General features: G+C 38.1%; 3 protein-coding genes and 1 non-coding gene across 7 annotated transcripts in view; 3 read left to right on the plus strand and 1 right to left on the minus strand.

The window, feature by feature from the left end:
• Positions 1–386, plus strand: part of LOC118979802 (small nuclear ribonucleoprotein E-like) — a 466-nt gene extending 80 nt beyond the window's left edge. The window contains 1 exon segment of the mRNA XM_037036044.1: positions 1–386. This exon segment is cut by the window's left edge and continues 80 nt beyond it. Within this exon segment, the coding sequence (XP_036891939.1) occupies positions 1–274 (274 nt within the window). The 3' untranslated portion in view covers positions 275–386.
• Positions 1–40,967, minus strand: part of PTBP3 (polypyrimidine tract binding protein 3) — a 105,087-nt gene extending 64,120 nt beyond the window's left edge. For 2 of the 4 annotated variants that reach the window (XM_037036040.1, XM_037036039.1), the window contains exons 1-2: positions 40,791–40,967; positions 37,478–37,508 (exon numbers count right to left, since the gene is read on the minus strand). In XM_037036040.1, the coding sequence (XP_036891935.1) occupies positions 37,478–37,508; positions 40,791–40,798 (39 nt within the window). In that variant the 5' untranslated portion in view covers positions 40,799–40,967. Of the gene's footprint in view, positions 1–37,477; positions 37,510–40,178; positions 40,315–40,790 lie in introns of those variants that run through there. The other 2 variants (XM_037036041.1, XM_037036042.1) reach the window with 2 other exon arrangements.
• Positions 40,968–58,984: 18,017 nt separating this feature from the next.
• HSDL2 (hydroxysteroid dehydrogenase like 2) lies at positions 58,985–118,667 on the plus strand. The gene is made up of 11 exons (XM_037035719.1): positions 58,985–59,136; positions 66,220–66,383; positions 67,550–67,648; positions 68,497–68,611; positions 73,547–73,650; positions 76,985–77,083; positions 93,554–93,748; positions 95,625–95,696; positions 98,567–98,716; positions 103,577–103,705; positions 118,224–118,667. Exons 1-11 carry the CDS (start codon positions 59,120–59,122, stop codon positions 118,334–118,336), a joined length of 1,257 nt encoding a protein of 418 aa, XP_036891614.1. The 5' UTR covers positions 58,985–59,119; the 3' UTR covers positions 118,337–118,667.
• LOC118979909 (U6 spliceosomal RNA) lies at positions 86,324–86,430 on the plus strand. The gene has a single exon (XR_005065005.1). It is a non-coding gene; the product is annotated as a U6 spliceosomal RNA (small nuclear RNA).
• Positions 118,668–121,896: the final 3,229 nt, after the last annotated feature.

A 121,896-nucleotide genomic window follows, 5' to 3' on the forward strand; every position in this document is an offset into this window, starting at 1 on the left:
ATACTTTTGCCAGAGCGAAAAAGTGCAGAAGGTGATAGCACAGTCCATCAACCTCATCTTCAGATACTTGTAAAACAGGTCTTGTATTTAGGTGTGGCTTTATGAGCAAGTGAATATGCAGATAGAGGGCTATATCACTGGTTTTGATGAATACATGAGCCTTTTATTAGATGATGCAGAAGAGACTCATTCTAAAACAAAGTCAAGAAGACAACTAGGTCAGATCATGCTGAAAAGAGACAATATTACTCTCCTCCAAAGTGTCTCCAACTAGAAATGACTAATGAAGTGAAAAATTGTTGAGAAGTAACAGTTTGTGTTTTGTAGGTGTTCTTTGCTGCAGGCAGTCCTTGAACATTTATTCATATTGTTTTGATTACCCTTTTGTTATTAACAGGTGACAATAAATGGTATGTGACTGTTTTATCTCCCGACATAAAACTTAATCTCCAAACTATCCTACAAATATTAAAGTATCCATAGTGCTGTACAGGTAACAGATAGTGTTTAGGTGTAAGTACCACTTCCAAAGGGAACAACTTAAGTTTTAGCTGAAGAAAGGCAAACTACCAATGTGTTTGCCTAATAGAAATACAATTATTTAAACAATTTCTGTATTAGACATCTAGAAATGATTTTCTTTGATTCTTTCACTAAAAGTCATAGAGATAGCTTGGGACAAGATGAAGAAATAAAGTAAGCTTGTAAGAGGAAGTAAAACTGAAAATCTTAAATTACAGAAAGGTGGGAATCACAGCCTCACTTAAAGCATAGGTCTTCCTCATAATATCAGAAATACGGGTATTGGTAGCCAAAGACAGACTTTGTTTACTGACTACCTGAAGATACAGAAAAGTGAATTTTTGAAGTCTTAAATGTAGTAAAAATTTAAGCACGTCCAACATATTTTAAGTATACAGAGTTTGGTAAAACGTGCTACTAATGCATATATCTTCTACACATATGTGAGTTTAGTATCAATGTTTCTATATGTAAATTGAGTTAATTTAACCTTAGAAACCTCTTAAGAGATCACTTTAGCTCTTTTTTAGGCTTGAAGGAGTACGTTAAAATACCAACTAAACATTAATTCTAGGTGGTTTACAGATTGAAATGTACAAGGCAAAACAATAAAGTCTCTAGAAAGAGGTAAAAAGAATATCTTCATAATCTTAGAGTAGGAAAACATTTACTAAACAAGAAACAAAAACACAATTATAAAGGAAAATATCAAAAACTAGGCAAAAGAGAAATTCAGAATTTCATTTACAATATATATGAATATTGAATCATTACATTGTTCAGCTGAAACCAATATCTGCCAAATATATCTCAATTTGTAGAGTATTTATTTTACAAAAAAATAACTAGATTAAAAAGGCAAGTCATAGAGTAGGAGTAAATACCGAAATATCTACAATATATATCACCAACAGAAGTTTTATATCCAGAACTTACTAAGAAAACAAGAGGGGGAAAAATACCCTACAAAGAACCAAGAAAGAGTCAAGAATAACAGAAAATGGGAGACTTCCGCCAAGATGGAGGCGTGGTGGAAACACGATGCCTTCTCCCACAACCAAGTTTGAATACAATAAAGGTTTGGAGAACAAAGATGCAGCCAAAGAACAGAAAACTGAACTATACAGAAGTCCAACAACTAACCGTTCTACCGGAGGGGTAAGAGGAGCGGAGCCAGCAGCGGAGCAGGGTTGGCCAGGAAAGATCCCCCGACCCCAGGCGCCCAGGCATCCAGGGTAGCGTTGGGCGGACCCAGTGAGGGCTCCAGATGGCAGGAGTGAGAAGTGAGACGGTCGGCGCAGCCCCCAGCAACGAACCCAGCAGTGGCTGACCTCGGTCACACACTCGCGAGCAGTGGGACGAATCTTGAGGCCCATTCACTCGCAGAGGGACGAATCTTGAGGCCCGAGGTGGCGGCGGGAGGAAGCAAAGGGTGCCCGCCATTGCTTTCCTTTGGCCCCACCCCCATATACAGCGTCACAACCCAGCGACTAGGTCGCCAATCCCTGGTGAACACCTAGGGCTCTGTTCCTCCTACGTAACAGGCACGAACAGACAAAAATATAGCTCAAGAAGAACTCAAAGCCCCAGAGCTGATAACTCTAAGTGACCAGGAAATAGCAAACCTCTCAGATGCACAATTCAAGACACTGGTAATCAGGATACTCACAGAACTGGTTGATTTTAGCCACAAATTAGAGGAACAAATGAAGGCTAAACTGATTGAACTGAAGGGAAATACACAGGAAACCAATAGTGATGGAAAGGAAACAGGGGCTCAAATCAAGGGGGTGGACCAGAAGGAAGAAAGAAATGCCCAAACAGGAAAAGGTGAAGTTACAAGAATTCAAAAAAATGAGGAGAGGATTAGGAACCTCCAGGACATCTTTAAACATTCCAACATCCAAATTATAGGGGTACCAGAAGGGGAAAAGAAACAGCCACGAGTGGACAATTTATTTCAACAAATGATACAGGAGAACTCCCCCAGTCTGGCAAAGGAAATAGACTTCCAGGAAATCCAGGAAGCTCAGAGAGTGCCAAAGAAGTTGGACCCAAGAAGGAACACACCAAGGCACATCATCATTACATTAGCCAAGATTAAAATGAAGAAGAGAATCCTAGAAAAGCAGCAAGAGATAAGGGGATAGTCACCTACAAAAGAGCTCCCATCAGACTGTCAGCAGATTTCTCAAAAGAGACCTTACAGGCAAGAAGGGGCTGGAAAGAAGTATTCCAAGTCATGAAATCCAAAGACCTACAGCCAAGACTGCTCTATCCAGCAAAGATTTCATGTAGAATGGAAGGTCAGATAAAGTGCTTCTCAGATAAGGTCAAATTCAAGGAGTTCATCATCACCAAGTCCTTATTATATGAAATGTTAAAGGGACTTATCTAAGAAAAAGAAGATAAAAAATATGAACAGTGAAAGGACAGCAAACTCACAGTTATTAACAACCACACCTAAAACAAAAGCAAACCAAGAGGACAGCTAGATCAGGAGTGGAACCATAGAAATGAAGAACACATGGAGGGTTAGCAACAAGGGAGTGGGAGGAGGAGAAGGGGGGAGAAGATACAGAAAATAAGTAGCATAGACGGTAGGTAAAAAATAGATAGGGAGGAAGGCAAGAATAGTATGGGAAATACAGAATCTAAAGAACTTGAGACACGTGGAGCAAAGGGCGGGAATGGTGGGGGAGGGGTGTGCAGGGTGGAGTGGAATGAAGGGGGAAATAGAACAACTGTAATGTATAATCAATAAAATACATTTAAAAAATTTTAAAAAAGAATAACAGAAAATGACAAGAGAATTGAACAAGCACCTTATAAAGTAGTAGACATTACTGTTCAGAGTGTTTGTGCTCTCTGCTTCTTCTATGAAAAGAACTACTCATCGCCAACCATGGCCATGTGACTTGTAATGCTTCCTGTAAGAAAATACCTCCCTGGTCCACTGACATTGAGCATGGTTTTATGATTCCTCTGACCTATGGAATATGAATGGACATGACCTACACTAAATCCGCGTAGACTCTTTAGAAGATATTATGGTTTCTTCTAGTTTTTCCTCTTTCCCTCTGAAACAAGAACATATCCCAAATAGGAGCTGCTCTTTTCAGCCTGGTTCCCAGAATAAGAAGACGTATAGCTATGCAAGGGCCACCAACACTCTAAGTAAATAAATGTTTCTTATTTCTCAGTCATAGCAAAATAACTAATATTATAAACACATATGAAAAGACACCAAACCTTTTATTGGCCACATTGGTCATCAGGGAAATGCAAGTTAAAACCACAATGGAATATTACTGTGTTAAAAAGACTGAAATGTCAAGTGCTGATAAGAATGTAAAGTGACAGAACTCCTACATGTTGTTAGAGGAAGTGTAAATTGGGACAACTCTGTAAAAATGACCCAATATACTAAATCTGACTATAGGGATATCTTAGGATCCCTATGTATTCTGCTCCTATGGATCCACTCAAGAAATTGCCTGCTTATGTGCACCTAAACATATGAGAATGTTCTCAGCATCATTATTTCTACTAGCCAAACCAGAAACAACCAAATGTCATCAACTATAAAATAGGTGAGTAATTTACTGTAAATACATTCAATGATTTGTAGCAATGAGAATGAACTGCTCCATACAATTACATAAATGATTCTCAGAAACATAAAAAGTCAGTCACAAAAGAATGCATGCTACATTACTGCATTTATATAGAGTTCAAAAATATAATCAAAACTAAATTATACATCTAAGCTATATATCCAGATACAAAAGATGGCAGGTGGACCCCTTCCTAACACCATATACAAAAATTAACTCAAAAAGGGTATATACTGTATATACCTAAATGTAAAACTGTAAAACTCTTAGAAGGAAACACAGAAGTAAATCTCCATGAATTTGGATTTAAAAATGGTTTCTTAATACCAAAGCACAAGTGACAAAAAATAAATAGATGAATTATATTTCATCAAAATTAAAATCCATAATACTTCAAAGGACACCAACAAGAAAATGAAAAGACCAGCCAGAGAATTAGAGAAAAATGGCAAATCATGTATCTGACAAGGGACTGGTATCCAGAACATATCAACTCTTATAACTCAGTAGTAAAAAGACCAATAACCCAATTTTTTAAAGAGTAAAGATTCGAACAGTCATTTCTCCAAAGAAGATGTACAAAATGGCCAATAAACACATGAAAAAATGTTCAGCATCATTAGTCATTAAGAGTATGAAAATTAAAACCATAAAATGATCACTTCAAATTACAATTAAAGCCAGGATATCACCGTATGACCACATACCTATCATAACTAAAATGACAATATCAAAGGCAGGTAAGGGTGTGAAAGAAACTGGCTCTCCAATGCACCGCTGAGAGGAATGTAAAATAGCACTGTGGAAACAGTTTGGTGGTTTCTTAAAAACTAAACATACACTATGCTGTACACCTGAAACTAATATAAAATAATATTAAATATAAACTGTAATTTAAAAAATAAATTTGAAAACCCCCTAAACATACATAGCAATCTCAAAATATCATCTGCTCAAAACAAAAATTCACATGTTCTATGATGGCATTTATACAACAATCTCAAAATAACAAAACTACAGAGATGAAAAACAAACCAATGGTTGCCAAGAGGCAGAGACAGTTGGTGGAAGAATGGGAATACTATCATAAAAGGGTACCATAAAGGAGATCTCTGTGGTGATGAATTAATTAGTTTTGTATCTTGACTGTGGTGACAGTTATATGAATCTACACATGCAACAAAATGAAACAGATTTATACAAAGGCACTGTATCAATGTCAGTGTGCTTGTTTTGACAGTGTACTATAATTAAGATGTAACAATTGGGGGAAATGGTAAGTAGCACACAGGACCTCTCCATAGCATCTCTGCAACTTGCTGTGAAACTCATTTTTTCAAAATAAGTGAAAAAAAAAAAACTGACAAGAGATACATCATTGTGCGCCAGAGGATTCCTACCGACTTGCTAACCTGTGCTCAACCCTCACAAGCAGATAAGACTGATTCAGGTGTCAAATACCAAAGCTCATTCTCAGAGCTCATCCCTATCTCACACTATTATCTCTCACTGTCCTTCTATACAATGATGGTCCAGAAGGCATCCTTCAAAGACAAGCATGTTCAGAAACAACCTCATGAGTTCCTTATGGATCTTTATGTAAGAAAAAGAAGGGGAACAATCAAAAGGCAGACAACATACACAGACACACACAAAAATGACACAACTCTAAATTAAGAGCAAACAGTTAAACAAATTTTAACAAATTTAAACAAATTTTTTGAAGAAAAAATAATAGCCTCTTCTAAATAAAACACAAAGGAATACAACAGCTTAGGAGGGAGGCAAATGAGAATTCCACTGAAGCAGTTAAAAGACAAACTGGGGAAAAACCTTAAAGTGGTGTCATGAAGTCAGACATTTCAAAAAGAAGGATGAGAAGGATAAGAGAGCCAAAAGCGCAAAGAACACCTCTCTACCATTCAAAGGCAGTATCTGCTGTAAGGAACGAACTCTTACTCTATAATTTCAGTTCAAAAACCTACAAAAAACAAACATTCAAGAAAGCACTTTAATGGAGGCACATGACACTATCTAAAAGGTTTCTAGTCATGACCAGTATTGCTCAGGTGGTTGCGTGTCCATGTGCTGAGTGAAAGGGTGAGGGTTAGATTCCCAGTCACAGCACATGCCTGGGTTGTGGATTTCAGTCCCCAGTAGGGGCACATGTGAGGGGCAACTGCTCAACGTTTCTCTTTCACACGGTTTCTCCCTCTCTAAAAATAAGTAAATAAAATCTTAAATAAAATATAAAATAAAATAAAATAATAAAATTAAATTAAAAATAAAGTAAAAAAAAATATTTGTAGAGAAGATGTCAAATTGTTGTTAACACAGGTCCAGGCAAGGCTGGCCAGTTAAGAACCCAACAAGTTGATTTCGTTTTCTTGATGTACACACACCATTTCAGTTTCAATTTGAGGAGAAAAGTTAGTTACTTGTGGTTTTTTCTATTTCTACCTCACTCAATAAACTTCATATCTAGTTTCCTAACAAATAAATATCCAATCAATCATTAACATGAGACCATTTCTTGTTGCTTACTAAAGCAAGTCTAAATGTACTGTGATGCCAACGAAAAGCTCTTTCTAATCTGGACCGCCTACTCACAATAACGCTCTTCTCTGGTAATTTTCCCCAAATACATATTTATTCCCGCCTTTTTAATTCTGTATTCCTGTTTCAAAAACAACCCCTTCACTACATACCCAGTCCTACCTATTGGTGACAGATAAATAATACCACAACCGTGACAATTTTCTTTCTTAAAAGTGAAGAGGTTGAATTTAATTTTGACTTTCAAAATTAAAATGTATACGGTTCTAGGATTTTAGTACCTTTCACATAACATATTCTTCAAATATATAACTATCAATATAACACATTTGGTCAAATATGTACACCAAGTTTTTTTCTCAGCCACTTGGTGGTCTACTATTGTGCCTTACACTTGATTATATTCACCCATTCCCTATAGCACATGTGAGGTACATGGCTCTCTGCCTTAGCTATGCATTATAGTCACTTATCTAGTTTAAAATACTACATACCAGGTCCTACCCCAGATATTCTAACTAGTAGGTATAGGCTGAGGCCTGGACACCTGTATATTTCCAAAGTTCTAATGTAAAGCCAATTGAGAACATCTATAAATAGTACACACATTATAATGAACACAGATGCATAATAGTAAAGTGGTTTAAAATATAATGTTCTAGAATAGACCAGATATAGGCTTAAATAGGCTCTACAAATTTAACCTTTGTGTGATACTACATATTTTTTAATCTCTCTAAGGCTCAGTCTGCTTATCTGTAAAATTAGAATCATAATGGTACCCATCCTCACGGGTTATTCTGAGGATCAATATTTCTAATACATAGGTCTCATTAAACACTTATAAACAAATACTAATGATTAACTACTTAATCCTTTTCAAAAGCTATATATGCCAATAGTTACATGTATGCAATGTAATTAGTATTGGACAGCAATCTCGTGTTCAACAAAGGTGAAAGATATTCTTTCACTAAAGGAAAACTTCTCAAGTTTAAAAAAGAAATACCATCTCCCAATTCTAACCAAAAAAAAGTCCTTTTTTCAGATGAATTAATAAGACTTGATTTTGAGATTAAACATTCTTAAAAACTAAAAGCAATCATTTCATATTTTATGTAACAAACTCTTACAGTATATATCCATTTCTAATAACTAGAGTTGGAACACTTTTTGTATATGATTGTACTGGAGATTTAATAAAGCCCCATTTATAATTAACCTTTGAAAATGAAAAATAATAAGGCATTTATCTGCCTGGGTATTAGGATACTTCATGCAAAACAATGACGGCATTTGTTTACAGGAAAAAGAAAATTTTCACTATAACTATGCTTTTTGTAAGTATCTTTGTATTTATATTTTTAAAAGATTATATTTATTTATGATCCTTTAGAGAGGAGAAGGCAGGGAGAAAGAGGAGATAAACATCAATGTGTGGTTGCCTTTCATGCACACCCTACTGGGAACCTGGCTTGCAACCCTGGAATGTGCCCTAGATCAGGAATCAAACCGGTGACCCTTTGGATTGCAGGCCAGCACTCAATTCACTGAGCCACACCAACAAGCACTGGAAGGATTTTTAAAATATATATATTTTACTGATTATGCCATTACAGTTGTCCTATTTTCCCCTCTTCATTCCCCTCTACCCTGCACATCCCCACTCCCACCATTCCCCTCCTTTAGTTTATGTCCACGTGTCTCAAGCTCTTTAGATTCTATATTTCCCATACTATTCTTGGCCTCCCCCCTACCTATTTTCTACCTACCACTTATGCTACTTATTCTCTGTACCTTCTCTCCTCTTCTCCTCCTCCCACTCCCCTGTTGCTACCCCTCCATGTGATCTCCATTTCTATGGTTCCACTCCTGATCTAGCTGTCCTCTTGGTTTGCTTTTGTTTTAGGTGTGGTTGTTAATAACTGTGAGTTTGCTGTCCTTTCACTGTTCATATTTTTTATCTTCTTTTTCTTAGATAAGTCCCTTTAACATTTCATATAATAAGGACTTGGTGATGATGAACTCCTTGAATTTGACCTTATCTGAGAAGCACTTTATCTGACCTTCCATTCTACATGAAATCTTTGCTGGATAGAGCAGTCTTGGCTGTAGGTCTTTGGATTTCATGACTTGGAATACTTCTTTCCAGCCCCTTCTTGCCTGTAAGGTCTCTTTTGAGAAATCTGCTGACAGTCTGATGGGAGCTCTTTTGTAGGTGACTATCCCCTTATCTCTTGCTGCTTTTCTAGGATTCTCTTCTTCATTTTAATCTTGGCTAATGTAATGATGATGTGCCTTGGTGTGTTCCTTCTTGGGTCCAACTTCTTTGGCACTCTCTGAGCTTCCTGGATTTCCTGGAAGTCTATTTCCTTTGCCAGACTGGGGAAGTTCTCCTGTATCATTTGTTGAAATAAATTGTCCACTCGTGGCTGTTTCTTTTCCCCTTCTGGTACCCCTATAATTTGGATGTTGGAATGTTTAAAGATGTCCTGGAGGTTCCTAATCCTCTCCTCATTTCTTTGAATTCTTGTTTCTTTCTTCTTTTCTGTTTGGTTGTTTCTTTCTTCCTTCTGGTCCACTCCTTTGATTTGAGTTCCAGTTTCCTTTCTATCACTATTGGTTTCTTGTGTATTTCCCTTCATTTCAATTAGTTTAGCCTTCATTTGTTCCTCTAATTTGTGGCTAAAATCAACCAGTTCTGTGAGCATCCAGATCACCAGTATTTTTGAACTGTGCATCTGATATACTGAATATTTCTTGGTTGCTTAGTTATTGGCTCTGGGGCTTGGAGTTCTTCTTGAGCCATGATGCTTTGGTCTGTTCGAATCTGTTACGTATGAGGGGCGGAGCCTTAGGTGTTCACCAGGGCGGGGAAACCTGGGTTGCTGGGTTGTGACACTGTATGTGGGGGTGGGGTCAAAGAGGAGCAATGGTGGTCCCCTCTACTGCTTCCCGCTGCTGAGGCCTGCATGGTTTGTCTCACTGCTCGCACCTTTGCCTGGTTTATCTGTGCCTGAATGTGTGACCTCGGTCAGCCTGCCACTTTGTGCCCTCACTGGGTCTGCCCGTCGCAACCCCACACCTGGGATCTGCCAACTGCCGCCCACGAGCCTGGGTCAGTCTGGCCGATTCTTCCTGTGCAACCCTGCTCTGCCAGTTGCTGGCTCTGCCCCTCTTACTGGTCTGGGTGAACAGTTCATTGTTGTCGGACTTCTGTATGGTTCAATTTTCTGTGTTTCGGTTGAGTTTTTGTTACTAAAACTTTGTTGTCTTTAAAACTGGTTGTGCGAGGAGGCACACTGTTTCCATCTACGCCTCCATCTTGGCTGGAAGTCTTGGAAAAATCTTTTTATATTTACTTATCCAATTAGCTCAGAATAAATCTTTTAATGTTAAATAGATCACTTTTCATTCTGATAATTTACTTTCATCTTAATATTATAATATATCTCTATGCTCCTCTCTGTAATCCTTTTAAGTGATAAGCTTTTGTCATGTTGTTAAAGAGTTTTCGTCGCAGGACTTCAGCCAACATGGAGGTATAGGTAGATACACTTTGCTTCCTTACACAACCAAAAGGACAGTAACTAATTAAAAACAGACAACAACCAGAACTGACAGAAAATTGAACTGTATGGAATTATGACAATCAAGGAGTTAAATAAGAAACATTCATCCAGACCAGTAGGAGGGGCGGAGAAGGGCAGCAGGGGTGGAGAGGACACGGGGCAAGGTGGCTAAAGGACTGGAGCAGTCAAGGTGGCGGCTGGTGGACAATGCAGTCCCACGTTTGTGTGTGGATAAACTGGGAGGAACAACTAGGGAGAGAGACAGGCCCTGCAACCCAGGATTCCAGCCCAGAGACATAAAGCCTCAAAGCCTCTGACTGAAAAAACCTGTGGGAGTTGAGGCCACAGCAGGAGAAACTCCCAGTCTCACTGGAGAGTTCCTTGGAGAGACCCCCAAGGCTCCTGGAACATATACAAATCCACCCACCTGGGAATCAACACCAGAAGGGCCCAATTTGCTTGTGGGTAGCAGGGGAAGTGACTGAAAGCCTGCCGAGAGCTGAGCAAGTGGCAGTGTTCCGTTTTGGACCCCTCCCCCACATATAGCACTACAATGCTGTAGGAGCACAGAGACAAAAAACATGGCCCAAATGAAAGAACAGATCAAAGCTCCAAAAATAGCACCAAGCAATGAAGAGATAGCCAACCTATTAGAAGCACAGTTCAAAACACTGGTAATCAAAATGCTCACAGAAATGGTTGCGTATGGTCGCAAAAGAGAGGAAAAAATGAAGGCTGTGCAAATTGAAATACAGCAAAATATACAGAAATCAACAGTGAAGGAAAGGAAACTGGGACTCAACTCAAAGATCTGGAGCAGAAGGAAGAAATAAACAGTCAACCAGAACAGAATGAAGAAACGAGATTTTGAAAAATGAGGAGAGGCTTAGGAACCTCCAGGACAACCTGTAAATTTTCCAACATCCAAAACACAAGGGTGGCAGAAGAAGAGGAGGAAGAACAAGAAATTAAAAACTTATTCGAAAAAACAGTGAAGGAGAACTTTCCCAATCTGGCAAAGGAAACAGATTTCCAGGAAGGCCAACGATTCTCAAAGAAGTTGGACCCAAGGAAGCACACACCAAGGCACATCATAATTACATTAGCTAAGATTACAGAGAAGGAGAGAATCTTAAAAGCAGCAATAGAAACGGAGACAGTTACTTACAAAGGAGTTCCCATAAGACTATCAGCTGATTTCTCAAAACAGACTTTGCAGGCAAGAAGGGGCAGGAAAGGAGTATTTGAAGTCATGAAGGGCAAAGGTCTACATTCAAGATTACTCTATCCAACGAAGCTATCATTTAGAATGGAAGGGCAGATAAAATGCTTCCCGGATAAGGTCAAGTTAAAGGAGTTCACCATTACCAAGCCCTTATTATATGGAATGTTAAAGGGACTTCTAAGAAATAGAAGATCAAAAACTATGAACAAAAGATCAAAAACTATGAACTATGAACTAAAAAGACAACAAACTCACAACTACCAACAACTGAATCTAAAAAAAATAAAAACAAAAATGAACTAAGCAAACAACTAGAACAGGAAGAGATTCACAGAATTGAAGATCACATAGAGGGTTATCAGTGGGGAGGGGGAGGAGAGAGAATGGGGTAAAAGGTACAGGGAATAAAAAGCATAATTGGTAGGCACAAAATAGATAGGGGGAGGTTAAGAACAGTATAGGAAATGGAGAAGCCAAAGAACTTATATGTACAATCCATGGACATGAACTAAGGTGGGAGAATGATGGAGGGGGAGGCAGGGTGGAGAGTAATAAAGGGGAGAGAAAAATGAGACAACTGTAATAAGCATAATCAATAAAATATATTTTTAAAGTTTTCATAACAATTACTTTTAATGAATTCTTAAAAATTCATAATGGCGTAATAACTATTCCCCTATTTTTAAATATTGGTATTATTTGCAGTTTGTTGATATAAATTATGCTGTATTAACTCTTTTAAAATACTGAATTTTCTGTATTTTTCATTCTATCCACAGAACATTCAAAAGTGAAATAACTGTTCCTTTTTGAGTGGAAGATGAAACCACAAGAAATCACAAATTCCTACTTAATGTAGAGTAACTTCAAGTTACTACTATACGACAAGAGATCACTAAGAAGCATTTTTATTTCCATATAAGTCTTTCTACTACCATTAGTATTAGCACATGACCATCTCATTTTAATATTACTCAAGATTTTGGCTCAGTTCGTGTAGGAATGGATTTAACGTTTTCCAAAGAGAGGTCTTTTGCCTTCTCCTTCTGGGAAGCAATCTCAAAGGCCCTGGAAGGCCGTGCCTGAGAGAGGTGTCTTTTTTAAATCTGGGGGCTTTATATTACAGTCTGAGGGTGAGGGCTGGTCATACCAAAAAAAGACCAACAATGTGATTTAGGGAAGGGGTTTTGGGGCATATCTGGTGAGGATGGAGACTAAAGACTGAGATCAGCTTCAAGAACAATCAATTATGCCTATATAAAAGAGCCATCTCAAGCCCTGGCTGGTGTAGCTCAGTGGATTGAGGGCAGGCCTGCGAACCAGACGATCGCGGTTCGATTCCCAGTCAGGGCACACGCCTGGGTTGCAAACCAGTTCCTTGCAGGCTAACTACCAGCAGGGGATGCACAAAAAGGCAACCATACATTGATGTTTTGCTCCCTCTTTCCTTCCCCTCTAAAAATAAATAAATAAATAAATAAAATCTTTATAAAAAATATTTTAAAAAAAGAATAAAAGAGCCATCTCAATAAAAAATGCAAAAAATCATGCAAGTACAGGTGCATGTTCCTGTTTAACAGTACTTCATGAGTACTGTCACATACTAATGCCCAGAAAGTAATCCCGACTTCACGGGGAGAGGACAAAGGAAGCTCTGTGTTTGGTACTTACCCAGACTCTGCCCCATGTGTTTTTTCCCTGGGCTAATTTAAATATATTATCCTCCTCCTATAATGACTAGTAACCATAAGTACAACAGCATTCAGTAAGTTCTACAAATCCTTCTAACAAATTATGGCACCTGAAGGTATTTTCGGAAACCTCCCAGAAAATACAATTAGTGTCAGAAGTGAGGGCAGTCTTTTGCAGACTGTGTCCCCTAATTTTGCAGATGGCCCAACTCCTCTCATGATTAAATGTTACATCAATAAAATATAATAAAACTATTAATTTAACAGATTTTTAAAAACTTTATTCTTTACATTTAAATTACCATTTCAACTTCTAACTATAAGAAAAACTTAATCTAAAAAGTGGTAAAATATTCAAGCACAGAAAAAGAAAATTTAACTTAAATTTATCTACCATCTGAAATAAATTAATGCAAATTTTAGCTTTCACATTTAACATATCCACACAAAATATAAACTATCATAATAAAGAAATGGTGAACAATGTTGTCTTCAAAATAAAACCCCATTTGTTTGATAATTCTATTAGACCTTTAAATAGTAACAGAGAGAGGTTTTTTAAAAGAAGAATATGCCTAAAATATGTGTAAGTAAAGCAAACCCTACAGTAGTGTATAAAGTGTTGGTGTGGCTATTTTTACTGCCTTACTACATAAGAAAATAAAATATCTGAGTCTGAAGTTTCATATCAGAGATAGGGTTTACCATTCATCATATAGGATAAATAAAACATCTCTTAAATAATAATATACTTATAAAACCTATAACTTATTGACCCTAATCACTTCAGGATACAATAAAAGACAAAAAAGACCAAAAGCAGCTTACATTTAAAAATACAGCCATAAAAAATACTGATTATCACCATTTTCTGCCCTAGATTTTCCCCTCAAGAATTTCCAAATTACAAAAAATAAAGGCTTTTAAAATATTATAAGGCTCAAGTACCAAGAGTCATATTACTTTGTAAAACTTTGTAAAAGCTGAGAAAAACACAATTAGTTCTGTTATTACTTTAAACTCAGATCCCTTCTTTTAAAAAATGACTTTCCTTTCCTAGACATAAATTCTCCGGAAAACACAACACTATCTATAATTATTTAGTAAGAAACAAAAACTATCTTTGAAAATTATACTTAATATTTATAAATAAAGTCTGAAAAGTAATTTTCCATTACAGTAAATGGAAGAGCAATGCAGACTTAGGTAAAATTCAGTATCTGACTGCTGTAAGAGATTATGGCTTAAGACGTGTAAGATAAGCAGAATGAAGACATTTAAAAAATAGATTAAAAATTTATCTGGATGAATGAGTGTAAATGATAACGAAGAGAAGGAAATTATTAAAAAGGGAGAGCAAAGAAGACTCTATCACAGGTTAACAACTTACCATTATATTAAAAGGCTTTAACAAGCCAAATAATAGACACATCATGGGGTGGGGGTGGAGGGCAGGTGATGCATGGATCAACAGTCTCCTTAGAAACACACAGTAAATTTACACAAGTACAGCAGTTGTTCTGTGGACTTGTCAGCTCTCTGGCTAAGTCAACACACCAATTTGCTTCACTGCCTCAAGTATCAATTACTGAAGCTCTCTCCTGCTGAAGAATTATTAAATACACCAGGCCAACAAAGCAAAGGAATACTGTAATCAAGCAGTACAAATAAAGTGTTGGATTATCAAATTTGATGGAAAATGGTTTATTAACATTAAAGTGAGATGATTAATATGATAACAGGCAATCCACACAACTGAGAAAGAGACACTAAAATAACATATAAGGAAGATTCTGAAAATAAACCATTAACTCATGGTTAAACTTCAGATCATACTTAAAATAGACTGAAATTCAAGGATACGATCATTTATTTTAATCTATCAAGATACTATAACCATGAAAAAAGAGATTTTAAAAAGTCCCAATTTTCCACAATCCTAGAACTATCTTTTATTAAATCAAGAATCTGAAATACTGAAATTAATATCCACGTACTAGTCCTCTCTATAGTTCTAGAAGATTATCTAGTGACCCTCTGTGAACACTTAACCAGAACAAAAAACTCATGTTCATCCTGCTGTTATGTTTTTTCATAAACAAAAACAAAAGTGATTGGTATGGAGAAACTCACCATATTGCACACATTTGTTGATTACAGTCTATTCACCTTTACATCCTCCTCCACAGAACCTACTATATGGTTTTTCATGCAATCAACGTTGAAATGATTTTTTGCTTATAAAAATGAGTAACTAAAGCTAAGGGAATAAACTGAGTGAGGTTTTCAGATTATGAAGCAGTATGAGATAATTTCAAGTTTGTTTGTTTTTTAACATTTAGCTTTTGTTAATTTTAACCCTTTTGAAGCCTATTACTCTAAACACATCCAAACCCAGAGGCACTGGTTATTGGTAACCATCCTGAAAAAAGACTTGGAGATTGTGTCCCCAACAAACACTGTATGTGGGATCATCAACATTTCATCTACTAAAGGGTATGATTATTCCAAAATGTATTTACTTCCTAAAGAACAGTTACTTACTCCCCATTCGCCAGCCCCCCCAAAAAGTTACCAAATTTTCGTTCTCAAGGCTACCACCATTGAAATTTTAGGAAGTGAAAGTAAAAAAGGTGATAGTTAAAAATGGGGCAAATTCTTCAAATGTACAAAAGTGGCAATGTTTAAAATCCTCTATTTATGACATGATTTCAATAAAATGATTTTGACTGCTTTTATGTGGGCACCTTAGTAATAAAACACTAATGGTTTTTAAAAATTTATTAATTTTAGACATACAGGAAGAGAAAGAAGAGAGGGAAAAGGGGAGGGGGAGAGACAGGGGGAGGGAGGAGAGAGAGACACACAGACAGAGACAGATAGATAGATGGATGGATGTAGGAAACCATTCTGTGTGGCATGGGCCCAGCCCCCAGTGGCAAACATTTACTGCAAAGTAACTTCCTACAATTCATGCTAAACCTTCCAAGGACAACTATAACCAGCTCAACAACTTTTGCCTTCTCATTTGCAAATATCCCTCTTCTGTGATGTGATTAGCAGCACTGGCTCCTTCATTTTCTGTAAAAGGTAACCACCTTAAGCATCCTGTGCATAGTAAATGAGGACCATCATGTAATGTGCTGAGAAACCCAATAAAGGCCGGTCATGGCACGAGCCAGGGCTTTTGCTCCCCTTGAGAGAAAAGCCATGTTGTCCCTTCTCCTCCACAGGACTCAGTAGTCGTGTGAATTTGTCTCATCTCGGCCATAACATGGCAGACATTTGGGCCAGAGTTCATGTCAATAGAGTGGTTGGATTTTGCTAATGAGTTACATATTGGCGGGAGAAACAAAAAAAGCCAAAAGATATCATAATTGTCATATTTGTTCCAAATAGACTTCGGAGTTAAATATTCTTGCCCTATAGTCAGTCTACAGACATTTTAGAGTTTATATACATATTATCTAATTCACAAAATTTTCAAAGTAGGTAGTATTGTCCCTCAAAGAACAAAACATCAGAGACTATTTGACATAGGTCAGAGAGGGTAAAATAGTAAAAATAGTGGTTTAACAGTTATTTTTAGGGTGAATGGTTTATTTCTCACCCCACATAGCTGCTTTTTCTTAGTCTAATAAATAAATCTCCCTTTGATATGTTATGCCAATCCTCTGATTCATTTATGCCACCACCATCTAGGCATTTTATATTAGAACTGGACATAAAGATATATGTATGTAATCACCTTTACAAGAGCAAAATAAAATGCAAGGATAGCTAATGCTTACTAATTGCTTAGTATGTGCCAGGTACTATTATTCTATGCACTTTATCATACATATTTCATATAAACTAGGAAACATAACAATCCAGAAAAAGTGCTGCCAGTTAAATTATCACATAGCATCAACTTTAAGAAGCACCCTGATATCAAAAAGTTAATATAAACAAAATGTATACCTTAGAATCAATGAAATACCAAACTTCACAAAATTCTATGCATTGACTACTATTATGTAATTAATGTTGGTTCAAAATATTATATCTCACATCCCATTCATTAAAAACAAATTAGTTTTGTTCTTTTCCTTTATGCATTTTAACTTTTGAGACTTCTTCAATCTGCGTGTCATAAGAATTTAAAAACATGGAGCACCGGACTATTTAGTCAGGGGCGCTGACCTCTTTTCCCTCAGACTGTCAAATAAAAAATGACAAGAGCCAACACAACAATAGATGTCCAGTGTGAATGAATCAAAATTGCACTTTATTTTTTGGTTATATTGGCAAAAAAAAGTAACATACTATTTTTTTCAAACTATAAGATGCATCCCACCCCTGCCCCAAATTTGGGAGGAATAATGCTGCTGTTGAGTTCTGTTTACATTTTACATTGGTGAAATATTAATGTTATTTATGTTATTAAATATTTTACCACATTTTTGCTTCAAAAAAATTCTTTTCCTATTTTCCTCCTCTAAAACCTAGGTGTGTCATATGGTCCGAAAAATACAGGTAATTTTTAGTGTGCCGCAGAATTTTAATAATTAGTTTATGTGTACCACAAGATGGAAAAGGTTAAAAATTGCTGCTCTGACACAAAAAAGGAAGAAAACTTCAGGCCAATATTACTGATGAACATAGACACTAAAATCCTCAACAAAATATTGGCAAACTACATCCAATGATACATCAAAAAGATCATATACCACGACCAAGTGGGATTCATCCCAGGGAGCAAGGATGGTACAATATTTGCAAATCAGTAAATGTAATACATCACATAAACAAAAGCAAAGACAAAAATCACATGATCATATCAATAGATGCAGAAAAAGTATTTGATAAGGTACAGCACCCATTTATGATAAAAACACTCAGCAAAATGGTAATAGAGGGAGCGTTCCTCCACATAATAAAGGCCATATATGAGAGACTTGCAGCCAACATCATACTCAATGGGCAAAAACTAAAAGCTTTTCCACTAAGATCAGGAACGAGACACGGTCGTCCACTTTCATCACTTTTATTCAATATAATATTGGAAGTTTTAGCCACAGTAATCAGACAAGAAAATAAAAGGCATCCAAATCAGAAAGAAGGAAACAAAACCGTCATTGTTTGCAGATGACATGATAGTATACATGGAAAATCCTATAGACTCCACCAAAAAACTGCTCAACCTAATAAATAAATTTGGCAAAAAAGCGGGATACCAAGTCAATATCCAGAAATCAAAGGCATTTTTGTACACCAACAATAAAACAACAGAAGCAGAAATCAAGAAAAAAATCCCACTTGATATAGCAAAAAGAAAAATAAAATACCTAGGAATAAACCTAACCAAGGAGGTAAAAGACCTGTATGCAGAAAACTACACAACACTGAAGAAAGAAATCAAGGAAGACACAGACAAATGGAAACATATACCATGTTCATGGATCGGAAGAATTAACATCATCAAAATGCCCATACTACCCAAAGCAATTTACAGATTCAATGCAATACCTATTAAAGTACCAATGGCATATTTCATAGACATAGAACAAACACTTCAACAATTTATATGGAACCATAAACAACCCTGAATAGCTGCTGCAATTTTGAGAAAGAAGAACAAAGTAGAAGGGATCACAATACCTGATACCAAACTATATTACAAGGCCACTGTAATCAAAACAGCCTGGTACTGGCATAAAAACAGGCACATGGACCAATGGAACAGAACAGAGAGCCCAGAAATAAAACCCAAGTCTCTACGGTCAATTAATATTCGATAAAGGGGGCAGCAACATAAAATGGAGTAAAAATAGCCTCTTCAACAAATGATGTTGGGAGAACTAGACAGCTACGTGCAAAAAAATGAAACTCAAGCGCCAACTTACACCATAACACAAAAATAAATTCAAGGTGGATAAAAGATTTAAATATAGGCTGTGGCACCATTAAAGTCCTAGAGGAGAACATTGGCAGAAAAATCTCAGATACTTCACACAACAATATTTTTACTGTTATGTCCCCTAGAGCAATGGACATAAAGGGAAGAATAAACAAATGGAATCTCATCAAAATAAAAAGCTTCTGCAAGGCTAAAGAAAACAGTATTAGAATAAAAAGAGAACCAACTACATGGGAAAACATATTTGCCCATGATACCTCAGACAAGGGTTTAATCTCCAAAATGTATAAAGAACTCACTCAACTCCACTCTAAGAAGACAAGCAACCCAATTTAAAAAATGGGCAAAGGACTTGAATAGACACTCCTCCAAGGAGGACATACAGAGACTCCAGAGACACATGATAAGATGCTCAATATCGCTAGCTATCAGAGAGATGCGAATTAAAACCACAGTGAGATAGATACCACTTCACACCAGTCAGAATGGCCATCATAAACAAAGCAACAAACAAGTGTTGGAGAGGTTGTGGAGAAAACGGGACCCTAGTTCACTGCTGGTGGGATTGCAGACTGGTACAACCACTATGGAAAACAGTATGGAATTTTCTCAGAAAACTATAAATGGATCTGCCTTTTGACCCAGCAATTCCACTGCTAGGATTATATCCTAAGAACACTGAAACACCAATCCAAAAGAACCTATGCACCCCAATGTTCATAGCAGCACGATTTACAATAGCCAAGTGTTGGAAGCAACCTAGGTGCCCATAAGTAAATGAACAGATTAAAAAACTATGGTACATACACACAATGGAATTCTATTCAGCAGAAAGGAAGAAGGAGCTCCTACCCCTTGCAACATCATGGATGGAACTGGAAAGCATTATGCTGAGCGAAATAAGCCAGGCGGTAAAAGACAAATACCATATGATATCACCGTTAACAGGAATGTAAACAACAAAACAAACAAGCAAGCAAAATATAACCAAAGACACTGAAATAGAGAACAGGAGGACAGTGACCAAAGACGAGAGGGGAGAGAATTTCAGGGGAAAAGGGGAAGGGTTTACAGGAACGAGTATAGAGGACACATGGACCAAAACCAAGGGGGGTGGAAATGGGAGGGAGGTGGGGAGCACTGGGAGGGTGGGTTGGGAAGGGGGTAAAAGAAAACTGTACTTGAACAACAATTAAAATAAATTTTTAAAAATTTGGTGGTCTAAGACAAGGAGAAAATGTTCTCTCTTCCACTACGGCTGCAGGAAAAAAAAAAACAATTCTTGTCATAAAAGTGCTTGCAAGTGCTATTTGTAACAAAGGAGTCTTGGGATCACCTGAATTCTGAGAAGCATAGCTATGTCTGATAAAAAATAATAATGGTCTGTGTTTTGGTTGGTTATCAATACTTAATAATTCACTGCACTAGTAGTACTACTTACACTGACAACTATTTTCTGAAATACACACTTAAGTTTTTTTTGAGCCAATCATTGAAACTTCCTTCTTCTCACATTCATAAATAAAAGTTAATTTTTAAGATTTCTCCTAACATAGAGTCAGAAAACCTAATGTCATTTTACAACTGAGGAAATGAAGGCACAAATGAGTTAAGTAACTTACATAAACCAAAGAACAAATAAAAGAGTTGGGGTCATGATTCAAACCACTGTTGACCAATTTCAGAGTCCATGCTTTTAATAACTACACTAACCTACAAAATATTAAACCATCACTGTTTTCACAGTAAGAGATTAAAGAAATTACTGTATATCTATGCAATGAAACACTAGGTGGTTATTAAAATGATGAAACATCATACTTACCAACCTGGATACAAATTCATAGAACATTGCTCACTTGAAAGCTATATAACTAGGTAAGATAGTTATAACATGTATTTTCCACTTTTGTAAAAATAAATAACAATAAAGGTGCACATATAATACAAGCATATGAAGGTCTAAAAGCAAATTCACCTAAATGTTAAAAGGAACTACTATACCTGGTTTTTACTTTCTCTTTTATACTTGTCATATTTAAATATTAACTAATCAGAGAGAAACAGACTATTTTATTTTTTTAAACTAGTTTTTTTTTAAGATTTTATTTATTTATCTTTAGAGGGGAAGGGAAGGAGAGAGGGAGAGAAATATCAATGTATGGTTGCTTCTTGTGCGTCCCCTGCTGGGAACTGGCCTGCAACCCAGGCATGTGCCCTGACTGGGAATCGAACTGTGGTTGTGTGGTTCGCAGGCCCACGCCCAATCCACTGAGCTACACCAGCCAGGGAGACTATTTTATTTTTGAAAAATATTGAACTGTTTAAAAAGAGATTGCCCATATTCCTCTACTTCATAGCTGGGTCTTTCAATCAAATACATTTTATAAGGATTTTTGGTCAATTCTACTACTGACCATTACTGAACATATTATTACCCCAAAATGTTAACAAAATTTTTCAATTTTAAAATTTCTTTTGCATCATTTACTTATCTCCTAGCACCCCTGAATTTTATAACAGTTATAGTATTTGAACTTAGGCTAGTTTTCATGTTCCTTCAGTTCAAGAAAGAGCATTAAGAAATCAATGAATAGTAATGAGCCAACAGATAAGATTTCAATGCATCACAAAAACAGAGTTGTGTTCTAACTTCCTTTTCACTTAGTGAAAACACAAATATTCTTCACTGTTTTAGCACACTTAAGCTATGCTTCTATCTCTAATTCTAGAAAAATGGTATAATATTTATCCTAGAACAAACCAACTTCCAAAAATAGTTGAACTTATTAAGCAAATACTAGAATATTAATTTTCCTAAAGTCAACAGAAAAAACTGGGTATAAAAAATAGAGCATGGAGGCCCTGGCTGGCGTAGCTCAGTGGACTGAGCACAGGCCTGCGAACCAGAGGATCACGGTTCAATTACCAGTCAGGGTACATGCCTGGGTTGCGGGCCAGTTCCCTGCAGGCCAACTCCCAGCAGAGGACGCACAAAAGGCAACCATACATTGATGTTTCTCTCCTTCCCCTCTAAACATTAAAAAAAAAAAAAAATAGAGCATGGGGTTTAGAAACAAACCTATATTTGAATCTAGCCCTTATCACTTATCACCTATTTGACCTAGGGTTTTAGTTTACAGTAACATCATAGGTTTAATATCCTGAAAAACTGGTCTAATATTGTAATAAATATGCAAAGTTTTCTTTTAAGACAATTTCTTGTATACTGATACCTAGCATGATACAGATAAAATGCTTTTTAAAAAAACTCTGGAGCAGGACCAGTACTGGTGAACAGAATGTTGATGTCCTGTCTGCTAATTCTATCAATAATTTGAGAAAGATGTTATGACTAGTTATTCTTGTGGCTATTTCTTCTTTCATCCAAAACTGTTATACAACTTGTCAGAAAAATGTCTTACTTTCTTAAGCAGGAGTCCTTTTGAATGACACATATTAAAATTTCAAGAGTGCCAACTTAAGTCTAAAAAGCTAATTCTCTTCAACTACTGCTGATCCTCTGCTGTTGATGCTATTGTTCTAACAGGTCATCACTAGCAGGACAGCTGCTGAATGAAGTTCCTGTCCGCAATAGTGACTGAGCAGAAACCAGTTAATCTGCCAGTATTTCCTTTGCATGTAAAGATGGAAACTCTCCTCTGGTGTAAGTCGCAGCTACTGTGGCTCCTAACCTCTCAAAGTTAGTTATAAAGCTCTCAAATTTTATATACATTCATTCATTTTCTCCACCTGCTTCACATGCACAGACACATTCTCTACTGCCCAAATCACAACAAACATTTTAGTGTCAGTGTCTAGAATTAGCCTAAAGACCAACCACCAGGTTCAATAATTCTCTAAGTACTCGCAGGACTTAGCATATAGTTGTGTTCTAAGACTTACAATATAAGGATACAAAGCAAAATCAGGAGAGAAAGGTATATGGGAAACACTCAGTGGACACCAGGTGTAACCTTTCAAGAGTTCTCATCAGTAAAGCCACATGGGAAATGATTCCTCTATCAATGGATTGTGATAACACACGTGGAAATGCTGTTTACCAGAGAAGGTCATTAGAGACTCAATGCCCAGGGTTTTTACTAGGGGCTGGTCACATAGACACCCTCTCCCAAGCATGTACCAAAATTCCAGACTCCCAGAAGGAAAAGTAAAAACCACATCATTTATACAAAGTCTAGACACAATGCGCCACTCTTATCATTTAAGGATAGGTCATATCAATTCGGGGAACTGTATTCCAAACAAGAGCCAACCTTGTAAAGCTGTAAACAGCCTTTCTAAGGACAGTCTCCCTGCTACACTATTTTTTGCACTTGTCAAACCCAAATGGCTAAGCAAGTTTATATTTTTCCTGCAGCTCTCTGGAACCCAGACACACTTCCGTAGTTCAGGCTCTATTTCTACAGCTACTGCTGTTGCTGCTCCAGCAGCATTAGCAAAGGATTTGAAAGTGAAAAAAGAACTGGAGGTTCTGTGCCGCCTCATTAAGATCAGAGACAGGACAGTGTTATAGGGTTAAGTGGGTTAAATGGCATAAGCTATGAAGTCACACCTTCTGTATTTAAATCCTGGCTCCACTGCTTACTATGTGATGAATAAGTGATATCTTTGTACCTCAGTTTCCCCATCTGAAATGGGGAAAAGACAAACATCTTCCTCATAGTGTTGTGAGGATTCCATGCAAAAGTAATATAAAGGACTTAACAGGTATTATTCTTTAAAAGGAAGTTTCCCTCCTATTTAGTGTTCTCTCTCATGTGAAATGGCAATTAGAATAATCAGGGTCTCATACCCATGGTCATGATACTACATTAGTGACAGCTAAAGTACCATATTATATCACCAATTCACAGTGGGAAAAATGGACTTTATAATTAACTGGTATTTGAATAACTGGGTAGTCATTTGGGAAAACATAAAGTTGATTCTATTTCTCACACCATACAGCAGGATAAACCCCAAATGAAACAAGATCTAAACATGAAAAACAATCATATAACTATTAAGAAAGCATGGGTGAATTCCTTTATAGCCCCAAATGGGACAGCCTATGACTCAAAATCCAGAGCTACATTACTACTACTACTACTACTACTACTACTACTACTACTAAAAATAATAATAAATTCAATTCTCTAAAAATCAAAAGCCTCAGCCCTGGCTGGTGTAGCTCAGTGGATTGAGCGTGGGCCTGCAAACCAAAGGATTGCGGTTCGATTCCCAGTCAGGGCACATGCCTGGGTTGCAGGCCAGTTCCCAGCAGGGGACTCACGAGAGGCAACCATACATTGATATTTCTCTCCTTCTCTCCTTCCCTTCCCCTCTAAAGATAAATGAATAAATTTTAAAAAATTAAAAAAATTAAAATTAAAAAAAAATCAAAAGCTTCAGCATGGCGGAAAGTTTCATAAGCATGTCAAACAACACATTGGGGAAAATATCTGCAATTCGATATAAACAAAGAATTTACCTCCCTAATTTGTAAAAAGCTTCTATAAGCTGAAAGGGAAACAGCCCATAGAAAAATAAAGAACAAAACCCAACATCCCAAAGAAAAAGGATTAAAAATATCCCTTAAAGATACAAAAATATGCCCTGATCAGGTGGCTCAGTTGGTGGGAGCATAGTTTGGTGTACCAAAAGGTTGCGGGGTTTGATTCCAGGTCAGGCCACATACCTGGATCACAAGTTCAAGGCCCAGATGGTGTATGTGTGGGGGGTGGGGGGGCCTGCCAAATGATGTTTTTGTCTCACATTGATGTCTGTCTGTCTGTCTGTCTCTCCCTTACTCTCTAAAATCAGTGGGTATGTCCTCAAGTGAGGATTCAAAAAAAAAAAAAAAAGATAAAATATGCTCTACATTACCCATAAAAGAAATGCAAATAAAAAGAGATGCTGGCAAAATCCAAAAGTTCAACAGTACAATCTTGGCAAGAACTATGCTTCACAAAATAGTACTACCCTAATGGAGGCAAATCTGTTATTTACCTGGAGATACCTTTGACCTTTGATGTAGCAATATCATGTGTGGACTCGACTTCACAGACATACCTGCATATACATAAAATGACCTATGTACAATATTATCCATAACAAACTGTTTACTAGAGCGCAATACTAGGAATAACATGAGTCTACCAAGAGGACTTAATAAATAATTTCTATATCCACAAAATATTTTGCAGCTGTTAAAAAAATTAGAATGGGGAATTTTGAGGAAAATTCTCTATGTTTTGGTGAAAACATCAAAGTGTACACCAGTATATACAAATATGCTGCCTTTTATATTAGAAAAGGAAGAAAAAACAAGTATATGTCTTTTTTTGTATAAAAAGTTACTTGAGGGTAAAGAAAAAAACTAATAAACATTGAAGTATCTTAATGTTTAAACTAAACTAACATTGAAGTATTACAAAGAAGTTTATATGATAAAAGCAAATCTCTCCATTTATATCCCCGTCTCTAAACAATCTAAGTTATTCTAATGGTTGTCCCCATAACCCAAATATGCTTACACTACTACTTTGGAGTTATCAACTTTAAAAATAAACTGACTGGCCTCTAATGTGAAAACTTTAGAATTTATCTCTTACATTTCCTCTCTTTTGATATGCCATTAATTTTAATACTTATGTAAGTACCTTTAAATTTTAAATACTATATTATAATGTATTGCTTATTTTGCCCATTTTATACTACTTCTTGATTCTCCATTTTGAAAGACAAAGCTGTTAGTGCTACCACTCTGTTCTCTCCTGTCTCTCTCTCCGCCAGCTTCACTTTTATTTACTTATGGTTATTACACTGTGCCCTGCAACAACAGCATTCTGGGCTTTGTTCATTGTGTCCTGTTCGAAGGTTGAATTAAAGTTGGAAATTAATAAACAATATTTACACTTTTATCACTATGTAAAGAAATGTAACCCTGGCATAGTTCACTTTTTACTATGTGGTCTAATGCTACAACTTCAGGACCACTTGAAAAAGACTGCTCCTAGAGTCAAGAACAAATGAGCCCTGACTAAGTAGCTCAGTTGGTTAGAGCATCATCCTGATAACAGCATGGTGCGGGTTCCATTCCCAGTCAGGGCACATGTAAAAATCAACCAATGAATGCATAAATAAGTGGAACAATAAAAATCGATTTTTCTCTCTTGCTCACTTTCTAAAAATCGATAAAAATCAAATGAATTCTTGATTATACTCTGTAATTTCTAAACATCATGCCACATTCTAATTTAGTTCATAGTTAGGTCATGATTTTTTTTTTTTGCTTTCCAAGAAATTTTATCTTTTATTTTCTCACTCACCTACTTTCCTTTATCACCAAAATTTTCCCAAAATCTTCATGACACCATTCATTCTATCTAGTCCATATTTTTCTTCATAAGACCTTCTTCCTAAAACTCTGTCCTCCTGTGTCAATCTAGAAGGCTATTTAGGCTTTCTGAACAGCTGTTAACATGAGTCTTCTTTTCACTTTCCTTTTGGGTTGGCTCAAACTCTTCTTGAACTTCTGTCTTCCTTGTCCCTAGTTTATTAACATTTTGCCAGAGTACATCCTTAAATAACTACTTAAATGATGGTAAACAGAAGGTAAACTTTATAGAGCCATGCATATCTGAAAATTCTATCTTTAATGTACCTTCATAATTAATCATTTAACTTAGTAAAGAATTCTGGGTTAAAAGTTATTTTTCCTAAGAAAATTATAAAAACACCCAGCGTATAGTAGGACTAGTAACATGCCAGTATGACATTTATTTCTTTGAAGGTGACTTGTTTCTTCCCTCCCTCAGAAGCCATCAAAATTATCTCTTCATCCACAGAATTCTAAAATTTCACAATTGTCCTTTATACTCATTGTACTAGGTAATAAATAGGTGGATCTAAAGCCTGAAACTAGTATAAATTATTAACTCCCATCTCCAAAATCAACCGTGGAGAAACTGTAGAAGCTAGAGGGATATGTGGATTTCAGGAATCAAAATGAGAAAAACCCTGAGAAACTTGAAGGCTGACTTGAATCAGTGTATGGAGGGTGATGAAGATGAGGAGCTACAGACTGTGGCTGAGGACCCAAAAGCCTCAGTAAGGGGGCGAGTTGGAAGAAAGCTTTTCATATTCTGTTCTTGCCTAAAAAAATCCTCAGAGATACAAAACATCACTAGATTTGCCACATGTAAATATGCTACAAACTCTAGAAAAAGTACTAAAATCAACAGAAAAACAAAGCTAAGAGATGGTGAAAAAGATATAAAAAACAAAAGTGACCAAATACTTGGTGTTTATATTGTCAAAACACAATTTGAGGTCTGCAGAAAATGAGAATGTCTATTATAATCCACAATTAACATTCTAGAGCACCACATTTAATAAAATACAGAAAAATGTAAGAAAAAATGTAAGAAATAAAGATAAAATGTAAAGATAAAAAAGGTAGAATGTAAGAAAAAAGATAAATCAGCAGTTGACTTGAAATGTTAATAAATCCCTCTTAAAAAACAATAGACCAAAAATAGAAAATATGATAAGAAAAAAATACAATTAATAATGAGCTAATAAATGCAGAACCAGACATCTAGCTAAAAATAGACACAAATAGACATTGTATCACACTGGCAAAAATTTATGTGTAAAGAACAATTAGTTGAATATTTTAGTCTTTGTTAAGTCATACAGTCTCCATCACAACTACATACAATATGAAAATGAATGAGCATATAGCTGTGTTCCAATAAAACTTTACAGACACTAGATTTGAATGTCACAAAACATTAATCTTTTGATTTTTTTCATCCATTTAGAAGAATAAAAACTATTTTAGCTTTCGGGACATATAAAAACAGATAGCACTAAGTTCTATTTAGGCCAAGGCCATAGTCTGCCAACTCCTGTATCAGTTCGTCAAAGAAATCTCAATATTATCCATAGGAACACATTAAATAGACTATGTTCCCTACAATAAAATTAGAAACAACAATGAAAGAGTAGCTAATGTTTGGAAACTAAATTTTTTCATGTGTTTATTGATTTTTACAGAGAGGAAGGAAGGAAGGGCAGGGAGAGACAGAGAGAGAGGTAAACATCAATGTGAGAGGAATACCAATGGGCCACCTCCTATTCATGCCCCAACCAGGATCAAACCCACAACCTTGGTATGTGCTCTTATAAGGAAGAAAACCCCAAACTTCTGATGTTTGGACAATGTTCCAACCAACTGAGCCACACCAGCCAGAGCAGAAAACTAAATTTTTAAAACCACTGAATAATCCCTGAGTTAAAAAGGATTCTTTTAGATCATTGGGAAAAGGTAAAAATACTTGAATAAAATTAAAATGAAAATACAAATCCAAAACTTACGGGATCCAGCTTTAGTATTTCAAGATAATTGTAAATACCTGTATCAGGAAAACAGGAAATCTGAGAATAAAGTGAGTTAATTATACAATTCCATAGAGTTAGAAATAGAGACACAGAGAGAATCAAAATAAACACGAAGGAAGAAAAATCAGAAAAACAATGAATGAAACTGGGGACTAAAAAATTAATTAAAAAAGATTAATAAATACCAAAAGGTGGTTCTTTTATAACTTTAGTAACCTGGACCTGTGGCATAGCTGGTCAAGGGAAAAGAAACAAACAATTCAGAATAAAAAGAGAAATAACTAAAGACTACAGAGATTATAAATTAACATTAAGTATTATAAACTGCAGAAAAACAAGCTTATGAAATTAATAATGAATAAACAATGTAAAATTCCAAAATTACTGTGAGAGAAAATAGAAAACTTGATCTAACCATGAGAAATTACGGCAGTGATATGGACAAAATCCTCCCATCAGTCACTTCCAACCCCGGCCCAGATGACTTTACAGGTGAAATCAACCAAACTTTCAAGGAAAAAAGTTCCACAAAACAACAAAAACAAGTTAATCAATTCCTTTTTAAGAGGTTAGTGTAATCCTGATTACAAAAATAAAATTAGAAAATCACCGCTTTGCAACTATCATTACAATAATTCAGGCAAGCAAAAACTAAAATCAGGAAGCAAAAGTTTAAGAATTAAAATATTACTAACCTGGTCTCAAAGTATCACTCCACAAAATACTTATTAGTTACAAAGGAAAAAACATAAATTTAGAGTAGAAAACCTGGCAAAGATAATCTTAACCAAGTGACCAATGTTAGCACTGCAAGTAATAGGACAAATCAACATCCTCTGCCTTCTGGTACAACACAAGGAAAAGAACATAGTATCAACATTTACTCACCACTCTGAGTTAGGTATTTATACTAGTTATGCACGAATGCATAATGAATTATCCTAAAATTTAGCAGCTGAAAAAAAACAAGTATTTTTAAACTCAATTTCTTTGAGCCAGGAACCTGGGCACGGCTGAGCTGGGCCCTCTGGCTGAGAGTGTCTCACAGGCTGGAATCCTCTCACGGCTCAAAAGAGGAAGTAGAGGATCCACTCCCAAGCTCACTCAAGTATTACTGGCAGTGTCTGGTTTACAAATGGGTCTCTTCATAAGGTAGCTCAATAGCAGCTCACATTTATCAGAGTGAGCAAAGAGAAAGCAAGAGAAGCCATTCTTTTGAAACTTAATCCTTCAAGTCCATTTAAACCCATATTTTGCTATTTGTTGTCTCTGGTTCATCTGTTCTTTCACATATCCTAAATATAGATTAAAAGAACAGTTAAAAGATACAGTACCACATAGTCAGGTGGCTCAGTTGGAGCACTGCCCCATGCACTGAAAGGCTGCAAGTTCAATTCCTGGTTAGGAAACATATTTAGGTTGCAGGATCAATCCCTGGTCAGGGTATATATGGGAAGCAGTTAACTGATGTTTATATCTTACACATCAATATTTCTCTCTCTCTCAAAATCAGTGCCCATATCCTTGGGTGAGGATATACCACATAAACACTTACGAGAAAAATGGAATTAGACTTCTGGTCAAGATGGAGGCACAGATAAACATGCCTCACTTCCCCACATAACTATAGTAAAAAATACAACTAGACTACAAAACAAATATCCCCCAGAATTGTCAGAAAAATCAGGCTGTGTATAAATCAAACAATCAAGGATTTAAAGAAGCCACAGTTATCCAGACGGGTAGGAGGACAGAGACATGGAGACACGTAAACAGGCACAGGAGAGGCAGAGTGGCATAGAGAGGCACGGAGATAAAAACCAGTAGTTCCACATCCACATGTGGTAGATAAAAACTGTGAGGGATACCTTGGGAACCAAGGATCCTAGACCCAGACGAGACTACCCAGCCCAGGGTTCCAGTACCAGAAAGGTAAGTCCCCATAACTTCTGGCTTTAAATACCAGTGGGGGTTAAAGCACCATAAGAAACTGTGAGATTCTCAAGAGATCCCTCTTAAATGGCCCAAAATAGACTTAGGACTCAGGCAGACCCACCCCTCTAAACTTCAGCACCAGGGCAACAGCTGGAAGGGCATCAGTGTCATATGGGGAGAAAGTGAAGTGACTGGCATCAAGGCAAATTCTGGCAGCAGCTTCCTCCCGGGCAAAACTCTAGAGGCCAGGCACTGCCAGGGCCCCTCTCTAGGCCCTCTCCTACACAGAGCAACAGAGAGGTGACACTGGTTGCCCCACCCTGGTGATTACCTAAGGTTCCTTCCACCCTATTCAACTTAACAGGTGTGCTTTTCTATAACAGGCTACACCACTAAGCCAGGGAGTCAAAGCAGTTCTACCTAATACACAGAAACAAACACAGGGAGACTGCCAAATTGAGGAAACAAAGAAATATGGCCCAGATGAAAGAACAGAACAAAATTCCAGAAAAAGAACTAAATGAAATGGAGATAAGCAAACTTTCAGACGCACAGTTCAAAACACTGGTTATCAAGATGCTCCAGGAACTCACTGGCTACTTCAAAAGCATAAAAAATACCCAGGCAGAAATGGAGGTTGCACTAAGTGAAATAAAGAAAAGTCTACAGGGAACCAACAGTGGAGGGGATGAAGCCAAGAATCAAATCAACAATTTGGAAGACAAGGAAGAAAAAAAGCATTCAATGAGAACAGCAGGAAGAAACAAGAATTTAAAAAAACAACAAAAAAACCCCACCAAGGCTAAGGCTTAGGAACCTCTGGGACAACTTTATATGTACCAACATCTGAATCACAGAGTGGCAGAAGGAGAAAAGAGCAAGAAATTGAAAATTTATTTGAAAAATAATGAAAACTTCCCTGATTTGGTGAAGGAAACAGACATTAAAGTCCAGGGAGCACAGAAAGTCCTGAACAAGATGGATCGAAAGAGGGCCACACCAAGATACAACATAATTAAAATGCCAAAGGTTAAAGATAAAGAGAATCTTAAAAGCAGCAAGAGAAAAAGCAGCAAGAGAAAAAGCAGAGAGTTACCTACAGGAGAGTTCCCATAAGACTTTCAGCTGACTTCTCAAAAGAAACTTTGCAGGCTACAAGGGACTAGTAAGAAGTATTCAAAGTGATGAAAAGCAAGGACCAACAACCAAGATTACTCTACGTAACAAAGCTATCATTTAGACTAGAAGGGCAGATAAAGTGCTTCCCAGACAAGGTAAAGCTAAAGGAGTTTATCATCACCAAGCCATTGTTATATGAAATATTAAAGGGACTTATTAAAGAAAAAGATCAAAACTACAAACATTAAAATGGCAACAAATTCACAACTATCAACAACTGAATCTACAAAACAAACTAAGCAAACAAGCAGAATAAGAACAGAAACACAGAAATGCAGATCGTGTGGAGGATTATCATGTGAGGAGTTACCAGCTGAGGGGGAAAGAGGGAGGAGGGGGAACAGGTACCGGGATTAAGAAGTACAAATTGGTGGGTACAACATAGACAAGGGAATGTTAAGAACAGTATAGAAAATGGAATAGCCAAGAAATTAGATGCATGACCTAAGGACATGAACTATGGTGTGTGGAGGAGTGATTGCTGGAGTGAATGGGAGTACTGGGTGGAGGGGGACACAGGGAAAAATTGGGACTATAATTGCATAATCGATAAAACATATTTAAAAAAGAAAACTGGAATTACGATATTATACTCAGACAAAGTAGCCTTCTGGACAGGAACTATACTACTAGAGACAAAGATGTATATTCCAAATGAACAAAAACAAAGTCATTTCATCAAGGAAATATAAAAGTAAAATTCATAAAAATAAATGTACCTAATAACTGAGCTCCAAAATATGTAAAACAAAACCCAACAGAATTACAATAACAAATTAACAATTATGGATGGAAATGCCAATAATCCTGTCTTCTTTCAGAAATAGAATAGTAAGAAAATTATTAAGAATACAGAAGAAATGAATTTTCAGAATTATCTTACGATATAAAGCACTAGGCCTCAAAGGTAAACTATACATTCTTTTCAAATGTACACAGAACATTCTTGAAGACAGACCATATGCTTGACATTAAAACTAATTTTACGAAATGTAAAAGTAATGAATGATACAAAGTACATTCTCTGAGCAAAGTGGTATTTAAGAAAAAAACTAGTAAGAGAAAGATATCTGGAAATTAAATCTTTATTTATATTAAATATTCAAAAATGTTTAGAAATTATACCATACACTTATAAATAACAATGGTTCAAAAGAGAACTCACAGAAATAGAAAATATTTAGAACTAAGTAAAAACCCAGTATATCAAAATTTGTGGGATGTAGTAGAAAAAATTAAAAATCTGAATAGCCCAATATCTGTTTTTTAAAACTGAATTTATAATTAAAAACTTTCTCATAAAGGAAACGTACCCACAAATAGCTACAATAATGAATTCTTGCAAACATTTAAGGAAGAAATAATACTAATTTTTTGGTGGGGGGGGGGAATTGTTTATTTTAAAATTACCTTCCCGACAAACCGTGAAACACTTGGAAAATAATACTAATCTTATACATACTGTTTTTAAAAAGGAGGAGGAAATCCTTTCCAACTCACGTCAATTTTGGTCATCTGAGAGTTTCTGTCTTTCAAGGAATTTGTACATTTCATCTAAGTTACTTACTATTTCCCTCCTACTTTCTTGGGGTTTACTTTACTCTGAATAAAAAGGAATAGAAAAAAAAAACTTTGGGAATGCTGCTAAAGCTGTGCTTGGAGGTAAATTTATAGCATTAAATGATTGCATTAAAAATATCTCAAGGCATAATGCTAAGTATGGTGAAAACTTGTAATAATTTTCATGCACTGCTAGACAGTAAACTGCAACTATCTAGTAAAGCTGCACATGTGCATTACCATTATGCCCCAGTAATTTCTCTTCTGGTGTGGTAGGAAGTCTTCTAATATGGTCTCCAATGATCTCCACTAGCTAGTATTCATACCCAGGTGTAACTCTCTCCCTGTAAGCAACTTACTTCTAAAAACAGAATAGAGCAAAAGTGATAAGATACCTTTTGATACTGAGATTAGGTATTAAATGACTGACTTCAGCCTAACTCTTAATTTGTCCTTTTTTTTTAATTACTTGGGAATAGCACATTGCTGAAGGAAGATGCCCTACAGAGAGACCCACATGGCAAGAAATTGAGGGCAACCTGCACCAACAACCAGTGAGGAAGTGAGGCCCTCATCTCAACAACCCAGGAGAACCTAACTCCAGTCGACAACCATTTTGAGTGAGCTTAGAAGCAGAGTTCATCTCCAAAAGATGACTGCAACATCTATCAACACCTTGATAGCAGCCTTGGAAGAGCCCCAGAGTCAGAGGACCCACCTATGCCACATTTAGATTCCTGGCCCACAGATATTGTGAGATAAATCTAAATAATAATAAATGCTGTTTTAGGCTGCTACAAAAAACAAACAAACAAACAAACGAGTCAAGAAAAAGAAATGAAACCCCAAATAAATACAAGAAATAATAAAGAATGAAACAATCAAATAGAAGTCAGCCAATACAGAAAGTAAAACCAAAAACTGGCTTTTGAAAATTATCAGTAATATTAAAATCCTCTAGTTAGACCAATCAGGGGCAGGGGAAAAACACGAATTACCAGTATCAAGACTGAAAATTCAGCTCTGGCTGGTGTGGCTGAGTAGATTGAGCACCAGCCTGTGAACCAAAGGATTACTGGTTCAATTCCCAGTCAGGACACATGCCTGGGTTGAGGGCCAGATCCCTGCTGGCAGGTGTGTTGAGAGTCAACCAATGTATGTATCTTTCACACATCACTGCTTCTTTCCCTCTCTTTCTCCTTCCCTTCCTCTCTCTCTAAAAGGAAATAAATACGATCTTAAAAAAAAAAGACTAAAAATACAGAAATCATTACAGATCCAAGGGAAATTAAAAGGACAAGGAAATTCTATGAACAAATTTATGCCCATAACAACGTAGCTGAAACATACAAATTCCCTGTAAGATACAAATTCAACATCCATTCATGTTACCAAAAAATAGCAAATGAGATATCAAAAGGAATTTTCTGAATCTGAAAAGAAGGCATGCTACGGCCCTAAGCTGACTGAAAATGTTTTCCTATCTTCAAGAAAATTCCAACCTGAAAAAATGATTGTAATTCTCTCTCATAGGGTACATATGCAATAGACTGAACACTAGCAAAATTAGAAGGTTTAGGTTCCAATATATAAGTTTGCCACCTAACTGTGTGGCAATTTGGTGTTCATTCATCAGGTATTTTGAAGAACTTATTATGTCAAACACAGGAAACAAAGTATCAAAAACCCTGCCCTTATAAACATTCTAGTGAATCACTTTATCTCTAAAAACAATTCAGTTTCCTTTCTCTAAAATAACAGTTTTCACATTTAAGGGCATTTTTATATTAAAAAAGAAATCCATATTACTTTTCTGAACCCAGGAAAGAACCTTATGGAACATAACCTGAAATCCACTCCTGGCAACAGCTCATAACCTGAAATCCACTCCTGGCAACGACTAGAACTAATTTGTTGTGTCATATTCAGACAGCACACAGAGGAAGATAAGTAACTGATGTTTTTGAAAGACTTATTTAAATTCACTAATTTTGGTTTCTATAATCTATGAGCCTTACTGGTTGGTCTATTACTTGGGACCCAAGTAATAGAACTTCTTATGAGAAATCTCTTCATATAACAAATTTACACACATCTGCAATATTTAAGTTATAAAAACACAGACTACCTAGTGAATCAACTAATCAATTTATCTTTTCTTCAAAGTAGAATCTGATCTTTGTTTTTAACGTGCCTGCTGCAAAACAGGTGGTCAGAAATCCAAATCATGTATTCAAATACAGTTCCTGTGTCTAACATTCAAATTTTTTCTTTTATTTATCATCTAAATACATTTTTCTCCACAAGAAACAGGCATGGCAATCCTTCAGGCATAATTCTTCAACTCCAAAATGGTAAGTTTTTTAAATGTCTTATGCATTCATTTTCTCCAGAAAAGCTCTAGAATTACATTTCTGATAAGACCAAAGCATTTACTTTAAGTATCCCTTCCTGCAGTTCCTGATCTCCTAGTATCATACCCAAATGAGAAAATGACTTAAGAAACCTGACAATTCCACTGCTGGGATTATACCCTAAGAACCTGGGAACACCAAATTCAAAAGAATCCATGCACCCCAATGTTCACAGCAGCATAATTTACAATAGCCAAGTGCTGAAGGCAACCTAAGTATCCATTAGTAATGAATAGATAAAAATCTATGGTACATTTACACAGTGGAATTCTATGCAGCAGAAAGAAAGAAGGAGCGCTTACTCCTACCCTTTGCAACACTGTGGAAGGAACTGGAAAGCATTATGGAAGTGAAGTAAGACAGGCGAAATAAGACAGACAAATACCAAATGAGCTCACCTGTAAGTGGAACCTAATCAACAAAACAAACAAGCAAGCAAAACATAACCAAAGACAGTGAAGTTAAGAACAAACTGACAGCAACTAGAGATGAGGTGGGAAGGGATAATGGAGGGAAAAGTTGGGAGGGGTTTCCAGGACCATGTATAAAAGACACATGGACAAAACCAAAGGGGGTGGGAGGTGGGGATGGCTGGGGTGGAGGGTAGTGGTAGGGAAAATAGAGACAACTGTACTTGAACAACAATAAAAATAAACAAATAAATAAAAGAAGATGACTTAAGTATACCAGAAAAAAAGGGGGGAACCCACCAAAGAGGCTCCCCCATTTATTTTCTAGTCTGAAAATATGTTCAAAGTTTGCCAAAGCAAGCTAATTCCACCAACTTTGAAAGACAGTACAAGCAGTAGTTCTCAGTTATGTAATTTTGGGCATACTATTGTTAATCAATTTTAAATGCTCTATGCTGTACTTATGCTTATTTTTAAGGTGTTTTAAGAATATGAGCACCACCATCAGGCCCAATTAAGTACAAATGTGGAAGTGTAGAAACAAAGAAATGATAGGCAAAAAGTGGTGTAACAACTTTACACAAAATACATGTAAGAAAAACATGAATTATTTCTTTCTATTTTCTACAGTGATCTGAACTTAGTGGCTTCTAGAACTAAGTTCTCAATTCAGCTATACCAAACACCAAACTGCTAAGGAAACTTAAAACACCCATTTATATTTTTAAAGCCTCACATTGATGAGTACTTGATTTATATGTTAGAATCTAATAAATGGGGAGACTTTGATAAAACTAAAATGACAAACTTACTAGAATTGTTATTGTGAAATAATTACCCAACTCTCCCATTGTTCACCTTTTAAACAGAAACTTCATTACTGGCAGCTAGGTATAGTGGGGGAAAAAGTCAGGCTATAGAACCAGGAGGACAGGGAATGGAACTCTGGTGTGCCATACCTTGCATAAAAACTTTCTGAATCTATTTTGTTAATCTTTAAAATGGGAATATTAATACCTACCTTGAAGAACTGTTATAATAATTAGTGAAAACACATGTAAAGCAGCTGACACATAGGAGGAATTGAAAGAACTTCAGCTGCTGTTATAATTTTATTACTTATAGGCACACATACAAGAAAATATTTAAAAAGGACATGATAGCAAAACAAATCACAACCTAGATTACATTTAACTGCTAAAACTAAATGAACACACACCATGATCGTTGAAATAATACTCTGGGCCAAACTTTTTCTTCACATTTTAGATACACAAGATAATATTGTAGTTCTACTTAATAAATATGTAAAATCCAAAATTAGCTATAGGAACACTTATTTTGGAGCTAAGTAAAAGTAAAATACTATTATAACACAGTAAAACATGTAAGTTTATGAACAGGTGAGATGATTTCACCATTGGAAAAAAATGCCAAAACTAAGATTAAAAATGCTTATGAAAGGATAGTAAAAGAGTCCTACCTTTAAACCGACTGCTATATCTGTAACAACACTGTATGGAAAAAGTAAAAAGAGAAAATGGAAAACAAAGTTAGAGAACAAGTTTTTAAAAGGCAGATAATAAGATTAAAGAAAAAAGAAAAAGCATTATAACAACAAATAATAAAAATAAGAATGTGATGAGTTGTGAAATGTTAATACAAAGAAAAGTGATGGGACAGTCTAGCAACAGCAGAGTGTAAAAGCCAAGCTTCAATAGAAATGTAAGAAACAATAAATCAAATTCTCTTTTAGTATTTAGAAAAGCATTTAAAAAGTATAGTTGTCCTTCATAAAAATGAAGCATTTACCTCTTTTTAACAAGTCCAAATCAAAACTTAAAATCACCAAAGTTCATTCCCCTACATCACTGGTATAAAATGATCATGTTTAAATTTTTAAATGAATCAAAACCAGTGAGTGGATTTACAGAAGAAGAAGGCATTTTTGCAAATTTGCATCTACCACCCCAAAAAGCTCACCAAATACAGCTAAGATAGTCTCTCAAAACACATCAAATTTCACACATCAAAATTTTCAAAGATTTCCTTTAGAAAAAAATTCTACCACATCACAATTGTGTTAGGGGAATCACTTCATAGATTATGTAATTGTCTAACCACTATGCTGTACACCTCAAACAAACACAAAATTTAAAAAACATTAATAGTAAACTTAATTTTAAATTAAACTTATGTTTAAGTAAAAGTTAACTATGAAAAAACTGTTTAAATGTAAATTATCTCAGGAGGAAATGAACACACACACACACACACACACACACACGACAGTTGGGATGTGAGGAGGAACTAGAAAGATATGTTGACTAGAAAGTTTGTTGTTTTTTAACTATTCAATATAACGAAAAAGGACCTTTTTCAGACTGTGGGAAAATGTAGAAATTTAACTAGCCTCCTGAAAACCAAAAGTCACTGTGTTCAAAACCACATTCCTTAACACCAAGGTGTAAAGACCCCTATAAAGTCCTGCCAAACAAAAATCCATCTCTTCTACCCCCAAATAAACTGTCTTCAATGAGGTTTGTCTCCATGCAACCAAAAGAAAGGTGTAACTAAATTCTACCTATTGTTAATAACAGATCACAATATCATCATTACTTAATAATAGTAAACATTTATGACTTGCACTGTTTATCATGCAAATGTAAGTTTTAAATGATAACCAAGTAAACTTACTTTTCCTTACAGTGTTTTGAAACCTGAAATTTAATTGATAAAATTTAAATGTGATAAATAACTGATGATTGTGCATAAAAAAATAAGACTGTAATACACTGTGGTATTTGTTCTGTTGCAAAGAGTAAATCGTGTACCTACGTGAACTCTCAAATGAACTTACCTTCCAGTATCTTATTGCCCCCCATACTTAAGTCATTAAACTCATTCTTAGTTCTAAAACCACATACAAAGTGAGGAGAATTGACTTCTTAAAACACTGTCCAAGACACTAAGTTTGCACTTCATATTATCCAAGAGTTAGACAAGATGCATAACCCAAGAGCCCTCTATATAATCACTATAAATGTTCCAATACAAAAAGCTAACCTGCTTCCATATCTCAAATCAAACCATCTCACAATTCACTACACATAATGATACTAATTTCACAGTCTTCCTAGCTAAATAGAGACCAGCAAAAGTAAGGCCTGTTTTGAGTGTGGTTGGTAGGGTAATAATATGGGTGTAATAATTTAGTTTTAATTTGAACATTTTACCTAAAATGTCACATGGTGTGCTTAAATGTGATATTATTATGTTACAGAATTACATGGTTAGGATTTTGTAATAAAAGATATCGTAATAAAAAAAGAGTGTTATTTGTGCTAGACCTTGTGGCATAATTACACACATTTAAATAGCAAAATTTTGCACACATATAAAGTGTAACTGAATAAGATGATGTGAAATGAGTTTTCAACAAAAATTTTAGAGAAGTTTCAATTAAAGAAAAAATACTTCAAAGAATATCCAACCATAAATGAAACGTAAAACTTAACTCTAATGTTTGTAGCAGTGTGCAATATGCATTCAAATGAGTTAATCCAATAAATCATATAAACTTAATATTATGAAACTAGAATAAATGAAATCTAATGAAGGCGAAAACTGTTTTAAGATTCTATCGTCTTTACACAGCATGACAATAATCATCAACTACATGGCAACACGTACCCCGGCTTTTACTGTTCAAGCAAGTTCTACATATTCTACAATCGAAGGGTTAACAGAAACCTTGTCATCAAAATCAAGTGGAAGTCCAAACAAAACCTCGAATGCCTAGTGGGAATAAATAAGTGGACTTGCAGGTTCTAACAGACCTGGAGATTTTTTAAAAAACTCTCCATGTACACACACCACGACCTTCAATTAAATCCCGAAGATCCTCATCCAGTTGTTTCCTTAAACATTAAGATACCTGTCGGGTTCCACCCCGCACCACTGGATCCCCAAAGGAAATATTTATGTCGGTAGTTCTAAACCTTTTCATTTTGCTTACAGACCTCATTATCTCTCGGAGCGTTTTGAAGGCTCCCCGAAGATTGCATTTACACGGTATTTCATATACATGACAGGGAATACACGGAGCTGGGGGCGGAGGGGGGCGTCCGCGGCCAGCAAGCCCAGACGCCCGGTGTACAGAAATCGTTAACACAGTTCCTAGCACGAGTCCGCGGACCTCTGCCGGCTTCCCGGCTTTCCGAGACCGCGCGTGGAGCCCTGGCTTCGGGACCAGGTCGCCGCCCAGACGTGCACCGACGCGTGCACTCGCCGTCCGCCAGTCCAGTCCGCGGCCACTCGCCTCCCGGGCTGGGGAAGCTCCGGCGCTCGCCCCACCTCACCGGTAAACAGCAACACCCCAAGCAGAAAGACGCCCGCCCCGAACGCCGAACGCCGCCTCCGCCTCCCCCAGCGTCGCGCACCATTTTCTGAGAGGAAGTGTCGGGAGACCGGGCAGGGCTCCCCGACCCGCGGGGAGAGCGGCCCGCGGCTCGCGGCAGCGACGCCGGGCTTTCCTCCACTTCCCGGTGTGCGGGTGAGAGGGGCGGATATTCCGGGGGCGCCCCGTGGGGGCAGGCGAGGCTGCGGCGGCCCGCCCCTCCGCAATTGGAGCGCCCCAGGAGGCGCCCGGAAGCCCCTCCGTCGGGCTTCGCCGGGCCGCTCCTCCTGCCGCCGGTGCCGCGCCCAGCTCCCCGGCCTCGTCATGTCCAGACGAAAGCCGAAAGGAAGCGGGGCAAACGCCGCCGGGCGAGGGGACCCCACCTCCGAGCACTTACCCATCCATGGCCCAGACGGAGGAGCGCACAGTGCGGGGACTGACTGGCTCACCACGAGCAGAGGGAGAGAGTGGCAGCAGCACGGCGGCTCCCTCCAGGGAACGGCAAGCGGTGTCTCTCCACAGCCCCGGCCGGTTAGAGGTGGAAGGAGAGTGGGAAACAGGGGCGGAAACCAGGGACGCTCCCGCCACCGCCGCGCCCCCGCCTTCCCCCACCCCGCAAGCGCGTCCCCGCCTCGCCTCACCCCGCCCCTTAGTGTCACCGCCCTCCCTTGGCCCCGCCCCCGGCCGCCCTCTGGCCCGGCTTCAGAGCGCCCTCTTCCGGTGGTCTTCTGAAGACCCCGCCTCCTGCTCCTCATCCGGGGAGCGTGTCCTGTCTTCCTTCTGCGTTCACGGGAGCGCGCTCCTTGTGCTTCCCGCTTCACCGCCCCGCCCGCCTTCCCTCCCACGGGATCCGCTGGCCTTTGGGCTTTTTCAGAGCAGGCCACCTGGCTTAGATAATTCTCTACCGGCGGGAAAAGTGTTGGAACCCGACTCTGGAGAGTAGGTAAGAATGTCCCACGAGAACTTCCGGACGGTGGTGTAATTTCCCGGGGTGGGCGAGGCTGTCGGTGCCTCGGCCTCAAGCACGAAGGCCAGGCTTCGACTGTCGTTCTTGGAGTCCAGGGCGCTGCAGTTCGAGGAAGCCCGGGCTCGGGACCCCCAGCCTGGGTGAATTCCAGCCAGTGCAGGACCTCCAGTTGCCCAGTAGCCGTTGACTCTGGGACCCGCGCCGGCCTCATGGGTGTTTTTGGTATTAAAATGAATGAGATTCAAAAGCTGCTCCGAATTTGAGAACACTAGATTTTTTTTTTTTTTGGTACAGTTTTAGTCTCGGGGTTTTTTTCGACCTGACAGTCTGGGGTTGAATTTATAGGAAACATTCACTACACAATATGAAATGGCCACTCTAATGCCAGCATTTTATAAAAGTTTTTCACTTTTCTCCATGTAAAAAAAAACAAACATCAAAAGCCTATGAGAGTGAGTACCGTTTTCAGATAAAGATTTAGACACAAATACAGTGATTTGCCCATAATTTCACAGCCACTAGAGCCCTTTCCTCTAGTTTGAGCAAAATAATACACATATAATTTTATGTAAAAAACAAGCGAGTTGCCAATATATACATGTATGCAAGTTGACGATATTGGTACCTCTTTTTCCTCTTATATTCTGTTTAGTCCTGAAATTGGATGAATTTTCAATTCACAGATCACCAAAACGTGAGGCACTAGATGCTGTCCTCTACCAAATTCTTAACCTCCTACAGAAGGGGCTGCTCCCTCTCTGCCTCATTTGAAAAGCAAGCCAAGAGCCCTGGCTGGTGTGGGTCAGTGGATTGAGTGGCGGCCTGCGAACTGAAAGGTAGCTGGTTGATTCCCAGTCAGGACACATGCCTGGGTTGCCGGAGCCAGGTTCCCCTGTCCCATCGTTGTTTCTCTCTTCCTCCCTTCCCTTCTTTCAAAAAATAAATTTACTTACTTTAAATAAATACATTTTTAAAAAGCAAGTAAGGAGAATCTCAGGTAACAAGATATCTCTGTCCTTAATAATATGCTGCTTTTAAGTAAGTGGGTGTTACTAAAATGATTCAAACCAGCCACCCATCATTCAGTCAATATTTACTGGGTGTTTACTATGTGCCAGGCACTGCAGGGGTACCCAAGAGTATCAGGTACCAGCCTTCGTGGTTGAATGGATTCCATGTTCACCCACATGACTTGGCTTGGCATGAAAGCTTTATGTTATAACACTACTGGCTTCTTGATGGTGAAGAAGGTAACACATTCTGTATTTGCTAATTGCTCTATACTTTCAAAATGTGAGACAGGTATAATAATTTAGTTTACAAACTTTACAACATTTTGCCTTCCTTCTGTTTTTATTCTGATTTGTCTAAGTAATTCCTCCGAAACACCTTCATCAGATAAAGACAACATCCCACCACCACCGACTATTACTGTTTAGACAAAATACAAACTTTGAGCATTTGCCTTAAGGCATTCCAGTATGCAGTGGTAGTTAATATTTAACCAGCATTACCCTACTCATGTTTACACTTAAGAGTTCTCAAGATATAAAAGTAATACCAAAATGCCAATTTAGGTTAGAAATAAGACCAGTTTTTAGGTAAATCTAGGATGTAGACATTTTGATACCATTTTATCCCACGACAAATATAAAATCGTAATTATTAACCCATGTTCCCTAAAATACAAACATTTGAAATTATACTGAGTGAGACAAGCTAAACTCAAAAGGTTCCATACTGTTTGACTCCATTTATATAACATTTTCAAAATGACAAAATTAAAGAGTTGGACAACAGGTAAGTGGTTGCCAGGTGTGGGAGGATATGGAGAGACAAGGGGATGGGTATGACTACAAGGGGGATGTTTGTGGTAATAAAAGAGTTCTGTATCTTGATTATGGGATATAAGGTATAATTATGTTTATACATATCTACACATGAAAAAATTGCATAGAATTTCAGATACATGAGTGCATATAAAATTGGCAAAACTTCAGTGAGATTTGTGGATTGTACCAATGTCAATTTCCTGTTATAGTTATTAAGATTTTACCATTTGAAGAAACTGGTGAAGAGTGCACAGAACCTTGTTGTACTACTTTTTAAACTTCTGTGAATCTGTAAGTATTACAAAATAAAATAAGAAATCTTGCAGAGTGTTTCCTTAATACTTGTTTGTTCAATAGATAAGCAATAACAAACTTCAAAGGTTTAAGGAAAGTGTGTGGGATTATAACTCATATTTTTCACACTATATCACCTTGGTAAATCAAAGGAGGTTATTAAAACACCTGACACACACTAAGTCTGACAGACTTCATCCAGCCTGTTGAATTATGTGTCTTTCTTCAAAGTCCTTCCCAGCATCTCCTCCATACTCACTGACCTCTCCACCACAATGAGTCATATCCATTTTCCTCATCCTGTGAGTGGCCGTAATGTAATCATCTCTGTGTGAAGCTCCTACCTTGTCCAGTGCCTGGCTCAGAGAACTCCAGTGTTTGCATTAAAGGTGCCACCTCCTGTTGCTGTCGTGTAGTAAGAGTCAACGGCCCGTGCCAATTTTCTGGAGCACTTTTCTGAAGAGGGGAGAGGGAGAATTCCTTTCCTATATTTTTGTCTTATATCACCAAGGTTCTCAGTTTTTAATGTAACAGCCTTTCCCATTTTTATTCACAGAAAATCCTTTAAGATTTAGGCATGAGTTTGCATAGCTAGGCCAGGGAACAGTCTGAGTGGAATCACTGTATCAGTCCCCATTATAACTTAGCTTTCATCCTTTTTTTTTTAATGGAGGCTTTGTAAAAAAATGTATTGATTTGAGAAAGAGAGAGAAAAACGTCTGTATGTTGTTTCACTTGTTTATACATTCATCGGTTGCTTTTTGCATGTGCCCTGACTGGAGATCAAACCCACAACCTTGGTGTATAGGGACAACGCCCTAACCAACTGATCTACCTGGCCAGGGCAGCTCCTACCTTTAAAACTGGTACATTCCACTTTCTTCTCTGAGGGTGGGTTCTTAACTAGGTGTTTCCTTGATCCCACTTGGCAGTAATCTCTTGGAAATAGAGTTCATCACACTTCATGTATGCTTGAATATATTTGATCTTGCTTAATTTCAAGCAGGCTCCCCCACCACTTCCACAAAGAGACTCCTATTAACTAACATTATCAAAGAACTAGAAAAAGGGCACAATTTGAGTTAAGTAGGGTAACACCTCTGCCTCAGCATTAAAGTGAAAAGGATTGCATGGTGGCTAAGAGTGTAATCTAGAACCGGATTTGCTAGTTAGAATAAAAAACCCGAGTGTAGCATTACACTGCCCTGTCCTGGCTTCTGGTAGAGGGGGACTTCCCAGCCATTGCTATCCACTATGAATTGCCACAGGAGGAGAGGTGCTCCTGCTATCAGCAGTTTAAAGATTTCCAACCGTGAAATCTTGTGGCTATCAACCTGTTCAGCTGAGGCAAGGACATCGAGTTGTCGAATATTGCCTTTAACAGAGACATGCACAAGTATTCTGACACCTACCTGCATCATGTGGCCAGAGCAGGCCATTGTGGCACCAAGGGATTGGCCATCATGTTTGTGTCAGGTGAGAATGATGCGAAGGTCCATCCTCGGTGATAGGCAAGATCACTTTGAGGTCAATATTAGTGAGCCACTTAATAAGATAAACATTTGCATTGTACAGACATGGTAGAGGACTCACCTGCCCATTCTGAATGTGTCCTTCTCTGTCCCTCTTCTGGAGATGACACCAGGCATGGAGTGAAGGAGGCACTACTGTCACCTACCCCTGATGATCCCCATCCCATGGCTTCTGTCTTGCATCACCACCCCTCCTAAAACTGCACTTCCTGATTTGTCAGGATTATTTTGAACAAAACTGAAAAAATTAAAAATGTTTATAGACCGGCACTAGCTAAAAGTGAGCTAGGAAAAGTTACTTAACCTCTCAGTGCTGCAGCTTCCTGAACTATAAAGGGTGGGGGAGGAGCAATAGTACTTTTCTAATAGCTTTGTGGGAAAGTTTAAGTGAATTGATACATAACAAGTATACATGGTAAGTGATTGACGTGTTTATGCTTATCATTATTTCATATTACTATTATGAGCTTACAAAGCAGCAGAATCCCCTGAGGATATGACCATGGATCAGCACCAGCTGATAATGTAAACTGCTAGTCCTTAACAAGAAAAAAATCAGTCCTTAACAAGAAAAGTCCTATACAAGAGTGGATCAGTCAAGATGGCAGCATAAGTATATATGGCTTGCCTCCGTACACAACCACATCAAAGTCATAACTAGCATATAGAACAACCATCACTCACAACCAACCATCAGCAATCAAGTTGAATGGAAGTCTGACAACTACAGAATTAAAGAAACCGCATCCATCCAGACTGGTAGGAGGAGCAGAGACATGAAATGGGCTGGTCCCAGATCCACGTGTGGTGGATAAGAATTCAGGAGGGATATCTCAGTAATGAGGAGTCTCAGTCCTACACCAGGCCCCCCAACCCAGGGTTCCAGTGCCAGGAAGATAAGTCTCCATAACTTCTGGCTGCAAAAACCAGTGGGGATTGAGTCAGTGGAAGAAACTTCTGGGGTCCTAAAGCAGTTCCTCTTAAAGAACTCACACATGGACTTACTCAGACTAACTCCCTCTGAGCTCCAGCACCAGGGTAGCAGCTTGAAAGATACCAGTGGCATACACAGAGAAACTGAAGTGTCTGGCATGAAGGTGAGAACTGGGGGACAGCTTTCTCCCAGAAAGAACGTTGGGCAGAAACCAATGCCCCTTCTCTGAGCCCTCCCCCAACAAAGCCACAGACCTGGCAGGTGGGTGCCATATCTGAGACTCCATCAACCTGGCTAACACTGTTTGTCCTGCCTTGTAGTTCCCCTGAGACTCATACCCATCTAACTTACAGGGCCCACTCAAGGTGTTAACAGTGACTTTTTGATATGAATGGTTGGTCTTGTCTCATGTTGCACAATTTCCTAAATCCTCTCAAGCAACTGTCAGCCTCAGTGAGCCCCCAGCCTCCATACCTCTTGCTAAGTAGCTCCAGGCCTGGCACTAACAGCAGCCAGCCTAGATTCACAGCTTGGCTTCACTTGCAAATCTCCAGGCCCAGCACCAGTAGTAGCCATCTCAGATTGCTTTATAGCTCCGTCAGGGTGGACAGCTACACACCACAGTGGAGCACCACCACCCTACCCCTGTACAGCTGATCCTCCACAGAGGGCAGAGATTGGTGGTCAGTGGTTGCAGCCAGTCCTTGTGGTTGACTAGTCTGGATAAATCCCTCATATTGACCTGCCAACAGCAATCAAGTCTCAACTACAAGAGGAGGGTGTACTCAGCCCACATGAAGGGCACAGCTCAAGGACCCAGCTTGGGTGATAGGGGAGGTTACACCACTGGGCCCTATAGGACCCCTACTATATTAGGCCACACTACCAAGACCTGGAGTCAAAGCAGTTCTATCTTAGAGATAGAAACAAACACAGGGAGGCTGCCAAAATGAGCAGATAAAGAAACATGGTGCAAATGAAAGAACAGAACAAAATTCCAGAAAAAAACAAACAAAATGGAGAGAAGCAATCTATCACTTTTTACTGAACTTATTTTTAAAAAGAAATTTTATATCACTATTATAAATGGAAAGCCAATGTCATGTGCTATGAGAGTTATCACTAAATACAATGTAAACAGTATTAAATTCTAGCTAGATACTACTATCTGTTGAAGGCCCTGGGCCAGAGACCTGTCTCTTCTTTTGATAAAAGGGAGATTACCAAGTTTAAGTGTAAAAGGCATACTTGTACCAAAAGGAAACTTTGCTTCTATTTCCAGTGTTAAGAAAGAGACACCAGGCCCAAAAGGGAGTCACTGTGCTAAACCCCACACCAGCAGCCTAAGACTTAATCCTAATCTAATTGCTGTTTCAAGTACTCCCAAGAACTTAACCTTTAACCAATCAACCTGGAATTACCTAGTCAGCACTAGTGACGTAATTGNACTGAACTTATTTTTAAAAAGAAATTTTATATCACTATTATAAATGGAAAGCCAATGTCATGTGCTATGAGAGTTATCACTAAATACAATGTAAACAGTATTAAATTCTAGCTAGATACTACTATCTGTTGAAGGCCCTGGGCCAGAGACCTGTCTCTTCTTTTGATAAAAGGGAGATTACCAAGTTTAAGTGTAAAAGGCATACTTATACCAAAAGGAAACTTTGCTTCTATTTCCAGTGTTAAGAAAGAGACACCAGGCCCAAAAGGGAGTCACTGTGCTAAACCCCACATCAGCAGCCTAAGACTTAATCCTAATCTAATTGCTGTTTCAAGTACTCCCAAGAACTTAACCTTTAACCAATCAACCTGGAATTACCTAGTCAGCACTAGTGAAGTAATTGCCAGATAAAACCTTGCCCTTCCCTTTAGGGTGATCTAGCCAGAAACAGTACATCCTTTACTACGAATTTCCTTTTTCTGTCCCTTTTTCTCCTTTGCAAATTTTCCTTTTTCTACATTTCAGCAGAACTCTTTTCCACTTTGTAAAGTTTATATCGGAATTATGGCAACTTCCTCTGATAAATTAGAAGATCTAGTTTTAGTTCCAGTAATAATTATCTTTAAATTTTAAATAGCATACTTAAATCATCAACTTCAGAAGCAAATATGTACAGGTATAAGCAGAAGTAGGTTTATTGATGACAATAAAGAACTCTGTGCCAGTCTTGGCTGGTGTGACTCAGTGGATTGAGTGCTGACCTGTGAACCAAAAGGTCACCAGTTTGATTCCCAGTCAGGACACATGCCTGGATTGCGGGCCAGGTTCCCAGTTGGGGGCACGCAAGCAATGTTTTTCTCTCTCTTCCCCTCTCTCTACAAATAAATAAAATAAAATAAACCCTCTGTGCTCAAGCCAAATTGTGCCTGAGTATAACAAGAACACTACAGAAAAATAATGTAGACTGGCAATCTGAACACTTATGAGGTTGTACCTATGCCATCATGACATTGTTTTCAGTTAGTAAAGCTATTGTAGACTTCTGGCCAAGATGGAGGCATAGGTAGACATATTGTGCCTCCTCACACAACCAGAAGAACAACAATAACAAATTTAGAAACAAAAAACAGCCAGAACTGACAAAAAATTGAACTGTATGGAAGTCTGACAACCAAGGAGTTAAAAAGAAACATTCATCCAGACTGGTAGGAGGGGCAGAGACAGGCATCCAGGCAGAGAGGACTGCAAAGTGGCGGCTGTCAGACCGGCTGAGGTGGTGGCTGGTGGACCCGGTGGTCCCACATTTGCGTGCAGATACATTGGGAGGAACAACTGGAGAGTGAGACAGACCAAGCAACCCCAGGTTCCAGCACAGAGAAGTAAAGCTTCCAAGCCTCTGACTGAAAAAACCTGTGGGAGTTGAGGCTGCAGCAGGAGAAACTCCCAGCCTCGCTGGAGAGTTTATTGGAGAGACTCACAGGGTCCTAAAACATACACAAGTCCACCCACCCAAGAATCACCACCAGAAGGGCCCAGTTTGATTGTGGGTACTGGGGGCAGTGACTGAAAACTGTCAAGAGAACTGAGCGGGCCGCAGTGTTCCCTCTTGGGCCCCTCCCCCACTTACAGCGCTACAATGCAGGTTAAGTGGGTTGCTCTGCCCTGGTGAATATGTAAGGCTCCACTGCTTACAATGTAATAGGAGCACAGAGACAAAAAAAAATATGGCCCAAATGAAAGAACAGATCAAAGGTTCAGAAAAAATACAACTAAGCAATGAAGAGATAACCAACCTATCTGATGCATAGTTCAAAACACTGGTAACAGGATGCCAACAGAAATGGTTGAATATAGTCACAAAATAGAGGAAAAAAATGAAAAATGAAATAAAGGAAAATATACAAGGAACCAACAGTGACAGGAAGGATACCGGGACTCAGATCAATGATTTGGAGCAAAAGGAAGAAATAAGCAATCAACCAGAACAGAATGAAGGAACAAGAATTCAAAAATATGAGAAGAGGCTTAGGAACCTCTAGGACAACTTTAAATGTTCCAACATCCGAATCATGGGTACCAGAAGGGGAAGAGCAAGAAATTGAAAACTTATTTGAACAAATAATGGCAAAGGAAATAAACTTCCAGGAAGTTCTGGAAGGCCAAGGAGTCCTAAAGAAGGTGGACCCAAGGAAGCACACACCAAAGCACATCATAATTACATTACCCAAGATGAATGATAAGGAGAGAATCTTGATAGCAAGAGAAAAGGAGACAGTTACCTACAAAGGAGTTCCCATAAGACTATCAGCTGATTTCTCTGAAGAAACCTTACAGGTAAGAAGGGGCTGGAAGGAAGTATTCCAAGGCATGAAAGGCAAGGACCTACATCCAAGATGACTCTGTCCAGCAAATCTGTCATTTAGAATGGAAGGACAGATAAAGTGCTTCCCAGATGAGGTCAAGTTAAAGGAGTTCATCATCACCAAGCCCTTATTATATGAAATGTTAAAGGGACTAAGAAAAAGATCCTAAAAAGTATGAACAGCAAAATGAGAACAAACTCATAACTTTTAACAACTGAACCTAAGAACAAAACAAAACAAAAACAAAAACTAAGCAAACAAGAAGAACAGGAATAGAATCATGGAACTGGAGATCACAGATCACATGGAGGGTTATCAAGAGGGGAGGTACTGGAGGAAGGTACAGGGAGTAAGTAACATAATTGGTAGGTAGAAAATAGGGGGAAGTTAAGAATAGTATAGGAAATGGGGAAGCCAAAGAGCTTATATGTACAACCCATGGACTTGAACTAAAGGCGGGGAATGTGGGTGGAAGGCGGTGTGCAGGGCGGAGGGGAATAAAGGGAGGGAAATTGGATAACTGTAATAGCATAATAAATAAAATATATTTTTAAAAGGCTATTGTAATAATCACAACCACACAACTATAAACCTACTTTTGCCCACACCTGTATTTATTGATTACACTCAGAAACGAAAAAGTAGCCCTCACACTGTGTCTCATGACTCTTCTTTCTTTATAGTCAATTTTGTCAGTTTCACATTATGTAAATTTTCTATCAAGAATTTCAAGCATCACATTTATTTTCATAAATATTCTTATTTATTTAGATGTAAGTATCTGTTTGAGTGGATTAGTGCTCATTAACCCAGTCATATTATTTTTATAAAGTTAGTATTAAGTTACTCTGCTCAGTTTACATTGGTCAGCAGTTCTACCTAGCAGGTCACTGTTAGCCCTTCAGCTACCCCTCATTTCCAAGTTTCTGTTATGGGGCAGGAAACTGAATCCTAAGCATTATGCTGAGTGAAATAAGCCAGGCAGTGAAAGACAAATACCATATGATATCACCGTTAACAGGGATCTAAACAAAACAACAAGCAAGCAAAATATGACCAAAGACACTGAAATAGGGAACAGGCTGACAGGGTCCAGAGGGGAGAGGGGAGAGAATCATAGGGGAAAAGGGGATGGGCTCACATGAACAAGTATAAAGGCCACATGGACAATAACTAAGGGTGGGGGGTGGAAAGGGGAGGGAGGTGGGGAACATGGGGTGGGGGGCGGGCAGGGTTGGGAATATAAGACAGAAAGCTGTACTTGAACAAGAATTAAATTTAAAAGTTATTTAAAAATAAATAAATAAATAAAATTCAAATTAAAAAAAAAAAGAAAGTCAAATGTGTGTCGCATTGTTTCTTCCTCAGTTCTACACTCTTACCCTCTTGGATGGGGCCCAAGGATGGTTTTCTTAATTTTTCCATGGTTTGCTCAGATCCATACTCCTTATTTCTTCAAGTTTCAAGTCACTGCTCGACCATCAGGACCATCTCACTTTCTAAATGGTACTGAGTCAATATTTAGAGGAAATCATATCAAATCTCACCACTTTCTCCAATCTGGGTATAAATTGGAAGGTATTCTTCATAATCTGTGGTAGGATTACCCTAGTTTCATTAAACTTGAAATTTCTAATCTGGTTTTGTTCATTTGTCCCTGGAAGTTATGTTACAATTAATGACTGTCATTAAAATATTTCCAGTCTTTTCAAGCAGCCATGGATACTGTCCTTTCATCAGCTCTTAACATGATTCTCCTTTAAATTATTTATCCCTAACCAGTTAACTGATGCAATTCACCTCGATCTTTTTAAAGAGGGGGTGGTGGAGGAATAGCTGTGAGTAGGGCAGCAGAGGAAAATACACGACTCCCTTTTTTTTCTTTTACAATTAGCCTGTTACCTACAACTCTTCCTCCCTGAGCTGAAGTTAGCCTCTCATACTAAGAGTAGATTTTGCTTTTCCTGCCTTGATATTCCATTTGTGTATAGATATATAAAGTTGACACGTACTATGAATGCCTATAATATTGTAAATGTTCTTTTATGGGACAAAATAGTCCCTTAGGTATCTGACACCATATCAGAAATAGGAAATAAAAATTTTATTTTACAATTAGAACACTCTAGCCACTAATTCAAACTTACTCTCTAAATTTTTTGATGTAATCATTTAACAAGAAGCCAAACAGATTGGTTAGAATACATTTATTTTCTTTTTCCTTATTTGTCCTTTGTTGAAATAATAGCCTTGCATAAAAAGCAACTCACAGTCTACAGGTTCAGTGGAAAGGTTCCTGGAACGCCAGACCACTGGACAGAGCTGTTATCCCACCCAATATGGTTCTAGAAAATGTTTAATTGCAAATGAGCAGGCAACAGAGCAGGCAAATAGTCAGCCTTGAACAGGCAAATGGGCCAAAGGTCAGTCACAGAAAACCAAAACCAAAGAACAATCTGAAACATTTCTCTATGAGAAAATGTTAATTGGGTAACTAAATAAGCAAATCTCCTCCCCAACCCTATCCCCATCGGTGGAGGTAGAGAATTACTGTGTCAGAGGATACTAAGCTTTCATATAGCCTGTCTTCAACTGGAGCAGTGGGAGTATGAGAACTTAATCAAAAATTCAATTTAGTATAGGGCAGTAGGAGGATGGATGACACCTTCAAGAATTTAATTTGGCATAGAGTAAAGACATGGCGGGGGGGGCGGGTAAACTCCAAAGCTTGATTGTTGTGTAGCAAAGTAGTGGCCATTAAGAGACAGATGGTTCAATCATGCTCCTGATTCTTAAGCTACTTTGCCCTAAAAAAACAAACAACAACAACAACAAAAAACCAACAACTTTTTTAATGCCTGGTAGGAACAGTTTGAAAGCTAGAAGATAAAAAAAGAACTGTTACTGCCTTGCAAAATATTAATGCCACCTTTGTAGTGAACAGGGGTGAAACTATGTTGATTGTAGAAGAGGCAAGTGTTTCTCAGCATGGAGAGTTACAGGTACTCAAAGTAGAGTACCGTGTCTCAGAATTCATGCCTCACTTTGGGAGATGTGTGTGTATTCGAGATAGTAGTTTCTATTAAGTGAGGTCACCAGCAAGAATTAGGTGGAAATAATCTTGAAGGGAACTGGACTTGGAACCCACACCCACCCTGGACTCTCTTGCTAAAGTCATAGCCTTAAATAGAAAGAATAATTCAGACTTGGAAAATGTTTGGCTTGGGAAAGGAGGATGGATCCTAGTATAAGACCAATCCCTGTGAGCAGGGCATGGGATTTCCTGAAAGGGGGTAGAGATATTAAAGCCCATTTTAAAGAAGGAAATTTGAACAAAATTCATGCTCTCGGAGAAAAGCAGATATGAAGCCAGAGCAAAGCTAGGGACTTGGGTGTGTTCAAGAAAGAACCCCCTGCATTGGTTTATATTTTTTCGATACTTTTACCTTGAGACAGAGAGAGTATCATTAAAAGTGAGGCCCAGCCCTGGATGGTGTAGCTCAGTGGATTGAGCATGGGCCTTTGAACCAAATAACCGCGGTTTGATTCCCAGTCAGGGCACATGTCTGGGTTGCAGGCCAGTTCCCAGCAGGGGACGCATGAGAGGCAACTATACATTGATATTTCTCTCCCTCTCTCCTTCCCTTCCCCTCTAACGATAAATAAATAAAATCTTTTAAAAAAGTGAGGCCCAAATGCACAGAACAGAAAACTAAAAATAACATGTATTAAATTAGGTAAAATTTTACTTCTCATACAAAGGCATTCTAGTAGCGGTTTCAGAGGTGCTATGACACTCCCACACTCATCAAAAATCCAACCTTTTGTACCATTATGTGAGCATGCAGCTCTCATTCTTAAGGTCACAAAATGGTTGGAAGGTCTTTAAAGAAGCTTCCCCCAGAAGTCCACTTATGTCTCGAGAGCTGTAATTTGGTCACATGGCCACTCCTAGTTGCAAGAAAGGCTGAGAGATGCAGTGTTTTTACTGGGCATAGTGCCACTTCTAATAATAGAAAATGTTGGTAGGAGTGAAGGATATGTGGTCGGTAGGCGAATACAGTCTCAGACATAGCAGTTGCCATATAAAGTTAATTTTTATATGTATACAGCAGCGATTCTCACTTTTTCAACTCATGTCACACATAAACGACTTACTAAAATTCTGTGGCACACCAAAAAATATATTTTTACCAATCTGACAAAAAATAGGTATTAGTTTGATTCATTCACACCAGACAACTATTGTGTTGGCTGTTGTCATTTTTAGTTTGACAGTCTAAGGGAAAAGAAGTCAGTGCCCAACTGAATAGTCAGGGATTGCATGTTTTTAAAATTCTTGTGGCACACTAGTTGAAAATCGCTGATGTATAGTAGCAATTCTTTTTTGTAAGCCTCAGCTCTTTGGCAATGGACTGTGTGGGAATTGTAGGGTAAATAAACCAACAGAGCAAAAAAGTGAAATATGACATGATCCACACACCCATTCCACAACTTGCCCTCATGCAAAGGATCAGTTGGCCACTGAGGGAAATATTTCCCTGAATTCTAAGGGATGGCCAGCTGCGAAGTCAAGAAAACCACAGTGTACCTTGAGGCCGTGGGAGTACTAGAAAAGTAGCAGGAGGGTTCTGCCCCCTACCCCAATGTTTCCTTCATGTATGTTATAAAAGAAAGTTTACCTTTGAAGGCATTATAGGAAAGGGGAAAGCTAGTTCCCCATCTGGTTGCAAAATAGATGCAGCTGTTCCAAGCATCATATCCAGAAATAACATCTAGAAGAAAAGAGGCAATTGTGTAGTCTCTTTCTTAAAAGTAGGAAAATTTTTCCCAGCATCTGTCAGCACTGGATAACATGCCCAATTCTGAACAAAACATTGACAAAGAAATTAGATTGCATTGAACAAGATCAGTGATTCTCAGTCTTACCTGTGCGTTAGAACTACCTGAGAGTCTACTTCCTGTGTGTATCCCATACCAATTCAATTACAATTACTAGGAGTAAGACCCAGGCATCAGAATTTTTAAAAGATCCTTAAGTGATTCCAATTTGCAAACAAATCTGGGAACTACTGGCCAATGCCTTCTTGTGCCCCAACCAATAGCATTTATAAGACCCGGAAAGTTGTTGGAAATACAAAACTCCATTGTCGAAGACCTAGTTAATCAGAAACTCTGAAGGTCTGGCCCATTAATTTGTGCTTTGCAGAGCCCTTCAGATGATTCTGGTACACATGAAAGTTTGAGAACCATTGGCCTAGAGTAACTGGATTTGATCCTGAGCTGCAGTTATGGTTACCTTTTCTGAAGTGTTGATGAACAAAACTAGCAAGGAACCAGGAGTTGAAGAACATGAGCAGACAATCAATAGTTTTAGCTATAAGCATTCTCATTCACTTAAAACAAAACTTTTTAGTTTGAATTTATTTCAAGTTTATAGAAGAGTTGTAATAATCACCTCTTAGCACCCTCTCATTCTCCCTGTACACACACACACACACACACACACACACACCACAGAGTTCATGCATGTTCATTTCCTTTTACCTCTTAATACTTTACACAAAGAACCCAGACATTCTTTTATATAACTACATTACAGTTATCAAACTCAGTAAATTTATCATTGACACAATACTTTAATCTGTAGTACACAGGCCAATTTGTCAATTGTGTTAATAGAGCAATTTTTTTCCTTTACAGGATCTAGTCCAGTATCATGTATTGCATTTAGTGGTAATGTCTTCTTAGTGTTTTTAAATCTATTACAGATCCTTAATCTTTTTTTTTAATGACATTGACATTTTGGACTTCTCATTCACCTCTGTGATGGCATAAACAACCAGTCTATTTTGCCCTCCAGGAGACATTTAGTAATTTCTGGAGACATTTTTGGTTGTTAAAACCAGAAGGGCTGGAGATGGATGATGGTGTTGGTTATACCACAATAGGAATGTACTTAATGTGACTGAAATATATAATTACACATAGTTAAAATGGTAACTATTATGTATATTCTGCCACAATGAACAGAGAAAACTGGGAGAGGGGCATTTAGTGGATACAGGCCAGGAATGCTGTTAAACACACTGCAATATACATGAAAGATTTCTGTAACACAGAATTATCCAACCCAAAAGGTCAATAATGGCAAGGTTGAGAAATCCTGGTGTAAATTACTAGCACAACCTTTAGTTAAAGGCTATTAAATTTGAGCAAACCGGGAATGTATCTAGGGAAATATAATATGATTAGTGAACAATGATGTATGCACAAAAACTTTTATTGCAGTATTGTTTATCATAAAGATAATTTTAAAATAACTTAAATGTCCTTAAAAAATAACAATGGTTAAATTAATATGGAGTACATCCTATAAGAGAAAACTATGCACCCATCTTTAAAACATTAACATAAACCTTTAGGTGTAAACTTGGGAAGATGTCTATGATACATTAAGTAAAACAAAAACAGTTTAAAAAATAATATAGTATATATCTCCCCAATGCTTTAAAAATGATCAGCATCTATATAAAAGTTTAAAACCCTTGAAGGATATATGCCAAACTGTTAACAATGATTACCTCTGAAGGGTAGTGTTAGAGAGAAACTTCCACTTTCTCTAGATTGTTGGAATCATGTATTATCAGAAAGATACTAACATTAAAATACAGCAATGAGTTCGATATCCAGTAATTAGTTATTAATTAAGTAATGACTGGCAATATTCAACAAAAGGCAGAGCTAGGAGTCCTATGGGGAGAATTTGGTACATCATCAGAAACGATTGCCATCCCTCAAAATCCCAAGGATTTCCCCATTTAACCTTCTGAACTAGAGTGGGCTGTCTTGTGCATGAAGGAAATGGAAAGTTTTGAGATCTCTGACTCATTCAAAGCCATTGAAAGCATCTATCTGCTCTTCGTCACATTGTATTGTTGGCCTCTGACCATTAATTGGTAATTTTATATTTGACTGCAGAAGCTTAGGGTATCTTAAAAGGCAAGTTGAAAAATTACAATGGCAAATTACAATACACTAAAGCAATGTTTTCTGAAGGATAAGTTAAGATCCATTAATGAGTCATCAAAATAATTTACTATGATTTACTTACAAAGAACAAGACAGATAAAATCAAATAAAATAGAATAGAAAACTGTGAGTGTACTGGGTCTGGATTAAAAAATTATTTCCTTATGTGGTTGTGATAAAAAAAACATGAATGTTACTGCATTATACACTTAAAAAGTATATTCTTATATAGAGGAACAGGGTTAAGAGAGTCATTTTTTAAAATAATTTTAAGTTGTTTTCAATGTCACATCTTTTGATATTTCAATTTAAGTTGACATTTTCAATGTCCTATGTATCCAAAAATTACTTTTTAATATTGGATAACTAAACTTAATAGACTTTAGAAGTCGCAAAACAAGTGAAGACAAGTTTGACTTTTATAATTAATACAAAATGAATTGAGTATCATATCCTATTTTAATAATGCAGTTTTAAGGAATTTAAAGTTTATACCTTTTCTTATTTCCCCTTTATGGGAGTCCTATCGAGAATCTCATGCTATTTTTGCCTTAATCCAAACTAAGTTATAATATAGCACATTGATAATAAATTACCGTTTTGTGGTATTATAGTTTGAATTTTTAAAAAGCAGTGCCATCTGGTGGCTATTCTTGGCATTTTCATGTCTTGGTATACATTTAAGAATATAATTGCATGTGGCTATCCAGTAGCTGGGAGCACATGTATAACTTTTTGAGGAACTGCAAAACTGTTTCCGAAAGTGGCTGTGCCATTTTACATTCCCACCAGCAATGTAAGAAGGTTCCAATTTTTCCACATCATGTCCAACACTTTCCATCTTTTCTATTATAACCATACTATAGGTGTTAAAGTGGTGTCTCATTTTGGTTTTGATTTGCATTTCCCTAATAACTAGTGCTGTTGGGCATCTTTAAGTGTGTTTGCTTGCCTTTTGTATAACTTCTTTGGAGAAATGTCTATTCAGATCCTTGCCTATTTTTCAATTGGGTTGTTCATCTTTTGTTGCTGAGTTAAGAGTTCTTTATACATTCTGGATACTAGACCTTATCAGACACTTGATTTGCAAATATTTTATATACTCTGTAAGTTGTCCTTTCAACTCTTTTGAGTGGCGAGTTTCTTCATTGAACAGCCCCTATCAACATTTCCTAAAACACTTAATATTTACAACAGTCTAAAGTACACATTAGCTACTTCTCATTCCTTCTTTGTAGTCAGAGATCTTATCCTTTTTGTCTTACTGTATCTCCAGTGAGCAGCACATATAAGTAATTTCCTCCTGAGTACCTAAGCACCATATCATGGAGAGCAAATTCAAATATCTATAGGAGACTGGCAAGTGATACGAGTATATAGAACTATTAGGGGCTTGTAAATAAGTGGGAAACATACCCCTGGAGAAAGTTTCTTTAGTCTTCACAAAGAACCTCCTCAAAATCAATCCTTTCTACCACTTCAGAGTACTAAGTAATTTAAGTCTACCTAAAAATATACCAGTCTTTAGTTCATTAGAGTAGCTGAATTATGTCCAAGGTATACTACCAAAAGCAACACTGGATCCCAGAATTAACCTTATTCCAGCACTGAGTTTGGGGTTTGCCTCGCTATCAGATAAAAGAAAAACCAGAGTTAACTGAGTTCTTTGACACAACTATTGAAAAGAGCTCTGATCAAGAAGCTGCCGCTAACAGGTGCTATTTACAGACCCACGAGGTTGGGTCGGCTTTCCTCGAGATTTAGTGCGAGAGTCGAAATGCGTTGCTGGCTGGCTTCTGGCAGAGTATCTGTGACGGAAAGCACTCCTAAAGGCAGCCTCCAAGGGAAGCCCCCAGCCCAGGTTTGGGCGTGGCAGAGGGTTGACTGAAAAGCCGCATCTCAGCTCAGGAAGTCTCTAAAGCACGACTCAAACGGCAACGCTGCTGGCAAGGGAACGCAGTGCTGTGACGAGGAACCCTTTACAAACCGGGAAAAGGCAAACGTAACCGCAAACACGCTGTGTAATCTAGACACGCGCAGGATACCGGTTGTCAAAGGACAGCCCACGAGAGGGGCGGGGCTGAGTTGTCTTTTACCGCGCTTGCGCAGAGGATCGGTTTCCAGGGCCAGGCAGGGCGGGGGCGAGGCCAACCGCGTGCGCAGGCGCACTCAGCAAACTCCCACTGCTTCCAAAGCGCATTCTCCGCAGACCTCGGGGCGGGGCCGCGGGGCGTTGTCTGGAGCGGAACTAAATGCGGAGGGAAGGAAGGCTTTTCACTATCTGCCTGCTGCTGCTCTTTGCCACCGACTTTATCTACCGAAGTCATGCTACCCAATACAGGGTAAGGACTTGTGGTCGCCACAGGGTAGTAGTAAGCCATAGTGGATGGTCGGAGAGGCCTGGCGGGGGTGGGAGGGTTAATGAACCTCCACGCTGGACGCAGTGTTCCTAGAACTACGTGAAAGCATGAGAAGTAACCCAGAGTTGTGTACGTCCGGGTGGCAGCCATATGAAAACCTCTTCCACAGGTAAAGAATCCAGAGTGGGTTACCCCGCCGCCCGTAGCGCGGGCCCCATCCTGGATTGAACTGTAGCTGCCTGTCCAGGTTAAGGCGTGCAAGTTCTAGGTGAAAGGTCACTGGAACACTTGTTTACCTCCTGAGTGGTGTTCTGAACACTCATTCTGGAATAATGAAATAATGGGGTATTTAAAAGTTGATTTCCAAGTTAGTAACAAACAAAACTCACCTTAGAGTATATGTATTTTTGTATGGGAAACTTTTTTTCACTTTAAAAAGATTTTGGATTGTGGTAAAATACAGTACAGAATTTAACATCTTACCTTTTTTAAGGGTAGAATAATTCAGTAGTGTTAAGTATATTCACATTGTTATGCAGCCAATCTTTAGAACTTTTTGAACTTTGAAAACTCTGGCTGTGCCTCTTAAACATCTCTTTTCCTCTCCCCCCCAGCACCTGGCAACCAGTGTTCTACTTTGTTTCTGTCAAGTGTGGGTGTATTGAGCTGAGTGGCATGTCCGATATGTAATTTACTTGAAACATACAAACCCATGGCCAAAAGACTTAACACAGCTCAAACTTTTGCGTGTCACTTGAAAGTGATTTTTGTCATTCTTAACTTCCAGTCCTTCTGTTGCTCTCTGGTATTTTTTCCAAAGATATTATGTTCATTTATAAATATATTTGTATATCACCCTGAATACACACCACATTTAGAAAAATTTTAATACATTTATTGGAGTGTCATAATAAGATTTATTGGAGTGGTTAATGAGATTATGTAAATTTCAAGTGTGTTATTCTATAATTATCCTCTGAGTGTTGGCATTGTACACACCATTTTTAATGGTAGCAAACTCTCTTCTGGGCCTTGCTGTTTTTTCCTAATATGCCTTAGGACACACATATTAAGTGCATCTAGCCCTTCTTCCCTTTTAATGATTACATAGTATTCTATTGAGGTGCCATAATTTATTTAACCAGTTCCCTACCATTGGATACCAGATCGTTTCTAATCTTTTTTGTTACTCCATCTTTGCCTCAAAGATTATCCATGTATTCATCTGTTTGTACATACTTGAATGTATCTCTATGATACATTCCTGGAAGTGAGGTTGCTGGGTCAAAGAGTATATACCCTTTAAATTTTGATAGCTAATACTAAAAGCTATCAAAAAGGTTGCACACCCAGAGGGATGAATGAGCTTTCCTAATCCAACATACTGGCAAACAGCAAAATGTTTGATAATAAAAATGAGGGGGGTGTTACTGGTGTCTAATGGATGGGGTCCAAGGATGCTGTAAGCACCTTTTAACATCAGTAGTGAAGAGATTGAGAAATCCTGGTTTAAAGCCATTTTTGTATCTTTTTCTTTGCCTGCCTTACACAATAAGGTTTTTGATTTCTGAGAGCTGTAGTTTAAAAAATTTGTTCTGTCATGTGTCACAAATATTTTCCCCAGTATTTTTTCTTGTGTCTTGACTTTGACTGCACTATTTGTCGTGCAGATAGGTGTTTACAGAGTCAGAGTTATCAGTCTTTTCTCTGTTAAATCTTTTGTGTTTTTGTGCAAACCTCTAAGGCCATCTTAAATCAAGATTTTTTTTAAGGGTAAGTATTCATCTATTGATTTTATGTGTGGGGGTTTTCTTTGGCTCTCAAATTTTTCATCTGCTTGAGATGAAATGCTGTTTTGCATAGGCTTTTGGCCTATGGAAGTGAGTTATGAAGCCCACATCATTTTGGTTCACGTGGCTGGCTATGCAGTTGTCCCAGCACCGCTGACCGACTAGTTACCTTTTCCTTTCTGTTAGAAACTCCACCTCTATCTTATAGTGAATTCTTGTATGTGCAGGGGTCTGATTCTTGATTTTTAAAATTACTTTAATCTGTCTCTACATGCACCAGTACCAAGCCATTTTATTTATATTTATTTATTTATAAAATTTATTTATTTATCTTTAGAGGGGAAGGGAAGCAGAGAAGGAGAGAAGTGTCAATGTATGGTTGCCTCTTATGAGTCCCCTGCTGGGAACCGGCCCACAACCGAGGCATGTGCCCTGACTGGGAATCGAACTGGGAATCGATTCTGTGGTTCGCAGGCCCAAGCTCAATCCACTGAGCTATGCCAGCCAGGGCCCAAGCCATTTTAAATACTGTACTTTTACAAAATGTTTTAATATCTTGGAAGGCTAGTTCCCACCTCTTTCGCATTTTTTTTTCAGAATCTTCCTGGTAATTTTTGGATGTTTATTTTTCAAAATGAGCTTTAGAATAGCTTGTATAGTTTCTTAAAAGTGATTTTTTCCCTTAAAAATGCTTTCAAATTTATCACCATTTTGATTTTCAGGTATCAGAGAATTTTGGTAAATTATACTGTAGTTTATTTCTACATTAGCAAATTTTAGCCATCTGTGTACTGATAAATTTTCCTTCCCTCCCTCCCTTCCTTCTTTCCTTCTTTCCATTTATGTAATGCCAACCCCTAGGTTCTAATGCCTTAAAGCTGGAGGAGTTCCTTTGTAGTAGAGACCCAGGGTTCATGTTTAAGAGGAGAAGCTGCTTTTTCTTTCTTTCAGCAATGCCTGAGATGCTGAATGAGGAGGAAATATCTTTTGTTCTATTGAGAATCAATCTAGCTAGACTGGAGGGGAAGAGAAAGGGCTTTTTAAGCAATAGTTGGGACATGATAAACTTGGAATATGTGTAGGTACTAAATGACATAGAACAATTGCTGTTAATTTTTTTAACTGTAATAATGACATTGCTATGTAAAAGTTAAAGATGCATATTTAGGGGTGAAATTATATGACCTGATTTTGATCATTGTTGAATTGTTAAACATGAGAGCTTATTATACTATTTTCTATATTTTTAAATATATTTGAAAATTCCATAATAAAATTTTAATGATGTCCTTGAATGTCTTTGCACTGATTGTTTATTAGTTGTAATGGAAAGAATAGTAATTATACAGTGGAGAAATAATAACATGATTGGATGATCGAAATTAATATCACCATAAGTACAGATGGACATTGTGTGCTTCCAGCTGTGATACATTGTGGACACTGTATTTCATATTCCGGCTGGGAATAAATAACCTGAATCTTTCATGAGGACATAACAGCTGAATCCAAAGTGGGAAGCATTCACTTTCAAAAATGAGTGGCACTACTTTCTTCAAAAAGTCAATACATATCATAAAAGATAAGAGAGGTTGCAATAATGCTCTAGATTAGAGAAGACTGAAGAGATATGACAACTAAATGGATTATCTGGTTCTAAGCTGGGTCCTGTGCTATAGGGCAAACATTACTCTATGGGCATTATTGTATCCATTGACAAAATTGAGACATTGCCCATATGTTAGATAAAAAGTAGGTAGTGTATCAATGTTATAGTTACTGAAGTTGATAATTCTGCGGTGGTTATATAAAATAACAGGCCATGACGTGACAATCAACTTACATTTAAGTAGTTTGAAAAAATAAGATATACAGAAAGAGAAAGGGGGAGAGAGAATGAACATAAATGCTAAAGCAGGGGGTAAAATGTTAACAGTATATGAATCCAGGCAAAGGATATATGTGTTTTCTTTGCACTATTCTTCTTATTGCAACTTTTCTTAGAAATCATTTACATGGGGGAAAATGGGGACAACTATAATTGCATGACAATAAAAAAGGGAAAAATGTTTATAAATAAAAAGTTAAAAAGAATGATGTACCTGGGAACAAAGCCAGCAAAAGATGTATAATACCCTTTTGTAGAAACTTTTACAATTCCTTGAAAGACTAAAGAAGACTTAAGTAGAGAATGATACCGTGTTCATGGATTGGGGCACTCATTGTCTAAATATGTTAGTTCTCTCCAAATTAAATTATAGCTTCAACACAATTTCTATCAAAATTCCAATTGATTTTGCTTATGCAATTAGCTAAGCTGACTCTAGAATGCATGTGGGAAAGTGAAGATTCAAGTATAGCCAAGAAACTCTTGAGGAAGAACAAATGGGAAGTATTTGCCTTATTGTTACTGGGGGCTCCACCCACAGCCCCCGCCCTGCCCACCCCCCAGTCTGCCACGGATGAGAATAAGTCTGCCAACATGTGATCTACTTGGGGAGGAAAGGTGGACCATCTCTCAAAGGAGAAGGGCCTTGAGCCTGTCCTTCAGTGGGTTTTTATGTGGTTCAACTTGCACAGGAATACAGGTAAAGCTCATCAGTCATTGTCAGGCAGTAAGGATCAAATAATAGATAATATTCAAAGAACTTTGAGGGTTTATTCTGAGTCAGGGTCAGATAGCCAAAGGGCCATAAAACTTTGGGAAACAAACTCATTTTATTCTTGTACCCTTATCAGAATATTGAGGGCATTCTTAGCAAAGCAGATTTCACAGGATTGTATGTGCTCTTTCTTAGTCCCTTAGTCCCCAGGGAACCACCTGTTCCAGCCCCGGGCTGTACTGCCCTCTGGCATTGTTTTGGGCTAAAGTCAGGCAGGGGAAACAAAGCAGCCAAGAGATTAGGAGACTTCTTGCAGACAGAATGAGGACTCAGGGTATGTCAAAGCTGAGGGTGAGGATCCATCACCCCTTTTTCTATAGCCCTCCAAGGCCTTCCCTAATGGCTCCATTGTGACCATGCCTGTCTTAGGTCATCCCTCCCTTGAGGAATCTTACCTGTCATTGGCTAACTAGTCATCAGCCTGGGTCCAAGCAGGGTGAAGTAAAAGGGGGCATATGCAGTGCCCCTGCCAGAAAGATAAGCTTTGTCTCCTTAGTGGCTTATGGTCCCAAGGTCCTTTACTCAGCCTTAGCCATGGGGGGGTTACAGCTTCTGAAACCTGGCAGAGCAGTTCCAAACGAGTTATCAGGACTGAGAAAACTATTGTAATTAAAACACTGTGATTTTTGTGGGCCAGTAGAACAGAAAAGAAAGCCTAGAATCAGATCTATATATTTTTGGAGATTTAGTCTCCAACAAAGCTGGTGCTGAAGAACTGTGAGAAAGATGGGCTTTTCCGACTGGGACAGTTGGTTATTCATATGGGAAAAAATGTGATTGTATCCCTACCTTAATTCATATAAAAAATTCTAGGTAGATTAAAGATTAACATTTAAAAGGTAAACCATAAAACTTTTGAAAGACAGCAGTGGTTTATCATTATTCACAGTTTTTTGTGTTAAGTGGTTTCTTTTGCTCTACGTTAGTTAAGGTCATTCCTATGGCTACATTTAGCTGGGTCCTTGGCTGGGGCCAAAGTGTTTAAAAGGCATCTCACCCAGCAGTTTCTCTCTCTCATGGCCTCTCACTGCATAGTAATCTGCCCTTGTTCTTTGCAGCATGGCATCTGGCTTCCAAGGGAGAAAAAGTGGAGCTGTCAGTTATCTGTAGCCCGGGCTTGGAAATCCCAGAATATTACTTTCATCACATTGTTCCTTAAAAAAAGGTCATAGGGCTACACCAGACTCAGGGGAGGTGGAAAATACGCCGCTCCGGTGGAAGGAATGAATGCCAGAGGATTTTTGGCCATGTTAAATCCACAACAATATCCTTTAATCCAGCAGTTTCACCAGTAAATACATACGCCCAAGAGAAACTCTTACACAAGCACCAGGAAGAAGTGTACAAGAATATTTGTTGCACTGTGGGGAAGAGTATAGTAGTTTCCTAGGGCAGCCATAACAAATTACTATAAAGTACTTTGAATGGCTTAAAACAGATATTCTTTCATAGTTCTGAAGACCAAAAGCCTGAAGTCAAGTAGTCATCAGGGCTATGAACTCTCTGAAATTCTGGGTGGATGAATATTAGTATAGTAGTGACTGTTAGTATATTCACCCAGTTGCACAACCATCATGGTAATTAATTTAAAGGTTTTTATCAATTATCTTACCCCCAAAGAAACTCCACAACCCTTAGTTGTCAGCCCCCGGTACCTCCCTCCCCCAGCTCTAGGCAGCCACTAATCTTTGTGTCTCCATAGCCTTGTCTATTTTGGACACATCATGTAAGTGGAATCATACAATTGTGGTCCTTTGTGACTGGCTTTTTTCCCTTAGCATAATGTTCTCAAGGTTCATCCATGTTGCAGCATGGATTAGTACCTCACTTATTTTTATTGCTGAATATATTCCACATTACGGATATACCACATTTGATATATCCATCCATCAGCTGGTTGACATTTACATTGTTTCCCCTCTGGCTGTTATGAACAATGATGGACATCATTGAACAATTATTTGCTTTTAGATAATTTCTTTTAAGTGGTATGCATTTTTTGTGGAAAAGTTGAAAAATGCCAAAGAATATGAAAAATATGATAGCCCTTGCTGGTATGGATCATTAATTGGGGGGTTTTCCTATAAACCAAAAGGTCACAGGTTTGATTCCTGGTCAGGGCACATGCCTAGGTTGTGGGTTTGGTCCTTGGTTGGGGTGTGTATTGGAGCCAACTGATCGATGTTCCTCACATTGATGTTTCTCTCCCTCTCTTCCTCCCTTCTATCTAAATTTAATAAGAATGTCCTTGAGTGAGGATAAAAAAATGGTAAAATTTGTTCATAATCCTACCACTTAAAAATAAGCTTCATCAATACTTTTAAAAAAATAATACGTTTATATAGTTTACTAACTTCTCATTTCTCTTTAAGATTTACTTTTCATTGGAGCAGATTTTGTTTGCCAAATCACTGCAAGACTGGCCCACACCAGTTGTAATAAGTAATGTATGAGTCATGTGCAGGGGAGTGCAGTAGAGTTACTCGCTGATCAGATGGGGAAAGAGGAGGGTTTGGAGAAACATGTATTGCAAAGACATGCATATGTTTCTTACACGGGTAAGTAAATAAAACACTGAGGTTTCTAATAAGGCCGCATTTGTTCTGTTGTAGGAAGCTAGCAGGATCTACAGTTTTTATCACAGGTGCAAGCCGTGGCATTGGCAAAGCTATTGCATTGAAAGTAGCAAAGGATGGAGCGAATATAGTCATTGCTGCGAAGACCAGTCATGCACATCCCAAACTTCCCGGCACTATCTATACTGCTGCTGAGGAAAGTGAGTGAATGCAACAGTGCCATTTCATGAAATGTCCTCACCGTGGTGTCACTACATAGGGAATTTGCTGGAGAGGTTACTTAGAGGTATTTGAAAGCCACCCTAAAAATAATTGTATCTGCTTAAAGTATTTTTTCACCTTAGGCAGTGATTGGGAACTGTTTTTCTCCCCCAGCACTTTTGATTGATATGAGAGACTGCCATCGAAACTCATGTCCCATGAGGGCAGTGGTTCTTGGCTCTGAGCAGAGAATGGGGAGTGGAAACAGAGAAGAATGTGAGAGGTGGATGATGTGAACACTCTGAAAATACTCTCCATATTTTTATTCCCTATACCACTTGCAAATCATTATTTTAACACTTCCACTTCACAAATTACTATTGAGTGCTTATATTCAAGGCATTGTGCCAAGCACAGTACCTGAAGGGAGAAAAATCAGCTTACTTGAGATTGCTGGTTCTGTTAGTTATGTTAATAGCATTGTGACTATGTTAGGGGAATACCTATGAAGTATTGATGAGTGAAGTGGTGTCTGAGATTTGTTTTAAAATACATTAAGATACCTCAGCAAAAAACAAAACGGGGTTGGACATAGATAAATCAAACTGGCTACACATTAACAATCATTGAAGATAGGTGATAGGTTCGTGGTAGTTCATTATACTGTTTTATATATTTAAAACATTTTTAAATACAGTTTTTCAAAATTACATTCCTTTTTCTGCTTTTTAATAGTTTGTAAATTCTGCTTGGTTTTAATGGAACTAGTCTACCTAATGTGAAGCTGGATATGGTTTAGTTGGTCCACCCTACTACAGGGCAGTTACAAGACACAGTTATTTATGTTGGTCTTCTGAAAATAGGGTACTTCTTTCTTTTGACTCTTATATCAGAATGAAAGGTTTAGCCCTGGCTGGTGTAGCTCAGTGGATTGAGCGCGGGCCTGTGAACCACACAATCACGGTTCAATTCCCAGTTAGGGCACATGCCTGGGTTGCAGGCCAGTTCCCAGCAGGGGACTCACGAGAGGCAAACATACATTGATATTTCTCTCCTTCTCTCCTTCCCTTCCCCTCTAAAGATAAATAAATAAAAACTTTAAGAAAAAAGAATGAAAGGTTTACTATTTGCATGCTTTAGTGCTTTCTTTGTTTATCCATTGTAGTCGAAGCTGCTGGAGGAAAGGTCTTACCGTGTATTGTTGATGTGAGAGATGAACAGCAAGTCAGTAATGCAGTGGAGAAAGCAGTTGAGAAATTTGGAGGTAATGCCTTAATTCTTATTGACTGTTCATAAAATATAGGTGTAACCATAATTTTAATTAAATTATTCCGTTTTTCTGAGTCTTTGGAGTGTAACCAGAAATGAGTATTGTTCATATAGAAATGAAGCTTAAAAACTATCTGATGAATATTTTTGATTTGGTAAGAATTTTTTTGAGTAATATAACAAGTCTACCATCTAGTATAAAGCTAGGACCTTGATAGTTACTGACATCTAACCAAAACCAGTTCCACAGATCCCATTCTTTTGCCTCTCTTCAATTAACATAATCATATGTTACGTATGAGAGGACTATGTAGAAGATTCGGGAATTATCGTATGAATGAGTGAATTACCAAAACAAACTTAGATCTACTCTGGTGTTTGCCTGGAATTGAAACTCTGGATCTTTTCTCTTTTCCCAGCTCCCAAGACCAGAAAGGAGGTCTTTATTTAGTAAGGGTCTTAGAAGAAAGGGACACCTGTGTGTTTGGAAGGAGGGCGGGCCTCGGAAAGGTGCTAGAGAGGGAAGCTAACTTAGGGTCTTGTAGACAAGATGCAATGACCAGGGGAGGGAAGAGAACAGAAAAGAATGGAAGCCGCAAAGTCTCCTTGTAGTTCCACATGGAGCTCTGGTGACTGGCCGTCTCCGTGGAACCAGTGAAAATCATTTTGGTGTTTGTGACCTCACTACTTAGTCTTATGTTGGTGTATTGGTTAGGCATTTTCTCTAAAAGAAGTATGTGTGAGCCAACTTAGGGTTCAGTTATACAGAGTAAATGTTTTTTTATTTCTTTTTTGATATAAAGTTTGAATGATATTAATAGGAGCTTGATTTTTTGAAAACAGGAATTGATATCTTGGTGAATAATGCCAGTGCTATTAGCTTGACCAGCACTTTGGAAACACCTATGAAGAAGGTGGATTTGATGATGAGCGTCAACACCAGAGGCACCTTCCTTACGTAAGGCACCTACCTTACAGAGTTCTAACTTACGGCAGGAAGGTTGCAATGTTTGCTCCGAGAACTAGTTGTACACAGATTTGAATCAGATTAGCAATACAGTCTAAAATGTAGTCAAGCTCAGAACTTGCTTGTCTGCCTTATATGTATCTGTCTTACATGTATGTATAAATCAGATAGTTAGGGCCTTGGGCTTTAAAGCCAGACTCCTTTGAGTAGGATTCAAGTCCTGTCCACCACCCTTCATGATTTGCTATCTGATAACTGTAACTAAACCTTTTTATAGATTCTGTTTCCTCATTTGTAAAGTGGGGATGATTAAGCATGGCCTAGGATTGGTCATGAGAGTTAAATGTAAAGTTTATTGTTCTGAACTTTGTCCTCAGATGTGTTTTATTGGGTCAGCAAAACTTGGCTCTGAAAAATGCTAAAAAATTCATTTTTATTTTTTAATTTTTTAATTTTTTATTTTTATTTATCTTTAGAGGGAAGGGAAAGAGAGAGACAGAGAATTATCAATGTATGGTTGCCTCCCGTGTGTCCCCTGCTGGGAACTGACCTGCAACCCAGGCATGTGCCCTGACTGGGAACCGAAACGCAATCCTTTGGTTTGCAGGCCCTCGCTTAATCCACTGAGCCACACCAGCCAGGGCAAAAAATTAATTTTTATAATTATCTACATTAAAAATGTCATTAGTGGCCTAGCTGGTGTGGCTCAGTGGATTAAGCGCCGGCCTGCAAATCAAAGGGTTGCTGGTTCGATTCCCAGTCAGGGCACATGCCTCGGTTGCAGGCCAGGTCCCCAGTAGGTAACACAGGACCACACATTAATGAGCGTCAACTTTCTTTTTTCCCTCCCTTCCCCCCTCTAGAAGTAAGTTTTAAAATCTTAAAAATTTTTTCATTGGTTTCCTACATGAATAAAAGTAGGAGATTTAGATAAGGCCTCAGCTTCCAGGCCTTTTAAAAAAATCTGGCCACATAGAGACGCATTCCCCTGTGACTACAGCTGGTATAGGTGATAGAAGAATATCAACAGCCGTGTTAGATAGCGCATGAGCTCCGTTGTGTTCCAGATGCTGAGGATAGGCTAAAACATTGCCATTTATTGTTACATTTGCACTGTTGTTTTTCTTAAAGAGGAAAGTAAAACATTTCTCATACCCACTTCTCTTATCTGAAGTGGGAAAATGAGACATATACCAAGAGGGTCCATATGTTCAAATGAGGGAGAGCCTACTTCTTTGTAGATGGGGCATGTTTCTATAAATTCAGTATGTAAGGTGTATCTCTATTGAATGGAAAACACAGTGAATCCAACCATAGCAAGAACTATTGCAAACATATAGAAAAGATAGTGATGAAAAACTTAACTTCATGTGATGGACTACCATCACAAATGGTAGTGCATCAGAAAGGACTACCATTTCACCAGGGCTTGTGTTTATTTTCACGTAAAGAAAGCAGTGCTGGTGTGCCGGACAGTTACGTGTTACATGAAGAATTGGTCTGGGCATCATGTTCTTTTACAGCTGGTAACTTTGTGGAATAATTTTGATGGAATATAAACACTAAAACATGTTTAAAAATATAAATCTAGCCAGGAATACTGTTGCTCAGTACATCGAATTAAAGTTCAGAAGGACATGGTTTATGAAAAAGTTAAGTTGTAGCTTTTTTTTGTTAAGTTATAAGTGGTAGTTTCTATTGTAGATGGTGATGCCACAGATAGAAATATTTCACCTACCTAGTTATATTTATTTAGTATCAGGAAAATTTTGATATGACTAAAAAATTTAATCGTAGGTACCATGGACATGAACATGAGGAAATGGCTTGTTAAATACTGAGAAATATCTTAGGAAGTTTAGTGTAGATTTATAAACAATTAGTAATCGTAACTATAGGCAATGCTGCTGTAATAGTCAGTGTTAACTTTACACTTTTTAAAAACTTAAGTATTGTAGAAATGTTTCATAGAGATTCAGAAATTGTTCATTTTGTTTTAAAGATTTTATTTTATTTTTAGACAGAGAGGAGGGAGAGAGAGAAATACCAATGTGTGGTTGACACTTATGTGCCCCTGGCATGTACCCTGACTGGGAATCGAACCAGGGACCTTTTGGTTCGCAGGCCAGCACTCAATCCACTGAGCCACACAGCCAGGGCTGTTTGTTCATTCTTTTGTTCACTAGATACAAAGATACAAAAAAAGTGTCTTGCTAAAAAGTAAAAAATGGGCTGTATTATGAATTCTAAGTACCATCTATACCTCTGTGGTTTGAAACACAGTTACTTATATTGAATACAAACACAATCACCTGCTTCCTTGTGTAAACATATTGTATTGTTGAAGAAACTGACTTTGTTTGCCACCCAAGAGAAAATCCCCAATTCAGTTCCCAAACAAAGATTGGGTCAAAGATGTGACCTTTTTTGCTGACATGACTTTTAGTAAACACAAATGTATTATTCTCATTGTTCATTCCTTGTGAAATTATGTCTTTGGAAGACCTATTTGGCAAGAACAATCTGGACCCTTATCTATACTGAGGTCATTTTCCAAAAATGAAAATGATAGCCTAAACTATATTTCTATAGTTGTAGATTTGAAGTTGCAGTTTAAAACAAAATAAAACATAACAAAATGTGATTTCAAACTGTAATATAAGGAACTAATCTTCACTTTCCTTTCTCAGTGAATACTGTTTGTGTAGTTGAAGAACTACAAATGGAATATATCAGCTGTTGGACACTTAGGTACCAAAAACTAAACATGAGTATGTTGGAAAAACAGAGCTACAAATAAATACCTTGGGATAGACAGATAGCCTAAAGCAAAAATCCTTTCTAAAAACAAAGATTCTATTTACTGTTGAAAGGTCCTACATTTATGAACAGCTGTTATTTAAATTAAACTAAATATTGCTCCCCGGTAAAGGCTTATTGCAATGTCAAATCAAAGAGCTGATGTTAAAACCTTTGGACCAAAGGAAAGGTGTCAGGTCGTTGGTCTTACGAAAGGTCTAAGTTATGAAAGAGAAATTCATAATGAGACATTTCCATTTTCACTTTTGCTTTTTTGGTGACACTCATTTATTCATGTAAGATAATTATAGATTGTTTTATCAGGGAAGCTTGAGAAGCATTCTCAGGGAGAAAGTGGGGTAAGGCCCAAAGAACTGACCTATTTGGAGGTATCGGCAAGAATCTGGAAGTTTCCTTATTCCTGTTGCCCAGGCACCCTGGGACCTGTGACTTGTATCTTAGTGGTTTAGGGGGTTGGAAGGCAGAGGTGAGGACAAGGTAGGCCCTTAATTTTTATTTTTAAGTTTTAGCTAAATGTATAATCTCTAGTAGTATATGTATTTGTTATCACATTAGATGCTTATGGAAATCCAGTGATAAGTTTGTAATTCTGAACAGTTGATTTTCCCTAAACCCAGCTCACTTTATTTATTGACTCAAATATGCTATAGGCATTTGAGCTTACAATAAGTTTTCAATAAGCTTACTTTATTAAGCTGAAGGTGTTAGTATCTAAGCATGACACTAAGAGTTTTCAATATAATGTATAAGACAGGGCGTATTAACTGTAGGAAAATGCACCTGATTTGGGATTTTTAATGGTGAGAGCCAGCAGGAAAAGTGTGGGTAGAAGGTTTTGTCTTACAGATCAAAGGAAAAGCTTGTGTTTCTAATGTAAATACAGTGAACTCTTTCCTTTGAATGCCAGTTGTGGTCTTACTGCCCAGAACAGGTTCGGTTTGTTTCCTAGTGGTGTTCTGAGATACACTTCACTGTTTTAATGGCTGTTGGCTCTACTATTATTTGTCCCTCTCCACTTCCCTCATACCAGGGGAGCACTTTTGGAAAGGAATAATATATACAAACCCTTTAGTAGTATTGATTGTATTTGATTTATAAACTTGAAAACCCATTGCCGGTGGTAACAAGAACACTGTACATTTGATAGCAGGAAAACTGACTTGAAAGAAGGATGGATAAGTTTAAAGACCTAGAAGTTGTGGGGTGTACAGTAAAACTAAAAGCTATAAAATTACTAAGCTATACTATGTTAAGCTTTAACATGTTTTACCTTAATAATGCAAAATTTTAAAATATTATACCTGAGTCTCTTATAAAATAAATTGTACTATGAATAGTACTATACTATAAACAGTATTTAAAAAAAATAAAACTGAATATTGCCCCCAAAGTCATATTGCTTTGCATATTGGTGCAAATTTTGGGGGAATGTATTGGGAATTACATTATTAAACTATAATTCCAGCATAATAGGAATACCACACTACTAAGAGGAAGTAAGTCAGCCTAAATAATACTGATAATAGCAGCTGTTTATTTCACATTTAGCATATGTACTGTTTTAAATATCTTGTATATATTTTAAACCCTTGATTAACACTAAATGATCAGGTATTACCAACGTTTGCTTACAAGTGAGAGAACTGAGAAGTAGAATGCTGTGTATTTTTCCCAGGATTACACAAGGAAGGAGGGGAGGGAGGATTTGAACCCAGGTTTATCTGACTTGAATACCCATGTTCTTTACCGCAGTACAAGCGGTGTTATCTGACAAGTACATTAATTGTTACTGAAAACTGTGTGTGGGTGTGTATTGGAGAAAGAGAATTTGAAGAATATAGTTGAGACTAATGTAACAAGGATTTTATTATCATCAAGCAGAGTATGTTGGCAGGCCATTAAGCAAAGTTTCAAGGGTGAAAATTAATTGCTTTACCTGTGTTCATTTTAGAAGAGTAAAAACAAAACTATGGGAAGAGTAAAAAGTGCCTTACAGATTACGGAATACATTCACTTGTTCTTTAGAAGTAGTTTAAAATATAACTTTTGAAAGTGGGTAGTTGTTAGAAAGCTATTAATTTGACTTGTGTTTTCTTTTGTTTTCAGGTCTAAAGTATGTATTCCCTATTTGAAAAAAAGTAAAATTGCTCATATCCTCAATCTCAGCCCACCACTGAACCTGAATCCAGTGTGGTTCAAACAGCACTGTGGTAGGTGGAGGGGATGGTATGTTCATTTGTTTTGTATTAGATCAGTGTATCTATTATGTAATCACCAATGTACATAGAGTATTCAGCATTACATTTTCTATGCAAAATTAGCGTTTTGGAAAGTAGATTCTTAATCTTTTGTCTGTAATTATATAATTGAGGTATAATTTATATTCAGTAAAATGCACAGATCTTAGTGGTTCATTTTGATGAGTTTTGAGAGACTTATACACCTGTAAACCAACATCCAGATCAAAATAATGCATTTCCATTATCCTGGAAAGATCCTTCAAGTTCCAGTGGGTGTATTGTATTGAAGTAACTTGTCCTTCAGTAAAGTTGGATAAAAACTATCCATGAAATACTTAACCATTCACAGCAAACTAATGATTTAAGGTGAGTATATAACAAGAGTTAAATAACAAGATTTATGTAACGTGCCTCATTTAAAATAGTTGTATCAGAGACCTAGTCATTATTTCACATAGCAAAACTGAAAGTTCGATTTTCATTGATGAGGTCAAATGAGTTTACAACCTTTGATTGTTGTTACTTTACTAGTAGCAGTTTCTTTTTAAATGACCACTTTCATTCTTTAAAAGGTAAAGAAACAGCTTAAGAAACAATAATGTAACTTACCTCAATATTACTAAGGAAAATGAAAGTTTATTAGTGTTTCTTCTGATAAAATATTAAGATGGAAATATTTAAAAGTAACTCATCCTTCTTCAGCTATGTCCATAAAACTGTTTTGTTTTTAAAGTACATTAAAAATTGGAGAACCATCAGAAATTGACTAAATGAAAGTCCTTCAACTATGAAAGTAAAGAAGAAAGTACATAGAGACTGGTAGGAGGGACAGAGATGTGGAATGGGCTGGTCCTACCTCCATGGGTGGCAGATAAAAGTCAGGAGAAATATCTAAAGAGTGAAGGGTCCAGCCCCACATGAGACCCCCCAGCTCAGGGTTCCGGTGCCAGGAAAATAAATCTCCCTAACTTCTACTGTAAAAACCAGCATGGATTGAGGCTATGGAAGGCAGAAAATGCTAGAACCTCAGCAGTTTCTCTTGAAGGGCCCATGCACATACTTACTTGGACTTACTCCCTCTGAACTCCAGTGCCAGGGCAGCAGATTGAAAGGCATCAGAAATACACAGAGTGGAACTGAATTGTCTGGCATCAGGGTGAGAGCTGGAGGACAGCTTTCTCCCAGACAGAAGTGCTAGCAGAGACCATTTTTCCTCTTCTGAGCTCTTCCCTCACAGAGCCAGGAGGCAGGCACCATATCTGAGATTCTATCGACCTAGCTAACACTGTTTGCCTCTTGCTAATGATTCCCACCCGATTTTCAGGCCCATCTAAGCTGTTTCCAGTGGCTTTTTCATATGAATTACTTGCATTGGCCCATGCTTTAGATTTTCCTAAATTCTCTCAAACAAAGCATTTGGCTTTAGTGAGCCCCATACTTCTCACTAAGTTGCTCCAAGCCTGGCACTAGCGGCAAGTAGCCTTTTTTCACAGCCTGACCTCTCCTGTGCACCTCCAAGCAGCCATCTGCAGATTGCTTTCTAGCTAATGCTGTGTGACTCTGGACAGAACACATTGAGTGGCTGACTTTGGATGTGCTAACAGCAGTCAAGGCTCAACTGTAAGAGGTGGTTATAGATAGCTCGCACAGTGGGCCCACCTTGAATACCCAGCTTGGGTAATAGAGGCTGTGCCACTGGACCCTACCATACATCTGCTACATTAAGCCATGCTGTCAAGCCTGGGAATTGTAGTAGCTCTACCTAATACACAAAACCACACAGGGAGGCTGCCAAAATGAGGAAACAAACATGGCCCAAATGAAAGAACAGAACAAAACTCCAGAAAAAAAAATTAAACAAAATGGAAATAATCTATCAGATACAGAATTCAAAATCCTGGTTATAAATATGATCAAGGAACTTAGTGAGGACCTCAGTAGCCTAAAAAAAAACAGTCAGAGACAAAGGATACACTAATTGAAATAAAGAACAATTTACAGGGAAACACCGTAGAGTAGATAAAGCTGAGAATCAAATCAATGATTTGGAACATAAGGAAGGAAAAAACAACCAATTGAAACAAGAAGACAAAAGAATTAAAAAAAACTTCAAAAGGTCCAACATTTGCATCATAGGGGTTCCAGAAGGAGAAGAGAAGGCAAAAGATTGGAAATCTATTTGAACAAATAGTGAAAGAAAACTTCCCTAATTTGGTGAAATAAATAGACATGCAAGTCCAGGAAGCAAGGAGAGTCCCAAACAAGATGGATGCAAACAGGCCTACTCCCAAGATACATCATAATTAAAATGTCAAAGTTTAAAGATAAAGAATCTTTAAAAAACAACAAGAGAAAAGCAGTTAGTTACATATAGGGGCGTTCCCATAAGACTGTCAGCTGATTTCTCAAAAGAAACTTTAAGGGCTAGAAAGGATTGGCAAGAAACAATCAAAGTCATGAAAAGCAGGGACCTACATCCATGATTGCTTTACCCAGCAAAGATATCATTTAGAATTGAAGGACAGATAAAGAGCTTCTCAGACAAGAAAAAACTAAAGGAGTTCATCATCACCAAACCATTACTCTATGAAATGTTAAAGAGGCAGTAACATACTTGTCAATAATTGAATCTTAGAAAAAAATAAACAAGCAGAACAGAAACAAAATCATAAATATAGAGTACATTTTGATGGTTGCCAACTGGGAGGGGTATTGGGGATTAAGAAATACAAATTGGTAGTTACAGAATAGTCATAGGCATGTAAAGTATGGCATAAGGAATAGAGTAGCCAAAATACATATCCAATATGAAGGACCCATGGATATGGACAATGGTCTGGGGATTGTCTGAGGGAGTAGGGGTGCTGGGTAGAGAGGGACAAAGGAAAATTTGGGACAACTGTAATAGCATAAACAATAAAATATAATTTTTCAAAAATTATATTTTTTACATATTATTGAAGAATTCTAGCCCTGGCTGGTATGGTTCAGTGGATTGAGCACTGGCCTACAAACCAAAGGGTCTCCAGTTCCATCCCCAGTCAGGGCACATGCCTGGGTTGCTTTCCAGGTCCCCAGTAGCAGGTGCAGTGTGTGGTTTAGGCAACCACACACTGATGTTTCTCTCTTTCTCCCTCCCTTCCCCTCTCAAAATAAATAAAATCTTCAAAAATTTTAAAAAATGAATTCTAAAAAAAGTATGAAGGAAATAGTAATGGAAAGAAATTGATTATTTATATTTGCAAACTAATTAATTTTTTAAAAAATTATTTCTTAATTAAATATTTTGTGTGTTTTTTTCCAGCTTATACCATTGCTAAGTATGGTATGTCTATGTGTGTACTTGGAATGGCAGAAGAATTTAAAGGTGAAATTGCAGTCAATGCATTATGGCCTAGAACAGGTATACACTTAAAAATTTTTTTGGGGGGGATTCTCATTTATTATTCTGCTTTTAAAATTTCTGTAAAAGTTTATTTGAACCAAACTGACAACATATGCTGGGGAGCAAGATCTCAGATGCTCTTGTCATTTATTGTTCTTGACACTTGAGATGCAACTTGGTTGAGCAAGGTAGGGTAGGCATGAGTAGGCTATCAAAGGTAACCTCAGTTTTTTGGAAACAAGTTAGAGTCTTTATTGTATATCTTCTAGCTTTGACTTGGACTATATGACTGACTTATTCAGATTGCTGTACGTGAAACACTGAACACTGGAACACTTGGAGAGTTTCACTGATGCCGACAGGAAGCCAACTGTGCATCCTCATCTTGGTACCTTACTGAATTCTGCAGATTCTCATGTTTTTGTTTTCTTTTCACACATCCCAACAAATGCTTCTTTACTTTCTTACAGTACTTCGTCTTTCTCATTTATAAAAAGCTGATTTATGTGTACTTTCATATGAATTCTGAGTCCACCGAGTGCCTAGACCTCCTTTACACAATGGAAGAACCTATATATGGCTGGATTTTGTATGCAGCTTTAGAATTCATGTGTGACAGATATTGATGGCCTGGGAATACACTGTGTACAAATGAGGGAGACCCAGCAAAACTGACAGAAAGGGAAAGCTTGTCCTTCTCGTGGGTTTCTACTCTCCACTTATGTAATAGCTAGCTTAAAGGAGGAAAAAGACAATCTTGTCTCTATACTTTTTTTCATATATTTAACAGATAATGCTTGTGAAAACCTTCAGTTTTTTCACTTGAAAATAGATGGCAATCCTATGCCAGAAAAGTGTGTTTAATGATCAAGAGAATACATAATGGGAACCACTTTTTCATTTCAGTTTTTAAAAATTTAACAGAACCTTTATTACACTAACACAGAACTTAAACACCTAAGTTAGTGTGGCCTTATTCCAAGGAAACTCCATAGTGATCAATCATGGTGTTTCTGCTCCTGGAACTGCTATGGCACACAGATACTTACTGCACGAATGAATGAAAGCCTTGGCTTCCTTTTGAAAGAATCCCTATATTCTTTATTACATTCCTTGAAACATACAGGTGGCAACTAAAATATTGTCCACTGATGCAGACTCTGACCAGCGGTGTCTATGGTGTTGTGGATGCGACAAACAAATTCACATGGACTGCAGAAGTCCTGTGGCAGAAAGGGACAGCATGGCCACTCTCTGAGTGAGAGAGTGCTGACCCCTGCTTAGACAGGATTTTATTGCTTTCTGGGAGCATTACATCAAAGAAGGTTCTCATTCATTATGCTTAGGTTTGCTTTAGGTGATTGCTTCTTATAGATATGAAAGAAAAGGCTGTTGCAAATGTAAGGGAAAAAGTGGTTGAACTGGTTACACTCATCCTTGGGAGGTTTAGTACAGACTTTAGGAAATTACTTCAAAGATATGCATTAAACATTTTCTGCCTTAACTCGGGGTGAGGCAGTTTTAGCAAAAGCAAGCCTCAAAGCAGCCTGGATACAATGCAGGCCTGGTTCCCAGGGGAAAGCTGATCTGTGGGCCTGGCTCTTGTGTGCCACCTCACATCTGTCTGTTTTCCAAACCAGGCTGAGCTACATTCGCCATTGCCACTTGCACTGGTTCCTTATAGTCTACTTATTTGAGGGTAGAGGGGTTTCTGGTAGGGTGACTGTTGAAACCCATGTCCTTGCTGTCCTCCCTTTCTAACCAGCCACCAACTCCCCTGAGAGGAACAGATGTTCGGGTGGCAGGCAGGCAGGATTTGGAAGGAATGAGCAAAGCACTGATTGTATAAGAGACACAAATGAGAAGCTTGTGAAGGACTTGGTTTTCTTCTGGTCCAGAGGACAGGATGGGACCAGCACTGGAAAGAGAATGAGTACTCAGAAATTCCTGGAAATAGCTCGACCCATGGAGATCTGAGGACTCAACAGGGTGATTCAACAGGTCAGATAAGTATTTCCTACCCTTGAGGCTGGGACAGTGAAGGGACCGAGGAGCCTTATGTAGGTCCCCAGATGGATTCAATGACTGATACATCTGATATGTCACCTACCCATGAGGCAGAGACTGCTGTGCTTGCCACTGCTGGCAGGATTGCCACCATTTAAATTGTCTAAGGGTGAATAGAGCAATAAGGAGGCAAAAGAGTACAGTGCAGCTAATGTCCAACACAGAAAGACTAAGCCACAGTCCCAGAAGAGCAGCTTTCAGTGAAGTAAAACTGCTAAAGAAACAGAAAATACCTTGTTTAAATGAATACAGCTACTTAAGAGATTGAATTATAGCATGAAAATGATTTATTGAAACTATACAGAGGTGCGTTTTGAATTAAAATAATAGTACAGTATTTGAAGAATGGTCACTGTTAACACATGTATAAGTAGCTTACAAGTTCAAGTACAAAGGATATCTCAGAGGAAAAACACTGTGAAGAAAAGGAAAAAAGATTTAGGGACCATGACATGCAAATATCGGGAATCCCAGGAGGAGGATAAAGAACAAATAGAGGAGAAACAATAATAGAACTAAAAACAGAAAACAATTCCCTTAAGCTGAAGAAAGACTTTAGTGTGCAGATTAAAATTTTTACCAAGTTTAAGGTTGAATTTATTGGGAAGAAAAGACATCTGGGAGAATCTCAGAATTTTAAGGATAAAAAGAAAATCTAACAGGCTTTCCAGAATAATATGTTACAAAGAAAAAAACAGATTGAAGACTCATTGTCTGCAACACCAGAAACTAGAAGTCAGTGGAATGACATCTATAGATTACTGATAAGAAGGGATCCAATCAAGATAACATTTATTGACAAGATGAAAGGAAGATAGGGGTATGTGCAAGGATATCACATTTAACAAAAATCATCTATAAGTACTTTTAACCAAATCAATCAGAGAAGAGACTTCTAAATAGATGGAAACGAAGAGTGGAAATAATTTCTAGCAAGAAATTAACCCTGTAATTTGTATGGTTAGGTGTAAATGAGTTATGATAGAATCATTGGAAATATGAGATATAAGTACCAAATAACTTGATGTAGGAGAAATACTATAAGAGAACACTTGAAGATTAGTCTTTAACCAAAAGCATTCATCTGTCTTTTTAAAACTGAGAAGGGGCAGGGAAAAATATGGAAGTAATTGAATTATATAGGGCTCATATGAGCGTGGAAATGTGGCAAGAGAAAAGTATGGTTTTTAGCTTTTTCTGACTGACTTGTTTCAGTATAAATTCTCAAGGTCCATCCGTGGTGTTGCAAATGGCAGGGTTGCGTCTTTTCTTACAGCTGAGTAGTAGTCCACTGTGTGTATGTACCACATCCTCTTTATTCAGTTGTCTGTTGAAGGACACTTTGCTTGTCTCCATTTCTTGGCCCCCGTGAATTGTGTTGCGATGAACAAAGGGGTGCATATATATTTGAGAATACATATTTTTGAGATTTTCGGGTAGATAGGAGAGGGATTGCTTGGTCATATGGTAACTATTCTTAATTATTTTAGGAACTGCCAGACCATTTTCCATAGTGGCTGTACCAGTGTAAATTCTTACCAGCAGTGAAGGAGAGTTCCCTTTTCTCCACAACCTCTCCACACTTGTTATCACTTCTCGTGTTGATAATAGCCATTCTAACAAGTGTGAGGTGGTATCTCATGGTAGTTTTGATTTGCATCTCCCTAATAGTTAGTGAGGTTGAACATCTTTTCATACGTCTATTCACCAGTTGGATGTCTTCTTACCTCTTCTTGGGAGAGGTATCTGTTTAGAACCCTTGCCCATTTTTCTTTTTTTTTAATGAATTTAATATGTTTTATCGATTATGCTATTAGAGTTGTTCCATTTTCCCTCCTTTATCCCTGCACACCCCCTCCCATCCACATTCCCCCACTTTAGTTCATGTCCATGGGTCATACATATAAGTTCTTTGGCTTCTGCATTTTCTATACTACTCTTAACCTCCCCCTGTCTATTTTCTACCTACCATTTCTGTTACTTATTCTCTGTACCTTTTCCCTCTCTCTCCTCCTCCTACTCTGCTGCTGATAACTCTCCATGGGATCTGCATTTCTGTGATTGTGTTCTAGTTGTTTTCTTATTTTGTTTTTGTTTTAGGTGTGGTTGTTAATAATTGTGAGTTTGCTGTCATTTTACTGTTCATATTCTTCTATCTTTTTCTTAGATACATCCCTTTAACATTTCATATAATAAGGGCTTGGTGATGATGAATTCTTTTAACTTGACCTTATCTGAGAAGCACTTTATCTGCCCTTTCATTCTAAATGAAAGCTTTGCTGAATAGAGTAATCTTGGATGTGGGTCCTTGCCTTTCATGACTTGGAATACTTCTTTCCAGCCCCTTCTTGCCTGCAAGGTTTAAGAAATCATCTGATAGTCTAATGGAAACTCCTTTGTAGGTAACTGTCTCCTTTTCTCTTGCTGCTTTTAAGATTCTCTCCTTCTCTTTAATCTTGGGTAATGTAATTATGATGTGCCTTGGTGTGTTCCTCCTTGGGTCCAACTTCTTTGGAACTCTCTGAGCTTCCTGGACTTCCTGGAAGTCTATTTCCTTTGCCAAATTGGGGAAGTTTTCCTTCATTATTTGTACAAATAAGTTTTCAATTTGTTGCTCTTCCTCTTTTTCTTCTGGTACCGATATGATTCAGATGTTGGAACGTTTAAGGATGTCCTGGAGGTTCTTAAGCCTCTCCTCATTTTTCAAAATCTTGTTTCTTCATTCTTTTCTGGTTGACTGTTTATTTCTTCCTTCTGGTCCACACCATTGATTTGAGTCCCAGTTTCCTTCCCGTCACTGTTGGTTCCCTGTACATTTTTTATTTCACTTAGTCTTCATTTTTTCATCTAATTTGTGACTATTTTCAACCAGTTCTGTGAGCATCCTGATTACCAGTGTTTTGGACTGTGTGTCTGATAAGTAGGTTCCCTTCATCACTTATAGTTGTATTTTTTCTAGAGCTTTGATTTGTTCTTTCATTTGGGCCATTTTTTTTAATCGCAGCGTGCCTGTTATGAAGGGGCGGAGCCTTAGGTGTTCATCACGACAGGGCAACCCACATAGTAGCTGCATTATGATGGTGTGTGTTGGGGAGAGGTTCGAGAGGGAACAGTGGCGCTTGGTCTGCTCTCTGCCAGTTTTCAGTCACTTTTCCTGCTACTCACAAGCAAATTGGGCCCTTCTGGTGCTGATTCCCAGGTGGATGGTTTGTGTATGTTCTAGGACCCTGGGGGTTTCTCTAACGATGGGAGTTTCTCCCAGTGCTGCCTCAACCCCCACCAGTGTTTTCAGTCAGAGGTTTGAAGCTTTATTTCCCCGAGCTGGAGTCTTGGGTTGCATGGTTTGTCTTGCTCTCCAGTTGTTCCTCCTGGGTTATCTGCACACGAATGTGGGACCACCAGCTCCACCAGCCACCTCCTCGTGGGTCCTCCAGTTGCTGCCTTGCCAGCCAGCTGCAGCCTTGTCCACCCTATTTCACAATCTGCCACCTCACTGGGTCTGCCAGCCACTGCTTTGCTGCAAGTCCTCTCTGCCCAGCTGCCCATCTCCGCCCCTCCTACCGGTCTGGATGAATGTTTCTTCTTTAACTCCTTGGTTGTTGGGCTTCCATAAAGTTCGATTTTCTGTCAGTTTGGGTTGTTTTTTTCTTTTCAGATTGTTGTCCTTTTGGTTGTGGGAGGAGGTACAGTGTGTTTACCTACACCTCCATCTTGGCAGGAAGTCCCCTGCCCATTTTTCAGTTGAATTGTTTGGTGTTAAGTTTTATGAGTTCTTTATATATTTTGGATATTAAACCTCTGTCGAAGCTGTTGTTTTTAAATATCTCCCATTTGGTCATTTGCCTCTTGGTTTTGTTGTCGGTTTCTTTTGCTGTGTAGAAGCCTTTTAGTTTAATATAGTTTCATTCATTTACTTTTGCCTTTGTTTCCCTTGCTTTTGGGGTCAAATTCATAAAAATGTTCTCCACGACCAAGGTCTATAAGATTAGTACCTATGTTTTCTTCCATTGGGTTGGCCAAAAAGTCTGCTTTGTTTTTTCCATAAAATAAAAAGACGCATTTTTTATTTTCACCAAAAACTTTATTGATTTGGGTATTTTATCATGTTGGCTGTCTCCTGCTATTGGCTTCTAGTGGGCCGAGGCCTGCTGCTAAACATCTTCCAATGCATCAGATAGCTCCGCAGCAGAGGATTATTTGGCCAAAATGTTAATAGTACCAGGAAACTTTGCAAGCCACTTTTGACACTTTTAATTAGTCACAGCACCTTCTTCATACAAATGCACAAATGTTTTTTTGTGATTCACTTATGTTCTTACCTTCTTTGAGATAATAAAGCATAGTATACCAAAAATGTTGTATATTTTCTTCCATCTTCAATATTAAAATGGCTGCACAAAAATTCACCAATTTTGATGTTCATTTAAATGCATGCTGATATGACAGCGCTAACACTACAATCTAACAAAATTGTTTTGAATGAAATTAAAGACAACTAAGCACTACTAGAACCATCATACAGAAAAAGACTAAACAAAGTTTTTGGCCAACCCAATATGTAATTTATTGTTTCAGCTCTTATATTTAAGTCTTTGATCTACTTTGAAGTAATTTTTGTACTTGAAGATAAACTGTAATCTATTTTCATTCTTTTGTATGACATTCCAGTTTTCCCATCACCATTTATTAAAGAGGCTTTCTTTTCTCCAATGTGTGTTTGTTCCACATTGTGTGTTTCTCCATTGTGTGTGTGGCTCTTTTGTCAATAATTATGTGCCCTTATATATGTTGTTTTATATCTGGGCTCTCAGTTCTGGTCCATTGAACTGTGTATGTGTTTTTCTGCCAATACCATGATGCTGTCTTGATTATTATAGCTCTGTAGTATAATTTTAAGTCAAGTAGTGTGATAACTCCGGCTTCATTTATTTTTCTCAGAATTGCTTTGGTTATTGTGTTTGTTTTTTTGGTCCCATATAAATCTGATGGGGTTTTTTGTTGTTGTTGTTGTTCTATTTCTTTAAAAACGACATTGTGATTTTGACAGGTATTGCATTAAATCTACATATTGCTTCGGGTAATATGGCTATTTTAACTATGTGGATTATTCCAATCCATGAACATGGAATATCTTTTCATTTTATTATATCTTTTTCTTATCTCTTTTAATAATGCTTTGTAGTTTTCAGTATATCGTCTTTCACATTCTTTGTAACTTTGTTCTTAGTTGGGGTTTTTTGGTTATAATTGCAAACGGATTTTTTTCATTTTATTTCTGAAGTTTTATTATTAGTGTATTGTATACTAATAGCAGTGGATTTTTGTACATTAATTTTGTATTCTGCTACTTTATTTGTTTATTGTTTCTAATAGTTTTTTAGTGGAGTCTTTAGGGTTTTCTATGTACAGAATCATGTTGTCTGCAAAAAGTGATGCTTTTACTTCTTCCTTTCCAATTTGGATACCTTTTATTTCTTCTCTTGCCTTATAACTCTGGCTAGGACTTCCAGAACTATGTTGAATAAGAGTGGTGAGAGTGGGCTTCCTTGTCTTTTTCCCGATTTTAGAGGAAGAACTTTCAGTCTTTCATCATTGAATATGATATTGGTTGAGGGTTTGTCATATATGGCCTTTATTATGTTGAGGTACTTTCCTTCTATTCCTATTTTATGGAGTGTTTTAATCATAAATGGATGTTGTATCTTATCAAATGCTTTTTTCTGCATTTATTGATAAGAACATATGATTTTTATGCTTCCTTTTGTTAATGTGGTATATTATATTGATTGATTTGCATGTGTTAAACTATCTTTCTTGCCTTGGAATAAACCCCACTTGATTGTAATATATTACTTTTTTTGATGTATTGTTGTATTCCATTTGCTAGTATTTTGTTTCGGATCTTTGTATCTACATTCATTGGACATATTGGTCTGTAGTTTTCTTTGTGTTATCCTTGAAAGTTTTGGTGCCAGGGTTATGTTGGTCTCATAAAATGTGTTAGGAAATACTGCCTCCTCCAGTTTTTTCAAGGAGTTTGAGACTGGTAGGTTTTAATTCTTCTTAGAATGTTTGGTAGAATTCACTGGTGAAGCCGTCTGGTCCTGGACTTCTGTGTTTTGGAAGGATTTTGATGGTAGCTTCGATTTCCTCACTGCTGATTGGTCTATTTAGATTTTCCAATTCTTCACGGTTTACTCTAAGAAGGTTATGTTTTTCTAAGGACTTATTCATGTCTTCTATCTTATTGAATTTGGTGGCATATAGTCTTCCATGGTATTCTAGTATAATCCTTTGTATCTCTGTGGTGTCTGTGGTAACTCCTCCTCTTTCAGTTTTGGTTTTGTTTACATGGGTCTTTTCTCTTTCTTCCTTAGTCTAGCCAGGGGGTTATCAATTTTGTTAATCTTTTCAAGGAAGCAGCTCTTTGTTGTGTTAATTTTTTGTATAATCTTTGCATTCTCCATTTCATTCAATTCTGCTCTAATTTTTATTATTTCTTCTCACTGGGTTGTTTTGTTCTTTTTCTAGTTCTTTAAGATGTAATGATGTTAGGTTGTTTCTTGAGATTTCTCTTATTTCCTGAGATAGGCCTGCAGTGATATAAACTTCCCCCTTATTACTGCTTTCGCTGCATCCCAGAGGTTTTGATATGTCGTATTTTCATTTTCATATCTCTCTATAGATCTTTTGATCTCACTTTTTATTTCTTCATTGACCCAGTCATTTTTTAGTAGTATGTTGTTTAACCTCCACAATATTCGTGGGTTTCTCTACTTCCTTTTTTCTGTTCATTTCTAATTTCAAGGCCTTATGGTCAGAGATTATGTTTGGTATAATTTCAATCTTCGTGAATTTGTTAAGGCTTCTTTTGTGACCCCACATATGGTCTACCCTTGAGACTGTTCCATGTGTACTGGAGAAGAAAGTATAATCTGATGTTCTGGGATGAAAGGCTCTGTACATGTCAATTATGTCCATTCGGTATAATGTGTCATTTAAGGCTGATACTTCTTTATTGATTTTCTGTTTGGGTAATTTATCTAAGGCTCTCAGTGGAGTATTAAGGTCCCCAACTATGATTATGTTTTGGTCTGTTTCTTTGTTTAGCTCTATGAATAGTTAGTTGCTTTACATATTTTGGTGCTCCCTGAATGGCTGCATGTTGATTAAGAAGTGTTATGTCTTCTTGTGCTCGCTTCGGCAGCACATATACTAAAATTGGAACGATACAGAGAAGATTAGCATGGCCCCTGCGCAAGGATGACACGCAAATTTGTGAAGCGTTCCATATTTTTTTGCAACAACATGGGTGGAACTGGAAAGCATTATGCTGAGTGAAATAAGCCAGGTGTTGAAGGACAAATACCATATGATCTCACCTTTAACAGGAAGCTAAACAACAAAGCAAACAAGCAAGCAAAATATAACCAAAGTCACTGAAATAGAGAACAGGCTGACAGTGACCAGAGGGGAGAGGGGAGGGAATTTCAGGGGAAATAAGAGAAGGATTTAGAGGAACCTATATAAAGGATACATGGACAACTGAGAAGGGAGGAAATGGGAGGGAGGGGGGAGGATGGGGGGTGGGATGGGATGGGAGTAATAGACAGAAAACTGTACTTGAAAAATAATTAAATAAAAAAAATTGGGGAAAAAAAAGAAGTGTTATGTCTTCTTGATGTAGTGCCCCTTTTATCGTTATAAAACATCCATCTTTGTTTCTTGTTACATTTGTTATTTTTAAATCTATTTTGTCAGATATAAGTATGGCTATACCTGCTTTTCTGTGTGTTATTTACTTGGAGAATTATTTTCTACCCTTTCACAGATGTGTCTCTGGAAAGCAGTGTATGGTTGGGTTTTATTTTTTTATTTAACCTCCTACTCTGTGCCTCTTTATTGGTGAATTCTGTGCATTTACATTTATGGTAAGTACTGATGTATGAGGGTTTCCTATAGTCATTTTTTTCTTTGTTTACTGGTAGCTCTGTGCCTACATTCGTCCTTTTCCTCTGTGTTTCTGTCTCTTGAGTTTGTTCTGTGGTATTCCGTGTTTCTTTCCTCTGTTTTCTCTTTTTTATCTTATGTGTCTCAGCCCATTTGTTTGGTCCCCAGTTAGGGTGCATATNGTTTTATTTTTTTATTTAACCTCCTACTCTGTGCCTCTTTATTGGTGAATTCTGTGCATTTACATTTATGGTAAGTACTGATGTATGAGGGTTTCCTATAGTCATTTTTTTCTTTGTTTACTGGTAGCTCTGTGCCTACATTCGTCCTTTTCCTCTGTGTTTCTGTCTCTTGAGTTTGTTCTGTGGTATTCCGTGTTTCTTTCATCTGTTTTCTCTTTTTTTATCTTATGTACTCAGCCTATTTGTTCGGTCCCCAGTTAGGGTGCATATGAGAGGCAACCAGTTGACGTTTCCTTCTCATATTGATGTTTCTCTTTCTCCCTCCCTTTCCCTTTTTCTAAAAATAAATAAAGTCTTAAAAAATAAAAAATAAACTTGTTAAAAATTAAGAGTTATAATAAGTAATCTGTAAGACCCTTATTACCTATTTTTTAGACCCTGAATTATGGAAAATTTCAAACATATGTACAACTGTACACAAGTGGAGAGCATAGTACTACCCCATGTATTATTCAGCTTCAGCACTTTCGACATATGGCCAGTCTGGTTTCGCCAGCCCACATGCCTCCATCCCTTTTATGCAAACTCACCTGTACCCCACTGGATTATTTTAAAGCCAATCTAAGTCACACTGTCATTTAATCTATATAAACTTTAGTATGTATCTTTAAAACATAAGGGCTCTTTTTAAAAAAAAACCATAAAATCATTATCATAGCTAAAATTCATGAACTGTAATACTTTAATATCATCAAATGTCATTTCAGTGCTCCAGTTTCCTCAGGTGTTTCGAATGTTTTCCTTGCAGTGAGTCTGTTTAAATCAGGATCTAAACAAGTTCCACACATTACATTTGTGTGCTGTGTCTCTTAAATGTTTTTACTCTATAGCAGTTACACTCTTTTTTTTATTTCCTTGTCACTTATTTCTTGAAAAAATAGGTCATTTATCTTACAGAATTTCTAACATTCTGGGTTTTCTTTTCTTTTTTTTTCCTTTATCAATTTTAGAGAGAGAAGGAGAAAGAGAGAGAGAGGGAGAGAGAGAAACAGTGATTTGTTGTTCCACCCCTTCATGCATTTATTGGTTGCTTCTAGTATGTGCCCTGTTTGGGAATTGAACCCGCAACCTTGTCATATCAGGGTGATGCTCTAACCAAGTGAGCTATCCAGGCAAGGCATGATTTTTCTTGATTCTTTCTATTGGTTCATTTAACATATTCCTGTATTTACTAGGGACCTGTATATTGTTTATTCCCATTCTTTTTCCTTCTGGCATTATTTTATTTATTTTCATCACTCTGCAAATACCCACTGGACAGTTACCATGTGGCAGACACTGTACAGGGTCCTGGGGATACTTCTTTGGCCTTTTCACCCAATAGATGACTAGGTTGGTAGGAGTTGCTCATTAAAAATATATTTAATCCAATATTTTTATGAAGTATAGCTTTGTGGGTACTATTGAACTAAACCTACTCATATGGCAATATGAAATGTATCCAGAATTCTAGCTTAGGAACAGATGAGGGATTGCTTTTCATCTTTGCTTCTCATCTGCTGTGTGTTGGGTGAAGGGATTTCTTCAGCTCCAAGCAGTAGTGAGAGGTCTAATGGCCCGATATTGAAGCGGAGGAAATAGGGGCTGGGCTGCGGGTAAGAAAACAGGGAGCACTGGGGCATGTTGCCAGTGTGACTCTTAGGAAATTTAACTGTTGCAGCCAGCTCTATAGTCTCCATCTTTCTTTTCTTCTAAGGACTCCAGGAATCAATCGATTCCTTTAAATTCCCGGTCCACCCTGTGATCAGAACCATTTTTTATTGCTTCTTTGCTTCTCTTATGTTTCTGTATCAGACACAATTCTTTTAAGATTTTCTGGATAAGAATATTCTTTGCAATGGGGTAAAAGGTAGGAGGGAAAAGGTGTTTCTACAGTATTTTTCAAACTGTATGCTAAGACTCATTGGTGAGTCATGAAATTGATTTAGTGAGGCATGAAATCAATTTAGTGGATTGTGGAATTGATTTAGTAGGCAGCAGATGGCTAAACGATTTTTTGTTGTTTTGTTTTTTTCTAATGGAATAAAATAGAAAATATTAGAGGGTACTACACATAGCAAGGGTCAGTATTGTTTCATATGTAAACATTATATATAAATAAAATTTGTTAGTATATATATATTATGCATTCATAGTCATGTTGGTAAACAGTATTCCTTAGTGCGAATCAGAGTCAAAGACTTAAAAGTTCATACTTTACTGTGACCTTTTTCAACTTCCTTTCCTTCTCAACCTCCTGCTCCCACGTCAAACATTGCTGTTACTAAAGTTAATAGATAGTGAGAGGCAGGCAGGCAGAAAGGAAGGACTCTGAGATAACGAAAGCCCTAACACAATATTCTTGTACCTCTGTTATGTTACTTGTTACTTTCTTTTCGTTCATCTGGCAAACATTTTTATATTCCAGGCACAGTTCTCTGTACTATTTATTTGTTATATATTTAACAGACAATTTACCGTCTGCTGTGGACAAGGCATTAGGGGTACTGAGGTAGATGTGATGCAGTCCTTCCCCTCGAAGGGTTTACCATTTAGTGTGAGGGATAAAAAACTGTTTCCATTACACTTTGCCCTTCCCTCCCTGCATCCATTTCCTGAATGTTTAGGTTTTGGGATCCTGGGGTAACAAAGTTGGAAAAAGCCTGGTCTACTCTAGAGATTGTAGATTTCATTCGTACAGCATGATATCCCAAGCCCATTGAAGCAAGTGTTTCAAGGAAGAATGATCAATTGTATCAAATATTGCTGATAGTTTTTATAAGGTGGGGCCTGATATTGGATTCAGTATAATAGTCTGTACATATTCTTCTTTCACTTACAATATTTGTAAATAAATTATTAATTCTTTAACTAGAGTGTAACGTCTTGTGAGAATGAAAGCTTGAAAGTAGAGAAAATATCTGTTTATTTTATATGGTCATTGTAGATATTCAGTAAATATTTGATGAATGAATAAGTGCATATCTTCTGCCTGGCTTCCAAATAGATATTCTGAACAAAGCTTCTGTAAGAAAGGAGGCGGGCATTATGTGAGAGGGAACATGGAGGACAGTATCAGGATGGACAGAGGTCATCACAATGCCAAGATCTTTACTTTAGCTTTGAGATGTTCATTTTAGAAGGTTTACTAGACATCTTGGAACCATTGGTATTATTTGGGTCCTAGATTTATTGGCACAGTAAATTCAATCTACAGTCATGTTCCTTGTGATACGCTGCATAATTCATTATGCCATATACTTGTAACCAATACTTTTGAAACATAGCAGGCATGTTGTGTCTCAAGTTGATGGTCAGGAAACGAGATTTCCTAACAGAGGTAAACAATTGAAACGAGAATTTAAGGGGATGTTGGAGTTAGAAGTACTGGGCAAGGTGTTCCTTGACACGGACACCCGTCGACAGTGTCCGCAGCATTATAGATGAGGTACGAGACAAATTCACATGGACTACCAAGTCCTGTGAAGGAAAAGGGACAACGTGGTCACTCTCTCAAGGGGAGAGCACCCCGACCCTTGCCTTGACAGGCTTTTATTGGGTTCAGTTTGCACAGGAATACAGGGTGTATGTGTAAAACTCATCAGTCATTGTCAGGCAGAAATGATTAAACAATAGATAACATTCAAAGAACTCGGAGGGCTTATTCTGAGTCAGGGTCAGATAGTTAAAGGGCCATAAAACTTTGGGGAACAAACTCACTTTCTGCTTGGTCCCTTATTGTTTAAATTGAGAGTATTAGCAAAGTAGGTTTCATTGGATTTTGTGCATTCTTCCTTAGGCCTAATTGCCCTAGGGAACCCACCCTTTCCAGCACAGGGCTGCATCCACCACCAGCATTGTTTCAGGCTTAAGTCAGGCAGGGGAAGTAAGGCAGCCAAGAGATTAGGAGACTTCTTGCAGACAGAATGAGGACTCAGGCTATGTCAAAGCCGAGGAGTGAGGGTCCATGACCCCGTTTCTCTGTAGCCCCCAAGTCCTTCCCTGGGGGCCCCCATGATCATGTCTGTCTTAAGTCATCCCTCCCTTGAAGAATCTTACCCATCATTGGCTAACCCATCAAGCACTGGGGGCCAGGTAGGGTGAAGTAAAAGCTTTGTCCCCTTAGTGGCTTATGGTCCGAAGGTCGCTCACTCAGCCTTAGCCATGGGGCGCAGGGGGCATAGCTTCTGAAACCAGGCAGAGCAGTTTCCAACAGTTCCTGACAGAGGGAGCAGCATTCTAGGCAGAGGGAAGGAACCAGAAAGGCTATAGTATGGGAAGGCGTTTGGTGGAACTACAAGGAGTTTGAACTGGTGTCTGTGTGATAGGCTGTAGGCTTTCTGTATTTCACAGGACCTGAGCAACTGCAGGTAGTTCAGATTGACTGGAATATTGAATGGGTATGAAGTGGTGAGGGAAGGTGGAGGAGCTAAGTCCCAGGTCTTGATTGCCAGTTTTTGGAGTTTGAATTTTAATCTACATTCAGTAGAAAACCACTTCAGAATTTTGAAGCAGGAGAACAATAATAAGTATAGGGAAAACAGGGACAGTGGAGTGACATGATTATTGATGAAGTTTAATCTGGAATCTGAATGTAGGATGGCTTGTAAAACTGGGGAGAGCAGAGACAGGAAAGTCAGCTAAGATATGGCATTGTTTATGACTGAGACAATGAAAATGGATTTGAGAGGCTATCCACACCCCCAGCTCATTGTTAGATCTCTATCCAAAGAAACAAGATTCTTCTTCCTAGACTGTGTACAGTGGCTTTCTCTCTCTGCTTACTGGAACCTAAAGTAATCTCCCAACATTACTGCCCTTTAAGGAAAAGGAGATTTATTGCACTTAATGGAATGCATACAGTGTAACATACATGATCAACAATCAGAGCCGTGTCCTGGTCTACTGTTTGTCCTCTCTGGCTCCGCATGCCTCCTCTGCACCAGCTGCATTACCCCTCTGAGCCTAGAACTTTGACCCCACTGAAGGTAGCTGATCACATGATCAGAGACCAGTGTGCAGGCCTCTAGTAGTTTCACAACATGAGGCTCTCAGGCCCCGAACATGAAATCCATTTATAGTTCCTGCTGAGATGGAGGGTGGGGCAGAGAGAAGGGATGAGGGCTGCCATTCGAAACACCTGCTGCCGCTTACCTGTGCTGGTCAGAACAAGTGTGACAGAGGAGGGAGGTCCACTTGGGTGGATGTCATGCGGGTTGGGGTGAGGGGTCTGGGAAGGAATGACAGGTACTGGTCTGTCCTGGCAGCGGAGAGGACGATGACAGCACTGTCTCAGAGCAGTTCCCGTCCTCTGTCGGTCACTTGGACCGCATTGCAAATTGATGTGGGAACTCAGCTAACCAGGGAGGCCAAGGTGACAAGGTGACAAACTTCTCTGTTGCTAAAACCCAAAACTAGTTGACCTGTTTTCAAGGGATCTGCTTTCTGTCTTCTTCTCGTGGCAGTTTATACCATATTTCATTGATCCTGAGATGCCCATGCGTCTACACTTTCACATCTTTGATATCAGGTTGCTCTTACAGTTGATGATATATCATAGTTTAAGGAGTTTTTTTCTTAGTGGTACACTTTATAATGAGTGCTGTCTTTGGTTTAGTCAGTGCAAGAAGAATATATGTGTGCTTGGCAGGCTGGCGGGTGTCAAAGAGGTGAGAGAAGCTCTCTCCCCAGAGAAGAAGGACCCAAAGGCAGTGCCAATGTTTTAGACCTGGTATGCAACGCATATGTTTATGTGAAAGGAAATCTTCCATTGATTTTAATACTCATGTTACTGTCTGTTTTGAACAAGCTGTAATCAGGAGACTCAATCTGAAGCTACTAGATACTTTCCCATTTATTCCTTAATAAGACTCAAGTTTTAGGGTCACCTTCAGGATTCTTGTGAGCCGAGCTACATCAGCTTTCATTACAGGGTGTGTATGTTCTTTTCTGAAAGTCACCAGTGAATTTCATGTTATGATGGATCCAGTTGTTAACCTCTACTTGGGGAGTTTTTATGGTGTGTTTGCCATTGTTTTAGGCACTGGGCATAGAGTGATGAAAAAGAAAAACAAAGTCTCTCTATTGTAGAAGAGAGGAAAGAGAGACAGTAAAGTTAAGAAAGGAGCTCCATAGTTTAGAAACAGGAAACTGAGACCGAAAGATGCTAATGTGGTTTTCCAAAAAATCGTGGCATGGTTGGAGTTAAGGATGAAATTTGGAGTTCAGGATGTGTCTGTTTTCTCCACAGCCATACACACGGCTGCCATGGATATGCTGGGAGGATCAGGGATTGAAAGCCAGTGTAGAAAAGTGGACATCATGGCAGATGCTGCGTATTCCATTTTCAAAAAGCCTAAAACTTTTACTGGCAACTTTGTTATTGATGAAAATATCTTAAAAGAAGAAGGAATAAAAAATTTTGACACCTATGCAGTTAAACCAGGTAATGCTTATTGTTTTTAAAAATAACGATGTATTTTTCCACATTTTCTGCAAGGAACACGAATCTCTCTTGTGTGATATAAAATTAATATGCTCTTTTAAAAGCTCTCCTCCCAATAAAGGGGAAAACCCCATCCCAGCACCCCTTAGAGAAGAGAGGAAAACCGAAGTGGGCTGGACTTTTAAAGTGATAAACAGATGCGGAAGGTCACATCAGCTCTTAGCCATTTCCGAGTCTTGAAACCAAAAACGAAGATTAGTTTTTAAAATCACAGACTAAAGATTTTATTCAAGGACATGGTAACAGAAGACACAGTAGTGGGTTTTTCACAAAAGCTTCTTAAGATGATGGGCATTTTCTAAATGTTTGTTTCTTAGAGTAGCTTACGGGTAGATGGCAAAAGTGAGTGAGCAGGGTTGGTCTGATGTATAAGGGTATGATGTGAGAAGTTCTCAGTAGTTCCCCTTATTCAAAAATCATTCTTTCTCTCCGAAATTACAGATGATGATGGTGATAATTCATTTTATTATATGTATGAGATAATATATTATAAAATAATGGACATGTAGTCATTATTTGGGTTACTGTATATTTTAAATATTATTTATTAGGTTACCATTTATATTTGTATCATCCCTGTCTCTCAGTTTGAACAGGATCGAATTAAATAGCTCCTTACTGCTCTGGCTGGTGTGGCTTAGTGGATTGAGCACGGGCCTATGAAGCAAAGGGTCACTGGTTCGATTCCCAGTCAGGGCACATGCCTGGGTTGAGGGCCAGGTCCCCAGTGGGGAACACGTGAGAGGCAACCACACACTGATGTTTCTCTTCCACTCTTTCTCCTTCCCTTCCCCTCTCTCTAAAAATAAATAAATGAAATATTTATTTTTTTAAAATAGCTCCTTACAGTTTTACAAAGTATTTTTATATACACTGTCTAGTTAACCTCATAGCAGTCCCATGAGGGAAGCAATATTGTGTCATGATTAAGAATATGGGGTGTGGGAGAAGATAACTCAGGTTCAGGTTCAGTTCCGCTACACTTTAAGTGTGTTACCCAGTTTCTCTGACCTTCACTTTCCTTACTGGTAAAACTAAGGGAATGTTACCTTCCATACAGAATTTTTGTTGGAACTAAATGCAATACTGTGTATAATGTGCTTGGCACAGTTTCTGGCCTGTGCTATAATCACAGTATTCAGTGATTACTATTTCAAGTAGAAAAACATGTTTGAAGAGGTTGAGCCTCAGTCTAAAAGTAGTAGCTAGTAAGAGGCAGAGCCTGAACCAGACCCAGGTCTTCTGGGTCCTGGGTACAGTGTAATTATCACTTTAGGTACTAGACACATAGCATCTGTACGTACAAGATTTTAGAGAGCTTTGAGAACTTCATATGATCAGGTACTATGACGAGTGTTAGGATATAATAAACTCAATGCACCCCTGCCCTTTAGTTTTCTTTAACTTTTTGAGAGGGGGGAACAGAGACAGAGACAGATGGGGAACAAGTTTTTCTTAATGAGGAATCCCCTTCTCTTTGGGGGGCAGGTAGGAAATGAGTCCTAAGCACCTTGGAGGAGTGTGAGACATAAGAGTTGCGTGAATGGATAAGAGAGCAAAGGCCCCTGGAAGAGCAGTTAAGGCTGTAACTGAACAGGTGACTGTGGTTGGATGAAATTTGCCATAGGAGAGGACAACTGGGTTATGGGGAAACTATTTTTACTTAGTAATCAGGCAGTTTAACAATTCTCCTGGGGGTCTTTCCATCACACCAGAATGATTATTTAAATAAAAACAGATATGATGTTTATTAAACAGTCTTAATATATTGAAGTTGTTACAGTAATCTGATTATTTTGGGGGTCATTTTTTTCAGGCCATCCTTTGCTACCAGATTTCTTCTTAGATGAATTCCCAGATACAATTACCCAGAAAATGGAAACCCATGGTAAGATATAGACCATATTTATGTAGGAAAATAAAGATACTTAAGTGTTTTTTCAAAAATATAGAATTAAACATTTCTGTCTTCTGCTTTTAAATAATTTTGTGATTTAAACTAGACAAATAATGTGAAGTCTTAGTTCTAGCAAAGAAGGTTGTCTTTTTTTTCTACCAGTAAGAAGTTCATAACATAGTCTTTTGGTTTAATTTTTAAAAGTCTGAAAAAATATCTCAACCCTTTTTAAGGTTTTATTTCTTTTCCATGGCACTATCTTTAGGTACTTTAGGTATTTTGTATTGTCGCGTTACTTTATTTTGAGGAAAAATGTGTCATATCAAAGTATACCTAACACCATTCACAGAGTTTGTGCTATGTGACTACCTTTTGGGAGAAATTAACTTCAAAGGAGGTTTTGCTTTGACTTTATTTTGTTTTTATAACCCAGAAACAGTAGCACCTTTGAGTTGGTCCAGAGTTTACATGGTGATCTTTGTGTCCCAGCCATATGCCACTTATAGATGAAGCACTGTCTTTTTTTAAGATTTTACTTTTAGAGAGGGGAATGGAGGAAGAAAGAGAGGGAGAGAAACATCAATGTGTGGTCACCTTTTGAGCGTCCCCTACTGGGGATCTGGCCCGCAACCCAGGCATGTGCCCTAACTGGGAATCGAACCAGTGACCCTTTGGTTCACAGGCCAGTGCGCAATCTACTGAGCCACAGCAGCCAGGGCAGATGAAGCACTCTTTAACGAATACCCATGAGAAGAATTTGTTTCGTGGTTTATTAACAAGAATAGTTGTTGCTCTTCTGGGCCCTTAACTTATTTTTATGTAGTGACACTGGATCTCCAAAGTGATCATGGATTCTTTAGATGTCTCCTAGAAAATTTAGGAACAAATTTCCTTTATATATTTAGGAAACTTACAGAAACTCTTCTGCAATGCATTTTCATGCTGAACCTTTCTAGCTTGATCTTAATCCTTCTTCTTTTATCTGTTCTTTCTCCAAACTGTTGGAGATAGTTTAAAAAGTTACTTAGGAAGCTTTTCTTTTGTGATATAGAAGGGAAAAAGGTATTCAAAATCTTAGCAACCAGAGATAGCTCTTTTTAAATTTTACTTTTTTTCATTTTAAAAATGAGATTTTCAATTGGTTGCCACATGGATGTGTCAGAATATTAAAACAAGACTGTCCATCTTTATCTCAGAAGGCATTTACAGAATGGTAGAAATGAGTTAGGGAGCTTATCAAAGTCTAATAGAGACTGGCCCTCTAATAGAGGCAAGTCCAAAATCCGGAGTTTTGCCTAGCATTTGAAGATCGGATCTCTTTTTTGAAGGAAGATGTACATGAACTGAACTCATTTAAATTCCAAATTTAAATAATAAGAACCACTCATTGATCACATATATTTAATTTGTTTTTCAACAAATGTTTATTGGGCACATACTGTGTGCCAAACCCTGTACTACATACTTTTTGTTCATTGTCTCATTAGTACATATGTCCCCACAGGACAGGTATTATTCTCATCTTACATCTGAGATCACATAGGTGTCAGGTGGCAGGGCCAAGATTTAATTTCATCTTTCTTCAGTTCCAAAGCCCATACCCTTAAGCAGTAAAGTTAAATTTCTTTCCTAACTCCTGAATACTTTAAGGCCTTTAAATTAGCATATCCCTCCCCCAGTAATTCAATTTATTAATTTATATTGAGGAGTTGCCATTCTATGAACTAACTGTGTGGGTGCCTATTCTCTATTCTCTCCCTTGGGCATTACTCCACAGGGAGCAGAGTCACAGTCAGCAGGCTGTCTCGTGTTGTTCAATGGCCATGACCTTTCTTCCTAGACTCTGACAGCAGATCATATGTTTGCCTTCGTGAAATTTAGTATTTGTCTTTTTTGTGTTTTTTTCTTACATTTTTATATTTATTTAGTGTGAAGTCAGGAGAGGCTATGTCAAGGCTGCTAGCTATGGTATTTGTGTGTTTTTTTAAGTAATTGAAATGATCTAAATGTGTCCTTCCCATTAAAGCTTACATAGCTGTAGTCTATTGGCTATTATCTCCAATTCAGCTCCACTGATTGATTACACAGGAGGCATCGAATGATGACACAGTCAATACCCCCATCTTTCTGACTCTGGCGTCTTCTTATTTGATTTTAGAACTCACAGTGGATGATGAAGGAATGATTAGTTATCACCCCTAAAGCTCCAATAGTTTGTTTAGGTCCATTTATTATAAACACTGTATAGTTTAGTAGTGGTTTGCTTTTCTTAAGCCTAATCTGAGAATCAGCCTTTTGCTTAGAGAATATAAACAATTTACATTTCTAATCATAATTGACATGTTTGGTTGTTATTCCATTAGTTCGATTTATGCTTTTAGATACCACTGAATATATTTAAAGTCATTTTGGTCAAACAGGTTTAATTAATTGGTAGCCAGTCTATTCTGTCAATTAATTCTATGTGTGGCCTTATTTGCCTAGGCCACAGGTGTCAAACACAAGGCTTGCAGGCCGAATCTGGCTCTCTACCTTGTTTTATCCGGCCTGGCACCTTGCTTCTACCCAGAGACAGCACCGAGCTCCTTGCCCCTAGTTAAGGAGTAGTGACATTGATACAGTTTTTATCCTGTATCAATACAGTTTTTATCCTTCCTGGTTTTACTTCCTTTTTTGCCCTTCGAACCCAGGGTCCACTGGTTCAGTCTCTCTCCTGTTTATATCCTAACCTTCTGGACCTTTTGTGCTAAAATTACATTTGGCCCTTTGAAGGCAACTGTGAAGCTGATGTGGTTCTTGGTGAAAATGAGTTTGACACCCCTCGCCTAGGCTTTAAAGCCATCTTCATCAATATTTTACAGGTGCTGCTCCCCAACTGAAAGAAGAAAAGCCACAGTCACCATCAAAACCACGTTCTGAAGCTGTGGAAGAAACCTTTAGAGTTGTTAAGAACTCTCTCAGTGATGACATTGTTAAAGCCACTCAAGCAATCTATAAGTTTGAGCTCTCAGGTGAGGATTACTCCTGGTGATCTGAGTCTTTTATGAAAGTAGGATATTTCCCTTAGAAGAAAATCAGCCTCCAGTTATAATCACCTGGCTAGTTGGCTGTATGCTGAATCCTTACCCTAGAATGTAGACATTTCAGAATAACAAATAGCTACTGGTTTGTATTTTTAAGTTAAGATCAGTACTTAAGGACACATATAAAGTTGCATTACAGATAATTCCAGTGTAACAGGCAGTATAGTATAGTAATTTATCATCCACCATGGACACTTTACCATTTTTATCTTTGAGATTTTTCCAGTTGGTCTGAATGTAGTCAGCTTTTTAAAATACCTCAATATTCTTTTTTTAAAAGATTTTATTCATTTATCTTTAGAGGGGAAGGAGAGAGGGAGAGAAATATTATGGTTGCCTCTTGTGTGTCCCCCACTTGGAACTGGCCTACAACCCAGGCACGTGCCCTGACTGGAAATCCAACCGTGATATTTTGGTTCACAGGCCCACGCACAATCCACTGAGCTACACCAGCCAGGGCTCAATATTCTTAATATAGCATTAACACACGTTAATGACAGTTTTAAGAACTGGCTACCTCATTCCCATTGTAGGAAGACTTTAACATTATTAGTTCTTTTATCCTTTGTCTCCTCTTTTTTTGATAATCTTAACCTATCTGCACCTTCCGGTTTTTACTTCCTTTTTTGCCCTTCGAACCCAGGGTCCATTGGTTCAGTCTCTCTCCTGTCTATATCCTAACCTTCTGGACCTTTTGTGCTCCTGTCACCACCTGCCAAAACCCTAGTCCTGGCTGAATCACACTATCTGGCTGACCCACAGTTGTACCCAGCATGCTAAATCTTGCTAGAGAAATGGGGAAAAAATCACACCACTGTACCAGTAAAAGTCCATCACTGCCCCTGTATGGAGTCTGAGCAGCACCTCAGAATTCTTGCTTCTGTGACCAGCTTGCTGCCTTAGTTTCCTCAGTTACTGTTTTAAACCCCAGTGCTCCTCCGATCTCCCATCTCTCCCTTCACTGCTTCCCTACCAGAGTCCGCGGGTAACCCCACCTCCTCTTTCACAGGGATAATACAAACCTACAGAAAATAGTTTCTGCTTCCTTTCATCTGAAATTAATTAACCACGGTAGGCTCATCCTCTGTGGATGATGCTAAAGTGCAGAATTTGAGTCAGCAGGTAGGTCTGAGGTGGGGTCCGAATTCTGCATTTCCAACAGGGATGACAGGGCTGAGGTCCCTGGAGCACACTTTTTTCCCCTTCCCTATCAATAACAATTTTTTTAAAGTATATTTTATTAATTATGCTATTACAGTTTTCCCAATTTTTCCTTTTTATCCCCCCCATCCCACACCTTCAGCCCTCCAGCATTCCCCCGCCTTAGTTCATGTCCATGGGTTGTACATATAAGCTCTTTGAATTCTCTGATTCCTATACTGTTCTTAACCTCTCCCCATCTATTTTATGCCTACCAATTATGCTTCTTATTCCCTGTACCTCTTCTCCCTTTTCTTCCCCTGTCTCTCCCCGCTGAAAACCCTCCATGTGATGCCCATGTCTTTGATTCTGTTCCTGTACTAGTTGTTTGCTTAGTTTTTGTTTTTGTTGTTTTTCTTTGCTTTTCTTTAGGCTCAGTTAGTAGTTGTGAGTTTGTTGTCAGTCTGTTGTTCATAGTTTTTTATTTTCTATTTCATAGGTAAGTCCCTTTAACATTTCATATACTAAGGGCTTGGTGATGATGAACTCCTTTAACTTGACCTTGTCTGGGAAGCACTTTATCTGCCCTTCCATTCTAAATGAAAGCTTTGCTGGATAGAGTCATCTTGGATGTAGGTCCTTGCCTTACATGACTTCAAATACTTCTTTCCCTCTCCTTCTTGCCTGTAAGGTACCTTTTGAGAAATCAGTTGATAGTCTATGACACTCCATGGAGCATACTTCGAGTAATAACGTTCTAGACTCCATTTCCTCTGGCCTCTTCAGGGACTTTGCAGTATTAATTATGCACTCTCTTTCACCTGTTCATCCTGCAGCTTCCTTCCCAGAGGTATTTTAACATGTTCAGTCTATTCTGTGTTTTAAACAGACACAGCAAAACACAATAAGCCAAAATGATTTTCACCTACAATTCACTCTGCTCTGGTATTATTTTTCTCCATTCCACTGAATCTGTTTTCACTAAGGTCCTTGGTGGCTTCTGTGTCACCAGTGGACATTTATCATTCTGGTCACACTCTGCAGCGCTTGATGCTTTTGGCCACTCCTTCTGGAAATGCTCCCTTTCCTTGGCCTCTTTGACAGTAGCTTTCCCTGCTTTCCTTCTCTGACTAGAATTGTGCCTGGGTCAGAGGCTTCTCCTGTGTCCTTCAAGGATGTCCTTCAGGTCACTGTCTTAGCACTCTACAGACTTTCGCCAGGAAACTCCAACCCCTCACATGACTTCAGTGACCATGTGAAGTGGTTACTTATGTATCTCTATTTCTAGCCTAGTCAGACTTTATTTAACGGATCCACTTGACTGTTACAATTGGAAAACGTCCAAAGCCAACTCACCATCCCCAATAGCTGCCTTTGGCACTACCTGTTAAATCTACTCTTGTTTACTAGTCCTCTCTCAGTAAACAGTACACCAATGTCTACAGTTCCCCATGCCCAAAACTAGTAAATCATTCCCATGCACCTTCTCCACTTTTTCCTCTTCACATTCAGTCAGGTACCTAGTCCTAATGGGTCCTGCTTTGAGATGATTTCTCAAATATGCCCACTTTTCTCTATCCCCACTGCTGTGATCCTGATCTAGGCATATACCCTTAATTCCTGAATTACCCAACACCAACCATCCTAACCATCCTTTCTTTCCATCGCATCCTTTTTAACCCTCTTCAGTATGTTCTTTACGCTGCAGTTAGCGTGATCTGTTTAAAATACAAGCCTGTATCTCCTTCCGCAGCATCTCTCTTAGAGTGAAGTGCGTGAGTACACTGCCCACTGCGCTCATCTGACTGCTTCACGGGCCTGTCATGCGCACTCTTTCTACCTTCTGGTCCTATGCATTTTTTTCAATTCTTTATTTAGCTAATTTGTACTTAACTTTTATTTTTATTTTATTTTTTAATATATTTTATTGATTATGCCATTACAGTTGTTCTATTCCCCCCTTCATTCCCCTCCACCCTGCACACCCCCTCCCCCATCATTCCCCCCTTTAGTTTATGACCACGTGTCTCAAGTTCTTTAGCTTCTACATTTACCATACTATTCTTGCCCTCCCCCTACCTATTTTCTACCTACCTTCTATGCTACTTATTCTCTGTACCTTCTCCCCCCTTCTCCTCCTCCCACTCCCCCATTGCTAACCTTCCATGTGATCTCCATTTCTGTGGCTTTGCTCCTGATCTAGCTGTCTGCTTAGTTTGCTTTTGTTTTAGGTGTGGTTGTTAATAACTGTGAGTTTGCTATCCTTTCGCTGTTCATATTTTTTATCTTCTTTTTCTAAGATAAGTCCCTTTAACATTTCATATAATAAGGGCTTAGTGATGATGAACTCCTTGAACTTGACCTTATCTGAGAAGCACTTTATCTGACCTTCCATTCTACATGAAATCTTTGCTGGATAGAGCAATCTTGGATGTAGGTCTTTGGATTTCATGACTTGGAATACTTCTTTCCAGCCCCTTCTTGCCTGTAAGGTCTCTTTTGAGAAATCTGCTGACAGTCTGATGGGCACTCCTTTGTAGGTGACTGTCCCCTTATTTCCTGCTGCTTCTAGAATTCTCTCCTTCATTTTAATCTTGGCTAATGTAATTATGATATGCCTTGGTGTGTTCCTTCTTGGGTCCAACTTCTTTGGGACTCTCTGAGTTTCCTGGATTTTCTGGAAGTCTATTTCCTTTGCCAGACTGGGGAAGTTCTCCTTTATTATTTGTGCAAATAAGTTTTCCACTGTTCCTCTTCCCCTTCTGGTACCCCTATAATTCGGATGTTGGAATGTTTAAAGATGTCCTGGAGGTTCCTAAGCCTCTCCTCATTTTTTTGAATTCTCGTTTCTTCCTTCTTTTCTGTTTGCTTGTTTCTTTCTTCCTTCTGGACCACTCCCTTGATTTGAGTCCCAGGTTTCTTTCCATCACTATTGGTTTCCTGTGCATTTCCCTTCATTTCCATCAGTTTAGCCTTCATATTTTCCTCTAATTTGTGGCTAAAATCAACCAATTCTGTGAGCATCCTGATCACCAGTGTTTTGAACTGTGCATCTGAAAGTCTGGCTATTTCTTGGTCACTTAGAATTATAGGCTCTGGGGCTTTGAGCTGTTCTTGAGTCATAATGTTTGGTCTGTTCATACCTATTATGCTTGAGGGGCGGAGCCTTAGGTGCTTGTCAGGGCTGGGCAACCCCGTCGCTGGATTGTGACTCGGTCTGGCTGAGTGGTTTGTTGTTGTTGGACTTCTGTACAGTTCAATTTTCACTGTTTTGGCTGCCTTTTTGTTTCTAAAACTTTGCTGTCTTTAAATTTAGTTGTGGGAGGGGGCACAGTGTTTCCACCTACACCTCCATCTTGGCCGGAAGTCTATGTACTTAAATTTCAAATCTCATCTTCAGTTGGGATTTTCCTGTATCACCCTCCGATTCCTGTTTTGTAAGAGCCATGTTATTGCAGAGTCTTTGGAGCCTAGCCCAGTGCCCGGGACATAATAAGTGCTTAATAAATATTTGCTGAAATTGGTATAGGCCTGGGGATTTTAGCCTGGGAAACAGCAGTATGTAAAATTACTCTAATTGTTGCAGTTACAAAGTTTAAGAAGAGGCCTTCTTGGGCATATATTTATCTATCTTTACCTTCTGTGTAGGTGAGGATGGTGGAACGTGGTTTCTGGATCTTAAAAACAAGAGTGGGAATGCCGGATATGGAGAGCCACCTGTTCAGGCAGATGTGGTGATGAATATGTCTACTGAAGATTTTGTAAAAATGTTTTCAGGTGAGTTTTCATTTTCATTAATTTATTAATACATCAACAAACAAGTGTTGGTGAGGGTGTAGAGAGAACAGAACCCTTATGCATTGTTTGTGGGATTGCTTTTCACTATGGAAAACAGTATGGAAGTTTTTTAAAAAATGAAAACAAATTTTAAGGATGCAACAGAAAGCTTGATCCTGCATCTTGTTGTATCCTTAACCAAGATAATCTTTTGTATAATTTTATGCCCTGCTCATGTACGTCTAACTGTGTCCCCCCCACATTTTATGGTAATTTAAAAAAATTTTTCTACTCTTAGAACACTACTCCAAGTGGTAAGTTAATTAGCATATGTATTTATTAGAAGCAGCATTAGCATTATATCATTCTAATCTAAGGATTCTTTTATTTAATGAATTGTAAATGTTATCGACTCTTTGTTCTCTTTTAATCTTCATAAATTGAAGATCACAGTGTATTCTGTGTGCTGTAGGTCTTTCCAGTTCTAATTCAGAATGCTAATAGCTTACCTACTATCTGAGCTGATCTGTGTATAATGTTACTAAAGGTCTTGTCAACTTTCCTTTTTTTATAGTGTTAAATATTCACTGTGTAAAAATTAAAAAATATACAAGAAAAAATAAAATAAGTACAATTATTCTTTATCTACTGAGAGATGACTATCAGTTGATTTCAGGTTACAGTCATATATATTTTTGTGAATGTATAAATATATGTGCTTATAAAAACAGTGTTAGCCCTGGCTGGTATGGCTCAGTGGATCAAGCACCAGCCTGTGAACCAAAGGGTTGCTGGTTCGGTTCCCAGTCAGGACACATACCTGGGTTATGGGTCAGGTTCCCATTAGGAGGGGTGCGAGAGGCAACCACACATTGATGTTTCTCTTTTTCCTTCTTTACCCCTCTCAAAAAAATTATATAAATAAAATCTTTAACAAAAAGAAATAATCTTGCTTTAAAGAAAACAAAACAAAACAGTGTTACAGCATTACTACTGTTTGATAATCTTTTTTCATTTAATACATTGTAACATCTTTCAATGTTGATGAATAGTTATCTCTTTAATTATTTTCAATAGTTTTAGTGTTTCAGTGACTTTTTAAATAAAGCTTAAACAGTGTTTTCAACATAACAGATGCTTAATAAATTTATGGTAAAGTTAAATCATACAAATATGTAATTTTTTAACTTAATGACCATTTAAAATAAAAATTTGTCAACTTCTACACAGAAATAACAGTAATTATGGTGAATATATTTAAGTGATTACTGAGTAAAGCAGTACTCAAAAGAGTGCTGTGAGCCAAAATATTTTCTTCATTTTATAAACATGGAGACCAAGGTGTTGATAAATTAAACCCAAGGTCATATAGTGAGTAGTAAATGTTAGAGCTAGGACGTGAATCCAAGCCCAAGCTTGTGCTCTTTCAATCATGATACTATTCCGCCTTTCAGAGGTACAAAAATCAAGTTCTTTTTTTAAAAAAAAGATTTATTTATTTATTTATCTTTAGAGCGGAAGGGAAGGAGAGAGAAGGAGAGAAATATCAATGTATGGTTGCCTCTCGTAGGTCCCCTGCTGGGAACTGGCCTGCAACCCAGACATGTGCCCTGACTGGGAATCAAACCATGATCGTGTGGTTTGCAGGCCTGAGCTCAATCCACTGAGCTACATCAGCCAGGGCTCAAGTTATTTCTTTAATTTATATTTTATATAAGTAGCATAAATGTGTACTAATGGGCTTTTCATTTATTTATTTCTGTGAACGTGCTTTCTGTTTCCTGGATTGACTAGGAGAGATTAGTCAGTTAAACAAGTAATTTTAAAAAGTATATTTTTAAGGTGTATTTTATAGCAATAGTTTAGATTGGGAGTGTGTTTGCTTTTGCTTCTTTTTTCCTTTTGTTCTTACTTCATCTACTTTTTTTTGAATGGGCACAATTTAGACTTTATAATCCTAGGCATTCTCCTTTAAGAACCCATAGCCATTTCTATGACCTAATTTACATAGTGGATACATTATAAATATAAAAAATTGAAGCAACTAGTGGCCAAATAATCAGAACCTCTCCTTTTTGCCAGTAGAGGCCACTGTATGGTAAAGCATTATGATAGAAAGAAAATTCGTTAAACAAAATTACCTGATTAATATATTGACAGAATGGATTCTGTATAGAATACTGTGCTTACTAGTTTTTTAAGGTTATTTTTATTTTTTTAATTTTTATTGTTTATGCTATTACAATTGTTCCCACTTTGTTTTTGTTGTTCCACTTATTTGTGCATTTATTGATTGATTCTTGTATGTGTCCTGAGTGGGGATCAAACCTGCAACCTTAGCGTACTGGGGACTATATTTTAACTATATTTTAACTGAGTACCTAGCCAGGGCTATGTATTGATTTTTGTATCCTGGGAATTACCAAGTGAAGACATTTAGGCCAGGGATTTTTGTGGAAAATGTTTTTAATTACTAATTCAATTTATTGTTATAATTAATGGCTTTTATTTTTTAAGCAGCTTTATTGAGATATAATTCACATACCATACAATTCACTCATTTAAAGAATGCAATTCAATAGTAGTTAGCATGTTCACAGATACCTGCAACCATCATCAAAATTGCTTTTAGAAACTTTTTATTACCTCAAAAAAATCCCACCCCGTGCCCATTGGCTATTAGCCCCATATCCCCCACCCACCTGTCCCTAATCCTGAGCAACTTCTAATCTACTTTCTGTCTCTGTAGATTTCCCTGTTCTGGACTTGCATATGAACAGAACCATACAATATGTGCCTGACTTCTTTCAGCATGTTTCTGCTTCATGTTTTCAAGTTTCATTGTTTTTTTTGTTTTTTTTTAAGATTTTATCTGTTTTTTTAGAGAGAGGATGGGAGGAAGAGAGGGAGGGAAACATCCATCGATGTGCAAGAGAAACATCGATTGGTTGCCTCTTGCATGCCCCCAAACAGGATCCTGGCCGGCAACCCAGGTGTGTGCCCTAACTGTGAATCCAGCCAGCGACCTTTCAGTTCACAGGCCAACCCACTGAGTCACAGCAGCCAGAGCTCAAGTTTCATTATTGATGTAGTACTTCATTCCCCTTTTTAAAAATAAGGACATGAAATTCATGTAACATAGATTAAAACATCTTAAAGTATACAGTTTAGTGCCATTTAATTTACTGCATTTAGAGTTCTATCAAACCACCAGAAATCTTTAGTTTCAGAACTTTTCATCACCCCAGAGCACCCCGAACCATTTAAGTAACACTCCCCCTTTCAGCCTCCATCATCTCCTTGGCAACAACTAGTATGCTTTCTTTTTGTCTGTGGATTTGCCAGTTGTGGAAAGTTTATATAAATGAAATCATACAATAGTGATTCTTTTGTGTGACTCCTTTTACTTAGCATAATGTTTTCAAGGTTAATCCAAATTATAGCACATGTCAATATTTCATTTCTCTTTATGACTTAATGCTATTTCATCATATGGACATACTATAGTTTATTCATTCACCTTGACAGATTTGGGTTGTTTGGCTGTTATGAATAATGTCGCCATAAACATTTGTATACAAGTTTCTGTGTGGGTGTATATTTTCATTTGTCTGGTATTGCTGGGTCATATGGTAGATCTAGGTTTATCTCTTTGAAGGATTATTAAACTGTTTTCTGTGGCAGTTGCACCACCTTTATTCCTACTAGCAATGTGTGAGGGTTTCTATTTTTCTGTATCCTCACCCTCACTAAGACTTGTTATTTTTTAGGGTTTTTTTTTATAGCATTTCCCTAATGATTAATGATGTTATCATATTTTCATGTGCTATTGGTCATGTATATAATTCTCCAATATCCATATTTCTCCATATAAGCAATAAGCAATAAAATCTTTGAAGAAAAGTCCATTCAGATCCTTTGCCTGTTTTAATTGAGATTTCTTTTAGTTTTAAGAATTCTTCATATATTGCAGATATAAAGAAGGTATGCAACATGATGATTATATATCTTATTGGGTATAGAATTTGGAAAAAAGAAAAAATATGTTCACCCATTTTCTGTGGGTTTGTCTTTTCACTTTTTTGATGATATATTTTGAAACACAAAAGGTTTTAATTTTGATGAAGACCAATTTATCTGTTTTTTTATTGTTCTTGTCATTGCTTGTGCCTCTGCTATCACATCTAAAAATCCTTTGTCAAATCCAAGTTTTGATGATTTTCCCTTATGTTCTAACAGTGTTTAGTTTAAGCTATTAATATCAGGCCTCTGACCTATTTTGAGTTAATGTTGTATATCAAGTAAGGTAGGGATCCACCTTCATTTTTTTGCATGTAAATATCCAATTGTCCCAGTACCATTTGTTGAATAAGTTATTCTTTCTCCATTAAATGGTGTTGGAAACCTTACATTAAATGCAGTTGACCATAGATGGGTAGGTTTAGTTAAACCCATAAGTGTATGGGTCAAGTTAAACATAGAATTACCATAGTGTTACTGGACAGGGACTGGCCTGGAGCGGGTTTGTCTCAGGTCAGTGTGAAGTGTGTGAGTTCTTGACTTCTTGTAGGAAAGATTTCACAACACAAGTCCAGGTGATTTTGAAAGTATGTTTATTAAAGCTGCGGATAGTGAAAGTTAGGAAGGACTTGGGGTAGAAGAAGCAACAGGATAGAGAGAGCCTAGGTGGTGCTCTGCCTCGGCTGTCTAAAAATGTTACAGGAAAGACGTGAGCCATGGTGGGGCTTGCTTTTAGCTTTGTCTGGGAAGTAAGAGAAAAGGGGGGCTTGGAGAGAGGATCAGAGGAAAAGCCTGGGGAGAGCTGCTGCCTACTGCTCCCTGGCTGCAGGTCTCATGGGGACACTTAGAGTTTAGGAGGAAGTAAAAAGTTCGTCCCTGAGAAGGGGCACAATCATACTCTAGACTACAGCGAGCTGTCACCTGTCTTTGTCTTAAGTGTTACTATCTTTCTTCTGCAGGTGAGAATCTTAGGGGAGGGTTTCAGCAGAATATTCATTAGTTTTCCAAGTCTGTTTTTAATATGCTGGTGTATCAAAATGAGTGTATGGGAGGAGACAATCATTTGGTCAGCTATACTGTTTTACTTTTATCTTGGGTTTGCCTGGCTTTTAGTGGAGGAGTTTTTGTTTTTTGTTCCTCTAACTTCATTTGTCCTTGGGTTTAGCTGGCACAAATGGCATTAATTGGGTCTCTGTTCTCTGTTGCTCAGATAAGGGAGATTTAAGCAATGTATTATCTGGTTAAGGAGGAGAGGTATGAACTATCTGCTCTCAAGTGTCCTTGGTTGAGGGACGATAGGTCTTATGATTCAGTAGGGGTAAATCGTTCGGATTGTTTGGCCTTGTTTAATTTTCTTGTCTGTTTTCTTATTCCATTTGCCCAGGAATTTTCCCAGCTTTTTCCTATCCTGTCATAATAGAGCCAGTATTTCCACTCCTAGATACATACTCAGAAGAATTGAAAATAGATACTCAAGCCCTGGCTGGCATAGCTCAGTGGATTGAGCGCAGGCCTGCGAACCGGACGATCGCGGTTCGATTCCCAGTCAGGGCACATGCCTGGGTTGCAGGCCGGTTCCTTGCAGGCTAACTACCAGCAGGGGACGCACAAAAGGCAACCATACATTGATGTTTCTCTCCCTCTCTCCTTCCCCTCTAAAGGTAAATAAATAAATAAAGTAAAAAAAAAAAAAGAAAATAGATACTCAAATAAATGTATACTTATTTTCATAGCACTGTGCACAGTACCAAAAGGTAGAAACAACTCACCAACAGATGAATGTATAAACAAATTATTATATACAAATTATTATTTATTATATAAAATGAAATATTTTTTAGCAATAAACTTTAATGATACAACATGGATAAATCTTGAAAACCTGTTAAGTGAAAGAAGCCAGACAGAAAACATCACATGTTGTATGAATCCATTTATATAAAAAACCAGAATAGGTAAATCCATAGAAAGCTGATTGGTAGTTGCTAGGGCCCGGAGGGAGGGGAAACTGGTGATGCGTAATGGGCACAGGGCTTCCCTGTGGGTAATGAAGTGCTCGGGGACTAGGCAGAGATGGGAGTCGTGCAACATTGTGACTGTACTTAAATGCTACTGAATTGTTCACTTTAAAATGGTTAATTTTATGGCATGTAAACATCATCTCAATTTTTAAAAAATATATACCTTGAATAAGTGTTTTGGCTTTTCCCCTGCCATTCCCTAGAGGTAATCTGTCTCCAGGTCTTTTTGTTATTTCTATTTAACCACACATTCTCAATGTTTTCATATTTCTCAGTTATATTTATAGTACTTATATTCTATAGACGCACTAAAGACTGATAGGTAAGATTTAAGTACTTTCATAGTACCTTGCTTCTGCTTCACTTCCCCCTCGTTTAGCCCCCCAGTATACTGTATTTGCTGTGTATAATGTGCACCCATGTTTTTGGCCCAAACTTTCAGGGGAAAAAAATCTATTGTTTTAATTTTTAAATTCAATTATTTACATTTAGAAACAATACTGATTATTGCATTCCAGGGTGTTATTTTGCATATGGATATTGCTATTGCTTTCTCGAGTTACATTTTTTAAAAGATTTTGTTTATTTGCTCTTAAAGGGAGGGGAAAGAAGGGAGAAAGAGAGAGAGAGAAACATCCATGTGTGGTTGCCTCTTGCATATCCCCTCTGGGGACCTGCCCTGCAACCCAGGCATGTGCCTGACTGAGAATCAAACCGGCAACCCTTTGGTTCGTAGCTCCTCCTCCTGGAGAGTCAGCAGACTGGTGCCTTATCTAAGATTCCATCAACCTGGCTAACACTGTTTGGAGATAGTGTTTGACCCTCCTTGGAGATCCCCAGAGACTCCACCCCACCCAATTTATTGGCCCACCCAAGCTGCTTTTCCATATGAATGGCTCATGTTCCCCAACTTCCTAAATCCTCTCAAACCAGCAGCAGCTAGCCTCAGTGAGCCCCAGGCTCTGAACTAGCAGCATAGATTCACAGTTTGGGTTAGCCTGGAATCTCCATGCCCTGCACAAGTAGCAGCCATCTCAGATTGCTTTATAACTCAGGCTGGTCCCAGGCAAAACACAGGTGAAGGCTGATCTTGGCCTCCACTACCCAGGAAACCCCAGGGCCAGCACAGCCAGGAGACCACATCAGAGTACCACCACCCTGCCCCTGCATAGCCGATCTTCCATGGAGGGCAGAGATTGGTAGTAAGGGGTCAAAGCCAAATTTTGCAGCTGACTGGCCTGGCTAAATCCCTCCCGTTGATCTGCCAACAGCAACCATGGCTCAACTACAAGAGGAAGGTACACTCAGCCCACAAGAAGGGTGCACCTTGAGTACCCAGCTTGGGTGATGGGAGGCTGTGCCACTGAACCCTTCAGGACACCTACTACACTGGGCTACACTACCAAGACACAGAGTCAAAGCAGCTCTACCTAATACATAGATACAAACACAGGGAGGCTGCCAGAAGGAGGAGACAAAGAAACATGGCCCAAATGAAAGAACAGATCAGAACTCCAGAAAAAGAGCTAAATGAAGTGGAGAAAGCAATCTCTCAGATGCAGAGTTCAAAACACTGGCCATAAGGATGCTCAAGGAACTTACCAAGGACCTAAACAGCATAAAAAACATCTGTCAGAAACAAAGGATACAGTAATTGAAATAAAGAACAATTGACAGGGAAACAACAGTAGAGTGGGTGAAGGCAAGGATCAGATCAATGATTGGGAACATAAACAAGCACAAAACAACCAATTAGAACAACAAGAAGAAAAGAGAATCCAAAAAATTGAGGATAGTGTAAGCAGCCTGTAGGACAACTTTAAGCAATCCAACATTCACTTTATATGGGTGTCAGAAGAGAAAGAGCAAGAAATTGGAAACCTATTTTAAAAAATAATAAAAGAAAACTTCCTTTAGTGAAAAAAATAGATATGCAAATCCAGGAAGCACAGAGTCCCAAACAAGATGGACATAAAGAGACCCAACCCCCAAGACACATCACAATTAAAATGACAAAGGTTAAAGATAAAGAGATGAGAGGGGTGTGAGAATGGATAAAAGGTGAGGGGATTAAGAAGTACAAATAGGTGGCTGCAGAACAGCCATGGGGTTGTAAAGTACAGTGTAGGAGAGAGGAGCCAAAGACCTTATACACTTGACCCATGGGCATGAAAAGGGTGGGGAGATTGCCTGAGGGAGTGGTAAGTGCTGTGGGGGGTGGGGGGGTGGGCAAGGGGAAAAATCAGGACAACTGTAATAGCATAATCAATAAGATATAATTGAAAAACATTTATATAGATATAGGATTAGTACTACCCATGTATAATGCACATCCTTATTTTTCCCTAAAAAATTTGGGCAAGAAAAGTGTGTGTTATACATGGCAAAATAAGGTAGTTATTTTAGAATTTTTGTTTAAATCAATACTTGATTTAAACATAATTATGATGCTGGCATAGTTTGCTGCTGAGTCAAATAGTATACTATTATTATTTCCCCTCAGAACTTTTATTTTTCCTGGATATTAATAATTGCCTCATTTTTCCTCATTAGTTATAGGTATAAAGAAACAGAGCAAAATCTCCCTGTACTCTCCTCACAACATTTTCATGCAGTTTATCATTCTGCCAAATGTGTCAAATTGCCTGTCAGTCTACTGTTTTTCCTGGATCCCTCTATCTTGTTACAATCAGGTATCTCATTATACTAGCCTGCTACACAGCTGTGATCCTAGAAATTTCTTCCACTTTCCCCTGCATTGAATCTCCTGTTTCTGTATCCCATGTCTTCTCTCTGTGTTACATCCTCATTTTGGCCGCACACATTCTCCAGTATCTTCATGAGAAAGGATACAAAAGAGGTAATTTTACTTGTAGTCTACCAGCACATTGAATATTTGGTGGGTGGGGATTTCTGGGTTGAAATTAACTTTCTCTCAGAAATTTGAATGCATTGCTCCTTCTTTTGGATTACAACTGAGAATTTGATACTATTCTTCTTATTCTTTTGTATCTACCCCTCTCCTTTCTGAAAGCTTCAGAATCAAAATGATCTCTTTCTCTGTAGTGTTCTGAAATTTCACAATGACACAAGGTGGTGTGGTCTTTTTTCCTTTCATTTTCCTGGGTATTGGATGGGACTCCTGGGAATGTATCTTACATTTTTTGTTTTTGTTTTTTTGGTAGTACTCTTGGTTTTCTCAGTTCTCACTTTTAGGAGAAAACATAGATCTCTGATTTAATCATATTATTTTTTAGGAGATTGATTCACTTTATTTCTTTTCTATTACTTTTTTAATAGTAAAGAAATAGCTTATTTGAAAAGATTATTGGGGTGAGGGCTAGAGAGATGCTTTTGCAATAGTGGGAAACTGTTGCAACAGAGAGACTGAATGAGTGCTGTGAACAGGGATCCGCAAGCCTCTCCTTTCTGTTGTATTTTAATATTGTCTATCAAATTGTTGTTTCCAAGAGCTCATTTCTGTTTTCTCATTCTTCTTCTCTTATGTTCCCCTTCTTCCTCCTCAGTCTGCCCGATTCCATTTCCCTTGTTTGACTCCTTCTCCCTCCTCCTCTTCTTTGTCTCCCTTCCCCACCCCTTCTTATCCTGTTCTCCTTTTCTCCCTCTTTCCTGTGCTTCTCCTCTTCTTCCTTTCTCCTCCTGCATCCTGTTCATGATACATTGGTGTCACATATTCTCTTATCAATGAGGACATGACTTAATGGAATTTATTTGTTTGTTTTTCATATACTTTGTTTCAGTTTTCTCTGCTGCATTCAGTTTCCTCCAAATTGCTTTTGTCTCTTTTTGTTTGTTTGTTTCGTCTCCATTTGATGTCTATTCATCTTTATAAGTGAGGCTCAATAGAGCTGATTGGGAGCTGTGTATCCTGAGTACACTGGTGGGCTTGTGGGTGGGTAGGTTTTACTGTAGATATAAGAGCAGGGAACCAGTTTTTTGGCTGGAGGACACCCCAATGTTAGTGTTTCTCAGGTTTTGCTGGGGCTGTTCTGTTCCTTCAAAGAATAAAGATCTTTCAGTATCTTCCACATAAATAAAAAATTACCCTTTATTACTTATAAATTTAGATATTTTAATTATATTTTATTGATTATGCTATTACAGTTGTCCCATTTTTTCCCCATTGCTTCCCCAGCACCACACACACTCTCAGATGATCTCTGTACCATTGTTCATGTCCATGGGTCATATGTGTAAGTCCTGCAGCTACTCCGTTCCTGATACCGTACCCCATCTTTAACTACCTATTTGCATTTCTTAACCCCTTCACCTCTTCACCCAATCTCCTACACCACCCTCCCTCCCATCTGGCAACCATCAAAACGTTCTCGATTATCCATGATTCTGTCTCTATTCTTTTTTTTTTTTTTTTTTTTTTTTTTTAGTTTTTAGAGAGAGGCGAAAGGAGGGAGAAAGAGAGGGAGAGAAACATCAATGTGTGGTTGCCTCTCATGCACCCTGTACTGGGGACCTGGCCTGCAACCCAGGCATGTTGCCTGACTGGGAGTTGAACCAGCGACCCTCTGGTTCACAGGCCAACACTCAATCCATTGAGCCGCACCAGCCAGGGCTCTATTCTTATTTGCTTAATTTGTTTTCATATTCAATTATTCATAGATACGTTTATTGCCATTTTGTTGTTCATAGTTTTGATCCTCTTTTTCCTAAATAAGTCCCTTTAACATTTCATATAGCAATGGTTTGGTGATGATGAACTCCTTTACTTTGTTCTTGTAGGGAAGGTCTTTATCTGACCTTTGATTCTAAATGATAGCTTTTCTGAGTAGAGCAATCTTGGCTGTAGATAGCTTGTCATGACTTTGAATATTTCTTGCCAATCTCTTCTGGCCTGCAAAGTTTCTTTTGAGAAATCAGCTGAGAGTCTTACGGAAACTCCCTTGTAGGTAATTAACTGCTTTTCTCTTGCTGTTTTTAAGATTCTCTCTTTATCTTTAATCTTTGGCATTTTAATTTTGATGTGTTAAGGAGTGGGCCTCTTTGCATCCGTCTTGTTTGGGATTCTCTGTGCTTCCTGGACTTGCAAATCTATTTCCTTCACCACATTGGGGAAGTTTTCTTTAATTATTTTTTCAAATAGATATCCAATTATTTGCTCTTTCTTTTCTCCTGGTGCCACTATGATGCAAATGTTGGAATGCTTGAAGTTGTCCTACAGGCTACTTACACTGTACTGGGGTGAGGTATTGTTTTTTCTTCTTGTTCTAATTGGTTTTCTTTTGCTTCTTTATATTTCAAATCGTCTATTTGATTCACAGTTTCATCTACTCTACTGTTGTTTCCCTGTAAATTTTTCTTTATTTCAATTACTTTGTCCTTCATTTCTGACCAGATCTTTTTTATGCTGTTGAGGTCCACACTAAGTTCCTTGAGCATCCTTATAACCAGGATTTAGAACTACACTTCTTTTTTTTTTGAAAAGATTTTATTTGTTTATTTATCTTTAGAGGGGAAGGAGAGAGGGAGAGAAACATCAATGTATGGTTGCCTTTTGTGCGTCCCCTGCTGGTAGGTAGCCTGCAAGGAACCGGCCTGCAACCCGGGCATGTGCCCTGACTGGGAATTGAACCGCGATCGTCTGGTTCGCAGGCCCGCGCTCAATCCACTGAGCTACCCCAGCCAGGGCTAGAACTATACTTCTGATAGGTTGCTTATCTCCATTTCATTTAGTTCTTTCTTTGGAGTTTTGATCTGTCCTTTTATTTGGGCCATGTTTCTTTGTCTCCTTGTCTTGGCAGCCTCCCTGTGTTTGTTTCTGTGTATAAGGTAGAGCTGCTGCACTCTCTGTCTTGGTAGCATGGCCTAACGTAGTAGGTGTCCTGAAGGGTCCAGTGGCAGTCTCCCCTATCACCCAGGCTGGGTACTTGAGTTGCACTCTTTGTTTGGGCTGAGTATCCCCTCCTCTTGTAGTTGAGCCTTGATTGCTGTTGGCAGATCCATGGGAAGGATTTTCCCCGGGCCAGTCAGCTGCAACGACTGGCTATGACCACCAACCACCATGTGCGGGTTAAGAGGAACTGCTTGGGACTCCAGTGGTTTCTTCCACCAACTCAATCTCCAGTGGTTTTTGCAGCCAGGAGTTATGGGGACTTATCTTCCTGTCACTGGAGCCTTGGGCTGGGGTGGCCTGTTGTGGGGCTAGGACTCCTTGCTCTTGACATACCCCTCCCGAATTTTTATCCACATGTGGGTGTGGGACCATCCCATTTCACATCTCCCCTCCTAGCAGTCTGGATGGATGTGGCTTCTTTAATTCCATAGTTGTTGGACTTCCATTTAACTTGATTTCTGGCTGATGGTTTTTCTGTTGTTGAGTTGTAATTTGGGTGTGGTTCTGTGAAGAGGCTAGCTATGCGGTGTTTACCTATGGTGCCATCTTAACGTGAAGCCTCTTGAATTGAAGTATTTTAACATCACATTTCCTTGGACTAGTGCACAGCTCAGTTTATTCAGTATAATGCAGAATTGGACTTGATCCTTCCTATTTGTAACCAGTCTACAAGGGGTGACCAAAAACCCTGGAATTATCTTCTGGAGTACTGGCCTCCTCTTGTACAGGCTTTCCCCACTAGGTCAGTGTTTAGGAACCCACTGTTATCAGTGTACAGCTGTCATTGTTGTAGGAGGCTGCGTTCAGGGTCAGTGAATTTTTTTGAGGATTCTTTCAACATATTTGCCCATTTCACAATGGGCAAGCACACCTGCCCACACTGCATTGCATGTTCAGGAGTTTTTGCTAAAAAGATTTTATTTATTTATTTATTTATTTATTTATTTATTTATTTATTTATTTATTTTTAGAGAGGGGAAGGAAGGAAAAAAGAAAGGGAAAGAAACATCACCTGCTGTACAACCCAGGCATGTGCTCTGACTGGGGAATTGAACCAGCAACCCTCTGGTTCACAGACCAGTGCTCAATCCACTGAGCCAAACCAGCCAGGGTCATGATGTTCAGCAGATGCTGACCAAAAACAGCATGACCCCCAAACTCCCTATTCACTTGATCTTTCCCCAAGTGACTTTTTTTTTGTTTCTCTGGATGAAAAAGTCTTCAAAGGGAATCGTTTTGCTGATGTGGAAGAGGTGAAACAAAAATGGCAGAAGCACTAAAAGGCATCAAAATCAATGAGTTCTAAAACTGTTTTGAGCAGTGGAAAAAACATCTCAATGGGTGTGTTGCATCAAATAGAGTACTTCAAAGGTGACTGAATTTTAAAATGTAAGAATACACAATTTTTTATAAATTCCAGTTTTTTGTGACCCCCCTCGTATAAATGTTTTGCTACAACTCCTATACAGAGCAATTTAAAGGTGTTTATTATTTCAGTATATACACAATATAGTAACCCACAGATTTTTTTGACAAACAGCCTGCATATGGCCCAGTGAAAGTTTACTAATGCACCAGATACATATTGTGCCCTTTGGAGATATGACCTGTATATAAATTGGCATAATATACCTCAGGTAACTATAAATGAGAATCAGACACACCTGGCTTTGAATTGTGGCATGATCATATACAAGCTGTGTGACCTTCAGAAAGTCAAAATCCTTTTCGAGTCTCAGTTTCCTCATTAATCATTTTGTGTGTCAGACTCTGTGCTAACACTGGTATCAGAGCTGCACATAAAAATAAAGTTTCTTGCCTTGGTGGAGCTTCTATTTATTATTTGTTGTAATTAGCCGTAATGTTGTTTTAATGTTCGCATTTTACGTCCTTGTACTTCTCTGGTTAAAATAATGCAAACAGCCTTGGCTGGTGTGGCTCAGTGGTTTGAGCACCATTTGCAAACCAAAGGGTTACTGGTTTTATTCCCCATCAGGGCACATGCCTGGGTTGCAGGCTAGGTCCCCAGTAGCAGGTAAACAAGAGGCAACCACACACTGATGTTTCTTTCCCTGTCTTTCTTTCTCCCTTCCACTCTCTCTAAAAATAAATAAATAAAATAAAATATTTTTAAAAATAACACTAACATACTTTTGTGTCCATACCAGTGCTTTTAATGATCATTTCTTAATATTATATGCATTTAGATTTGTTTTGAAAAATCTAAACTTGAAATGTTAAAAACTTAATGAACTATAATATATTGGAACATTAACTAAAACAGTGTTTGTTTACCTCAATTCATTTGAGGGCCATGTATTCTTAAGAGTACTTTAACAAGTATATAAATGTTGCATCTTCAGCTTTTTGCTATAATCTTTTGCTGATTGTTGTTTTTACATTATCTCTCATATGATAAGATACCGTTACCATTTAAGTCTATGAATTGCGATTCCCAGGATACTTATTTAAAAATGCTGTAATAGAAATTTCTGTGTTTCACAGATGTATAGAACTCCAGGAGATCCTTTTTGTAATGTATGTTCTTGAAGCAGTGTGTCCCCACGGGCACTAATAGCTGCTTTCGTCTGTCGATTTCCCATTGCAGGGGCACTGAAGCCAACAATGGCGTTCATGTCGGGGAAGCTGAAGATTAAAGGAAACATGGCGCTGGCCATCAAACTGGAGAAGCTCATGAATCAGATGCATGCCAAGCTGTGAAGGAAAAGGAAAAATAGGTCGATCTCCAAGGTCAAAAAGTAAAAAGGCTCAACAGTTGAAATCTAATGTTTGTTTGATTCCCTGTTGTATTGTACGGATATGAAATTTTATTCTGGAAAAAAGAGAATTTATGTATTTGTAATACTTGAAATTATAATTAAAACAGCTAGCTAATCAAACATAAGCTTCATTAAATAAAATTCAAAGACATTTTGCTTTTTATGTTTTGTGAGTTTTGCCCTCTAAGCGCTGTAAACCATTTGCCTTATTATTCTAGAAAAAGTATTATGAGCAACCAAGCAGGGTCACACAGTAAAGTAACATTAGCTCTTTTAAAAATCTTCCCATGTAAAATATGGTTCTAAACTTTTTAATTTGGAGTGGTATACCAATGAAAATCTTAATTATATTTTACATTTTTATATATTTTAAATAAGATAGTCTGAAGTAAATTTTTATAGGATTCACATCATAAACTACTTATAAATACTTTTTGTAGACTAATGAAACAAAAACAGATTTTTCATTTTGTTAAACCAGCTTTCCTGTAAATCATCTACAGGAAAATATTATTATAATTCAACTAATATATATGCTATTTTATTTTATTTTTTCTTTTTTTAAATATATTTTATTGATTATGCCATTACAGTTGTCCCATTCCTCCCTTCACTCCCCTCCACCTGCACACCCCTCCCCCACCATTCCCCCCCTTTTGTTCATATCCATGTGTCATAAGTTCTTTAGATTCTATATTTCCCATACTATTCTTGCCCTACCCCTTGTCTATTTTCTACCTAATGTCTATGCTACTTATTCTCTGTACCTTCTCCCCCTCCCACTCCCCTGTTGCTAACCCTCCATGTGATCTCCATTTCTGTGGTTCTGCTCCCAATCTAGTTTTCCTCTTAGTTTGATTTTTTTTTAGGTGTGGTTGTTAATAACTGTGAGTTTGCTGTCCTTTCACTGTTCATATTTTTTATCTTTTTCTTAGATAAGTCCCTTTAACATTTCATATAATAAGGGTTTGGTGATGATGAACTCCTTGAATTTGACTTTATCTGAGAAGCACTTTATCTGTCCTTCCATTCTAAATGAAAGCTTAGCTGGATAGAGCAATCTTGGCTATAGGTCTTTGGATTTCATGACTTGGAATACTTCTTTCCAGCCCCTTCTTACCTGTAAGATCTCTTTTGAGAAATCAGCTGACAGTCTAATGGGCACTCCTTTGTACAGGCCCACACACCCGGGAACCAGCACCAGAGGGGACCAATTTGCTTGTGGGAAGCCGCAGAGGGGACAGAAATCTGAGAGAGAGTGGAGAGAAGCAAAGCGCCATTTTTTTTTCCCTCTCTGACTCCGCCCCCAAGTACAGCGTCACAACCCAGCAACTGGTTTGCCCCGCCCTGGTGAACACCTAAGGCTCTGCCCCTCAAACATAACGGGTGTGAACAATCCAAACATTATGTCTCAAGAACAGCTCAAAGCCCCAGAGCCTATATATGTAAAAATGTCCTAAAATAAAATAATTTCTCCCCAGAAGTATGTACTTGGTAACAATGCTTTGAAGTGAGACCATTAGAATAGATGGTTGTTGACGGCTTAATTATCTGCCCCCCAATTTTTCTATTGACGTCCTAATTCTTACTAACTCAGGATATGACTGTATCTGGAGCTAAAACCTTTAACAATAGTGATTAAATTAAAAGGAGGCTTTTAGGGTGGGCCTTAAACCAATCTGACCAATGTCTTTATAGAAGAGGAAATTTGGCCACAAAAGAGAGACAGGGAAGCACACACTGAGGAAAGACCACGTGAGGACACAAGAAGAGGGACATCTGCAAGTCAAGGAGAGAGGCCTCTGAAGAAACCAAAACTACCGACACCTCGATCTTAGACTTCTCCAGAACTGAAAGAAACTTTTGTTGGTTTAGCCACCCCATCTGTGGAATTTTGTTCTGGCAGCCCTAGCAGACTCATACAATGGTTGGTTTGTTTGTCTTTTTGAAAAAAGCTAAACTTAAAAAAAATGTCCTTTCATTTTAATCAGTTAAAAACACTTGCTGAGTATAATACTTTTACTTTTTCATACTTACTCATATTATTGTGCTATTAAGCAAATTAACTAATTCCTGCATTTCACATAGAATCATAATGTCAGGGGATTTAGTATGTATTTTACAAATGAGGAAACAGCGGATCAGAGATGGGAAAGGACTAGCCCAAGGCCAAAATTAACAAGCCCTAGCCAACAAAAACTTCCCAATACATTAGCCTTGAACAGAACTTGAAGGCCCCACCTCCTACTCCTTGAAGCCCAGATAGAGTGACTTTGAGTGGTGGCCTTACAACACCCTTGGCCTCTCCCAGTCATTTCTAGTTACAAAAGGATCCAGTTCACAGGAGATGTCAACTGCCTCCATTTCTACTGAAGTTGTCTAAACACTTTTCCTCTTGCTCTGCATTCTCCATATGGTCACAAAGCTTTGGGAACATAAAAAGTAGGAAGTATTGTGGGTCAGGAATTCTGGTTTCTGGTCACTAAAATACATGAACTTGCTAATAAAAAGTCTTTAGGATATTGAAACTTCACAAGAGCCTTGGTTTTCACATCAATAATTGAGGGAATTTAGGGTGTAGCTCAGTGGATTGAGCTCGAGCCTGTGAACCAAAGGATCGTGGTTCGATTCCCAGTCAGGGCACATGCCCGGGTTGCAAGCCAGTTCCCAGCGGGGGACACGTGAGAGGCAATCATACATTGATATTTCTCTCCCTCTCTCCTTTCCCTCTAAAGATAAATAAATAAAAATACTTAAAAAATAATCGAGGGAGTTGGATGAGGTTATCTGCAGCCCCTTTGCACTCATTACTAGGAAATGCTGAGCAAACTACACTCTTCCGTCAGAAGTGAAGGTGGTCAAATCTACATTCCTGAAGAAATCTACATTTCTTCAATAAATGTCTCTTTTATTTTACATGGCTGGATACCTTCTGGACGGACCTCGCACATGGGAGCATTCAGGTGTGAGTAACTCAAGGGATGGTTAGAACTTGAGCTGATATAACATCTTAACAAAAGAATAATTGTTTTAGAGAAGTAACACAAAGAAAAAAAAACTTTGAGTTTCTAGTATGGCAAATAGTGCAAAGGGAAAATATGGGGATTATATAGTAAGAATATGTTCAGTTTTGTAAGAAACTGCCAAACTGTCTTCCAAAGTGGCCATACCATCTTGCAGTCCTACCACCAATGAATGAGAGTCCCTGTCGCTCCACATTCTCATCAGCATTTGGTTGTCAGTGTTGTGATTTTGGCCACACTGAGAGGTGTGTAGTGGTATCCCATTGTTTTAATTGAATTCCCTAAGGACATACGATGTTGAACATGCTTACTTGTCTCTCTCTCTTATTTGGTAAAGTATCTGTTCAGGTTTTTGGCCCATTTTTATATCAGGTGGTTCACTTTTTTTTTGTTTTAAGGGTTCTTTGTGTATTTTGAAGAACAGTCTTTTGTCAGATACATGTCTTTTGCAAATATTTCCTCCCAGTCCTTGACTTGT

This window comes from Sturnira hondurensis, unplaced genomic scaffold (genome assembly GCF_014824575.4).
Source record: "Sturnira hondurensis isolate 20B ecotype Veracruz unplaced genomic scaffold, ASM1482457v3 Scaffold0022566, whole genome shotgun sequence".
Taxonomy (NCBI): Eukaryota; Metazoa; Chordata; class Mammalia; order Chiroptera; family Phyllostomidae; genus Sturnira; species Sturnira hondurensis.

Bases quoted from the DNA above. Each gene is read 5' to 3' on its own strand.
- HSDL2 (XM_037035719.1), top strand. The intron at 93,749-95,624 runs GTAATGCTTATT...CATTTTTTTCAG, and splicing joins CACCTATGCAGTTAAACCAG to GCCATCCTTTGCTACCAGAT. The intron at 95,697-98,566 runs GTAAGATATAGA...AATATTTTACAG, and splicing joins CCAGAAAATGGAAACCCATG to GTGCTGCTCCCCAACTGAAA.